The following is a 144,179-nucleotide window of genomic DNA, read 5'->3' on the forward strand; positions in this document are numbered from 1 at the left end:
CATTTCTGTCACACAAACTACAGGAATATGCTGGGATCCACAACATTCCTACCACCCAGTGACTCCTCACCTGTCCTGATAAAAACACTACCCCACTTGAGTGCCTACACCTAGTGCCTGTGTCAGGAATGGATCACCCCAGGGTCAACAGCTGCCTCACGTAAGGACCAACATTGACCGTTGTGTGATCTATTCCTGTCGCAGGCACCAGGCCTAACCACACAAGTGAGGTATCATATTTATCGGGAGACTTGGGGGAATGCTGGGTGGAAGGAAATTTGTGGCTCCTCTCAGATTCCAGAACTTTCTGTCACCGAAATGTGAGGAAAACGTGTTATTTTAGCCACATTTTGAGGTTTGCAAAGGATTCTGGGTAACAGAACCTGGTCCGAGCCCCCCAAGTCACCTCATCTTAAATTTCCCTGGGTTTCTAGTTTTCAAAAATGTGCTGGTTTGCTAGGTTTCCCCAGGTGCCGTCTGAGCTAGAGGCCAAAATCCACAGGTAGGCACTGTTTTCTATGAAAAAATGTGATGTGTCCATGTTGTGTTTTGGGGCATTTCCTGTCGCAGGCGCTAGGCCTACCCACACAAGTGAGGTATCATTTTTATCGGGAGACTTGGGGGAACGCTGGGTGGAAGGAAATTTGTGGCTCCTCTCAGATTCCAGAACTTTCTGTCACCGAAATGTGAGGAAAACTTGTTTTTTTAGCCACTTTTTGAGGTTTGCAAAGGATTCTGGGTAACAGAACCTGGTCCGAGCCCCGCAAGTCACCCCTCCTTGGATTCCCCTTGGTCTCTAGTTTTCAGAAATGCACAGGTTTGGTAGGTTTCCCTAGGTGCCGGCTGAGATAGAGGCCAAAATTTACAGGTAGGCATTTCGCAAAAAACACCTCAGTTCTCTTCCAAAAATTTGTATGTGTCCACGTTGCGCTTTGGGGCGTTTCCTGTTGCGGGCGCTAGGCCTACCCACACAAGTGAGGTATCATTTTTATCGGGAGACTTGGGGGAACGCCGGGTGGAAGGAAATTTGTGGCTCCTCTCAGATTCCAGAACTTTCTGCCACAGAAATTTGAGGAACATGTGTTTTTTTAGCCAAATTTTGAGGTTTGCAAAGGATTCTGGGTAACAGAACCTGGTCGGAGCCCTGCAAGTCACCCCTCCTTGGATTCCCCTAGGTCTCTAGTTTTCAGAAATGCACAGGTTTGGTAGGTTTCCCTAGGTGCCGGCTGAGCTAGAGGCCAAAATCTACAGGTAGGCACTTTGCAAAAAACACCTCTGTTTTCTTCCAAAAATTTGTATGTGTCCACGTTGTGCTTTGGGGCGTTTCCTGTCGCAGGCGCTAGGCCTACCCACACAAGTGAGGTATCATTTTTATCGAGAGACTTGGGGGAACGCTGGGTGGAAGGAAATTTGTGGCTCCTCTCAGATTCCAGAACTTTCTGCCACAGAAATGTGAGGAACATGTGTTTTGTTAGCCAAATTTTGAGGTTTGCAAAGGATTCTGGGTAACAGAACCTGGTCCGAGCCCTGCAAGTCACCCCTCCTTGGATTCCCCTAGCTCTCTAGTTTTCAGAAATGCACAGGTTTGGTAGGTTTCCCTAGGTGCCGGCTGAGCTAGAGGCCAAAATCTACAGGTAGGCACTTCGCAAAAAACACCTCTGTTTTCTTCCAAAAAATGTTTTGTGTCCACGTTGCACTTTGGGGCGTTTCCTGTCCCGGGCGCTAGGCCTACCCACACAAGTGAGGTATCATTTTTATCGGGAGACTTGGGGGAACGCTGGGTGGAAGGAAATTTGAGGCTCCTCTCAGATTCCAGAACTTTCTGTCACCAAAATGTGAGGAAGACTTGTTTTTTTAGCCACTTTTTGAGGTTTGCAAAGGATTCTGGGTAACATAACCTGGTCAGAGCCCCACGAGTCACCCCATCTTGGATTCCCCTAGGTCTCTATTTTTCAAAAATGGACAGGTTTGGTAGGTTTCCCTATGTGCCGGCTGAGCTAGAGGCCAAAATCTACAGGTAGGCACTTTAGAAAAAACAGCTGAGTTTTCTATAAAAAAAATAGGATGTGTCCATGTTGTGTTTTGGGGCATTTCCTGTCGCGGGCACTAGGCCTACCCACACAAGTGAGGTATCATTTTTATCGGGAGACTTGGGGGAACATAGAATAGCAAAACAAGTGTTATTGCCCCTTATCTTTCTCTAAATTTTTTCCTTCCAAATATAAGAGAGTGTGTAAAAAAGACGTCTATTTGAGAAATGCCCTGCAATTCACATGCTAGTATGGGCACCTCGGAATTCAGCGATGTGCAAATAACCACTGCTCCTCAAAACCTTATCTTGATCCCATTTTGGAAATGCAAAGGTTTTCTTGATACCTCTTTTTCACTCTTCATATTTCAGCAAATGAATTGCTGCATACCCAGTATAGAATGAAAACCAACTGCAGGGTGCAGCTCTTTTATTGGCTCTGGGTACCTAGGGTTCTTGATGAACCTACAAGCCCTTTATATACCTGCAACCAGAAGAGTCCAGCAGACAAAACGGTATATTGCTTTCAGAAATCTGACATCGCAGGAAAAAGTTACAGAGTAAAACATAAAGAAAAATGGCTGTTGTTTTCAGCTCAATTTCAATATTTTTTTATTTCAGCTGTTATTTTCTGTAGGAAAACCTTGTAGGATCTACACAAATGACCACTTGCTGAATTCAGAATTTTGTCTAGTTTTCAGAAATGTTTAGCATTCCGGGATCCAGCATTGGTTTCACACCCATTCCTGTCACTAACTGGAAGGAGGCTGAAAGCACCAAATATAGTAAAAAATGGGGTATGTCCCAGTAAAATGCCAAATTTGTGTTGAAAAATGTGGTTTTCTGATTCAAGTCTGCCCGTTCCTGAAAGGTGGGAAGATAGTGATTTCAGAACCAGAAACCCTTTGTTGATGGCATTTTCAGGGAAAAAACCACAAGCCTTCTTCGGCAGCCCTTTTTTCCAGTTTGTTTGGAAAAAACAAAATTTTCACTGTATTTTGGCTATTTTCTTGGTCTCACCACAAACTCTGGGTACCATTAGAATCCCTAGGATGTTGGAAAAAAAGGACGCAAATTTGGCGTGGTTAGCTTATGTGGACAAAACGTTATGAAGCCCTAAGCGCGAACTACCCCAAATAGCCAAAAAAGGGCTCAGCACTGGGGGGGAAAAGGCCCAGCAGCTAAGGGGTTAATAATTTGAAATGCAAAACAATACACAAAAAACACAGAAACAAGCATTCATCAAACACAAACAATAGCACATTTTATTCAATTTGCAAACAAATACAAATTACAAAAAAGAAAATGTAATAGTAAGGTTGAAGCTTTTCTAAATTCAGTTGAAGACACACATCATCCATACTATATTCTGTTTGATGCAGCTGCCCTGCTCCCCCAAATCAATCTGTGGATACTAATTTAATTTTTAATCTCCAATTTCAAATTCCTTAACATGTGCAATAAGTTTTAAAATGATAAAGTGAATGTTTTGCCACTTTATTTATGCACACTTTATTAATCTGTAAATAATATTTAATTTTCTAGGCAGTCACAAACCCCCTGAGGAGGCTTGGCGGGCCCCCAGGGGTTCCCGGACCACAGGTTGGGAACCACTGACCTAGAGCATGAACAATCCGATTCCCCAGGAAAACGTGAAAACATATCTTATCCTTTCATGGGCTCCGATTATTAGGCAGATGAAGCAGTGCATCGTAACCAGCGTTACTAACATGGTGAACAGAATTAATAATCCAACCATGGCAATCCTATTTCTATATATTCCTGCCTATCACTACCTACACTCTGAGAGCATAGTGGGTGTTCTCTCTGCTAGGCTAGCCTATGCCCCCATACCAGGGTAACTGAGCCAGGGAGTCTGTCTGAAGTGGATTTGGCAATCCTTCTTTGCAAGATGAAAGGTCAGCATCAGCAGAGCTGCATATTGAACACAGGGTCCATTCCTGGACAGTTGTTGGCCGAGTGCTCCCTGACCCGTGTAGGGCAGTGCACAGTTTATATTATCAAAACCACACTGTGTTAGAGGCACAGCTCCCATGTAATGATATGTCTAGGTTTTTGGAGATGTCTCTAAACGTGCAAGACTAGCACTAGAATATCTTGTTCTATGTTTGAAGCCTTGAAAATATTTTTCAGATAACATAGGGAAAATGGCTTACTAAAAACAAGCAGCATGTACAGCGTTTTCTCAGAATAATATTGGGCAAACATATAAAATAATATTGCTGAAACCATGTCAGCCTAAAACGTGTAAAATGTGTAAACTATAAAACTAAAACATTGAACCAAAGTGGGTCCAAGAAGGCCTCACAACAACATGCTGATCCATATTCTATTTTATTTTAGCATTTTTCACATGCTGCTTGCAAGGATAATGTTCCTTACACAATCTAAGTCATTTATCTTACAACATCCACAATCAACATTCCATGTTTGTGTCTAAAGAGTCATTTCAACTTAAAATGCATTTAACAATGCAGATTGACACACTCTTGAGCAGCCGGGATCTCTGGCACAGCCCCCAAGCACAGGGGCACAGCCCAGAGAGACTGTTCTGTTGCCAGAACATTTACATGCACTTTAGAGGAGAGGTGAAATGATAACAGGAAAGTGACCAACCAGCAAATGATGCACCATAGAGGTGGTAACCCGATGTGTGATGTAAAAGACTAAATGGAAGTACTCAGATCGTTTCACTACTATGTCTGTGATCACCTTTTCATCAAATACATACAGTAATTATTCCTTATTTTTATCTGAGGAGTCAGTTGAAATGTAATTGGCCCTTCACAATACAAGTGTCATCAGCTCCTCTGGCGTAGATTCCAATCACTGGACAGGAGCCCAAGGATAGAGCCCTGTTTCTTGCCACAACGTGCAAAGCGTAAGGTCAAACAACAGCAGGGCAGTGATGAAATTGCAAATGTCCCAACTTGCATGTGATAAAGCTCAGCTTGACCTTGCACGCCTTCTCTCAGGTTCTTAAAAAGAGTATAAAAGGGGAGAGAACTGAGAAAGAATGAGAAGGCAAGGTGGCGTTCACTGAACTAGAAAGGGGTGGAGGTGCACAGACTTAGATTAAATACAACGAGATAGACATTGAGGCTGACAGAAAGGAGGAAAGACAGAAACGAGATGAGGAGTTGAAAACAGGCAAAGGAGGAGAGAAGGTGAAATTTGGTTAAATAAAGAGTTAGCAGAAAAAGGCAGGGAAGTAGAACAGACATTCACGGCAGAAAAATACATGCAATAGAATCAGAGAACAAAGGGAGACAAAGAGAAAGATAGGAAGATAGTGAAACAGGTAAAGAGATAGAAAAGAGGACAGAGAAACAGAGAGGAAAGAATGAGAAATACATTATACTAAGACAATTGGGAGGAATAGCACGTAGAATAATTTAAAAGTAAAAGTCCATTGTTTAGGAGAACAGCTAAAAGCAGAGACAGGCGCCCACCCATGCTGCCCATCATGGCACTGTTAATTGTGCTGTTTCTCACTATCCTTATTGCACATTACCTCAAGCTACAGTGGTCGAGGAGGCAGTATCCTCCCGGACCGACCCCGCTGCCCATCATCGGCAACCTGTGGACCCTGAACTTTATGCTTCACCACGAGATCCTCACGCAGGTACAGTAGATCTGCTTAGAAGGTAATTGTTACTTCTGTTGAGTGTGTACATTTTTTTCAGCTGCAACACATGTATAGTTTATTATGCTCTTTGCACGGACATTCTCTGATACTTGGGACTAGGAAAAAGTTGAAAGTGGGTCATTGGTCATAGATGCTTTGTTGCTCTATTACAGTGTCTAATTCCAGGCTAGAGTTTGACTTTGAACATACACACACACACACACACACACACGAACACACACACACACACACACAAGCATAATCTTTTACTGAACTAGTCTATGTCCAGTTTTTCTACAAAGTCACCTTAATCAAACTCCTTGAAGGTGGTTTCTCATGGGCATGTCTTCAAGATGACTAAGGATTTTCATAGCTGGCCAATGCTCTGTCGCTTTATTTTACTCCCTTTTGCACTTTAAAAGTAAACCAACTTACTACAAGAACAAAAGGAGTTTCCCATTTGCTGGTTCCACTGATCTGTGCCCACAGGGAGCAGTAAGTGAGCACTCAAACTAGTTTGTAAGTTGATGGTTCTTCCGGGCAAGTGCTCAGGTGCAAAGGTTTAGAAACGGTTGCTGTGGTGCAGTCTTTAGTTCACCAAGTATAAACTTTTCCTAAACTACACTACCCTCACTTCTACTACAAAGTGATCTCAATCAAACTCTAAAAGATGGCTTCCCACAGGCTCTGTTCTAGATAAACGAGTGGCTTGGTTACAAGCCGGTGCTTTCAGGCACTGAATGTTGCTCCCCCTCCACATCACATGTGACACCTCTGATTAGCAGAGCATGAGGATGACTCTTCCAGTGTTGTACTGAGGTTCAATGGATCAACCAGGGTATTATAAGCAGAGAATCATTAATATATGGATTCCTATTGACGTTAGTTCAAGACAAGCAGCTGCCTATTCAAGAATCCTTTTATAAACACTTGACATGTGCCTGCTCGCATGTATCTGTTACTTTTGCCCCCTGGTCTTTTGATATCAACACTGTTGGGGTGTATATTCCATTAGGCCTGGCTCCTTTTACCAGTGTAACTGCCCAAGTGTGAAGTGCTTATTATTTTAACATAAGCAAATGAGGGTTGAGGCTAAAAATATAGGCCTCAGTGGCATCAGATTGAGGATGTAATCTTTATATCCAGGTCCCCCTCAGTCCCATGCTCGTTATTTTCTGCAGCAGATCATATTTGCGCCTATGAGAAAATGATATACAGATACAATATACTAAGGGGTCTATTTAGGAGGTGGCCCTGAGTGGTTCCATAAATCTAGAGTAAGTCAATGCCGCGCAAATCTCTGTGCTGCCGTACTCTGCCCTGGGAGGGTCTTTCATGGGCGTTGCGTGGGCGTTCACCCGTGCAACTTCCATGGTTTTTCGCACATTTTCAGATTTACCAGAACTGGTAAACCTGGAAATGTGACAAAAAAATATGCCTTCCCTGGAGAGCCATAAATGGGAGAAATATATTTTTTCCCACCTTTACTACCTCTTCTGTAGCACACATAGAAAAGAGGAATATGCCTCTCAAGATTGTTTTGGTGCAAGGCGGTTCCCTTCCTTCACAAAAACAATCCTGACTGCCATTGAGGCACCCTTGAACCATGGTGCAAGGGTGCCAGGAAAAAGGCACGATTGTGCCATATTGCCTTAAACATGGCACATTCCTGCCTTTTCCCTGCCACGCAGCGCAGCACGGTAGCTCATGGCACTGTGCTACGTGATTGTTTCATAAGTAGGACCCCAAAACAAACACTTGAGCCACAGGAAGTACGGTGCCTGGTGCATGAGATATTCTTGTTGATCTGGCACTTATTATCCCACCAAAATCTGTTGGTTATGCCTGGAATGCCAAATTTCATATCTTGTGCTGCAATCACATGTCAGGATTAACCCATTATGTATCTGTTTCTCAGGTAACACACAATGCTTCTTTCATATTTCTGGCCTTTGGTGGGTGATATTCAGTGTCAGTCAACTTTTAAATACTGGGGCTAAAATGGGTCAAAGATGCCCAAAGTGCAGTGATGCTACTCAGGCAGGACAGGCGCTATTCCTACCAGAAGGTGCTTATGGTGCCATAGCTGGTGGTACAGATTATAGGTTTTGCACGGTCAGGCAGGAGAGTAATTCTCAAGCTACAGAAATAGCAATTCAAGCTACAGAAAGTGCAATAGGCTAGTTTACAATACACCCAAGGTAGCAAGCATTATGCAACCAGCTTCCACACTGCAACAGTTTAGCACACATTACTATGGCTGTTTCTATGTTGCCTATTAAATGACCGCAGAAGTTTCTACATTGGCCCAGTAAAGCACAGCACACTTTTTATGCCACACGAACAAAAATGATACTAGAAACGCATGCACACAAAGAGAGGTGCAACGCAAGCTTTCCTTCGTATCCATTAAGTTTCTCACAGTATCAAGCCAACCAATTCAGAGAGTGCCCAAAAAAAGCAATTAAGAAAGAGAACCAAGTAATGGAAAAGTGTGATAGCCACTGGAGTAATAAAGCTTAGTAAAAAAAAAGAAATCAGGGCCTATTTCTTCACCATTACCATTTATTTAGCAAAGCAAGAGTCAAAAAGATATCGGAAAACTTTATAGATAATCATAAAGCCAACAAATGGGAATGGGGAATGCACATGTATATGACGTTGAGTCCAAACTGAGGTGTCATGGGGCGCAAAGGAGTGATGGGTTGGGATGCTACTCTGAATGATTGCCAGTGGTAGACAAATTGCAAGCATGACTCCTATCAACGTTTGTGTGTTTTATTGTCAGATTAAGTCATGTGATCTTTGACAACTTTGGTGGCATTTTTGGTGTTGAGATGGTATGATCCCTCAGCTATGTCTGAAACTTTAAAGAACTTTGAGACTCATGGCAACAGTTTGTAGTTAGAGAGATTTTGCTTCTCTTTCGTCGCCTGGATGCCCTGGACTGTAAGATATTGCCATATGTTAACCCTTCATCAGCTGCTGGTCTTAACTGACAATATCAACAACACCTAGGAAGGAAGCGGACACCCCACGGAAAGGGTGTCCGAAGCTGGCAAACATTAAAATTCTCTCACAATGAGGGCCGGACTGGGAACCCAAAGCAGCCCTGGCAAATCTTTTCAGATCTGACCCCATAGGGTGCATAGTGAGCCAGTCTACTGCAAAGGGTCTTGGGGGTTCTCCCCCTCCAAGAAAACTTGAGAAAAATAGCAAAAATAGTGCATTTTACAACACATTGTTCATTATATATTCAATTTAATTAGTTTTTAAAGCATAGTGAATGATGACCTCACAGTGCACAAGAATAGGCAATATTTATTTCGGCAATGATTATCCTGTCACTTGTATTGTTTCCTGGAAACTGTTTGACATACAAGAACATTTCTATTGCTTTTAAAACTGCTGCACTGCTACAAAAGTGCCCCCGTAACAAAATTAGCCCTCCCCCCAACCCTTCCAGCCTCCTGGGAAAATGCCCGATGCATGGTACGTCCAGTCCGGCCTTGCTCACGATCTTGAGAAACATTGGAATTGGATCCTCTAGTTTAAAGCAGTGGCATAACTAAAAAAGATATATGTCTGATGAGAAGCTGCAGGTAAATGTACAACATGCCATTAAGAAAACCCTTCCATTCATAAGGTAGGTCTCCTAGTTGATAAGGCCATATAAATAACTCCTTCGAAGTGAAACGTTGTGTCTAGTGGGCAAAATAGTGTTCCCTTTTTCTGCAGGTAATACTTATAATGTTGTGTATTATGCAAGAGCGGCCATCACTATTAAAGTCATACATGGTGTGTTCTCATATCAAAAGACATGGTGTGAGTGTTCCTAGTGCAGAGCACGTAGCTGGGCGCAGCCTTAAATTCATAGTTCCCACAAGACATTCTGTTTGTACCAGGTCCCTGGTACTTGCCTACTGTGTATTTAAAGGCACTTAAACCTTAAGACAAACAAGGGCTCACCCAGGACAGTAAATTACATTGTATGGATGTGGCATGTTTATTCTTTTAGACAGTTAGTGAACTTGGTGTGAGAGAACCATCATTTTGATAAACTACTGTATGCTATTTACAGAGCAAATTCTTTAAACAGGTGTATGAGAGTGTTCAGGTAAGAGTCTGGAACATGTGAGGGAAATTCAGGTGTGTGTCTAGCTGCCATCACAATTTAATATTAATCAATACCAGAGAATCTGTGATTTACACAGCTGCCTTCATGGGTTTCTCCCAAAATACATGTATAAACATTGCCTAGGGCTGGAATAAGACATACCTACTCACAGCAAAATCTGTGTTATTTTGACACCAGGAGAGATGGCTCCAATAACATTATTGATTAATAGATGTACACCCCATTATTAGTGCTGTAGATCATTCCACCCCTGAAAGAAGGAAGACATAGATTTTGAACTGCAGGGTGTAAAGGGATATTTGCAATGTGAAATGTAAAAAGGGGAAGAGGGTTTAGTTTAGTGTATTCATTTGGATCCTATGATGCTCTCTTGTATACATGAACTTTAAGCTGTGCACCTTTATTGGTCATTTTACACTCAATCATGTATACTACTCTGTTAAGACAATTTCAAATGTGTTGATTGGCTAACAGTACCTTACATTCCCAGAAGGTAAATAATGCCTAGGAAGGGACAAGGTTTGTTTGAGCCGCTGTCTTCCTGCATTGAAAGCCAGCTTTACTACCCTACATAAAGTAATATAAGTAGTACATAGCTATCAAGCCTTGCCTAGGCTGCCCAGAGTCTGAAATGAATAATAGTTACCTTCCCCAAACAGATCATATATTTATTTGTTAGGGTTAGTACGTGCTTTCCTCTTGTTTCCTGTTCTAATTATTAATGTATGTTTATTTCCCATCCCCAGCTTGCAAAGACATATGGGAACATTTTCACCGTATGGCTGGGGCACAAACCAGTGACTGTGCTGAATGGATGCCAGTCTATAAGAGATGCTCTAATCTCCCACTCCGAAGAGCTTGCTGGACGCCCTACAACCCCAACTTATCAGGGACTTACAAGCGGCAAAGGTTGGTAGCTCTTGCCGCACAACGGCATAGTTAAGCAGTCAATGACTTGTTTTTATATAGCTTTTGATACCGCAGTTGTCATTCCTAAGCTCTGTATATAATAGGAGTTTTTGTGATCCAATTTAGTCAGACTCAGTTTACCAACCTTCAAGAACAAGAGGATGCAAGAACTAAAGGATGCAAGTGTTTGAAAGTAGTCGTGGGCTATGAATGGATGGAATACGCATTGTGTAGATATTTATGACTGCTGCCATGTTCACTGGGTCGATATAAGCTGTTCTCTCTGCTGGATTGTGTGACTGACCTAGTCCTACTTAGGAAGAACAGCTCTGTGAATTGGGTACACATTAAGTAAGTGGATGGATGGATGAACTGTGGAGCAATATTAGCCCAGAAAAATGAAGAACTAGCGCTTTCAAGGTGGGCAGCAGGTGAACTGTGCACTAGTTACTCAATACAGTGTTGCTGCCACTTGTGCACAGTGTGTACAGTGACCTAGCTGTTAGGAAGCTTTATTGGTATCCTTCCCTCTCCAGTGGGACACAGATCTGTGCTCTCTCTAGGCCCATGCAGTGTGTGCTATTGACAGTGGTTGCAGTGGTGTTACCAGTGGCAGCTCCTCCGTATGGGTGGAGGAGCGTTGCACCCCGCCTTCAGCTGCACCTGCAGACCCTTTTAAACAAAACGGGGGTGGGGCCACGAGGTGACGTGTACTGGGGGGAGTGCTCAGCATGTGTGTTTGGCCGGCAGTCTCGGGCCGGCCAAACACACATGCGATGTAGGCTCTCCCCAGCGGCTGGAAAAAGCCTGCACAGGATCCCAGTCTGCCTGGGAGCGCCCATCCAAGGTGCTCCCAGCCAACCCTGATGCTGCTTTGGGCAGTGTCAGGATTGGCCGCAGGGCAGGCTAGGAGCCTGGTCCTGTGCGGCCAGAAAGGAAGAGGAGCGGAGCTGGACCTCACCGAAAAAGGTGGTTTTTTAAAAATTTAAATAAATTTTAGAATGTTCCCCCCCCGCGCCGCCTCCCCGCCCCGCCCCTGCAGCGCCCCGCGAGCCGCTACTGGGTTTTACCCTAAGAAACTTCCTCTGAACACTGTTATGCTATGCTGGTTTGTAGAGTGCACTTTCACCAGGAGGGTATCCTGGAACTGGGATGGACTTCGAAAGAGAGCGGCCCTGGGCAGTGGTTAGGGCATACATAGGAAACACTCAGGATCTATGTGCTAGCATTCTACATATCAAATAAAAGCAGAGTGAATCAACTGTGGGTCCTGTGCTGCAGTTGTAGGGCTCCTGGATCTGCAAGGAAGGAAGACAACTGTGGATCCTATAGTGAGTCAGAGACTCTGACTATCTTCAAATTTAGTTTTAGCAGCTAGTAAAGGCAGCGACAACAGCTAATGGGGTGCAGAGAGGGAGAGAGTGAGAGAGAGAAAGCAGGATATCTGTAGCTCAAAAATGAAAATTCTTGACAAACCAATCATTCTTGCAGCCTTTTGCATAGAGTACCTCTACTTGTACATGCATCACGTTAACAGAGAGGACCAAAGCATTCTTTGGCCCGATCTAAAAATAAAGTACGTATATTAAGTTAAAGAGCAAAAAAGCTAAAAATGTAACACACAATTGATTACTTAGGAGTTATCTTTTCCTCTGGACACATCTGGAAGCAGCAGAGACGCTTTGGACTGATGACCCTGAGGAATCTCGGACTCGGCAAGAATAGTCTAGAGGCGCGGATCCAGGAGGAGGCCAAGAGCTTGGTGGAGTTCTTTGCACTGATAAAAGGTAATTGATTTCAGGCCCAGGTGCCACTTTTATGATAATAAAACATCTTAGTCCCATATCGGGCTCACTCAGTTTCATCTGCAGTAATGTGAAGTTCCTCTGTCTTTATTTGTTTATGTATTTATTTATTTATCTATGTGGTTTCATATAGGACAAGGCAGCCCCAAAGGGATGTCTAGATGCTTTAAATAGAAAGGTTACTACTGCACACAAGCAGTTTGCAAAAGAACAGTTGTATGTGTGACTATACATGCAAACGTTTTGTGGAGTTACATACATTTAAAGCAAAAATCATCTACATTAACAAATTCCAACAGAAAGTTAAGCACTTTAATTATGAGGATAAGTGGACATTAACAAACCAAACACAAGAACTAAAGAAAACCAATAGCAAGCGGGCACCATTTATCCTTCAACATGGCTGCCTTAATCAGACCAAATTACAGTGGACAAGGATAGCAGAACTGTTATCAGCCCAGTTAAAATTCACAATGAAACAGGTCACAACATGACAATCACAAAGCATCATGGTGATCATCTCCAGTCTCAATCTCCATCACCAGAAAGGAGGTGGTCATACCTCGGCCAGGTCACCAAGCAGTGATCTCCTATTCCATGTCCTGGATTTGGGTCACACAGTACGGTGGCTCCAGCTCTATCAGCTGCCGACCAGCGACTTTCACTTTTCTGCGCCGCCACACCAACCTCTTGTACGAGTCCTCAGCGGCACCATCCCTGTCAGCTATAATAGATTATAGGCTACATCATCAATCAATAACCATTGTAAACAATGGTCTTCCATCGTCAACATGTAGCATAGATGCTCTTAATCTGTGCATGACAACAGGTACTTAATATAAGCAGGGAAGGGATGGTACAAGGTAAGTTGACAAATTGAAGAATCCGGAAAAAAAGGAAACAGCAGATGGTAAAGAAAAATGGTAAGCAAAGAATATTTCTTCATAGGACCCCAATGTCTGACTGTCATATGGAACAATTAGAATATTTTGAGTATGGGACATTGCCTATTATGTGTTTATTGGCAAAGGAAGTGTCAGCGTGAACGTGGGCACTCCCATGGACCGCTGGAGTTGAATTGTTCCATCATTCCGGCTGCTCAGTTTAAAGCTCCCTACAGGGTGACAGTTCACAGGCATTTTGCTGCCTCCCCCAAAAGCAGCATATTCATCATGTTTGCTATAGTTAGGCTTGTGGAAGGCTACCATATAAGAGATGCCAAAAAAGGGTATTTTCTCCCTAACAAGTTTCAAAAGACCCTAGGCTTAGTAAATAGACAAGCTATGTGGACACTCATAACTTAAAATTGCTTTACAGATACAATTTCAGTGTCCACATTAGATGGAGGAAATTTAATCTTCTTACATTGGTACTAGTTGAACATCAGCCAAAGATTCCCTTCTTCCCATGATGAAGACTGAATCTTTGGTGCTTCAATCTGCACTGCCATGACTATGAACTCAAAATACATCTTACTCACCATCAGAGTGGCACACAAATTCCTCCAGCAACATTCGAAATCAGCATCACATAGATAAGTTAGGTGGGCATGACTTCAGCTTTCATCATCCTGCGTTTCATAACATTCGCACAATTGAGCCGATAATAATATTCTTTTGGATCCCTCTATCTTGGGTGTGAATATTCTGTAGAATTTAACTCAAGAAGAGATGTAGTTATTCCTACTAACAACAGATTGTACTACTTTAGATGACTGTGATTTCGATGGATGTCATTTTCTTTGTGACATTTTGTCGCGAGACATGAACGATTGTCAATAGCACTGAAGACGCAACTGCTGTTTCTTTGTCATAATGTTTTATATGAGGTTCTGAAAATCATGATCTATATTTAGGGACATTCATGGATAAAAATGGTGTTGTTTCCAGTTCTTGGAAAACGAAAGATAGACTGTCAGTCTAAGGTATGCCCTTGTGAGAAGATGTAGTTTGTGGTCTTCTTTTCTTTTGAGAATTCCATGAAATTCCGCAAAATGTATATGACATTATATAAAATCAGTATTTAACGCTACATTTTAGCACTAAATTAGTCCATACCTTCTGGGCAGGAATCACCGCATATGCATAAACTGAAAGCATACATGTGTGGAGATCTCTGCATGTAGAATTCTCCTTTGTGAGCCCAGTCCCAAGTGTCCTCCATGGCCTGTAATTTCAGTGAACCATATCCCTTACACCTTGATCACCGTATGATGAACCAGCTACGCAAACTCATCAACACTATTGCCTGCCTATCTTCTGTGGAACATTTCTCTCACCAGGATGTTATTTTGGGGCTCTACCACCCTACAAAAAACTGCCATAACTGGATGCCGTGTCCTGTGGCACAAACATCTTTGCTGTGAATCCTCGTGTCTTCCAGTAAAAGTAGAGTTCATTGCCATATGTAGGTAGGAGAGAACTAGAATGATTGTGGCCTGAACCCTGTGGAAGGTTTATTGAGATGTTGGCTGTTCATCCTTGGTTACAGACTATAAACAATTATTGTTTGGGCAAGTAGGACATGGATCTGTTTTGTTTAGAAATGGTTTAGTGTTAAAATCCACTTAGGGACTTTAAACAATATATAGTGTTTGTATGTTTATAAGTTCTGTGCGCAGTGTTGAAGCTGCCTTTCTGTGTGTTATGTTATTGCTTGAATTGATTTTCTTATTTTTGTTACTATTCTTTTTGGAAAGAAACATATATATAAGTGGGGCATGGCCAAGATGGCCACCATGGTAAACATATGAGCTCGGAGCTCTGCATCGGGTTAATTTAATCCTGCAGCAATCCATCCTGAACCCAGGCTCTTGTACTGCCTGTGTACTGGCTATGGTGAAGAGGGACCGGGAGACAACATTCTGGAGACATTCTTAACCCCGCGAGGTGGAAGGGGCCTCGTTGGGGTTTTTGAACTGGCTGGTGGCTAGGTAACAGGCTGTAGTCCGGGACAATACTATTCTGCCATGGCTGGGGGGACCGACACTGGTGCACTGGCCTTCTTCCCCTGCCAGGAAGAGACTGCTTGGCTATGACAGCAGGTGTTCAGCCAGGGGACATTTTTCTGAGTGGCAGCCCCTCAGAACGTTGAACCTCCGGTGCTCCTGCAGATGGGCGTGGTGACCTGTGCGGCTGACACACTGCTGGACTGCTTGCCTTCATACAGCCATGGTAGTCGCAAAGCTGGTGAGTTGTGGGCACCTCCTCCCTTTCCCCTCAGAGCAGATTCTAGGTAGCCGACTCCTCTCACCCTAGGGACAGTCGGGGCTGGATGTCTGGGCCCCATGGGCTGGGAGGGTTGGTGGTGCCCCCCCAATTGTTGCCGGTGCACCGCCTAGGTGCTTAAGTCCACGGCAAACCAGTCGAAGCTGGGACGCGTGCCTAGATTGGACTGCTGAGGCGCTGCTTCTCTTCTGGTACGCCTTTGTAAGGGGAGCCTGCTGGCCGTGTTGTGGTCACTGCTTCGGGGCTCTCTAGTGCCCTGTGTGATTGAAGGCTTGCTCCCATCCATCCTTGAAGTGCTGTCTATGACATGGGGCGCTACCCACACTATCTTCTCTGCTTGTTGACTCTTCTGGGGACAGGAAACACATGTTATTTTGAGGACCACCTGTACTGACAACTGCTGATGGTATTGCATAGATTCCGCTGACCCCTGACAGCCATGGGACACGTGGAGAGTGACTTTGTCCCATGCCCTCCTGGTACTATACTGTGGCTCCATCTGATTGCCCTGCTTTAGAACTTCACCAGTAACTCTGAGGGGCGCTGCAGTGCATTTAGGACTGCCCTCATACTCTCTGGTGCTGCATTCTTGGCCTAATGTTGAGCATAGGGACACCGCCTGTTGGGGACTGCCCACCCTAATGTGGAACTGCACTTAGTGGCTGGTAAGCAAATCCTCTAGAACTAGGCTGACTACGGAGTGTGCTATGATGACCCTTGGGGTTTGTGGAAGAGAGAGGTGGAGCGACTGTGCACTGTGAACAGTGTTGGCCATCTGAGGATCCCCGGGAGGGATGCCCTGCCTGGCGGATTGGAGGCCAGGGACCCACAAAGTGGGGCTCTGCATAGGGCGCTGGAGGACTGCCATCAACTGGGAGTGCAATGAACAGTGCCTTGGGCAAACTGAAGGTGAAAATGTAGGGGCTGTACCAAGGGACTCAGGCCTCACAACCGGATCTGTCGATGGAGAGAATGTCCACTTCCCCACTCCCTCAAATACTACAACTTACAGTAGTCAAACTGCTAGAGGCCATAGCATACTCAAAAATCACCCTTCAGAGAGAGATTAGTACATCTCGGTCTAGCTGGGCCTACTCCACTCCCACCCCCATCAATTGGCTGACAGAGTCTAAAACACTGAAATTTCATTGGCAGACTTACAACCACCTCACAAAGCCTTAAAAACACAACTTACTCATCTCACACTTTGGGTGCACTGGCTGCAGCACTGGGCCAAAGATGCTGATGGCACAATCTGCGCAGCCCAACTACACCCTTGGTTGCAAAACTCCTCCATTACAAAGACCAGTACTCATTGCTTCAACTTGCGAGGAAGGCAGATCCATTTCGAATGGGGTACAGGCAAGTATCCATGTTGCTGGACTTTACTGCTGCTGTTCAAGCCTAACTGGCGCCCTTCCTAGAGGTGAAGAGGATGCTGTGTGAGGAGGCAATCCGTTACTTGCTCATCTTCCTGACCAGCCTGAAGATCATGCTAGACGGTAACACTCACTTTTGCCAAGACTAGTGCTTAATTTGTAAACATAGCTGCCAGGGCCCTCTTCAGAAGTCCACTGCAGCCTGCACCACCCATTTTCTCTGTCAACCCTGCCAATGACAGTACCAACAAAACCACTAACCATCACACTCCTACAATCAGATTATTTCAGGCCAAACGCTATAAAGATAGCTTGGGCACAGGTTTTTGTCTTTTTAATGTATATTCATTTGATTAAAAAGTGTTGTGCTCATCGCTGAATCTGACAAAGGGTGCCACCATGTGGCAGACTCCCATAAGTGCTGGTGTTGACAGTTAGGTACAGGTGCCAAGCACCGGCTGAAAATAAACACTGACAAAGATCCGGATGAGGCCTGGTCCTGGCTGGAGACCTACTAGGAATGACTGACTGGCCATGGGGCAGCACGGGAGATCAGCAGCCCTGGCAGCGAGAGATACGTCAGTCTCGGGTGGCTTATCGGGCACAGGGGACTGATGAGGCCTACGCAAATGCAATCCAACATGGACAGGACCGCAGCTTTGCAGGCGGCGATCACAGAGACTAAGGCCACTGACCCTGATGACAGTAAGAGTTTGGGTCCTCTCCGGAGCCTCTGACCTGGTACCTGCATCTGCTACCAAGTACCTGCACCTGGATAGAGATGAACTGCAACTTGTGACTCCGCAGACGAGGGAGGAACTTGTCTAGTGGATCCTCTCTACCAGATGGGCTCAAATTCCTGTGAAGGTGGCGAGTGCTGTGCTAAGGCCAGCATGACCGACAGAAGCTGCAAACCTGTTCTGTTTTCAGCTGTCTCAGGGATGAATGTCTTTTGAGGTGGGTTGCTGGGTGGAAGGGATTGATTGGGAAACTGTCAGGTCCGTAGTTGTGACGCGACGCCCACCATGACTTCCACATGTACATTATATTACCTGCTGACCTGTAACGTATGAGTATTGGGGTCGGCAGCCAAGCACCACAAGATCCTGATATATCTTTAGAGGTAGGGGTCCATATTGCCCTGCTCCAGGAGATGCATCTCACATGAATTCAAATTCAAGTGGAGTGCCTCCGACCCCGTTGGTGGGGTCAAATCCATGCCACAGCGTATTAAGCCTTTGCGAGGGAAGAGTTAATCTCGGTGAGAGCTGGAGTCCCTTTTGAGGCCTTGATGATAGATATTGATAAGTATGGCAGATATGTGTTTGTGGAGGGACAGCTCTGTGGCCGACTAATTGTATTGGGTATGCCCAGAACCAATATCAGGGCCATTTTCTTGCCACTTTCCCGGCATGTTTGAGTCACCTAACAGAGGGATGCAGCTCCTTTGGGGCATTTTCAACTATGTCCTTGATACCACCCTCGTTCTCCATTATATGGGCACTGATCCACAGGGTAGTGGCTGCTTTGAGGAATTGGCTATTGCATTGGGACACAGAAGATATTTGGCTTACCCAGCACATAGCAGAAAGGGACTACGCTTTCCACTCTAGTCTCTATCAAGTTCACACTAGAATTGACCACATTGTGCGCACTAGGGCTCTGAGCAGTAATGCCACCCACTCTAAATATCTTGGCCCTACACTTTGCGACCACAGCCCACTCCTATTGATGCTCCAGCCTACGGAAGAGTGCCCTCTCATAACTACATGGGGGCTGCACTCGGTGGCCCTCATAAATGTCACCTTTCAGGCCACCTTAGTGGAACAAATCACTCAGTACTATGCCACCATTCTGGGAATGGCGTCATGTCGCTGATTGGAATTTGAGGCCTTTAAGGTTGTGGTCAGGGGGCATTGCTTAAACCAGTTGGAGCGTATCCACAGAAAACTTGACAAGAACTTACAAGATTAGAGGAGGCTCTCCATAACCAGGATAATGAACAAGATCCTTACCCGGATGTCCTCCCACAACTGCTGGTGGCCCAGGAATTGTACAATGTGGCTCTGAAGCATCTCTGGGACCACAACTGAAAGGACTATGTGAGTCGCTCCCATGAAGACGAAGGGAAGTCAGAGATTATTGGCTTGACAAGTTAGACTTGAGAGCAGATGGGCCCCCATTACTCACCTGCTGGCCTCTGATGGGACATCTTTTTTCTCCCCCCCAGGATATCAATGGGGCGTTTTGAGATTTTTAAATCTCCCTCTATCAACGGATTGAGGCAGGTCTTCCAGTGATGTATGGCCCCTTTTTGGACCATCTGGCCATTAAGAGCCTCGCTGCAGATGCCAGGGAGGTTCTGGGCAACCAGATAGCCCAGGAAATTAGAGGAGTTGTTAAGGCCATGGTGATGTACAAATCCCCAGGCCCAGATGAACTCGCATTAGAACACTATGAGGAATTTGTGGAGGAGTTGGCACCGAGATTGGAGGAGGTGTATGCGAAGGGTTATGAGGCTGGATTGCTCCCTGCCACGACTTGGGATGCCCTGGTTATCTCTCTCCCTAAGTCCTGTTCCCCAGAGGTGGCTGTTACTGATTTCCAGCCACTTTCCATGGTCAATACTGATTTTAAAATATTTAGTAAATGGGTCATTTTGACCCAAAACACTTCCCTTAACCTTTGTCGGCTGTACACTTGTCTTTATGACTGTAAGCTGGCTGCTAACCCACTTGCTATGATTATGTTGAAGGACCTGGAAAAGACCTTCAACCAGTAGGGTGGGACTTTTTAGAAGCCACCATGCCACACATGGGCCTAAGAGCTTGATGGATATGGTGGGTGTGCCTGCTATATACTCATCCTATGGCATGGGTCACGACAGGACACACAATCTTAGAGATAAGACATATTCTGGGACATGAGACAGGGCTGCTCACTGTTACCCCTTCTATTTGCCATTGCCATTGAGCCCCTGGCAGAGTGATTTCATGTGGAGGGAGAAGGCTGGGGCATTGTGGTGGCCGGAGTGTAGCATATTATCTCCTTCTACTAAGACGAACTGTTGATCTATTTCCAAAATGGTGAGTGGGACATTACTCGAGCGCTGTGGCTCCTTGAGGAGTTTGGCTTGTACTCGGACCTCCGGGTGAATAGGGGTAAGACCTGTGTGTTCCCCGTGGTCAGTGGAACCCCCAGTCCAGTCGCCTGCCCACCTGATATTCTTTGGACACTGTGCACCTTTAGGTACCCGGGCATTCAGATCTTTCATGATCTCACAGATCTGCATGAGGGTAACCTGGGGAAGGCACTTCAGTCCTTTAGGTCATGTGTCTCTTTTTGGAGGTTGCTCAGGCTGCCCGTCATGGCACGCATCGGGCTCTCCAAAGTGATCATGCTCCAGAGGCTCCTCTGTTACTTTATAAACCTCCTTGTGTGGGTCCCAGCACCTTGGTTCGGTTGGCTTGACACTCTCCTTCTGGAGTCTTCCACTGCCTTCCTTTGTTGGTGCTGGTGGGTGCGACAGATGGGGTATAACGCCTTATGCCCCAAAGCTCTCATAGGTAGGGTTGCCCCACGGGGATCTCTTAACTTTCTTTACGTCAGGACAGCTAATCTTTTGGACAGAGAGTGATGATGGGTGACTGCTTCCAAGCTGGCCACCTTATCCCTCTCCGGGAGCTGTCAGAGCAGACACGTTTGTCTTTTGGCCAGTTCCTAACCTATAATGCCCTCGTGCTTATGATCCGAGACCTAAGGGGACTGGGTGAGGTCAACACATGGTGTACTCCAACTTTTACTGACGAAAGGCTCCGGTGGGCACTTGGTCACATGGTTTTATAGGGTATTAAACAACTTGCCCGGGGTACTTTTGGACACCCTTCAGGCTCGCTGGGCTGCCGAGTTGGGTAGGGACCTATCTGATGCTAAATGGAGCAGGGCATTAGCATATCCCCAGAAACTCTCCTCTTAATTCACGGCTCAAATATATCCAATACAATTACACATGTAGGCCTTATCCTGGCACCACACAGTGTTAGGGTCATTTATGGTGGTGACCCCAGGAGATGCCCTTTTCTGTGCAGCACTGAACACGGAATTTGGACATATGACATGTTGCTGCCCTGGGCTTTCTGGGTTCTGAGATTAGGTCAATTCAAAGATTAATGAAACCCTAAATAGGCCACTTGGGAATATTCCCAAAATATGCCTTTTGGGGGCCTTCACTAGACCCGCACCTAAGAAGGTGGGGAACAGGTTTCTTGACCTGGCACTGGTTCTAGCCAGTGGATGCAGTGCTATGGTATGGAAGTCTGCAGTGGTGCCCACTGTGGATACATGGGTTAAGGATGTCACATTGTGGGCCTGAGCTGAAGAGTGGGCATTGATGAGGGAGGAAGTGTGAGAGGTCTGTTGTAGGCCCAATCATTCAAAATCAATCAATCAAACACTTGTAAAGAGCGACTTTTCACCCATCGGGTCTCAAGGCACTGTTGCGGACGTGCTGCTCCCTCTGAAAAAACAGGTCCTTCCTGGAGTGCTTCAGCAAGGTGACCTGTCTGAGGTAGAGTGAGAGCATGTTCCATGTCTCGGCTGTGAGATAAGAGAAGGATCTGCCTCCAGCTGTGCTCTTCCTGATTCTGGGGATGAGCGCGAGGGCAAGGGTGAGTTGGGAGGATTGAAGCTGCCTGGTGGAGGTGTAGAAGGTCAGGCAGTGGTTGAGGTAGAATGGTCCTATATTGTACAGTGCCTTGTAGGTGTATGTCAGTAGCTTGTAAGTGATACATTTGTTGAGCAGGAGCCAGTGCAGGTCTCTGAGGTGGGCGGTGATGTGGCTGTGGAGGGGGATGTCCAGAATGAGTCTGGCTGCTGTGTTCTAGATTCTCTGTAGTCTTGTTTGGAGCGTCTTAGTGATGCCGGTGTAGAGTTTATTGCTGTAGTCTAGTTTGCTGCTGACAAGCACATGGGTGACCGTCTTGCTTGTCTCAGTGGGGATCCACTTGAAAATCTTCCGAAGTAGGCTCAGGGTGTGGAAGCAAGATGATGAAATGGCTATGACTTGGCAGGTCATGGAGAGCGTGGAATCCAGGATGATACCCAGGTTGCGTGTGTGGTCGGTGGTGGTGGGAGTGTTTCCTAAGGCCACCAGCAGTCGTCCCAGGCAGAGGGGGTGGGGCCGATTACGAGGATCTCAGTCTTCTCAGAGTTGAGTTAGAGGCAGCTGGTTTCCATCCAGGCAGTGACTGCTCTCAATCCGTTGTGGACATTCTCTTTGCTGTTGATGGGTTGTTGGTCAAGGAGACGATCAGTTGGGTATTGTCGGCGTAGGACACGATGTTTAGGCTGTGCTGTCTGACGATTTTAGCAAGAGAGGCTATGTAGATGTTGAAGAGGGTCGGGCTTAGTGAGGATCCATGGGGTACTCTGCAGCAAGTTTCTTTGGGTGCTGAGGTGAACAGCGGGTGTCTGGCACTCTGGGCTCTTCTGGTGACAAAGGATTGAATCCATTCCAGTGCTTACCGTGGATTCCGGCGTCTTGGAGTCTGGTGCAAAGGGTGGAGTGGAAAACTGTGTCAAACGCAGTGGAAAGGTCGAGGAGGATGAGGGTGGCCGTGTCTCCATGGTCCAGTATGGCGCGGATGTCATCGGTGGCTGTGAGGAGGGCTGTTTTAGTGCTGTGGTTGCTCCTGAAACCGGACTTGGGGGATCTAGGACCTGCTTTGCTTTGAGGAACTCCATGAGTTGCATGTTGGTGACCTTTTCAGTTACCTCGGCTGGGAAGGGGAGCAGCTGTCCTCACAGTCCTCAACTGTGGTCAGTGGTAGTGGACGAGTGGGAGTGTCCTACGACTGCAGATGAATCAACTTATGATGAGCAGGAGTGATTGGGGACAGCGTATTGACCCTGTTGGGATGCCCCAAGTAATCAAGGGCCTGGAGTGCCTGGTCATCATGGGCCCTCGAGCTGGTACTGGTGGATAATAGCCCCCACAGCCTTACCGGGCCTGCCCTCTTCCTTGAGGTACCCTCCCTCTCTTCTCCTGCTACCACCATTACTCCCTATGAGACAGTAGCTTTTAAGTGAAAATGGTTTAGTTTAGTTGTTGATTTGTTTTCTTTCTTTGTTTGTTTCTAAAGTTTGGCGCTATAGTCCCATTCCTGGCCCCTCTTTGGGCGTGTTGGCTTTCAATATCACTCATAGGGAATTCCATGATCCCCGAATGTTTTAGCAGTTCGTTCCCTCCCAAGATCAGGAGGGTCCCCTGACAAGTGATTAGACCATAGGTTGACCTTATACAGCTTGAGAGCACTCAGCCTTGTTTTTGGAGCACAGCAGGTGCTAATGTAGGATGAGGCCACACAAGGATGCTTCTCCTAGAGTAAGGGCCTATAAGCATTGCCTGGAATTTAGATAATACTGTTGTTTTGGTAAATGCTTTCATCATGCGTCCTTGAACTTTTATTTTGTCATGTAAGTCTTAATAAAAATGCCTATAAAACATGTGTTAAACAAAAACATATATATATATATATATATATATATATATATATATATATATATATATATATATATATAAAAGGCAATATAAACATTTTGTTCTTTGATACAGAAAAGGAACTCTGGACATTCATCTTTATTTACATTTTATCTGTTTTATACTGTATTTAAACTGGAGCCTCACACTATATCCTTTGAGACTAGACGTTCACTGGTCAAAGCAAGCTATGAAACTAGACATTCACTCATCAAAGCAAGCTACCTCTAAAATCAAGGAGGCTTGAGGAACCAACTTTCCATTGCAAAGCGAGTAATGAATGTCTTGGTTAGTGCCGGACACTTGGAATCTCACATCTCATTGGTAGATTGTCCATGCACCTGAGAGAATATGGGAATAATCCTGACAGCTACATATTAAAAAAAGAGGAAACCTCTTAAATTGTTCTGCAAAGCATTCCAGTCCACTGTTGTTTCGCTCTGTTTGCTAGGTATAGTCAGCCACGGGCCCCACTGCTCTCTGGTTTACTATAACTTGCTCCAGTGAGTTATGTTTTTCCTTTTGTCGTTGCAGGGAAAAGCCTGGATCCCTCTCCAGCGATCATCCATTCTGTCGGTAATGTGATCTCTGCTGTGATTTTTGGGCACTGCTTCTCCAGAGACGATAAAGAGTTCCATCAGCTCCTTGAAGCGAATGATGTTGTTGCTAAAAGACTAGCCAGCCCGTGGAACAGGGTGAGTATTAACATGACTTCATATTCCAAGTGAGTGGTTAATCGAAGGAAACAGCCTGACGGAAACATGTATGTGTGACCTGAGACAATTTACAAGTAAGCTTGTGAAAGAAAGGCTGATAAGTAAGACATGTATGTTTTCTGTTACAGACAGAGAGAGAAAATTAGGAAGAAGATTAATGCCCAAGTAGAGAGAAAATGAGTGAGTAAAATAGTCTCTTGAATAAGGAATAGGTTAAAGGAATGGGTGAACATGAATAGGCAGAGGAGAGGGAGAGGAAAGTGAAGCATGAATGAAAAATGGCAGCAGCCGAGTAAGAGAAAAATGAAAGAAAGTATGCAAAACATGAAAGCAAAGACATGTACAACAAGCATTTGCAATGCAATGGATCTCGCTATTAGCGTTGTAAATTCTTAACTGGACTTTTCTTGTGACATACATTGATAATAACAAGTAAACAGCTGACGTAAGCGAGCCAATTCAAAGCGCCACAGCTGCCATGAACACGAAGGAGAGACACAAAAAGAAAAAGAAGATCGCTCGCAGTCAAACGTATTGGCAATCGTGCAATTATCCATGTAAGAGGCGTAGTCTGCAATGTGGTAACAAAACCGCCCCAAGGAGGGACAAACGTAAAGCATTTACCAATGATAAAGGATTTTTGAAAGGCAAGCCCATGAACGAATGAAAGTGATGGGTGTGCGGTGGGCGTGGTTAAAAGCCCACAATACTTACAACAGGTCAAAGCGCTTGTGCACTCGTCCTAAAAAAGGAAGAAGTAGGAAGAGATAGGAAAGTAAGTGGGAACCTATGGTAAAGAAAGCAATGAGGCAATAGAAAGATAGAGAGACTGAGTGGACACCGGGAGAGATGAATAACAGAGGGAAATAAAGGGGCAGTATAAAAAACGGATCAGGTGAATGAGAGGTGAAGTTTATGCAAGTATTGAGAGGGTTTGGTAATATAGTGAGATGTACATAGAGACAGGTCTAGAGAGAGGTGAGGTAGAGAGGGTGAAATGTAATAGAGAAGAAGGTGATGAGAGAGCAAAATGAGAGAAGACAATGATGAAGAAGTAGTCTGAGAGGTGAGGGAGATGAATCAGAGGTAGAGAGAGGCATAAGGTGGAGCTTTAGCAGATAAACACTGAGGTAAATTGGGAGGTTAATTAGAAAGAAAGGGAGAGGGAATAGTAGAGATATATGATGTAGACACAGAGATGCAAGGTAGAGAATTTTGCTTGTGTGAGGATGGAGGTAGGGAGGGATGAGGGAGAGAGTAGGAGTTAAAAAGAACTAAGCAAGCTGTTAAATAAACAAAACACCTATTTTGTTATCTTCTTATTTATTACACCAGGATTTCGGACTGTCTAAATAACTTTTTCATGATGCCCCTTGGAAGGTAGGGGCCATGGACAGCAATCCACTTTGCCCATGCCTAAAGAAGGCCCTTAGAAGGAGACCACAGCTCAATGAGTTAAAGCTAATCAACCTACTTTTCATTTTGAGGTGGAAACCACAAATACTACCAAGCAATGTTGTAATATCTTTTGTTTACAGCACCGAGAAGTAAAATATACCCATACAGACCAAAGATCACGATTTTCTTCTCTCTAACTGGCTCTGTCTTACCTCTCCCCAATTATCTGTTTCAGCTGACGTCTTAATGCTGACTTTTAAAGTCTTCTTAATAACTATCGCTAGAGTTATGTTGCAATCCGAATGTTGAACCGAAACCACTTTTCCAGACTATACAGCTGACGATAAACCAGACAATTTATCAAGAGCTCCTGTTTCCTCCATGCTGCTTTACTTGAAAAGTTACAGAGCTAGTGCCAGTCAGTTTCCAGGCTGCAGACAGTGACCAGTGCAGTGGTGCCTGCGAATGCAGACAGACCAGCCACCAGCCCTGCACAGCCTGGGCTCGCAGATATAAGCATCCTTTGCTGAGGCTCTGTGTTGCCACTCAGTGCAAGGGGCAGTCATTGACCTGTCAGAGCTTAGGTGTTTATTGCACACATGCGTGGTAGCGGGCAGGTTTCACGTGTCATTTTTACAAGTGCCTTATTATAAAATAACCAGATACCGTTCAACAGTGCTCCTGTGTCTAGCTCAGTGCTTAATTTGTAACTAAAAAGGTGCCGGTGCCCAAAGTCCTCCTCTTAAACACGCGACTGCTCCAACCAAATGTGGGAACACGGAATACTGAGGCAACGTAATCCTGAAGCCATCTCTGGCCTCTACAATCCATTTAAAGCCACTCCCTGCACCTTCTGCTCACTTTTGCAGCTTTCTGATTTCCCCTACTGTGACGCTTTTTCGTGTTTCTCTTCCTCCTTCTTTTCCATGTGTCTTTTGATCGCAGTGAATGCTTGAGGCAGAAAAATGAGAGCCGGCCCTCAAAAATAACTGCCAGTACTCCGCACCGGACACAAGCACAAATTAAGTAGTGATCTAGCGCCATTGAAAGTGTAATAGAAATATCTTCCCAAAGGAGCAGTACGGGCCGAAAGTCATGAATAACATATGTGGGTGAGCAAGTTTGTTTGGACACACAGTTCATGACAGGCCCCTTTTGAGAAAGTACCCTCTTTCTAGCATGGTTACCCCCACTTTTGTCCTGTTTGTGAGTGTGTGTCAGTGTGTTTTTACTGTGCCACTGGGATCCTGCTTGCCAGGACCCGAGTGCTCATAGTGAAAACCCTATATGTCAGTGTGTTTTGCCTGCCTCACTGGGACCCTGCTAGTCAGGAGCCCAGTGCTCATAGTGTGTGCCCTAATGTGTGTGTTGTCAGTAGTGCTTAACTGTGTCACTGAGGCTCTGCTAACCAGAACCTCAGTGCTTATGCTCTCTCTGCTTTTAAATTTGTCTCTAAAGGCTAGTGACTTCATTTACCAATTTCAATTGGCACACTGGACCCCCCTTAAAAGTCCCTAGTATATGGTACCTAGGTACCCGGGGCATTGGGGTTCCAGGAGATCCTTATGGGCTGCAGCATTTCTTTTGCCACCCATAAGGAGCTCAGACAAACCCTTTCACAGGACTGCCACTGCAGCCAAAGTGAAATAGTGCACACACTATTTCACAGCCGCTTTCACTGCACTTAAGTAAGTTATACGTCACCTATATGTCTAATGTACTGAAGGCTAGGTGCAAAGTTACTAAGTGTGAAGGCACCCTTGCACTAGCAAAGGTGCCCCCACACAGCCCAGGACCAATTCCCCAGACTTTGTGAGTGCAGGGACGCCATTACAACCGTGCACTACATATAGGTCAATACCTATATGTAGCTTCACAATGGTAGCCCCGAATATGGCCATGTAAGGTGTCTAAGATCATGGAATTGTCCCCCCGTTCCAAATTTGGCATTGGGGAGCCAATTCCATGCATCCTGGGAGCTCCTCCATGGACACTCAGTATTGCCAAACCAGCTCCCTGAGGCTTGCAATGCAGCTATAGCTGCTGCCACCTCACAGACAGGGTTCTGCCCTCCTGGGGTCTGAGCAGCTCAGTCCAAGGAAAGAAGAACAAGCATTTCCTTTGGGAGGAGGGTGTTACACCCTCTCCCTTTGGAAATAGGTATTACAGACTGGGGAGGGGTAGCCTTCCCCAGCCTCTGGAAATGCTTTGAAGGGCACAGATGGTGCCCTCCTTGCATAAGCCAGTCTACACGATTTCAGGGACCCCCAGTCCCCGCTCTGGCGGGAAACTGGACAAAGGAAAGAGGAGTGACCACTCCCCTGTCCATCACCACCGCAGGAGTGGTGCCCATAGCTCCTCCAGTGTGTCCCAGACTTCAGCCATCTTGTTTTCCAAGGTGTGGGGACACTCTGGAGGCCTCTGAGTGGCCAGTGCCAGCAGGTGACATCAGAGACCCCTCCTGCTAGGTCCATACCTGAAAAGGTAACCAATCCCCCTCTTCGGGATATTGAGGGTCTCTCCTGTGGGTTTTTCATCAGATTCTACTTGCAAGTTTCCAGCAGGAATCCTCTACAACGACGACTTCATCCTCCAACCTCGGATCGACCGCAGACTGCTCCAGGAAATGCTGTAACAGCAACAAAGTATCCAGAAGGGCTACTTTTCCTCTGCAACTTCAGCTCCAGCCAGCAACTGCAAAAGTGTCCACGGTGTGCACACCTTGGGGACTCCCTGCCTTCACCCTGCACCTGCAAAGAAATCTCTGGTGGAGTGACGGAGTCACTTCCCTGCTCTTGCAGGCACCTACTAAGTCAACAACCGGTTCTCTTGGACTCCTCTCCTGGTGACGAGCGTGCTGCTTGGAACCCAGGTGGTGGACCCCTTCAACACAGACTATCCTGAGGTCCTGCTGTCCCAATTTGGAGGAGGTAAGAGCTTGCCTTCCCCGAGTATGACAGTGCCCCTGTGCACCACGTCTTTGCCTCTGTGCACTATTTGCAAAATTCCTTCATGCACAGCCTGGCCCAGGTCCCCAGCACTCTATCCTGCGACACTCAACTCGCTGAGTTGATCTCCGGCAGCGTGGTACCTTTCTTTGTAGTGCTGCACCAACCACATTTTGCACCTCCTTTGTACCCATGTCCTGGGACTCCAGTGGGTGCTGTCTGGTTGACTGAGGGCTCTCTGAAGTGCTAAGAGCCCCCTCTTCCTCCTCAAGCTGAGCTGAGGCCCCCAGGTCCCTCCTGGTTCCAGACAGCGCGATTTTGATGCAAAATGCGTATTTGCCGGAACCAAGGCTTGTTGGACGAATCCAGCACCAAAACTCGCCTGCATCGAACATCTCTTCGTGGGACATCCATTGCATCACACAGGAACCCACTGACATCTTCCTTGGATGCATTTCTGCAGTCTTCGTCCAACCAGGGACTCTTCTTTTGCACCCTCTTCTGGGTTGGCAGGGGCTCCTGTCCTTCCTGGAACTTCTTCTGACTTCTGGACTTGGTCTCCTTCCTTTACAGGTCTTCAGGTCCAGGAATCCACCAATTGTTTTTGCAGTCTTGCTTGGTTCTTGCAATAACTCTAATCATGACTTGTAGTGTGTCCTAAGGAAACTTGCAGTACTTTACTCCTACTTTCCTGGGCTCTGGGGTGGGGTAATTTACTTACTTTTGCTGTATTCTTACTCTCCCAGCGATTCTATGCACACTACACTTGTCTAGGGGGGAATTTGTGGTTTGCATTCCTCTTTCTTAGTATATGGTTTGTATTGCCCCTAGACCTATTTTCTCCCATTGCATTCTACAGCATTTCCTATTGTTTGCACTATCCTATGTCTAATTACTTACTTTATGTTGGTGTCTAGTGTATATATTGTGTATAATATCTCCAGAAGGAGTATTGCCTCTAAGATATTTTTGGCCTTGTGTCACCCAAATAAACTACCTTTATTTTCAGTAACACTGAGTGTTGTCTTTACTTGTGTTTAAGTACTATATAACTATAAGTGGTATTGCAGGAGCTTTGCATGTCTTCTAGTTCAGCCTAAGCTGCTCTGCCATAGCTACCTCTATCAGCATAGAACACTACTATATTTCACTAGAAAGGGATAACTTGGACCTGGTATGAGGTGTAAGTACCAAAGGTACCCACTACAAACCAGGCCAGCCTCCTACACCCCTGTTAACCTCGGGCCTGGTGCGATTGCGCCTGCTTCTCCACTAACCTCTATGCCCCCGAATGATGTTTTATCAAGCATTTCTTTCTTTCTATGGTCTTATAGCACTAGGAACACAAAACAAGCATTTGCACAGATATTTGTTTCATTGCTGTTTTGAAAATAATGGCATGTTTTTACACCTTGATTAGTGCCAGCATTTAGCCTTTTCACAGAGCACTGCATATCCGGAGACAGCTTCATCGAAGTCGCTGATACTAGCTTATCAGCTTCAGAAGAATGAACGTCTGAGTTAGCCCTAGATATCCAGTTACCAGCACTTGACATAAACAACTCAGCGGACAGCACTGAAGTTACTGGGCTGCTGTGTCAGATTACAATAGCTTGTTTCTAAATGGAACAAGCATATGGTTTGAACGAAGGCGTCACTCGAGGCAAGGGGCTAGTTTCAGTTCATTTACTGTCTTCTACTACTTTCCCTTTTTTTGCAAGCATTTGCTATAATTACGGTGTGTTTCGAATTTCCATTTCAGTTTGCGTGAAAAAATGTTTTCAATATTTATATTATTTTATTTCCTCTCGAACCAAACAAGCACATTAACAACAAGTGGAGGAGTGGGTGGGGTGGGGATAGTGATGAGGAAAATTACAAAAAAAATACAAATAGTTTTTTTTAAAGGAGCGTGATCACGCTGTGTAAAATCTTGAATTTGCGTAGAGCACTAGGATAAACAATAGAATTAAACTGGTAGTTATGAAAATCGCTCGATTACTGCCCAGCGAGATCTTGCTGTGTACAAAATAAAAATAAAAAGTAGTCCAGAAACCATCTGGAAAACATGGAGCCTTGTATGTTTTCAGTAGTTGGCCAGTGCGCTCGAGGAGGGCTAAACACCAGAAAAGGATTGACGTGTACATGCCTTTCACTAATGAAATCAAGCGAATTTTAAAAGACAAGCCCACGAACCAACGAAAGTGATGGGCGTGACATGGGTGAGGTTAAAAGCCCACAGAGAGATTACAATAGGGGCCAGTGCGCTTGCGCGCTCGATCCTAATAAAAACTGTAGCAGAGGAAAAGAGAACATATGCAAGGTCAAAACAAAATAGTAAGGTGTTGAAAGATACAATACATGGAAGGAAGCAAACAACCAAAGATGGAGAAATTAGAAAGACAAAAAGAAAAAATAGATGTCCGATGAGAATGTAGAATAAAATATATGTTTTAAAAGAAAGCCCTGTAAAAGGATACAAAGACATCAGTTAAAGGATGAGATCAGGTAAATCTCAATCTTACCCAATTTCGCACCAAACCTATTGTGAAACATTTCTCTGGGCATTTGAGTTGCGAAGATTTTCATGAGTACTCCATGACTAGTTTTGATTAAACTCAGAGCTGGGGGCATTTTGCACTTCTCAGGGAGCCTGGGGTTTCCAGCGGTAGGAAGCATGTACCACAGCTGACATCATTTCAATGTTTCCATGCTTATTGATTATTTTAGCACCATACTTTCTTACAAAGTTATGTAGGGAATTCACATAGGTGTTTGTATGTTTTGCATTACTCCATCGTTAATCCACTTCAGCGCACCTTAAAATATACACAAAATAGAAGCAGCACAGTGATAATTCAAAACAGAGAATGAGACAACAGAGTTTACATCACACATTCAGAAAGGACACTGTACAGTAAGCAAACCATATGGTGTAACGTGTTCCTCAATTCCATATGTAGTTTTAGGTAAAGGACAGATCGCCATTGAAATCGAACTCACATTGCCTCTGTTTGACTCTGTTTAATTCTCCTTCTGACTTGTGCTTCAGTTTATCTCCATCTGTCCCCAACTCTAACTGTTGCCACTTTTTTATTAAGATTTTATTTTTTGCTGCCCTGTGCTTTCACACATTCTGTATCTACTCATATAGCATGTTGATCTCAAACACATTCTAAATAAGAAAGTACATGGGCGTTCTGTCACTTGCTTTTTGTGCCCTAGCTTTCGCAATGCAGTGTTGGAAACTTCATCAGAGACAAGTCTAGTTTCACAGCAGCAAGATGCAGGAGAAGCTCACGGCCAGAAGTAGCAAAGATATGTGGTTGTTGTGGATTCTGGCTGTGGATGGTGGAGACAAAAGGATTTAGGGGATTGGGTGAGCAGGGACCAGTTGAATAAGTTAGTGTAAGGAGGGTTCATGGGCTAGGGAACTGGACTTTGAAGCTCTGAGGGAGAGAAGCCACAAAGGTAGAGTGAGCTCTGGTTGAGTTCTAACATGTTTACACAATTTGGCACCTAGTATTAAACACTAATCACTGTAGAGTATCCGAGCTCAGCCTTAGCAGCCTGACACAAACAGCAAGGCTTTCCATCCAGAATAGACAGGAAAACAAGGACTTGTATAGATTGGGTTTAATGTGCTTTCTCTTGCTTAGTCCCCACATACTATCACTATATATGTGTAGTTCATACCACTACACATTCATACTTATGTTTTAAGTTTTCTGACAATGCAGTTTCTATTTTCATGTTCTCTTAGAGATGCACACAATCCAACACTTGTCCCACACACCTACTCACATAAATAATAGTGCGATACTTCACGACGGTCGACCCATAATCCAGAACGCATCTCTTTTAGAGGGAGATTGTGTCAAACAAGAACGTATTCTGCTACGCTCCTACAATATGTTTGTTAAATGTATGATCAGAAAAGGACACTCTGCTTACTCAATACAATGTCTTTCACTCCAGGTCTTTGATGTTTTCCCATGGCTGATGCAGCGTCTTCCAGGACCTCATCAGGACATTTTCAAGAGCAATGCCATCCTGGAGGAATTTCTGAAGAAGGAAATCCGGAGTCACAAAGAGAATGGAGCACTTGAGGAACCCCAGGATTTGATGGATTTCTACCAAGATAAAATATCAAAAGTAAGAGTTTGCTTCTGCCGTGTTGGCTGATCTATTCAAGCTCCCAGGAGGTGCTTTGTGCATGGATAACACAAGCAATGATAAGAATAGAAGTCACACAACAGGAATCTTTATGACTGATTGGTTTCACATGCAAATGGGTAGTTATACTAAAATTAACTTGAAGAATAAAGCATGTGAGTAAATAATAAAAAGTTCTGTGTTCACAACGTTTGAATAACCTCTGCTCTTAACCAACAAACCAACTGAGCTTTCAAAAGTCATGCATTTTTAAGGTCATAAATCAGCACCTAGCAATTTTTTGAATAATCCTTCTTCCTCTGGCAAAAGGAGTGGCACCCAAACCCCATCAAGCTTAGGACCCCACCTCATTTCTTTAAGGATCAAACTGCAAACACAGCACCAGCAAGTCAACAAAACTCTATTAGAGATCCCTTCAAAGCTTTCCAAAGGAAGTGGAAGGCAATACATGTAGTTCTTTACAGAAAACAAAATGAACAAATACATCATCCTTCATTGATTCTATTATCCTTTCTTCCTTTTCCTCTTTCATATCTGCTACTAAATAGATCAATTTCTCTTTTTAGAGGGAGCTACTGCTCTTTCCGATAACTCCTTGTTGTGGGGTTATTGAAGGTGCCCATCCCTTCAATTTATTAAATCTTTCTTCGCTTCCATTCCTCTGGCTAGAGGGATTAATTAATCTCACCCATAACGTCTGTAGGCACGAGCACTCATCCCCATTCATCATGCCTCCATGTCAGAGTTCACAATATAACCTTACCCTAAACTAGCTTACCCAATGTTATCCATACTTGCGAAAAAATTTAATCTACAATCTCTAAAAATTATTTCTGCAATTTATCATACTAATTTCGATCAATTCCATTTTATGACCAGGACTATATTGCTTTACATCAGCATTCAGTCTTCAAGGTGTTGATGTGATGTCTCCATAATGGCTGTTTCTATATTTCACATTTGCTGAATTTTCACATTGATATTCCATTTAGGATCCTCATGATGTCTCTTCTACATTTGATGAGCATAACATGGTCCGCCTTGCAGCTGATTTGTTTCTAGGTGGGACAGAGACCACCACCACCACCCTACGTTGGGCTCTTCTTTACATGGTGATTCATCCAGAAATCCAAGGTAAGGGCTATGATGAGTACTACGGAAAGTATTTTGTACCCTATGTGGTATGAATTAAGAAGTCTAAAAAGTGGGTGTGTTTAGTAGATTAGCAAATGTAAATAAATAATTGTATTTGCTTGCATGATATTTCACTAAGAGCTGGGTGTTTATTTACAGTTTTGACACAGTGTATGTACCCTGTCAAACCCACTCAAAAACAGCACCATTTGCAGAAAGTAATTTAAGGCATGTATAGGCGAACATGCAATGACATAAATTCACCAGAAAATGCCAAGCTCAGTAATCAGATCACACAACCTTAATAGATCCTCTATTTTACCACAATTGGAGACATCACATTACCTTTGGCCACGTTAACACAACAGGAACAGATGTGAAGTGATATTTTACACTAGTGAATAATAAAAGTCTTGACGAGCAGAAAACAAAGTAAAAAAAGAGTGTAAGATTAATACAACTACAAAAAGTTGGACAATTATATTTTAATTCATAACAACATATAGCCCAGGGTACAGCCACTATGTGTCTGATCATCACACATCTGCCCGATATACCAACACGTGATGCATCATAAATTACTTTGAGACGTTTCTCTTTGTTTCTGACTGGTTGATTCACTGCCAAATGTCTCTATGGACTGATGGACTAACCAATTTAAGAGGACTGCTGTTGTTTTATGCTAGTTGTGTTGTCGCTTTTATGTACTGAAAAACATTAATCACTGTGATTTAGGGCCTGATTATGAGTTTGGTGGTCCTTGCATTGCCATGGTGGCAGCGGCGGTCCAACTGCCATCAGCTTGGTGGTCGGACCACCCTATTACGATGCTGGCGGGTCTATAGAGGAAAGTCTCCCGATGTCCAGCTGGCATTCCCATGCAACGCCAACAGCCGTGGTGGCAAGGCACGGCAAACAGGCTGGTGGAGCACATATTATGATGTTGCACACTGCCAGTGTGACTGTGGCGGTCCAACCACCACGTCCCAGAAGGCGGAAACGAAGAGCATAAAGGAAGCAACTTACCTATTGGCAGCGTTACATGTCCTGTGCCGCCATGGAGCCCATCACACAAGTCCTGCCGCTGGTGTTGTTAATCGGTAGAGCCCAAACTACATGCCACCGTGCACGCAACTGACGGTAAGTACACACACCTACCTGTGTCTTGCAGCTCAACAACAGATCGTCGTGCCATCATACACCTGATACCGGGGTCAGCCAACGGGCACCAAGTACACATGTCATTGTTTCCCGGGTTGGAGTCAGTCAGAAAGACTGACACATTCACAGCCCTTAAATGCCCCATTTGGGAAGGTCAGTGACACTGCACTACCACACTACACAAAAACACATGTATGCTCATCTTAGGCACAGGATCAGTGAAGTCCACAGAACATTGGGTCAATCAACAACAACACCACAGACTCATATGTATGGACGTGTCATTCAACACAAATACCCCTTCTATGAAACAGCCCTGAAATGCACCCACAAATCACCCACATTGCAACACAATGGAAGGTCAATGGGATGCCCAATATTTTGAGAAACAAAATCCAAAGCTCACAATGCAAATAATACCTGCACAATAGGGATGGGGCATCAGGAGCACCCATTGAAGGATGCTGCCCTGGGACACATTACACTTTGCACACGACCCCAAAACAACATTTGCAAAGGAATGTGACCTTCCTGTATCTCAGGGACAATAATAGTAGAGCCAAGTGACATGTCTATCTGCATAATGTGTAAGTGCAAGTCAAGAAAGCACATACAACATCAACAGCGTGGCCATAAATCTAGATGGTGTACCTGCAATTACACACCTCACAATAGACACAGGCTCTGTCAGATGGAAAGGAAGCTAGCACAATTGAAGACCCTCCATGTGGGGACAAACAAAAGTCTGCTTTCCGCACATGACATGAATGTACAATCCACATCAGGGAGACAAGTCAAACAATATACATGCTGATATTGGCCAACTCAAGATTATTAGACCTGACAGCCTTAGGGTGGTCACCCCTAACTTTTTGCCTGCCTCCCTCCACTTTTTGGATACTCTTTTTGCTGGTTTTTAGACTCTGCGCACTTTACCACTGCTAACCAGTGCTAAGGTGCATATGTTCTCTCCCTTTAAACATGGTAACATTGGATCTTACCCAATTGGACTATTTAATTTACTTATAAGTCCCTAGTAGAGTGCACTATGTGTGCCCAGGGCCTGTAGATTAAATGCTACTAGTGCACCTGCAGCACTGATTGTGCCACCCAATTAAGTAGCCCCTTAACCTTGTCTCAGGCCTGCCATTGCAGGGCCTGTATGTGCAATTTCACTGCCAATTCGACTTGGCATTTACTTGCCAAGCCTAAAACTCCCCCTTTTCTACATATAAAAACCCCTAAGGTATGCCCTAGGTAACCCATAGGGCAGGGTGCTGTGTAAGCAAAAGGCAGGACATGTACATATGTAGTTTACATGTCCTGGTAGTGTAAAACTCCTAAATTAGTTTTTACACTGCTGTGGGGCCTGCTCTCTTCATAAGCTAACATTGGGGCTGCCCTCATGTATTGTTTGAGTGGTAGCTGTTGATCTGAAAGGAGTAGGAAGGTCATATTTAGTATGGCCAGAATGGTGATATAAAATCGTGCTGACTGGTGAGGTTGGATTTAATATTACTATTTTAGAAAGGCCACTTTTAGAAAGTGAGCATTTCTCTGATCTTAAAACTTTCTGTGCCTCACAATCCACGTCTGGCTGGGTTTAGTTGACAGCTCCTTGTGCATTCACTCAGACACACCCCAAACACAGGATACTCAGCCTCACTTGCATACATCTGCATTTTTGAATGGGTCTTCCTGGGCTGTGAGGGTGGAGGGTCTGCTCTTACACAAAGGACTGCCACACCCCCTACTAGGACCCTGGCAGACGGGATTGAACTGAAAGGGGACCTGGTGCACTTCTAAGCCACTCTTTGAAGTCTCCCCCACTTCAAAGGCACATTTGGGTATATAAACAGGGCCTCTGCCCCTACCAACTCAGACACTTCCTGGAGAAGAAACTTGCAACCAGAACCTGCATCCTGCCAAGAAAAACTGCCTGGCTGCCTAAAGGCCTCACCTGTCTGCTTTCTGTTAAGGACTGCTACCTTGCTGTTGCCCTGCTGCGTTGCTGCTCTCTGGCTGTGGTGAAGATGTGCTCTCCAAAGGCTTGGATAGAGCTTGCCTCCTGTTCCCTGAAGTGTCAGGACCAAAAATACTTCATCTCTAAAAGAAGGACTCCTTGTGCGGGGAAATTCGAAGCACAGCCTGCTGGAAAGGATGCACAGCCTGCACCACGGTGAAAATTTCACAGCACGCCGATCTGGAACGACGCAGCCTGACTTCGCAATGAGAAGATCAATGCAGCTACAGCGCAGTGAATGGAATTTTGACACACGGACCACCGGAACGCTGCACAGCCTAACCGGAATGACGCAGCCCGACTTCCAGAGAGGAATTGACGCAGCCCTGCCATGCAGAAAAAAAATTGACGCAACACACACTGAATCGATGCAGCTCCTGTGAGTTCGTCCTGCTAGCGCAGGAAATCCACGCATCGTCCCCGGGCGTCTGAAAACCCCGCAACCCAAAGAGGATCCACGACCGAGCAACAAAATCGAAGCACAACCGCCCCTGCGTGAAAACTAAACTACACATCGCCGTGTGCGGCCAGAGAACTCAACGCACACCCCTTTGTTTCCACGCATCTCCTCCTCTGCTACTCTTTGCGGAGATTTTTCACGCGAATCTGGTACTTTGTGCTTGAAAGAGACTTTGTTTGCTTTTAAAAGACTTAAGACACTTTATATCACTTTTCAGTGATATCTCAATAATTACTTATTGCACCTTTGATCGTTTTGACCTGCATTTATCCAGATAAATATTATATATTTTTCTAAACACTGTGCGGTGTATTTTTGTGGTGCTTGATTGTGTTAGTGTATGATTTATTGCACAAATACTTTACACATTGCCTTCTAAGTAAAGCCTGACTGCTCCGTGCCAAGCTACCAGAGGGTGGGCACATGATAATTTGGATTGTGTGTGACTTACCCTGACTAGAGTGAGGGTTCTTGCTTGGACAGGGGGTAACCTGACTGCCAACTAAAGACCCGATTTCTAACAAAGATGAAATACTAACCATAGAAAACATAATACAATGCAATGACACCCCACATGGATTAACAAATAAATATCCATGGATCTTAGCTGTGCCTTTGATAAGGTGAACCGGTCTATATTATGGGAAAGATTAAATCAGCTAGGGCTGGATCCTAGTATTGTAGAGTTGCTCCGATATCTACATTCTGGGACGTTTGCAAATGTGAGGGTGGGGTCGAATGGGGAATGCTCAGAGGCCTTTAAGCTTTCAAGGGGTGTGCGCCAGGGGTGTGTTCTGGCTCCTACTTTGTTCCTTCTATATACAAATGGATTGTCTGATTTTCTGATGAAACATTGTAGGGATGTTCCAAAGGTGAATGGTACTGATATCCCTGTGCTAATGTACGTAGATGACGCAGTCCTCATGGCCCGTACTATGAATGGTCTCCGGGAAATAGTTAGAGCTTATGCCTCCTTTATGTCAGCTTTGGGTTTAGAGGTCAATTTTAAGAAATCTAATTTTATGGTGTGTGGAAGACCCCTGAGTAGGGTGGGGGAGCTAAGGTTGGAGGATCAAATTATAGTAGGGTCCATGAGTTTCCATACCTAGGGATTATTTTTGATGAGAAAGGATCTTGGAAACCTTGTATTGCCAGAAGGGGTGCGCTTTTTCATGCAGCAGTTGGCTCAACTTTTGATTTTGCTGCAAGGGTAGGTAGTAAACCCATCAAGCCTTTGTTTGAAATTTATAGGCGGAAATGCCTCCCCGTCCTGCTGTATGGTGCTGCACTTTGGGGGTATGGGGACTCCCGAGCCCTTACGGTAGAAGAAAATCGGTTCTGTAGAAGGCTATTGGGAGTTGGGCAAAATATACCTGGTTTTAGCCTTCATTTGGAGCTGGAGCTTGAGTTTGTCCAGGACACTATTCAGTTGGCTCCCCTTCTGCTATGGATCTCAATTTGGACCAACGAACATGCCACTCTGAATAGGGATATCTTAAAGGATTGTCTGGCTTGTGACAATGTAAAGAATATTCCCTGGGTGATGCACATAAGGAAGATGGCTTGTGATTTGGGGAGGCCTGATTTGGTTGATTATCCTGAAGGCCTGACCAGGTGTGATAAGAAATGGGTTAAGGAGATTTTTTTTAGAATCCAGAAGAACAGGAGGGAGGGGGAGGCCTTAGGGAAAAAATCGATCAGGGATTTCATTATGTTAAAGATGTGGGTAGGTCCTGAATGCTATCTCTTAGAGATAAAGGATGTGAGGGAAAGGTCTCTCATAACCCGTTTCCGTTTGGGGATCATAAGAAGTAATTTGTGTTTCCCGTTAGGTCAGTATGGGGACAAATGTATTAGACCCTGCCCCTGTGATGGGGTGTCCCAACAGACCTTGCCCCTTTTTACTTTGTTTTGTGTTTTTTATGCACCATTCAGAACTCGTTTTTTATTTCCTCTCCTAAGGCCCAAGGGTTTTGTTCAATATCGTCCTGCTTTTATGTGGCTGCAGATGGCCTCAGTTGTATTGGTGTGGAAGGGGCTGGGATCATTCCTGAAGGGAGCTATTACTTGGCGTAACAATGTAGAGTTTTTAGAATGAATCTTTCTATTTTATTATTTCTATGCATGTGGTTATATATGTTTTTATTCCTGATGGGTGTTCTTATTATTTATGGTTTTATTGCTAATTTTAACAAATGTATTGGAGATTATTTATTGTAATGGATGAATTTTTTTCATACCGAATAAAAGTTATTATTAAATATCCATAAAGTGTACATCTACCTTTGTCTTGGGTGACACCAGCATTGCCCACAAAGTCAGATATTGCAAACAACAGCAAATGCATCAGAAATCAGGGTCACACACAGCTGTAAGCATACAACACTAGTTACTCAGGAACAATATGAAGGTAGAACAGTAACTGCAGGACAAATGTGTACTCAACAAAACAACAACTTGGATTTATTCCACATAAATGTTCAAGAGCAAAGGCAATTAGCCAGTCCAAATAAGTGTCCATGCACATGTAATTTGAGTATTCGTTTGGTGTGTACTTATTTGTGTATTTTTTGCAAATTACTGCTTTAATGTTTGCAATTTATATCGTACAAATTGCTTGCGGGTTCCCGGCTTCCAGTAATGATTCAGTGGGGGTCCTCAGGAGTCAAAAGGTTGAGAACCACTGTACCATACCATACGCATGCATGCCTTTTAGCTGCCCACAGAAAATAAGGATCTCAGACAACGCCAATTGCATGGGTGAAGATGTGCAATCACAGTAACCATTGAACAAATAGGAGACCACATCACCTTCAATGCTTTGCTTCAAGGACCATGCCTGAGTTACCTGTTGTCATACAATGGTAGGCCAGTGCTAAGTTCATTCGCCCAGATCCCACACAAGGTCATGCAGACATCTATTTGCTACATACACAATAACACAACAATCAAGAATGATCCTCACAAATCCTGCCATATTGCTGACAGCAGTTAAAAAGCCTGAAGAAGGGGACATGGAAATACTCATGTCACACTGGAACCATATCAACAATGCATACTTCACCATGTGTAATTTGTCCTAATGGAGTCATGGAGGTAGTACTAATGTTACTCAGATATACACTATAGATAAAATGGGCAAATTGTCATGGAGATAGGTATCTAAAATCCACAACACAATGAATCAGCAAGCCTCAGGGAAATCACCACTAAGGTATGACGCCCCTTACAATGGCATACCTTGATTGCATCAATAGGAGCCATTGATCCTTTGTATGTTGGAGAGGCCCCAATATTTACAAGTACTTGTAGAAGACACATACCATGTTGCCCAATGGGAAGCTACGTCAATGTCTCAATTTTGGTCCGGCAAACCTAGATGTCTCTGGATGAATGGTAGTGCCCAACCACATGTGATTCCAACATAACTGCAAGCCACTCCATGATGCATACCAACAGTCAGGTAACAAACCTTCCCTCTTACACATGTGAAGTGCACTTTTCCACATCATGCCACATAAATGCACATTGTGTGTCAAAACTCTAACCATACCTGTCATGTCTCTCATTGCTACTGCAGTTGTACATGCCAAATGACATGTAATGAAGGGTGAGGGTATGTGTGAGCCAACATTAAATGGTGACATACTCCTGTCTGTGGCACCACATGAAATGTAGCACCAGTGCAAATGTCCAATTCCAAACACAGGTTGACATGCACATATATGTGAGGGAATACAGAGGGGGTACAAGTAGACCATGCATTAAACAGAAGTGTGCACTTCTTGAAAAAAGAGAAAGGGATACATGTTAACATGTCAGCACAAGAAATGTTGGCAACAGTGATTGCACCTAAATCATATCAATGGACATCCCCCACTGGCCAAGGGAAAGCTTGGATATTTAGCTGCCCAAAAGCGACAATGTTTGGTCTGCCACATGTATGATGGCCACCTTGACATGATGGACAGTCATCACACTCTGAAGACAACTGGCCTCTGAGGGGCAGATGCCAATTTACTCACTTGACCAAACACATTGCTGCGGACAGTGACCCAACTCTTCTTTTTCTTTGGACTGTAACACTGAGGAGCAGTGGTATGTTGTGTAGAATGTACTCCCACTACAAAATCAAACATTACATGATTGATCAAAGTAAATAGCCATGTGTTGTCCATGGAGAGCACATTTTAGTGAATTGTACCCAGTTATGTCCTAGGTCCTTGGGCTAATATGCAAGGCACATCAGTATGCACCACATTACAAATATAGACAAACAGATACTCATCTAGTGTGGCACTCATGGGCCATCACCAATCGTCAGGGGAAGATGTCAAAACTTAACACATCAACTTGGCTATGTGAAAGGCAGGAATATGCCCTGTACTAACCCCCTTGTGGCTGCTGTGCTCCCCTCAAACGCCCATGAAGGCCTTGGCACGCCAGTGCCAGACTGTGGGCCATTGGGGGGAGGGTCATGCTCTGACGGTCACCCTGCCCACATTGGGAGGATGGCTGAACCTCTGCAATCTTCCGGGCCCACCGTCTCAGGTTCTCCCACCTCTTGCGACAGTGGGCTCTCCGCATGCTATGGATCCCCAGGGTCTATACCTTCCGGATGATGGCTTTCCAAATCTCCTTCTTCCGATGGGCGTTTACCTGTATGGATGCAAGAGACAAATAAAGAGATTACAAACACAATTTTTAGAACACATGGTTGTGTCACACACATGTCAGTAACAACAAGCACCCAATGGACAATTTGTCAACATACCACAAGTGTAAAGCACACACACCAATAAGTATAGGGACACTTTTACACGTTTGGAGTAATCTGCAGACTAACCCACTACCCTGCTCATAGCCTGCTGACATCAGGTAGCCAGTGTTTGTGAGAAAACAGGGCTGATTGCAGAGGCCCCCTAACTTTTTGCCCCCATTTTCCACTTTTTGCTGGTGTTTTCCTGACTCTGATGGTGCCCTGGGTACTGCTAACCAGTCCCAGGGCCTGTGCTCTGTGTAAAATCGATATGCAAATTAGGCTAATTATAATTTGCTAAGTTAACCCACCTATAAGTCCCTAGTATATGGTAGGGCATGTAGGTTTAGGGACCACAGCATAGGTGGTGCACCCATAGGTGCACTGCTGTGGTGCCCAGTGTCATTTTAAAGGCAGGCCTGCCTTGCTGGCTGCTTTTAAACTAAAGTTATTTGCAAATTCGACTTTGGAATTAAAAGTAGTTCCAAAGTCTTAAACGACCTTATTTTTACATATAAGTCACCCCTAAGGTGTGCCCTATGTGCCCCTAGGGCTGGGTGCCATGTAACTATAAGCAGGGACTTTATAAAAATAGTTTTATAAGCTCTGGTGAGGTAAAAACAGCCAAATTCGTTTTTCCCTCATTGTAGTAAATGGCCTTCATAGGCTAAAATGGGGAGACTTTATTTAAATTTTTGTCTCCTTAAATGATGCATACCAAGAGTTTGGTATCAAAATAATTGTATTAAATCCACAACTTCCAGTTGTTGGATTTAATATAACTTGTTCAGGTAAAGAGTTTTACACTTTACCTGAAAAGTTGCCAATTTCAGCCCTGCATTGTTTTTGCTGCTGTGCTCTGATTGGCCAGCCTGAGCAGCTTGGCCAAGCTGCCTTGATGAGGTGTGAAGTGGCCTGGCTTCACACAAAGGAATGTGCCTCTGGGAAGGAATCTCCCCTCAGCAGATGGTGAGGCAGGAAGGGGGAGGGCTGCCAAACTGGTCTTCAAAGGCAGAGAAGGACATTTGGAGCAACCAGCAACACCCCCACATCCTGCAACCCCATACAACTAGGCGCCCCCTTGATTAGATTAGGAGAGGGCAGGAGAGGGGTGTGTTTATGATTTTTAGCCACACCAGTGGGTGGGCTCAGCCAGATGTAATCTCCAAAAATCAGATTCAGCCATGATGGATTTTTAGAGAATGTTGCCTCCTGGGATTGATTTTTGCCACACTTCCCAGGAAGTGGTCATCACAGGGGGAATGACCCTGCACCTGATTGGAGAACCAGGACCCCCCTGCTTTTCACCCAGGAGCAAGGATAAAACTGGCAGACCTGCACCCAAACCTCAGTTCCCTACCACATCCAACAAGGAAAAACAACAGAAGAAGAAGGACTGCCCTGCTGGACCCCTGGCCTGCACCTGGAACCTGCACTCAGAAGGACTGCGCCAGCTGCACACTTGGGCTTCACCACAAGAAGGACTTTGCCTGGCTTCAAATGGTTCAAGGAGGGACTCCCTGTTTGCTACAGGTGAAAAAGTGCTATCCAGAGTCCCCTGCACCAACTCCTGAAGAAAGCGACCAGCTGACCACTGTCCAGTGGGCAAAAAGGAGTTTGCGCCAGGTGCATTCTGGGAGTTGTAGTCCGCACCCCCCAAGGACCATCTCAGAACTTCTGGACCCTTGGGGTGAGCTGTGGACCCCAAAAGAACCTTAAAAGGACATCTGGGAGAAGCCCCAGAAGTTTGGCGAAGTTTGGGCAACTTTTGTCAAAAATAGAGGGACCGACCCGCCGCAGCAACTCTAGCCAGCTTGCCTCAACCGCGACCCGGCCTGATTTGCTGGTTCGTCCCGGTAAAGAAAATCTCCGAAAAAGAGACTAAAGGGGTCATTCTGACCCTGGCGGCCGGTGGCCGCCAGGGCCACCGACCACGGGAGCACCGCCAACAGGCTGGCGGTGCTCCCACGAGCATTCTGACCGCGGCGGTTCAGCCGCGGTCAGAAGCGGAAAGTCGGCGGTCCCCCGCCGACTTTCCGCTGCTCGGGGGAATCATGGGGATTCTGACACCCCCTACCGCCATCCTGTTCATGGCGGGAAACCCGCCATGAACAGGATGGCGGTAGGGGGTGCCGCGGGGCCCCTGGGGGCCCCTGCAGTGCCCATGCCAATGGCATGGGCACTGCAGGGGCCCCCGTAAGAGGGCCCCGCAAAGTATTTCAGTGTCTGCTTTGCAGACACTGAAATACGCGACGGGTGCAACTGCACCCATCGCACCCCTGCAACTACGCCGGCTCAATTCTGAGCCGGCGTCCTCGTTGCAGGGGCATTTCCTCTGGGCCGGCGGGCGCTCTTTTGGAGAGCGCCCGCCGGCCCAGAGGAAATGTTTGAATGGCCGCCGCGGTCTTCTGACCGCGGTGTGGTCATTTGGCGGCGGTACCTAAGGTCAGAATCAGGGCCTGAGTCAGAAGGTAAAAAGTTGACCGGGACCTCCCAGCCAGCGTATCCGAGCAGGGCTCCATGGACGTAGGATCAAGATCCAGGTTTACCCCGGTCGAAAGATTTTCACCTCGAAAAAACGACTAAGTCCGAAGGTAAAAATCTCCACCGAGGATTCCAGCATCGCGTATCTGGAGAAGGGTTCCAGGAGGTCGGATTGGACTGGCAGGTTCGTCCCGCTGAAGAAAATCTTCAAAAAAAAGACTTAGGGGGTCATTCTGACCCTGGCGGTCATTGACCGCCAGGGTCAACGACCGCGAGAGCACCGCCAACAGGCTGGCGGTGCTCTCAAGGGCATTCTGACCGCGGCGGTTTGGCCGCAGTCAGAAAGGGAAAACCGGCGGTCTCCCGCCGTTTTTCCGCTGCCCTCAGGAATCCTCCATGGTGGCGCAGCTTGCTGCGCCGCCATGGGGATTCCGACACCCCATACCGCCATCCTGTTCCTGACGGTTCGCCCGCCAGGAACAGGATGGCAGTATGGGGTGTCGTGGGGCCCCTGGGGGCCCCTGCAGTGCCCATGCCAATGGCATGGGCACTGCAGGGGCCCCCGTAAGAGGGCCCCACAAAGAATTTCAGTGTCTGCTTAGCAGACACTGAAATTCGCGACGGGTGCAACTGCACATGTCGCACCTTTCCCACTCCGCCGGCTCCATTCGGAGCCGGCTTCCTCGTGGGAAGGGGTTTCCCGCTGGGCTGGCGGGCGGCCTTCTGGCGGTCGCCCGCCAGCCCAGCGGGAAACACAGAATCACCGCGGCGGTCTTCAGACCGCGGAGCGGTGTTCTGGCGGGGGAACTCTGGCGGGCGGCCTCCGCCGCCCGCCAGAGTTAGAATGACCCACTAAGTGTGAAGGTAACATTTTAACCGAGGCCTCCCGCGGCCTGTAGCCGAGCAGGGCTCCATCGCGGTCGGCCTGAAACTTTGACTTTGCCCCGGTCGAGGTGCAACCAGATGACCCGATTGGCGCTTTTTGTTTCTAGGCGCTAAAAAAAAAAAAAAATCTTTAATAATTCATAGCTCCGGTTCTCCTTATCCGATTTTATTCGTTTTGGTGTCATTTTAAAGATAAAAATATAATCTATTTTTATAAATTGGTTTTGGATTTTTAAACTGTTTCCTGTGTTTTATTTAATTACTGTTTTGTGATATTTGAATGCTTTACACTCTGTCTCCTAAGTTAAGCCTTGACGCTCGTGGCCAAGCTACCAAGGGTTGAGCTGGGTTTAATTTACTGAGACCTAACTGGACCTTAGTGGAGGTTGGTGGCCTATTGCTAAGTGTAGGTACCTACCTGCCCTTACCAATAACCCATTTTCCAACAGTGTTCCAGCAACATGTCCTGTGATGTGAGCCACAATGAAACACCACACACCAATGTGCCTTCTAGAGGGTAATTTACTTTGGCCTGATTGGACAAACATGTTTACACTCTGCAAGACTGACTGACTGCATACAGTCCCCACGGCCAACTACCATAGTACAGACTTCACTCTTATACTTGGGTGACAATAAAAGGGTTGGCTTGGTGGGTACGGAAAGTGTCTTCCCTGTGCATGTGTGGAAATGTGGCCTCCCAAATGCAGACTAATGTCACTTCAGGGTGGGTTTCTGTGGCATGTACCTGTACCACACAACACTCCTTTGGACATATGTTCTTAACCTACAGAGATGGCATCCAACATGCAAAGTTATATATTGTACAATTTCTGCTACTGAGTCACATGTCATGTCCTCCCAGGAATCTACACCCTGTCTGGACTGTGGGTCTGTCATTTCTGCAATAAGCCTTCACAGGACAATTATGATTTGTGTGAAGGTGACAACAGGGCTGTGGGAGTAAGGGACCTGTCATGAGTCAAAGACACACATTGACAATGATGCAAAATGCACATATGGACTAGTCCAGGGATTTACCTCAGTACCGAATCCTGATCTAGTCAATGGACTAAGGCATTCAGGGCATGTTTTGCCACTAGTGACTCATATTGCCCACATGCCAGGATCTGCAGGTCTACAGGGAGTGGGCACAGTGCCACAGTTGCATAGCCACAGTGACTCTCCCACAGCCTGCGCTATGTCCCATTCTGGTAGATACATTTGACATGCCCTGGTCTCTGCAGGCTGAGCATACAGAACCTACATGACACTCACATTTCCATCACTTCCATGCATGGCAGTACATCATGTCACCATCAGCAATGTGGCTTGTGTGGCAACCTGGAGGGCCAGTCCTTCAGACCATACAGGAATGCCACATCATCCAGCTGTAACGTCTGAATAGGCAAACAATAGTAGATTTATGCCATAAGTGGAGCCAGATCTGATGCCTGCTAACAGTAATCCATACTGCATACCACCCATTGTACAAGGTATGTCAGTATTGCACTTCCTGGCCACTTCCTGGTCCTTCCAACATACTAGGCCCTATCTGGTGGTATGTCGCAATCTATGTTCAGTCTGGTGTTGAAAGATTTCCTATCAGCAATGTTGAAACACATTGACAGCTATATCAGGTTCCCCCGATGTGAGGATTTAGCCAATGTGAGGGCTGACCTCTATGGTTTTGCCTGCCTTCCACATGTGGTGGGGGCCATTGATGGCACACATGTTGGCTTGGTGCCACCACAGTCCACTGAACAAGTGGATCGGAACAGAAAGAACTTCCTTTCCATCTACATGCAAGTTGTCTGTTTGGCGGATCTCTACATCTCACATGTGTGTGCCCGTTTTCCTGGATCAGTCCATGATTCCTATATAATGCGGAACTGCACCATACCCCAGCAGATGTCACAACTGCATCAAGAGAGGGTCTGGCTGGTTGGTGAGTCACGTTTGTCCTGACTGTGTGTGAGCAATGTGAGATGTTCCAATCATGAAGTTAGTGACTCATTGTTGCACTTATGTCCCATTCCTTGACAGGAGACTCAGCATATCCAAACCGTCCTTCGTTATTGACTCCTCTGAGGAATCCAACTACCCCAGTGGAAGTCTGCTTCAATGAGGCCCATGTAAGAACACAGCAGCTAGTCAAGCAGGTTTTTGGGCTCCTGAAGGCCAGATTTCACAGTCTTGACAGGACTGGTGGAACCCTCCTCTACTCACCCTGGAAAGTGTGTCAGATCATTGTGGCATGCTGCATGCTCCACACCATCACCTTGCGGAGGAATATCCCATGCATCCCAGAGGAGGGGTAGCCTGTAGTGCCACCGAGTGAGTTTCCTGAAATGTCAACTGAAGATGACAGTGGTGACCATGAAGGAGCTGACTTGTGAGAAGATCTTATCTCCAGCTACTTCTCATGAGTGTATGTCATCTGATATTATTAATGACTAAACTCCCAACTGGCCCATAACCCCCCAACCCCCAACGCAGGAGCACACAACCTCTCCAAATGGATCGCTACCTGCGCAGACACACTAGCACCCCTCAGAAGACACATCACCACCCGCAACATCAAGAACGCCCCATGGTTCACCCCTGAACTCCAAGACTCCAAGCGCGAATGCCGCCAAGCTGAGAAAATATGGAGAATAAGGGCCAGATGTAGGTACAAAAAAATTAGCGACTCGCAATTTGCGAGCATGTGTGACTCGCAATTTGCGTGTCGCTAACTGGAATGCAGGTAGAAATTGCGCGGACAAATTGCGACTCGCACCCGGAGTCGCACCGCAGATAGCGAGTCCGCTGTTTGCGAGGTCGCTTTTTGCGACCGCGCAAAAAACGGACTCGCAATTTGCGAGTGGGTGTCGCAAATTGCGACTGTGCCGAAAATTGAAAGCAGGTGCTGCAGAACACTCCAGAAACCACTCCAGAACACTCAGGAAAACACTACCTGGCACATGATGATGACATCACAGCCAGGAAGTTTACAAATACACCTGGGAGGAGGGAGTACCACACCCTTTTTAACTGCAGCACAGCAAACAGAGCACCAGCAACAATGGCTGACACTCCCAGGAAGAGAAAGCTCAAGTTTGCAGAGAAGGAGCTGGAGGTGCTCACAGATGAGTGCTGTCAGCACCATGATGAGCTTTTTGGGAAGGCAGCCCTCAATGTGCCAGACTCTGCCAAAAAACGAATTTGGCAGGAAATCCAGGAGAAGGTAAACTCCCTGGGGGTCAGCCACAGGAGTGTGGATGAACTAAAGAAGAGGTGGTACGACCTCCGCTCCCGGACCAAGGAGAGGGTGGCAGAAAGGCTCCGGGAGATGAGAGGCACAGGAGGGGGACCATCTACCATACCACCACCCACACCCCTGGAGGAAAGGGTGGAGGAGACCCTGGAGACGGAGTCTGTAACTGGATTTGGAGAACTGGACACCTCTGAGCCCGGACCATCAACCGGTGAGTACCATGTGATATGCCTGTACCCCCATCAATGCCATACCCCCACCCACCATGTACACAGGGGCATGCACAACCAAGATAGCTCCATTTCAGAGTAGCAAACACCAGCATGATGCATTATGGGCAATGTAGTCAAGTAGGCAGTTAATAGGCAATTGTTTATTAGGAAGTTTTTAACTGATAGTAGACACTGACAGTGTGTTCCCTATGTCCCACAGGTCTCCCACAAGACAACCCCACCAGCCAAAGCAGCCAGGTGCCAATGGTCAGCCAGCCCCAAGAGGAAACAACAGGAGCAGCCACCACTCCCACATGCACCACCAACACCATCCCCTCTCTGGCAACACCCGTTGCAACAGTGGTCTCTGAGCCTGCACCAGTTACAAGCCGGAGTGACACCTCAGACATCACAGGGCCTCCACCGTTGCGCAGGCGACACAGGATGAGGAGAGCAGGGCAGCAGGCAAAGTCAGGGCTTCCATCCACAACACCGACGGAGGCCCAACTGCTACGGGGTCAGCGCCTGCAAAATCAACAGTTAGGGCGTATTAGTGGGGTTCTGCAGCGCTTCGAGAGGAACCATGGCAACAGCATGCAGCAGGTTCATGCACAACTAGAGGTCATTGGGAACAACACAGGTGACCTAGCCCTGTCAATGCGCGAACTGGTGGCTGGACTACTAACGCAGAGTGAGGGTGCGCGGCGCAGGGACCGCCTGCTGCTCCAAAGGCTGGACAGGATGGCCTCCTCTATTGTCAGACTGGCAGTGAACACAACTGGGCTGTCAAGGAGAACAGTCAGCCTCCAGGTTGACATGGGCCACTTTGCGGGTGATGTGGCACGGGGTCTGGGCCGGATCACCCATGCAATAGACCTCATGGAGGCACGGCAGGTGTTCAGGGGTACAGGGAACACCCCACAAGACAGTGAGGAGGGCTCCACTGTCAGCAGTGTCTCTGCTGGTGATACCAGGGTGCTACGGAGTGGGAGTACAAGGCAGAGCACTGCTGAGCAACCTGGTACCAGCCAGGCTGGCCGAGCCCACCGTAGACTGTGAACTAACCACTGTCCTTGATGTTGGGGCACATGATGGCAATGTGTCCCATGCCAGGTGGACTTTTTGAAGTCCCTGAACAGTTTTTCCTTGTATATAGTTTGGTTTTTGCACATATTAAATTATTTGTTCGTTACACTTAACACATGGAGTGTTTGTTCAATTGGTGAGTATGGTAGAAGTTGGCACGTACCTTCCAAAGTATTGGGTTGCAAAGCCTTGATTTGCGATGCTCCTCTCCCCATGATGGCGATGTGGTTGCTCTTGCTCTTCATCCTCAGAATCTGGGTCTGCAGGGGTGAGAGGTAGCCCACGTCGGGTGGCAATGTTGTGCAGGATAGCGCATGCCACAAATATTTTGAATGCCGTTATGGGGGTATACTGGAGGGCACCTCCACTTCGGTGGAGGCATCTGAACCGTGCGTTCAGCAATCCGAAGGTTCTTTCAATCAAGTTCCTGGTCCTCTTATGTGCACTGTTGTATCGCCTCTCACATTCATTGCTGGGTGTTACGTAAGGAGTCAGTATCCATGGCCGTAGTGCATATGCACTGTCACCTGTTGGGCACAAAACGTACACTGTTAGCAAGTCATGGTTGGTTTGCACATTGGTCTGTGTGCATGTCTACAAGGTGTATGCAGCTCTACCTAGGAGGTATCCGTCTCCAAACTCCCCACGTTCCAGGCGTTGGTGTATCCCACTGTGCCTAAAAATGTAGGAGTCATGAGTATTGCCTGGAAATTTAGCAACCATGTCAGTGATGACATAATGGGCGTCACATACCACCTGAATATTGAGTGAGTGGGTACACTTTCTATTGCGGAACAGATATTCCAGGTTTACAGGAGGACATATTTAAATATGTGTCTCATTTACACACCCTATGACATGGGGAAAGTTGCCAATCCGGTAAAAGTCCAACTTGGTGCTGTTAATTTCTGTCTCATTCCTGGGTAGGTATATGTATCGGGACTTGTGTGTGAGTATGGCATCTAGGAATGCCCTGAAGAACCTTGATAGTGCACTTTGGGATACCCTACCTGCATCAGCAATGACCCCCTGATAGCTCCCCGAGGCCAAGAGGTGCAGTGAGCATAGCACTTGCACATGCGTAGGGATGGCGCAGCCGCGCACAGTCTGGCGTTCTAACTGTGGTTTGAGTAAATCTATTAAATCTAGTATAGCTGCACTGCTAAGTCTTTATTTATCATAGATTTCCTCCTCAGTTTGTTGGAAAAGAGTCTGCCTTGTTCTGCAAATCTTCTCCTGTCTCTGGCTCCTCCTCCTCCTCTGCTGGGCTGTGTGGGCTCTCCTCCTCACTGCTATCAGGTATATCTCCGCCATCTTGAGTAACCCAGATGCCTTCTGGGTCTCCTTTTATACTTTGGTAATGGTTACCACCTGCTCTGAGTTAGTGGTAAATTGGACATGCAAACTGGGCTTTTTGCGACTAGTCGCAATTTGCGAGTTGCAATTGCATATGGTTAGTGACTCGCAAATTGCGACTTCCTATTAGCGGGTCGCAAAATGGGGTCGCAAATTTTGCGAGTCGGTAACGGCTCGCATCGCATTTTGCAAGTCGGAAATGGGATTTTTGCATCCCATTTCCGATTTTGCGGAGTCGCAAATAGCGATTCAGGCCATTTGCGATTCGCAAAGGTTTGCTACATTTGGCCCTAGAACCCTCCTCAACCAACTTCTCCACACTCAAAACCAACATTCGCACCCATCACCAACTCATACGCACCGCTAAAAGAGTACACTATAAGACACGCCTTGACAACGACTCCCAAAACAGCATAGAACTCTTCACCATCATCAACGAACTTGCCAAACCCAAAGCCAGCAACATAGACCCCACACACACACACACAGCCCCTATGTGACGCCCTTTCCAACCACTTCCTCCACAAAATCCTGGACATCTACAACAGCTTCACATCACACACACCCACCACACATACCCCTCTCCCACCCAACTCAACCCCCCCTCAAGACACCCCCACCACACTATCCACATGGACCCCTACCACACACGAAGAAACTGAAAAAACCATGAACTCCATCCACTCCGGTTCTCCCTCCGACCCCTGTCCACACTGCATCTACAACAAAGCTAGCCCTACCATCGCCCCCATACTCTACAACATAATCAACTCCTTTTTTGACTCCGCCACCTACCCAGACCCCTGGAAACACGCGAAAATTACCGCTCTCCTAAAAAAAAAAAAAGCCGACCCGGAGATCCTCTCCAACTAGCGCCCCATCTCCCTCCTCCTGTTCCCCGCCAAGGTTGCAGAGAAATTAGTCAACACTCGCCTATCCCACTTCCTCGAAGAAACCAACACCCTTGACCCCTCACAATCTGGGTTCCACAAGAACCACAGCACAGAAACCGCCCTCATCGCATGCACTGACGACATCAGGACCAAAGTCGACAAAGGCGAGACCGTCGCACCCATCCTCCTAGACCTCTCTGCAGCTTTTGACACTGTCTGCCACCACACACTCCGCACACGCCTCCACAACATAGGAATCCGCCACAAAGCCTTAGACTGGCTCTCTTCCTTCCTCAACGACCGAACCCAGAGAGTCCTCCTCCCTCCCTTCCACTCCAGCACTACCAAGATCACCTGCAGATTCCCCCAAGTGTCCTCTCTCAGCCCCACACTCTTCAACATCAGCATGATCCCCCTAGCCAACATTCTCCGAGCACACGGAATCACCATCCTCTCATATGCAGATGACACCCAACTCATCCTCTCCCTCACCCGCAACCCCACCACAGCCAAAACCATAGCCTGTGATCAGGACCTGTTCTACTGCCATCTGACAGTATCTTGAATAATGTGATGTTGAATTACTATGGTGTGGTGTGTGATAAGGCTCAAGCTGATGACATCAACCACTTCAATATTTGCCTTTTCTACAGGACAATGTCTGATAAATCCCTTCATTCCACGGTCTGGAGGTCTGTCCCTGTAAATATGTTAATTTATTCAGTATGAGTCAATCACTTATGATTTCTAATATTTCTGACCAATTGAAAGCCTATGTGCTGAACACTGTAATACAATTTTTAGTTTGACCAGACACTTGTCTGCATGTGTTTGTGTGGGATGGTTGTACTCCTGAGCTGGAGACTGTGTATATGCAACATATCCCATCTTGAACAAGTACCTTGGACCATCATCATATGGTTAACATGGTCTGAGGTATCTACTAGGTGAAATATTAAAGGAAAAACAGCAGACAATGAATCAGGGAAGGGTAATTTTATTGTGAAACTACGACTAACAGAAAATATACGTGACATGATTTCATTAAAACAAAAATGTGAAGGGGTCAGTCATGGTGAATACAATTATTAGAGTATATGCCACAACATTGAAAGTCCAAAATCCAGAGTACTCCTCCCATTCAAAAAGGAAGGTGGTTCAGGATCAGTCCACAAAGTGAATCTGTACCACACAAAGGAGTTCCGTAAGGAAGGGGGTTGTTGCAGGCAGTGGTGGGTGTCTTCCCATCCACACCTCCTGGATTCTTTGGACATCCTCGCGTGTGGAGGTGGGGGGGATCATCTGCTACAGAGACAGGAGTGTCTGAGGATTCGTTTTTCCTCTGGCAGGGCCTCCCTTCCTGTATCTGGCACCGATATTGATGGGCCTGCTGTTGATTAACCAAAGGAAGGGGTAGACTGTTTTTTAAAAGCCCTTCTGAGGGTGATGTGTATGTCCCTCAAAACCCCTGTTAGGGAGGACATGTTGGAATTGTGGGCCTTCATCTGTTCATGCATATCCCTATGAATGTCCCTCTGTAGCTGCTTGATTTCCTGGAGTTTAATCAACACCTGGCCCATCACACCTTGGGACTCCTGTAGACCCTAAAGATGTGGCTGATGGCGTCCTTGCCAGGAGCATCCCCAGTGGCCTCACACCGCTGACCCAAAGCATCCCTCCCATGCATCCTAACCCCACAAGCCTGTGCCCATGCCACAGGGTGCCCTCTTCAACTTGTTCCTGGACCCTTATTGTCGGAAGTGTTGCACTGTACCTCAGGATCCAGGGCTGGGGGGCACAAGATGGTGGACACTGTGCTAGGGACACAGGTTGGGAGGCAAATGGTTTCCTGTGATGTTGATGGTACAGGGTTGAGAGGTGAAGTTGTGGGCACAGTGAGGCTCACTATTGGCGTCTGACCAGGTTGCCCAGATGAGCCAATATCATCCTCCATGTCCAGACGTCCAGGAGTGTTGTCATCACTAAGGGCTTCATCAAAGGGGGACGTTGCAGTCTGGCCTGTGTCCTCTGTGTGCCCAGTGGCAACTAGACCTGTTGATGAAGGACATACATTGTTACTGGTTGAATTGTGATATCTACCTCCAAAGGTATAGAGTTACAGTTATCAGAGACCTTAGACAATTTTAAGTTGTAGATAATCCAATTGTGCCAAATAACCATGGTATTAAGAGATTTGACATGATGTGTGAAGCATGCCAACCCAGTTTGACTCAAGCAGCTGCTGAAATGTGCAGATGAGTTGCACTTTGGAGGATGGCCTGAAAATGAAATTTTTACCACAAGGGCAGCCAATACAGTGGAGAGGCAAGAGATGACTTTGACCATTTGAGGTCTAATTGAGTGGGATGCGGGCAGACCCAGGACTTTGTTGTATATGCGACTGGAGTCACCATGTGCACAGTGCTGTATCAATGTGTCTGCTGCTGCTACCACTCTGGTGATGCAGCATGAGGCCTTAGAAATACTTGTTGTACACACTGGGTAAGGTGTCATTCCTATTCTTAATAGTTACATCTTGGCTTAGCAAGTCAAGTAGGAGCTAGGTAGACAGACACATCTCTGAGTTGAGCATGATCTGTATCTTGATCACTCCCAGGTGAGTACACTTCATTTGGAAGTTCACAAACAAGTTTGTCAAGAGGAATACTTTTGGTGAATTTTTGATCATTCAGACACCTGCTTGTTTAATGCTGTTGAGTATGGCGGGCCAATTTGTTTAAAAGTTAACCCACTTGGGCTAGATGATGTAATACAGGTGAATACTGATTGTTTATTGATTTATTAGTGAGTTTGAAATTAGATTAATTTAGAGTTTTGGCTTATTTTTGGAAATTGAGAATGTAAATTGATTATGAATTATTTCTGTGTATAAATGATTTCTTAGCAAATACACACATTTGTAAATATGCTTAGTTATCAGGGTTTGCACTACAATTTGTTTTCACTTTTTTTACTCTATATATAATGCTTCTTGCACATTGTGACCAAGGCTTGTGTAAAGCCAAACACGTTCATGTGGTTAATCCTCGCAGCATTGTAATAAATACATTTTTGAAATTGCTCCCGGAGTTCCTGTCTGTAGGAGGCTGGCCTGGTTTGTAGTCGGTACCAAAGGTACTTAAACCTTATACCAGGTCCAGTTTTCCCTTATTTGCAAAATGTAGTCAGTGTCTAGAAGCCAGGCTGTCTAGAGGTAGCTGTAGGCAGAGCAGCCAAGGCTGAACTAGGAGACATGCAATGCTCTTGCAATACCACTGTAGTCACACAGTACTCACACACATGAAAGACGATAACTCAGTGTTACAAACATAAAGGTACTTTATTTTAGTCCCAAAATTCCAAAAATACTTTGGAGACTATACTCCCTTAAGAGGTAAGTAAATTACACAATATATGCACTAGTAACCAAAAAACAGGTAAGTAAATAGTCAGAAAATAGTGCAAACAGTGAAAATCACAATAGGTGGCAATGGGCCTAGGGGACCACAAACCATGTACTAAAATAGTGGAATGCGAAAGTCGGTTTCCCACCTAGGCAAGTGTAGTGTGTAGAGGGTTTGCGTCACTGGATTCCGCCAACAAGCCTTGGCTCACAGGGGTGGAACCAAGATGGCGACCAGTGTAGTCGCAGAAACCGGAGCGCCGGGCGGGCCCCTGCTTATTATCCTGAAATTGGCTGGTAGCCGGTGCCGACGAGGCCCTAGCCGGAACGCGTGAGGACACGGCGCTTGGGGCGCCAGGCGATGGGGCGGTGACCCCCTTGAGGAACGCGAGTGAACCCCCACGCTGCAAAACGGCCTACAGGAGTGGTGGGTTGTGAGCCCTGGGACGCTGCGGAGCGGAGTGCAGAAGACAGCTGGTCCTCCACCAAGATACCGCGCATAGAAGGTGAAGTGCAGGAGGGACGCCGACCGCTGGGAAGATTCGCCCCATGCAGATACAGAGGGCAGGGAGGTCCGGAGCGATGAGAGTGGCTGCGGCAAGGTGAGCCGACCAAACGCCCAGTGAAGAACGGCGACAACCGGAACTGCAACAGGCAGCGGTGGGCGTGGGGTCTGGCCGCTGTTAGGCCAAGTGTAGCAGATACGGACCCTCTGAACAACTGATGATGGAAGCGAGGGCTACGGAGTGCTAACACCCCTGACTCCCATGCTTGCGGCTGCCCGCTTGTGCCTTCTCCCGGTGATCGAGAGTAGCTGCGAGGGGAGGGACCCGATCTCCAAACGCTGGAAGACCCTTGCAGGGGGGCCCCCCTTACCCTCAACGAGTTGTAGGAGCTGATGACTCCCCTGATGGAGATTGACTCCTTAACCCAATATGTTTAATTTGCTCTGAACAGTGGCCCTCCCCCTGTGGAAGTGACTGGAACTGAAATAAGGGGCTTCGGAGTGGCTAGGTGGCACTTCTTGTGGAACGGTGGGGCGTGTCCCTCGGAGGCAAGGAGACTGGGGTGATTGCCCCTTTCATCACGCTCCAAATTGAGAGGACTGGCGGATACCTGCTGTTGGCACTCTGGCCCTTCAGGGCACTGATCTTCTGCCCTCTGAGAATTGGACCGCAACTAGAGGACCACGATCACCCGTCGTGGGGAGGGTGCTGGGTTTTCTGTGTCACCATGATGGGGAAACCCAGGTGCAGTAAAACCCTCATGCAGGGTCCTGGAACAATGAGCCCCCAAGAATCTATGACGACAGCCTTCAGACAACTGGAAACTACCCTAAAGATGCATTCTGCTCAATTCCACAAAGTACTCCAAGGTGTCCTGGATACGAAGACCTCCCTGGAATCCTGGATTGATGCAATTTCCATAGATGTGAATCTGCTCAGGGTGGATCATCGCAATCTGGTGCAGCGGGTTGCTGAGACAGAATCCACGCTTACCTCTCTGCGGCCTACAGTCACGAAACTCCAAACCCAAATGATACAACTTCGGGCGGAGGCCGTCGCACTACATAAGCGGGCGGAGGATGCCGAGGGGAGGTCTCGGCGCAACAACACCAGATTGCTAGGCTTTCCTGAACGTACTGAGGGACCCAATGCAGATTTATTTGTGGAACAATGGCTGATTGACAATGTGCTGGGAGGGTTCTTCTCAGTGGAGAGGGCTCACAGGATACCTGGGAGGCCACCTAAGCCAGGATCTCCACCAGGGGTTATCATAGCTCCCCTCCATAAGTTCAGAGATCGTGACTTGATTCTCCAGCTGTCCCGAACAAAAGGTCGATGGTGACATGAGACCGCAGAGATAACAGCTTACCCTGATTTCACCGCGGAGGTACAAAGACAACGCAGCTCATATGACAAGGTGAAGCAACGCCTAAGGGAGCTAAACTTCAAATATGCGCTCTTATTCCCAGCCAAAATGATGGTAGTAGATGGTGAGGCTACTCAGATGTTTTCCGCTCCTGAAGATATGTGGACATGGCTACACGCCAAGGGGTTGATGCGCACCCCAGGAGAAGAACAGGATGTGATGACCTGGCTGACTCCCCGAGATAAAGGATGACCTCGCAGACCGCATAGAACCAGAACAACTCAAGCACAGGCGGATAAAGAGAGAGCAGATGCGGTACTGTAGGCCTTGCAACTGACACTTAACCCTTTCCATGTCCTGGATGACTCACCGGCGGAAGACCCGGGCTCTGAGGTGGACACTCCGGCTTCCTCACAGACCTCCAAGGAAGACAGGCCGGCGCTTACTCCTCTTACAGCTGATGACTTATAAAGACAGAACACTGATTCATGTTGCACCCCATGGATTCCCTACCAGAAAAGTGCTTACATTATGGCTGGTTCGCCTGTCAGCTGCCTGGGTCCTCCCCTGTGGGCACCGTCTACCTCAGTGATCTTCTTCTGGGGTCCCGTCCCTGCAGATCTTTCTTGGCAGAATGTCCTTTGTTGCACCCGAAGGGTGTGGAATAGTTTGTAGCCCGCTGCCCCCGCATGGACTAACAGTGTTTGACAATCACCATTTTGCCTTGGGTGCACAGTTCGGATGTTTTGGCATGCTACTGTGGTTCACGCCTGGGGTCAGGGAGTTGTTGAAAAAGTTTTTATAGTTCAGATGTGTCTAGTTGAAGTGGGAAGCCTTCGACACCATCTTATGGTTTCTGATTACGCTGCATTAACATGGAATGTTCAGGGGACGGGAACCCGGCTAAGAGACGCAGAGTGTATGTCTATCTCAGACGTAGGCAGGTACATTTTGTGTGTCTACAGGAGACACATTTGACACACGGCGAATTGCTTAAACTTAGTCGAAGGTGGAGGGGGCAGATATATGGCACAGGATACTCTGCCTATGCGAGAGGAGCTTTTATTTGTTAAACAGACGATTCATGTAGATACGGAAGGCCGTTATGTCCTTCTAGATGGCACACTCGATGGGCGTTCTGTTATGATTGCATCAATATATGCTCCCAATACAGCACAAGGCGCTTTCCTAAAAATGCTCTCTCCAGCCCTCCTGCAGAACCCTGGAGCACCGGGACTATGTGGAGGGGACTTCAGTTGCATACATGATACAGAATTAGATTGGTCAATAACTCTCCTCCCGAACACCCCAGGTATTCAGATCACTAAACACTTCTGGCAGTGGTCTTCCTCTTTAAATTTACACAATATCTAGTGCCACCACCATCCCAGTGACAGGGAATAATCCTATTATACACTGGGACACCAGATTCATACCCGACTAGACTATTTTTACTGAAATTCAGAGGGTTGGCCTACAATGCAAGACTCTGAGTATTTGGGCAGAACATTATCAGATCATAACCCCCTTAAAATCACATTTCAGTGGGGTTGGGTCAGGCCGCCCATCCCCACGTGGAAAATGAGAGTGGAGGCCGTGCGTGATACTGCATACAGGGAAACAATAAGAAATTGTATCATGAATTACTTTGCTATTAATTCAGGTTCACTGGATGACTAAAGGGTTGAATGGGATGCAATGAAGGTGGTATAACAAGGCCATTGTAGCTACTTCATGGAGAGTGAGGTCTTTCCTCCTACACACGGTGACAGACTTAGAGGATAGCATTTGTAAGCTCGAGAAGGAGGTGATCCACTCCCCTCCTGCGCGCCCTCTCCTGTCAGCTAAACGGTGCCAATACCGCGAGGAGCTCCAGCGCCTTTGCAATATAGATTATATGGGAGGTGATAAGCCTGGACACACATTGGCGTGCCTGTTGCGGTCTGAGACCCCCTACACTATTCTAGAAGCGATCCGTGACTGTAGAGGCCAGGTGGTAAACACGCAAGAGGCGATCAATGAAATCTTTTCCCTTTATTATGAGCAACTATGCTCTTCACAAGCTTGCTCCGCTCCCTATCAAACCAATTGTTTTTGCAGGATCTCACCTTGCCACATTTAAGGCGGCTCCAAGTGAGTGAGTTGGAAAAACCCCTACAAATAGATGAGATCCATTTAGCAGTCCAACAAATGGCTAGTGGGAAGACACCAGGTACGGATGGGTTCCCAGTAGAATATTATGCCACTTTCAAGGATATCCTTGCACTCGACTAATAGACATGTATGAAGTTGCCCATCAACCAGGGGAACTACCAGGCCCACTTCGTGAGGCACTTATAGTGGTGCTACCTAAACCGGGCAGGGATCCCCATGACGAGAGCTCATACCGCCCATTGTCACTGTTAAACATTGACTATAAAATTCTGATTAAAATCCTTGCAAATAGAGTGATACCGTTAACTCACCACCTGATACACCCCGACCAATGTGGGTTTGTACCACGCAGGGCCACGCATCATAATATTAGACGATTATGCCACATATGGACACCGTGTCGAAAGAGGCCGGGGCCACCCAATGGCCGTTTCTCTAGACTTCGAAAAGGCATTTGACACCTTGGGTTGGCCATATTTAACGCAGGTCCTCCGGCGCTTTGGGTTTGGACCCAATTTTTTGCGCTGGGTGAAACTATTATACACTGCACCTAAGGCGCGGGTGCGCACTGGAACCCATATCTCTCGCTCCTTTCCTATACAAAGGGGAACATGCCAGGGCTATTCCCTGTCACCGGTGCTATTTGAACTAGCACTGGAACCCCTGGCAATATGTCTCCGGAACAGGAGACTTGATTGGGGAATCCAGGTGGGCCGACAATAGCCCATAACGTGATTGTACACCGATGATATTCTGATATATTTGAGAGATGCAGCGGGTGCATTCCCGACTCTTTTTGACCTGTTGGATGGGTTTGCTGAAGCATCATACTTAGGGGTGAACTCTGGGAAATCCTGTGTGTTCTCACTGCATGCTACGGACAACCCACAATCTGCACACCGGGGTGGCAGGCAACTTCATTGGACACAGGGGACCTTCCAGTACCTGGGCATGCATATATATCATACAGAGACCGATCTACTTGAGGGTAATCATGGCAGGGCTCTGACGTCGATACGCCACTCCTTACCCTTCTGGACATGATTCCCCCTGTCTCCCATGGGTAGAGTGTCAATAGCTAAGATTCTGGTGCTGCCCCGACTTTTATATTTTTTCGCACCACTACCGGTAATCCCTGTGAAATCCTTTTTTGGAACCTTAACAAGCCTACTAACTTCGCTTATATGGGGACACGGACGAAAGAGGGTTTCCCTCAATGTGCTCCAGGAACCAATGGGGGAGGGAGGAATGGCAGACCCTGACATGGAATGCTACTTTGCATCAGCACAGCTGCAATGGCCCATGCATTGGATAGCCGGTGATCAGACGATGGAAGGGGACGCCTCAAGCGACTGTACAATTTTGCCCCCTGGGAAGACAGCGAGGTATGATGTTTAGGGGATTTGTACAGTGATGGCTTGCTGTTACCTTTCCGGGGCCTTATGGAAACACATGGCCTGGGCCCGGGACAATTCCTTGCCCACAATGCAGTGAGTGTGGTGATAGGCAAAATATGGCAGATGGGACAAGCTGAACCTCCAACCCACAGCGGACTACACTGTATGTTGTCTCAGGGACAAAACCGCAAGGCAATCTCAGCACTATATTTAGCACTGCGAGAACCTCAAACTGTCCGTCACCCGCGAAGTAAAGCCAGATGGGAAGGTTACTTAGGCATGAACTTAACTAGCGAGCAATGGGAAATGGCATTAGAGCTGGTGAAGTATGTTTCATGCAACAGTAGATTCAAGTATACACAATTCAACTATTTACACCAAACATACCTAACACCACATCGCCTGCATAAAATATTCCCGGGAACCTCATCCCGTTGCCCGAGATGTAGGCACGATGATGCCACTTTTTTTACACGTGACATGGGAGTCTCCTACATTACGCCCTTTGTGGTCCCGAGACCTGCTACATGTGTCAGAAATCATAGATACACCGCTCACACCAGACCCACTCCTTTGCCTTCTAGGGATCACAAAAAGAACTAAGACTAAACATTATTTAAAATTCATAGCCTTAGTGTTAATTCTGTTTAAGAGGTTTATCGCCATGTCATGGAAGGCAGCACAATCCCCTAATATTGATAATTGGATACATGCAACCTCACAGTGGGCCACAACAGAGACTAATGCACTGGCACGCGATCATAGATCCTGGGGCGAGAGTGGAGTGGCCACATCATGGGACATCTTTCTGCTCAAATTAGCAGAAATACAAGCTTCACAATCGACTGCTGAGGCAGGAACCCATAACTTATCTCCAGTCGCTGCAACGCTCCCCTTGCCCTGAACACTGCCACTACCCTATCCAGGGCCTCGAAGAGACTCTTCCTTATGAACCTCAACCTAAGAAGTGATTCTTCCCATAACCCCAAAACAACGATACCACAAGCCTGGCGCATAGCAGAGACCATCACTGTCCTCCTGCCCCCTCTGTGTTGCTCCCACAGTGCAGATCCCCTTGTGAACGAGTGGTACTCCCACCATCTCTTATCACACCAGACTAGACACCAGTAAAGTTGTTTTCCCCCTTCAGTTGACTCCCCCTCTCCCCCATCATGGGTGGTGGGGGTTATCAACATGTATAGACTCTAAAGATGCTGCATTGACACAAATTATTAATGAAAGGTGATGATTGTTGTTTATTTTTCAGAAATCCAAGTACAACTGAGCATATGTAGAGATTGTACTAGCCTACATATGTTGGCGTGTCATTTCTTATGATCACCGCTAATGCAATGTTACCGTCATATGCTATCTACTTGCCATTGCTGACAAGATCGTGTTGATGTTTGTTTGTAACCTTTTACTGAAAAACTAATAAAAGAAATAAAAAAATAAAAAAACAAGCCTTGGCTCACCCAAAACACGCGGTTAGCAGAAAATGGCGCTGCCTGGGACCAGGAGGGACCTGGTGGCTTCTATCCAGGAGGGGGAGACAGAAGGGGCTCTCAGCAACTCAGAGAGCCCTCAGAAGACCAGGCAGTGTGCACAGGAGTCCCACAGCATGTGGGCAAAGAGGTGCAAATGGAGGCCCACGCAGCACGATGAAAGGATTCCCACGCTGCTGAAGAACGACTCAGGAAGCTGTGCGTCGCAGGATGGAGTGCTGGGGGCCTAAGCTGTGCTGTGCACAAAGAACTTCATGGAAGGTCGCACACAATCCTTGGCAACTGCAAGTCACAGGGTGCATGAGGGTACTGCCTTGCATGGGGAGGCAAGCTCTTACCTCCACCAAAGTTGGACAGCTGGACGTTGGGACTGTCGGAGTCACTTTAGTCCACCACCTGTGTTGCTGGATCCATGCCTGTCATCCGGTGAGAGCACCCAAGCCACCGGTCGTCGCTGCAGAGAGGTGCCTGCTGAAGCAGGGACGTGACTCCGTCCCTCTCCGGGAGATTCCTTTGGTTCTTCTGGTGCAGGCTGAAGACAGGTAGTCCTCAGAGGATGCACGACCTGGAAACTGTTGCAGTTGCTGGAAGGAACTGTAGTTATAATGTTGCAGAAGACGTCTTAGCTTCTTTGTTGCAGTTTTGTAGAGTTCCTGGAGCAGTCAGCGGTTGATCCGTTGTTAGAAGATGAAGTAAAGGATGCAGAGGATTCCTGCTAGAGTCTTGCAATCCGAATCTGAAGAAATACCCAGAGGAGAGACCCTAAATAGCTCTGAGAGGGGGATTGGTCACCTAATCAGGTAAGCACCTATCAGGAGGGGTCTCTGACCTGGCCACTCAGATGCTCCCAGAGTGCCCCACCACCTTGGAATCCAAGATGGCAAAACCCAGGGACAGTCTGGAGGAGCTCTGGGCACCACCCCTGGAGTGGTGATGGACAGGGGATGATCACTCCCCTTTCCTTTGTCCAGTTTCGCACCAGAGCAGAGACTTGGGGTCCCTGAACCGGTGTAGACTGGCTTATGCAAGGAGGGCACCATCTGTGCCCTTCAAAGCATTTCCAGAGGCTCAGGGAGGATACCCCTCCCATGCCTGTAACACCTATTTCCAAATGGAGCAGGTGTAACACCCTTCTCCTAAAGGAAATGCATTGTTCTGCCTTCCTGGGATTGAGCTGCTCAACTCCCAGGAGGGCAGAAGCCTATCTGTGAGGTAGCAGCAGCCTGGGCTGCAGTGAAAACCTCAGAAGGCTGGTATGGCTGTATTGGGAGTCAACTGTGGAGCCCCTAGAGTGCATTGAATTGTGCAACCAACACTGGAATCAGATTGGGGTAAAATTCCCAGTTGTTAGAAACCTTACATGGCCATATTCAGGGTTACCATTGTGAAGCTGTACATAGGTATTGACCTATGTCCAGTGCACCCTTAAAATGGGGTCCCCGCACACACGAAGTCCGGGAAAATGCACCTGGACAATGTGGGGGCACCTCTGCTAGTGTAGGGGTGCCGACACACAAGTACTTTGCACCCGGCCTTCAGGGTCTGAAGGCCTGACATATAGGTGACTTATAAGTGACCTGGTGCAGTGAAAATGGCTGTGAAAAAGTGCATGCACTATTTCACACAGGCTGCAATGGCAGTCCTGTAGAAGCCTTTGTATGGGCTCCCTACAGGTGGCAAAAGAAATGCCGCAGCCCATATGAATCCCCTGGAACCCCAATGCCCTGGGTACTTAGGTACTGTATACTAGGGACTTATAGGAGGGGGTCCAGTTTGCCAATTTGGATTGAAATACTGGGTTACCAGTATGCAAATTTGGAACCAGAGAGAGCATAAGCACTGGAGGTCTGGTTAGCAGGACTCCAGTGACACAGTTAAGCAAAATGACAAAAACTGTGAAACAGACTGACAAGTAGGCCACAAACCATGAGCACTGGGGTCCTGGCTAGCAGGATCCCAGTGACACAGTTAAAACACACTGACAAACAGGCCAAAAATGGGGGTAACTATGCTAGAAAGAGGCTACTTTCTCACATATTAAACACGTTCATGTGGTTAATCCTCGTAGCATTGTAATAAATGAATTTGTAAAATTGCTCCCGGAGTGCCTGTCTCTTTCTTAATTCACATGAAAGAGCACATTATCAGCACTTGGATGGAGGGTGTTATTGTTTGTCATTAAATTCTGCTTCTTTGAATTGAACTGAGCAGAGTTGAGTTGCAGTGAGTTGAGATCAGTTGGCCTGAATTATGATGGGTTGAGGGACTGGAAGGGCTTACATTGTCAACTGTCTTGTTAAAACTAACTTCCATGTAGACATTAGTGGGTTAGAATGTCACCAGTTCCCTGAGCTGTGTAAATATCTCTCTCCAGAGTATGTTCAGAAGGAGCTAGACGCTGTCCTTGGAGCATCCCAGATCATCCACTATGAGGACCGGAAGAGGCTTCCCTACACCAATGCCGTGATCCATGAGATACAGCGCATGAGCCACATTGTACCCATTGGTCTTTTTAGGGAGACTGTGAAGGAGACCTCATTGCAGGGATTCAGCATCGAAAAGGTACTTATGCACCAGCATTGACAGACATATTGACCAGCATTGAGAGACAAAATGTGAAGCAGCCTGAGCAGGGTTATCATCTTGCAGTGTATTGGTAATGCATTATTGTGAGGCAAAACACATAACTTTCAGTATAAAGTTTACAATCAGGCAAGGTGCAAGCACACTAACATTGTGGCTGACACTTGGGGGTCTATTGACGAGCAAGGTGAATACACTAGCATTGTGTGGCAGATTAGGAATAAAACAGTGCAGGGTTTATCACATGGAAAGGAGCATAACCATCAGCATTACGAGGTAGTGCAGTGGTAAAGACTGCAAGTTTTAGCATCAGTTACATACAAGACACACCTCACACATGAAATAGAGTATGAAATGAACTATTAAAATCTTTTGTTATAAGTTGCTCATTTGAATTAAGGCCAGAGAGGCTGGCAACTATAGACCTGTGGGTTGGAGAAATCAGTAATTCTGTGCCAAAAAATTAAACTAAGTAGTGAAACAAATTAAGATTTGTTTGTGGCATGTAGACAGGTGGGGTTACCTTACACTCCAGAGACTGCAATATGAACATCTAAACCAGCTCTGATCTATTTCCAGAGTAGTTGCTTTACAATGTTAATTTCCTTTTGGTATTCTATGTGTATGCTTCTTAATGAATGTCATACCATGTCATTCCGGTTCCACCACTTCTTTTCAGTTACCATTTCTGGTGGGACCTTGATGGCCCTTTCAGTTGCTGAGAAGGGCCATCAACTCAAATGTATTTTCTACAGTTGAGTTCAACCTTTCATACTTTTCCTACATTTTGATGAACTGAACACCCTATAGCCCAAATAATCCTGCCAGAGAGTAGCTGGTGATAATGCTGCTAAATCAATTAGAACCCATCTCCACAGTCTTACTGGCTCAGTGAGAGGGATCTTGATAAGGATATTCTTCAGAACAAAATTTCCTAAAGGCCAACTGGAGTTGTCAAAGAGCTAAACCCATAAAACAGATGACCTTTAAAAAGGAGATCAAAGTGGACATATTGGTCTATTTCCTGAGTGACTCTACCTGGCTTCTCAAAGATATTAAATTCCCCTTGGACCACTTTCCATTTTGATGTGCCTTCCTAATGCTCACGTTCATCATGTCTTACCTATGAGAATTCTCCATTGCCTTTCCCCAGAGATTTTATGAGTCTACGGTCTTCTTCCCACCAAACACTCAATGATCATTGTTAAACTCACTTAGATGACTGCATGAGTTTAGGAGTCTGGAAAGATTAAGACACCCCTCCAACTCCCTGTGCTGTGCTGTAGGAAAATGTGAAATATATAAATATATAATAAATATATAGATAATTTAAATAATAGGACCATCTTTCACCTATTGTTCTAATCTAATAACCTTTTTTTTCCTCGTAGGGTTCCCTTATCATACCTAATCTTTTCTCTGCTTTGATTGATCCTGACCACTGGGAGACACCTCAACAGTTCAATCCAGGACATTTCCTTGACAAAGAAGGAAAGTTCATAAACAAGGAGGCCTTCTTGCTCTTTTCTGCAGGTACGCACAAGTCAGGGTTTAAGGACCTGATTTAGAGCTTGGAAGACAGAGTCGTGTCCGCCAGAATATCAGAGGACAGTACTTCCTTCATCGTAATGGTACATCATCCACCAAATTGAGAGATGACCACCAACCAAGGAGTCATATCTGTACCTTGAAGGCAACCACCGTCACAGTTCCTTTCAATGTATTAAAACTTTGGTGGATGGCTGCTGTCAGTTTATACAACTGTCCACCAAACTTTTGAAGTTCTTTCATTTTTCAGAAAGAAACTGCCAAGTAGAAATTTACTTCTGAAAGCAAAAATAGTATCTCCATCATAGTTTGGGAGCTTTCTCCCAGGGCGTGGCAGTCATTATTATTTTTTTCCTTTTCTTCATGACGGACAGGAAGAAAAAGGCATTACACCACCCTTCCTAAATAGGACAAATGGCGTAATGTTCTTCCTCCAACGACCCCTAGTCCGTTGGGCGTTAGAGGAAGTTTTCCATTGATGGACCCAACGGGCCTCTGTAGATAGAATACTTAAGGTCCACCAGCCTCTAAACGAGCTGGGCGAACTGAGGGTTTGGCGTGCAGGGTACACCATTGCATTTTACAATGGAGTTCCCTCTTGCCAAACTCGAAATAAGGCCCCTAATATATTATGATCAAGTGATGTCATTGTCCTCCTCCTTGCACCTACCTGAGGACTCTCTGCCTTTGTTCAAGTTGATATGGTATTAGCAATTTTGATTTTAAACAAGGTTTTAGTTTTTCTTCTAAATTCAGTTAGATCAGAGGTGAGTAATACATGTGAAATCATAGGAAAGACCTCAACATCTTGTTCTAGCAAAATACATAAACATTTGCAGGATAAGTGAAACAGAACTGAGAGTGACTACTCCATTTTTCTTTTGGTGTTGATCTGAGCAGCTATGCATGGGTATGGGCTAAATTTTGCAGGAGCACATTTGAGTCCTGGTCCAAGATGCAAAAAGTGTGCAATCCTTTTCTAGAGGGTCCATTAAATGATATTGTTTCTTGAAAGTTAAGGTTAACATCACACTTCTTGAGAAATTCCATTCTTGCCACTTTGTGCCTGTTGTTTATATATATGCCTACAGAATCCGTTCCTCCCCAGTAAGACTCCTGCAGCATGAATTCTATATGCATACAAACATGCAGCATTCTACTTGGCCTGGTTCACCTGTGGGGAGAGATCATACTAAAAATGACCTTCCCCCTATTCTGTCCAAGTGTGGATACGGATGTTGGTGACCCAACACCCTCTGCCTTTCTCAAGTTGTGGTAATACTGCTGAGGTAATGCAGATACCTTAGTCCCAGTTTTCCACTGTGCAGTATTACTCTTGTATTCTGAGTTCTAGGGGCTGGAATAAGGTACAACTTGTAATCCCAATGTTCCAAACTGAGAACTTGGAATATTGCTATTTTTCACAACACAAATATCACTAGGTTTTATATAGTGTGAGATGTGCAAAGAAATATGCCTGGTATGCAGTAATTTTGATATGCCATTTTCTTCTTGTCCACCTAGCCTCCCTTCTCCACTCTGAAGTTTTGTTTGTAACACTTCTTGAAGACAATTCAATTCCAAAACTCAAAAAAATAACTTCTTATTCATGGTCGCTACTTTGCTCTCAAAGTTTTTCCTAGTTTATCCCAATATTCACTTGAGGGTCAGGTTGTCCGAATCATTTGTGAAGATCTGAACGTGTAACTTTAAGATGCTTGTGAAGTATTGGAACGGTAGATGGTTAAAATATATTGCTGTAAGAAGGTTTTTGCTGGAGAAAAGCACAGGAAGGCCTATTCTAAGAGGACCATTTCCCATAAAAAAAATTGGGAGAAAAGCCCTGAGAGGCCTAATCAAGGAAACCATAGCACAAAGAGGCATATTTATTAAAAGTGCATGCAACACAGGATGGCAAGCAAAGTAACTGTGCTGCGTTGCAAGAGGGCTGAACATTGACATATCTACTAAGAAATGGAGCACGTCAGCTCTTTCTCTGCATTGGTGCACTTGAGGCTGCCTAGAGCCAGAGCAAACACCCTTGCACCATTGTGAGCAGGTTTGGTTTTGTGCAGGAAGGAATCATTTCCTGCTCAAAAACAGCCCTTAGAGACACATTCCTCTTTCTATGTGTGCTGCAGAATGCAGCACACAAGGAAAGAGGAAGTAACAATAAGAAATAAAGATATTTCTCCTTGTTATGCCTCTTTTGGTTAGGCGCACCATTTTGATGCAAACCCAGGTTTACAAGTCTTTGTGAATCTGGATTTGCATCAAAATACATGAGTGGATGCATGGGAAACTCATGCTTCACTCATGTAATGCCTACCCAATGCAAAGTGACCCAATGCAAGGAATAGAATGGAATGGAATGGAAGGAAACGTATAAAGCGCATTATGCCAAGGCATCAAAGCACTTAGATTCCAAAGGAGAGAAGCACCCACAAATCCAAAGGAGCTGCCATCATGGAAGAGAAGAGAGACAAGTTTTCAATTGCTTCTGGAAGTCTGCAAAAGAATCCAGACTCTCAATATGAGGTGGGCAGAATGTTCGATAGTTTGGCTAAAGCTACTGAAAAGGATCAGCCGCCCCATCTGGCTTTCCAAAATCTTGGAATGATAACCCTTCTAAAGGAAGATGATCTAAGATGTCTTTTAAGGGTGTACCAGTGTAAAACCGTTCTCAGGGGCACAGACCATTAATAATGGAAGGCTAGAAAGACATGAGGAGCACCTTAAACGTCACATGCTTTCTAATAGGAAGCCAGTAAAGGGAGCGCATGCCTTCCCTCACTGAAAATTGTTTAGGAACATTCAGAACCAGACGAGCAGCCACATTCTGAATGACCTGAAATCTGTTAAGTGAGGACACATTGATGTTCAAGCATAAGGCATTTCAATAGTCAAGTTGCGAAGTTATTAAAGCAGTGAAATAAAGTTTATTATACCTATTAAAGCAGTGACTCTAAGCTCTGCCGGGATGAGTGGGAAATCCTTTTTCAGGGTTTTAATGATGTGAAAGATGGAGTTTATGATTCTATTGACCTGGGTGTCAAAGGTGAGTGAGATGTCAAAAATGACACCTAAGTTTTTAGCTGAGGTCACAGGAGTAGGCAACGGTTCACATATCTCAGGCCACCAGATTTTTGACCACACCAACTGCTGTGCTCCAAAGACCAGTATCTCTGTCTTATCGCCTTAAGTTTGAGACAGTTCTGATTCATCCAACTACTGACACTGAGCATGCAAAGTTTAAACTTGACAGCTATCTTGTGCAAATAGCTGAGTTAAAGAGAGGATGATTTGCGTGTCGTCTGCATTGGACAACACTTGAAAGCCAAAAGACATCACCAAGCTGTGGGGGGGTCAACATACAAGTTAAAAAGAGTAGGAGTGAGGGAGGACCCCTGTGTGACCCCGTAGGGAAGCTTAAATGATTCTGCCCCGAATTTTCCTCAGCTGACTATTTGAGTCCTATTGGTCAAATGGACTAATAGAGGTCGAGAGCCATATCCCTTACACTTGCCAGATGCAATCTTTACACCAGGCAGGATGGCGATATCATATCAAACACACAGACAGATCCAGCATGACCAAAATAGCGTCACCTTCCTGATCCACCTGGAAGCCTATAGAATCTGCAGGGGCAACAAATGCTGACTCAGTGCTATGACCACTGCAAAATCCATTCTGTGAGGGGTCCAATAAATCATGGGTTGGTATGAACTCAGTCAGTTCCTTAGTCAGTAGTTTACATTTTTTTATAAGCTTTTTGCTGGTGCAGGCAACAGGGAGATAGGGAGTAGATTTCTAACATCCTCTACATCCCCATTAGGCGTTCTTTGGAGAGGGATGACCACTGCCTCCTTCTATAGTTGTGGAAATACTCCCATGGACATTATCTGGTTGAAGACCTTTACCAGGAAAGTCACATTCAAATCCAAAGCAAGTTGGAAAATTCTAGAGGACAGGGTTCGTCAGGTGAGCCTGATTTCAGGCTCATAAGAAGGTATTCAACTTTAAGGGAGAAAATAGGAGGGAAAACAGACATAACAGCGGATGAGTCATGATCTGTAGGGTCTTCCATTCCCAACGTAAGGGGTGAGGCTTCCTTATGGATGTCAGAGTAGAGCTTCAAGATCTTGTCTCTAAAGTATCCTACTTTTGTCTCTAAAGTATACTGCAACTATGGGCTATGCACTGTCTTGTTTTAGCTTTTTATTTACTAAACCACTCAAAGCCACTAAACTTGACTTAGCATTGCTTAGTAAATACCAAAAAGAATTTTGCATCTAGGCTGTGCCATAAAAGTGACAGAACTCTAATACAAAATCATAGTAAATCTGGTCCAAAATGTGGATTTAGATAGATGCCTCTCTTCAATCAAAGCTATTTTAAGTTATCGCACTGTGTAGAGCAATGCCTCTCTCAATTACAAGCTGTTTGGAGTTATCACTCTGTAGTTTGCCCCTCTGTTCTTCTATGTACCTTGCCCACCCAAACATCAATGGTATTCTTTCTCCCATGGTATTGTGGATTATGTATGTTAAACATTGGCTGTGACTGCTGTAAGAGAAGTGACTGAAACATTCTTGTTCTTCCTCTTGCAGGACACCGTGTGTGTTTGGGGGAGCAGCTGGCCAGAATTGAGCTCTTCATCTTCTTCACGAGTCTCCTCCGGGTCTTCACCTTCCGGCTTCCCGAAGGGGTGAAGAATCTTAACATGGACCCTATTTTCGGTTCTACACTGCAGCCTCACCCATATCAGATCTGTGCTGTATCCTGCTAGGCAGAGAGTGCCTTTAGGCAGCAGAAAGGGACTACGGCCCTCATTGTAGCATTGGCGGTAAAAATCGTCTACCGCCGCGGTGACAGCCGGCAACATACCGTCACTGTTGCTACCATCCGTCTGCCATATTATGATCACTGCCAGACTTCCATTGCAAGAAGGGCGGAAATCCGGCAGTGATCATACTAGCAGACGGTGTTAAGCTGGCGCTGCTACCACCAGCACTGCCAGGCCAGTAGAACGGCACCAGCCGTATTATGTCCAGTAATACGGTCTGGCAGTATTCTGCTGCCCCTTCCCGTTCCCTGCCGGAAGACCTCCCCGACCAAGGTAAGTAAGGCTTCTAACATGGGAGGGTCGTGCAGGGTGGGGGGTTTTGTGTGTGTGTGTGTCTGAGTGTGTGCATGAATGTCTGAGTGTGTGTGAATGCGTCTGTGTGTGTTGTGTTGTTTGCATGGTTGTATGTGTGTATGTGTGTGAGTGAATGTGTGTAAGAATAGTGAAGTGAGTGTGTGACTGCATGTCAGTGTGATTGTGTGTAAGAATGTGTGTGAGTATGTCTGGAAGCATGCGTGAATGCATGCATGTATGTCTGTGTGTGAATAAATCTGTGTATGTCAGTGTGTGAATGAATGCGTGTATGCCAGTGTGAGCGATTGGGTGTATGCGTGGTGCGTGTCTGCGGGTGTGTACGTGTATGGGGCATGGGGGTGAGGATCGGAGGGAGTGGGGGGTTGAGTGTGAGGATCGGGGGGGAGTTTGGATGAAGGGGCGGTGAGTGGTGTCAGGTGTGTGTTGGGGGGTGGGGGAGCCGCCTACTGGTGACAGGGAAGGAATTCCCTGTCAGTGGTAGGGCCTACCGCCATGTTTTTCATGGCGCTGCTAACGCCATGAAAACCTTGGTGGCAGGCAGGCTCATAATGCCGCCGGTGGTACTATGATGGCCTCTGGGCTGGAGATAGACATCTCTGGTCCGGCAGCTGATACTGCCATAGCGGTATGAGGGGAGAAGTGGCAGGTTGGCTGCAGCCAACCCGCCATTCTCATATTGTGGCGGTATGTACCGCCAGCCTGTTGGTGGTGTTGCTGCCACGGTATACCACTCACTGCCGGAGTCATAATGATCCCCAATGATTCAGAATTGTTTTATGTACAGTATCAATGTCCTCCGTGCACCATCTTAAAACTACCTACAATAGCTGTTTATTAATTGAAGCACTTTCACTCTAACACCATCCATTTTATTTTGCTAAAGTATTCAATACTGCTGTAAAATATATGCTTTGAGCCACTTTTCACATTTTCAGATGACTTTCCATGTGTTAGAACCTGTAACTATGTCAGGTCTTTTGACAAACTGTTAGAGGATCTCTCCTTCTTCATTCTTGTGACCTGTGACTGATCTCTCCCTCTCTTTATGACTACATTGGAGCTTTAATCTAAAATTAGTGTCTGGAAGTGAGATGGAATAGAGTTCTCAGTTATAATGTTTGTGCGAGAGGCATAGCGGGGCCACTACCCTAAATAATGTTGGCTTTTTTTAAACTCAGCAAGGGCAAGTGGGCTCATATGCCTGTTAGGTCTCTACCAGGTATTCAGGTTTGTGTGACTATGTTGTGAAGAAAACATACCTTGAATAATCACCCACTAAAAATATGGTACCTGATTTAAAGGGACTACTGGTGTAGGCAACCACACAAGAGAATAGGTACCCATCCATTCCAATAGAAATACAGTACTTGTTTAGAATGCTGGTACATGACCAAAGCACCTGACTTTGAAAGGAAGATGACACCCAAAAATCACCAATTACCAGAGCTTCATGACAAGAGAATATGATATGTGAGAAGTTTCCAACACAATATGAGGCACATACACAACCCTCTGAGGATTTAACTTGTAAAGGAAGATGGAAGAGAGGCATGTGGTTAAAACAATGGTTGCAGATTAAAATGGTATGAAATGGACTCCAAGGTCAGAATGAGGACATTAAGACATCACCCACACCTAGGCCACTTCTCGGTTACCTCTTTTATTCATAAATTAGAGCTGGCAAAAGTCAGTGCTATGTTTTATCTTGTATGTTAATGTAATTCTTCTTGTGTACTGATTTATTTAAAATAAAGTTAGTAATATATCATCCATCTTTTGTGTCATTGAGTTGATGACTGGTGCTGTGTGGCATCATTACAATTGTGGCTGGAAACTAGAAAAATGCACTCAGCATATGGAAAAATGGAGCTGGGTGTAGGGGGTGCTGCTTATGTGTTTTCTGCCACTGGGCAGAGTTGGGCGTAGCAGTGTGGTGCGTATCCTCAACATTTTTTAATTAATTTACCAATGTTTAGATGTTACTCCTAGAAACCTATGAAGAGTACTTTCTCAAATAAATACATTGGTGGGTAGAGTGGAAAAATGTCAGGACAGAGCATATGAAGAGAAAGAGTGGGGAGTTTTGCCAAGACACAGTATAAGCAGCTGAGGGGTAAACCATGACACAATAGGCTACAGTAAATAAAGGGAGAGAGTGGAGAGGTAAGGAATTTAGGGTGAGGAAGCAGTAAGGAGTGGAGTAGATTGAAAGTGACCTTAAAAAGAGGTTTGACGTAAAGCACTGTTTCAAGTAAAGGTGGAAAAGTAGGGTTAGAGGTGCAAAGTTTTCAGATAAGCAAAGCATTCAAGGGAGGCGTGATCGAGCCTTCTTGTGAGGTCTATTCTTACCACTGCAGCAAACATACCCACCTGCTGTAAGAAATTTGCATCAATATTGAGCAGCAATATTACCCAAAAGGCATGTGATGTGGACACCTCCTTTCCCCAATTGTCCTGAGTATAGGAGTGGAATTGCATGATGGCTAATATTGTTAAAAAATATATATAATAAAGTGATAGTGCACATACTGCATAAATCTAGTTTCTTAATTACTTATCACTCTACAGTTATTACATCCCTAGTCATCTGTAAGTGAATGAAGTAGTGTTATGTTATTACATTTGAGTTGTGACATTATAATGACACATTGCCATAAATAATATAATAATATCCCAAATATATAAATGCCACAGCTAGCAGAGATGGTGGAAGGCAGATCACAGAGCAAAATTACGGCTGCAGTTTTGCACAAGGAAAAATAAAACAATATTTTCTTTTTTTCTAATATGTTTTTCAAAAGGAACAGTGAAATAGTGATCAATATATATATACACACACATATATTACTTCATTACCTACTGGTGACCAGTAGGTAGTTACAGTTATGACCTAGGTATAGTTTGGACACGACTATAGCCCGAACCGCTGGATGGAATTTCACCAAATTTGACAGAAAGCTCGCTCTTGGTCCACAAACTTCAACCAGGAAGTGTTGGCAGCCATTTGGGACTCAGCTTCAGCCGAGTCTCAAAAAAACATAAAATACGAAATGGGGGCAGGGCAGACTGACAAATAGTCCTGGTGCTGGGGTCCCCTTGGACCCTACCAGGGCAAAAAAAGCATTTTTTTAAAATATTTTTGCCACATTTACAGACGATCTGCCAAAGAGTTTTTTTTTTTTTTAAAGCACGTTTCCCATGCTTGTTCTCAAGTAAGTAACCAGGTGGGCCAAGTCCCAGGGGCATCTGCATTTTATTAAAAAAGGAGGGTGCCCTGGGCCCCACTCCTAGGGTTTTGAAACACCTCCCTTGGGCTGAATTATAGATTAAACCACCAAGGATTTGAACCACCTCCCCAGGGCTCAATTATAGATTAAGAAGGCCGTCCACGCAGACCCCTGGCTCCGGGGACCAGCACCTAGCCGGGGCCAAATACCATAAAAAAATATACCCACCTCCCCGAGGCCGGTCCTTGCCACGCCGCCCCATCTCCTGGAGCCATTAATAGCTTCTGCTTTCTCCAGGGGTGCCCACCTTCGGGAGATAGCTGTTTGCTTTTGCTTGTCATCTCCCACAAAGTGAGAGCGAATATTAACTTATTAAATATTAACTGAGCTGTAGCTATCAAAATGCTCCCGCTTGCTGGAAGCAGAGTTTTCATCTGTTTCCCTGCCCGCTGTGAAGCAGGAGGGAGCTGCATTTCTAGCAGCTTCCTGGGTGCTTGAGCAGTGCTGGCTCCTGCAGAAGGTGGGGAGCAGGCTGGGACCACAGGGGTCTTCAGGCTTCCCCTGCAGTCCTCAATAAATCTGTCACTTTCTCTCTCACCCTCTCTCTCTTCCATCCCATAATACAGTGGTACCCAAACTTTTTTGACCCGCGGCTCCCTTAACCTACTGGCAGTGGTCGCTGTTCCCCGTTATGTTACTTATTTTGGTAGGTGATTCAGGATTACAATCGTAGATGTAATGCTATCCTATCAACTGTAGAACGTCTTGCAATGTCAACAACTGATTGGAAAGATACAGGGTTATCAAACTGAACTCCTACTGCGTTGTGATTTAGTGCTCTTTTTTTTTTTTTAAAGAGGTGCGACTTTAGGTTTTTCCTGAGCAGCATTGTGAGGCCCTGATAAATACAGGAATGTTGTTTCAGATCCTGGGATCACAGGTTCACTGATAGAGGTCTCCCGTCTAGTTTTTTTTATTTTTTGCACTTTATTGCCTCCAGTCTGATGGTATCATTGGGCCTCAAAACTACATAAAAGAGCACTGTGCAAAGTCAGTATAAAGATTTCCCAAAAAAAAGTACAACATTTTATGTTGCAAGCAAATTCCTTCTTCGGGCAGGCACATTCAAATCCCTAAAAAAGGTGTGTTCACTCCAAAATAGTTTGGGCCAAGCCACAGAAGAAATTTGTGTGAATCAGAGTCACTGCCAGCATTGCTGACCTACATGAAGGGCATGTAGGGGGACAGAGATAGGGTCACTACTAGGTTCTCCTGAACCGAGTTGGGTAAACAACAAACTCCTTACTTTCTCTACACACTACTATTCATTTTCCTCCCACGCCCAGTCACTGAACAATAAAAAATGTTTACACTTGCATGTCAGGAGACACTATATATAGTAGAGCGTTTTCAGTTTCTTGGCTGGGATAGCTGTGACTGGAGTTGCTTGGTCTTTTATGGAGGTTAAGCATCCTTATAAAGTAAGAAAAGGTGAACCTTGAATAGACAATAAGACAAAGACTAATTGTGCTTTGCTTTCTTATTGTCTAAGTTGAAATAAAAATGAAAATGTCAATTTGTTTGAGAGAATCTCTCTCACAATAAATCGTTCAAGTGCTATAGAAAAAGTTTAATGAGGTTATGAAGGGGACAATAGAAGTTTGTACAATTAATATCTTTTACAGTACAGTTGTTTTGTATTTATCTTTTGCAGTTTGTCATGTCTAAAATAAGCTGATTACGCCAAATAAATACTTTATTGGTAATTATTGGTGCAAGGACAGGAAATGAGAGATCATCCTCAACGCGAGAGAGCCAAAGTGAGTGAGGGGAAAAAAGGGAAACATTTTTAAAAGCTACATTCGTTCCTTGAAAGTATCCTGTAAAAGACCTGGCACAGCTAGCCCTGGCCAGAAAGTGATGACACTGGCTTTATCCGGCTAGCAAGCAGTTCATTGATTGCCTTATAGGAAAAGAAAGGCAGTGCGACCCTCTGAGCACCTTTCAAGAGGGCTGTCTAAGCCCTGCGCCCAGCTTCCATCCCCACATTTCTCACACATCCAAAGCTGCAGCAATTGAGGCTTCCATGTCTCTCTCTGCTGAAATGCAGGACAGAGCAGGAACTGCTGCCGCAGGCTGGAGGGACTAGTAACATTCACTCTGCACTCTTCAAGAATAATGCACTGCTGCCATCTAGTGGTAAACGTTAGAGGTTTTATGTTTATACTAAAAACCTCAAATTTCTGTCTAGATGTTAACCAGCAATTATTTCTTCAATTCGAAATTTAAAACCCTTGGTGCAACGGCACCCCTGGCTCCTTTTGATGGAGCACTGGGGCACCACGGTGCACAGATTGGGAACCACTGCCATAATGGGATGGAAAGAGTGAATGTTATTGCAATGGTCACTCCATACAACAACCTCAAAGCATCACACTGGCAAGATGTTTGGTTTGAATGCTATAGTTATATTTTGAATGTAGAACAGAGTCAGTTGTGGCCCTCTGGTAACTCTCTTGGGCTACCATTCAGTAGGTTGAAAGTTCTAACATTCCCCTTGGAATAACATTTACATCTTTTTCCAATCAAAATCCCTAGGTTGAATGTCATAGTTATGTCTGGATAGTGTGTATCTGTTTTTTTCACTAGTGTTTTGAATGTTAAACATTCCTAGTGATGGATCATTTATGTCTTTTCCCGTCAATATCTTAGGAATGAATGTCATAGAGATGCCTGGAAACTTCCCAGGGACTTTGTTGTTGTGAATTTGCCGCAATTTCACCAGAACATTTTTTTTTAAATGCTTGGTTTACCTGGCCGGGTCCCAGGGGGGCAGGGGATTGGGGGAGCAGCACCAAGGTTAGGGGGTTAGGGTATTCCTACCCTACCTCCTTTTCTTTTGTTTCCCAGGGCCATGGTTGACTGCTTAATGGGGTTTTTGCCAACCCCCGGCGCACACAGCTGAAGGCACTGCATTGCACGGGGTTGGGTGCTTATAGGGGGTCTGCCATAAGACCAGGCCCTTTGGCAACCCCAGCACGCTCAGCCGAAGGGTTTTTGAACATAAAGTAATTTTAATTATTAAACGTTAATACAACCACCATCGCGCAGGCCTTCGGGCGCAGCGGTGGTTGGCCGCAGGGCCTGGCCTTTGGCAGGGCAGAAAAACTGCTCCTGCTCACTGGGAGCAGACTTTTCATCTGTTTTTCTGCCCGCTGTCAAGTGGGTGGGAAAACATATGAAAGGTTTGCTCTCACAGTGAGGGTGCAGCATTTGTAGCTGCTCCCTGTATGCAAGAGCAATGCCAGCTCCCGCTGGAGACGGAGAGCCAGCAAGGGCAGCGGGCCCTTGAAGCTCCTCGCACGGCTCAATATGCACTACACATTTGACCAACAAGGTAGAATTTACTAATTAGACAGTAGAAAGTAGTCCAGTTGGGCAGACATTTTACTCTAGACTGTGGACTGTTTGTGGATAAATAAGCAGATGACGATCCATTCTGGTACCAATGCTCATTTCACAGAAATTAAACCTCCACGGACAGCCCCTAAAAATATAAACATAACAGGTGCCCCAATTGAAGCTCTGCTTATGTGAAGGACAAATCCTCCAAACTTCTTGAACTCATCCAAGGCAATATGAGGGTGTATTCTCTGCAATCCCCCGGTGTAGGGTCAGATGCCAACTGGGGGTTGGCCAAAAGGCAGGCCCTGTGGACACCCCCCCACCCCCGCATACTCAGCCGAAGTTTTTTTTTACATAAAGTAATTGTAATTACTTTACAATAATACAACTGCCACCGCTCAGGCCTTCAGAGCAGCAGTGGTTAGCCGCAGGGCCTGGCCTGTGGCAGGGCAGAAAAACTGCTTCTGCTCGCTGGGAGCAGACTTTTCATCTATTTTCCTGCTCACTGTCAAGCGGGTGGGAAAACAGATGAAAGGATTGCTACAACATGGAGGGTGCAGCATTTTTAGCTGCTCCCTGTGTGTAGGAGCAATTTTGGTTGGATGAAGGGGGCCGGTGTCAAGTAGGTTCTCATTATCCTAATGAGGCTACTGGATTTGGGTGGCAGAAACGCATATATTGTGGGGTACTAAGTACAATTCCACACCACATGACGCCTGTCGGCCTAATACGGGTTTTCCGGCTAACTAGCAGGCCTCATGTCTGCCCAAGAACAGGGGTGATTTTGGCAACCGGGCTAATGACAAGAAAGTCTTCTCAGGGGAATCATGGTCAATCTGATCTCACCCCTTTCTCTCAGTTACATTAGTCTCACACAGGCAAAGACAAACAGAGGCCGAATATAATTCAATAAGGGTTTATTGAAGTAACTGAATCTTAGATAAAATGGCATGTATTGCAATAACTAGGATGATAAAACACACTAAAAGCAAAAGGGTGACAAAGAGTTTGAAACACACAAAACAGTCCAACCATAATGTCACTAGGAATGATGTATATCTTTCCTACCTAAGCTATGTTAGAGCACAGCATAATGAGTCCTAATCCGCCCTTCAGGTTTTCCCCCCGGGAAGACATAATCCCTCATACCTGAGCAAGGAAGCCTGTAGTCTAGAGAGAAACCGTCCCCATATCCAGGGATTTGGTAGTCTAAGCAAGCAGCTGTAGTGTGAGATAATGAACAATCAGCTTGCAGTCATGGTTATCTGGCTGGAATCTTTCTCTAACATGTATGGGATAAAGGAGTGTTTTTATAATAAAACAGTTGACATTCTAAGAAAGGGTCCCCACTTAGGAATATGTATGTTTCTGTGAATGTTAACGACATAGCGTACCACTTTTGCCGGCATCCCTATCTGCCTGCAGCCTTGAGGAAAGCACAAAGTGAAATGCTAAGAAAGTGACGCCTTCCAAGGTGAAGGAACAAATAGGTAGAGAAAATAAAAACAACACCCTAAATGTGGCTAATGCTTGAAAAATAAGACGATGCCAAAATAAATGTTACTGGGCTACAGTGCACAATTGCAGGCCTAGTTTGCTAAAATAATGTGTCAAAATATGGCTAAAATAGCTATACAACACTGGCAGGGGCTGCAGGCCCTTGAGACTCCCCTCACAGTTCAATATGCACTACACATTTGACCAACAAGGTAAAATGTACTAATTAGTGTAGTGTAGGAGAATGGCCTGGTGTGTGGTGGGTACCTATGGTACTTATACCAGGTCCAGATAGCCCTTATTATAAAATGTAGGAAAGCCAGGCTCTCTAGAGGTAGCTGTGAATGAGCAGCCAAGGCTTATCTAGGAGACATGCAAAGCTCATGCAATACCACTGTAGCCACGCAGTTCTCACACACATGAATGAAAATACTCAGTGTTACAAAAATAAAGGTACTTTATTTTGGTGACACAACTGCCAAAAATACCATAGAGACTATACTCCCTTAGGAGGTAAGTAATACACAAATTATATACACTAGTATGCAGAAATAGGCATAAAAACAGTTAGAAAACATTGAAATTAGTGAATATCACAATAGTTAGAAATGGGCCTGGAGGAGCACAAACCATATACCAAGAAAGTGGAATGCGAAAGTCGGTCTACCACCTAGGCAAGTGTAGTGTGTAGAAGGGAGCTGGGAGTACTAGAAAACCCCAAAGGTAAGTGCTTGAACTTACCCGAGTGACCAGGAAAGCAGGAGTAAATCTCAGTAAGTTTCCTAGAACACACACAGAAACAAGAAGAAAAATTATGCAAGAATCAGAAGAGACTGCAAGACACCAATGGTGGATTTCTGGACAAGAGGACCTGTGGAAGAAGGGGGCCAAGTCCAAGAAGCACAGAAGAGTCCAGGAAGAACAGGAGCCCCTGTTAACCTGTATAAAGGTGCAAAAGGAGAACCACCAATGAGGAAGAAAGGTCAGCACTCTACCTAAGAAGATGAAGTCGGGTTCCTCGAGGGTGCAAGTGATGTCTCATGCCGGATGGTGGATTGCAGTCAGGTTTGCGTCGCTGGAGTCCACCAACAAGCCTTGGCACACACAAAGCTCGTGGTTAGCGGAAAATGGCGCTGCCTGGGACCAGGAAGAACCAGGTGGACTCTACCCAGGAGGGGGAGTCAGAGGGGGTCCTCAGTAACTCAGAGAGCCCGCAGAAGACCAAGCAGTGCACACAGGAGTCCCACAGGAAATGGAGAAAAAAGTTGCAGAAGAACCCCACACAGCACTACGACAGAGACTCCCAAGCCGCTGAAGAACAACTCAGGAAGCTGTGTGTCGCAGGATAGAGTGCTGGGGACCGGAGCTACAAGATACACAAAGGACTTGGAGGAAGGATGCCAATCAGCCTTGGCAGCTGCAAAACACGCAGTGCATGGGGGTACTATCTTGTGTGAGGAGGCAGGCTCTTACCTCCACCAAAGTTGGACAGTTGTACGAGAGGACCGTAGGGACCACTTCACTTCACCACCTGTGCTGCAGGATCCACACAGCCCTGCAGGAGAGAGGATCCACGCAGCCAATTGTCATTACAGTTGGTGCCTGCTAAAGCAGAGGAATGACTCCTTCACCCGAAGGGAGATTCCTTCACTCTTCTGGTGCAGGCTGAAGATGGGCAGTCCTCATAGGATGCACAACTGGGAAACAGTTGCAGTTGCTGGCAGGAGCTGGAGATACAATGTTGCAGAAGGTGTCTTGCTTCTTTGTTGCTGCTTGTAGAGTTCCTGGGGAGTCCAGATGCAGTTTCTTCAGTGAGAAGTCGAAAGGGAGGATGCAGAGGATTCCTGCTGGAGTCTTGCAATCCGAATCTGAGGAACCACCCAAAGAGAAGACCCTAAACAGCTCTGAAAGGGGGAATGGTCACCTAACCAGGCAAGCACCTATCAGGGGAGGGCTTGACTTCACCTGCTGGCACTGGCCAAGCACATGCTGCCAGAGTTCCCTGCCAACCTTGAATCCAAGATGGCAAAACCCAGGGACACTCTGAAGGAGCTCTGAGCACCACCCCTGTGGTAGTGATGAACAGGGGAGTGGTCACTCCTCTTTCCTTTGTTCAGTTTAGTGCCCGAGCAGGGACTTGGGGTCCCTGAACCGGTGTAGACTGGTTTATGCAAAGAGGGCACCAAATGTGCCCTTCAAAGCATTTCCAGTGGCTTGGGGAGTCTACCCCTCTAAAGCCTGTAACACAGGTTTCCAAAGGAAGAGGGTGTAACACCCCTCTCCCACAGTATATGCTTTGTTCTGCCTTCCTGGGTTCGAGATTTTCAAGTAACAGGAGGGCAGAAACCTGACTGTGAGGTGGCAGCAGCTGAGGCTGCCTGGAAAACTTCAGAAGGCTGAAATGGCTAGACTGGGGTCCTCTAAGGAGCCCCGAGAGTGCATGGAATCATACGGCCAATGCTTGCAAATGCCTTGGGTTATGCTTCCAACATATTAGGGACTTATAAGGGGACACCAGTATGCCAATTGTGGGTGAAATACTGTGTTAACAGTAGCCAACAACAACATTTAAGGGAGGGAAAGCATAATCACTGGGGTCCTGGTTAGCAGGATCCCAGTGAACACAGTCAAGCACACTGACATCCTGCAGAAAATGGGGGTAACCATGCTAAGAAAGAGGGTACTTTCCTACAATTAGCCAGTAGAAAGTACCACAGTTAGGAAGATATTTTTCTCCAGACTGTGGATTGTCTTTGGATAAATAAGCAGATGAAGATCCAATCTGGCACCGATGCTCATTTCACAGAAATTAAACCTCAACGGAAGCACCTACAAATATAAACATAGCAGATGCCCCAGTTGAAGCTCTGCTTATGTAAAGGACAAATCCTCCCAATGTCTTGAACTCATACAAGGCAATGCAAGGCTGTCTTCTCTGCAATCATACCTGGTAAAGGGTCAGATGCCTACTGAGTATTGGTCGCAAGCCAGGCTCTGTGACCAACTCCGATCGTGCATGGCCAAAGGTGTGCCTGGACTGGGGTTAGATGCCTGCGGGGAAGTGCTGCAGGTCCTGGTCATAGGCCAGGCCCTGCAGCGAAACCCCGCCACACACAGCTAAAGGCCATGCGTGGGATGCGGCTGGAAGCATGCAGGGGGATTGGCTGCAGTACATGACTGCAGGCCAGGTCCTGTGGGCAGCACCCCACTGCATTAAAAAAACACAGAAATTCAAAGAAAAAAACAAGGGTTACAGGGATGTCATAGTTAGGAATAAGCATTTGAAAAACCTTAGAAATACCCTGAAAAAAAAAAGGTTAGAGGGAGGTTATAGTTAGGTTCTGAATTTACACTCACAAAACCATAGAAATTCAGCGGTTAGAGTTATTTCAAGTAACTATAACTCAGCTGTACTATTCTGAAAAACTATACCTCTTGCCATTAAATAACTTTAGCAATTAAGTAACTTTGGGCCATGAGCTATAGTCTCTTAACATAAGTATAACTAAAAGTATAACTGTCAATGCTGAATTTCTGTGGTTTTGTATTGTTAAAACATCAACCTAACTGTAAGGTCCCCTGTAACCTTATATATGTACCACAGGTTACAGGGACATTATAGTTAGGCTCCAATTTTACATGCACAAAACCATAGAAATAGAAAATAATGAAATTCGGTGCCTAAAGAAATGGCACATTGTGAAATATAAACCTGCTTATGAGTAACATTGAGGCGGCTGTGCATGAATGGGAGAGATTTGAATTGGATATATCAGTATTGCAGGAGACGCGTCCGAGAAGAGTAGAACTTGAATGCCGGGTATCGTTACCTGAAAAGAGTATTGCTTTAATAACCTATCACTGTCATTATGTGGAGTTGGGTTGCCAAGCAAATAATTTATTATTTTTGTTTAGTATTGCCAAATATTTGTGTGTGATTATTGAGATTTACATGTTCCAGCCTAGAAATGAATTTAGGTCATTTTTAATTCACATTAGTGTTGTTTATGTGATCATGTGTAGGGTTAAAAGTCACAGCAATATGGAGGTATGCAGGTTGACAAAGGAAGAAATGCCGAAACGTGTTTTGTTCCTGTTGTGATTTGACGGATTAAACTTCCTTTTAAGGGCTTTTAATCACACCCACTCTTGCTATTAATTCTTTGTTGTGCTTGTCTTAAATGCTTCATTTTTATTGGTGCATTGTGTGAAATGTCCCTCCTTTGTGTGCTGAGTTCCCTCAGCTGGCGTCTTAACTAAGTGAACATTCCTAAACATTCCTGAACATTTCTGTTGGCCATCACACTATGTCACGCTTTCTCCTGTTACAGCTGTGATGGCCCCTCCTCTGGTTTCGGTCTGCCTTTCATCCCAGCCAAGATCCTTTGTAGATATTCAGGCTGGGAGCTAATATGACAAAATATCACAGACCACATAGATTTGAGTACAGCTGTCGATCATGTTGATTAAAGCTGTTTGTGCAATAAGCTAAGAGATCATCCCTTCCACCATACTCTGTATGGTTTTGAAGTACATTGCTCACACGTAGGTTGTGCCACAGGTGGGATTAATGGTGAGATGCCATCTCAGATTTCAGTTGAATCTGTCGTTAAATAGAAGTGTGTGTTTGCTTCTTTTTTTCAAGTTTGAAAATAGAAAGTTTATTGAGGATTCATGCAATATTCAAAATATATAAATACATTTTATAACACGAGAGAAAAGAAACAGTAACAGTTCAATTTCCTAAAAGATGCATCGTAAGAAGCATTATACACATATTAATACTTTAAATCGCAAAATGTACATGCATATATTTAAATAGATCAGTAGAAAAAGTTATAAACAGTAGGTTAAGCACAATAAAAAATAAGGAGAAACAGTTCATGGTGGTTTAGAAACCTCTTCATTTCTAGGAAAATGATTGCATGCAGAGTAAGACAAAGAGTTAAGGTAATTCGTAATAGGCAACCATAACATGTCTCTTTTAATACCCAGGGACACAGGGTAAACATAAGCTCTATCCAAGAGAAGGTTATAACATATACCATACCACCAAGCCTAAACGGATAATTGAGAGGAGCATTCCAAGATTTCGTAATTTGTTGAAAAGCAACAGCCAACAATAGATCCAAAATTACAATAGAGTTTTTTGAAAACGTGACCAGTCGGAAGCAAGGCTGCCTAAAAATATATTGCAAAAGTTAAGGAGCTTTGAGTTTTAAAAATGACATTAATCTGATTCCAAACCTTAATCAATCAATCAATCATCGGATTTATAAAGCGCACTACGTACCCGTGAGGGTTTCAAGGCGCAGGGCGGGGGGAGCTGTTGTTACTGGTCAAAGAACCAGGTCTTGAGGAGTCTTCTGAAGGTGAGTAGGTCTTGAGTCTGTCACAGGGTGGTGGGGAGGGTGTTCCAAGTTTTGGTGGCGAGGTATGAGAAGGATCCAAAATTGAAAAGTGTATGGGCACTCAAAGAGCATGTGTTTAAGATCTGAATCTAGTTCACTACAAGACCAGCATGCGGGTGAAAGGTTTAAATTCATTGTATGTAACAACGAAGGTGTAATTAATAGTCTATTATAAATAAAAAATAAAGTTTGAATTGTGTTAACTGCTCTTGAGGTCTTTCGTATTGTAATCCACACATTTTTCCATAATGAGGGAGAAAGTGAAATAGCCAAATCTTTCTCCTATTGTATTTCTATTGCTGATTTAGGTCTATCTGCAGGAAGAGCGGTAACTGTTTGGTAAATACGGGAAGCTGAGGCAGAGTGTAGCAACAATTTCTTAATTGGAGAAGAACAAACCAATGGTGCTTGCTGAACTGAGAAAGATTGATAAGAAGTATTTATAGCATGTATTAGGGCATCATATTTCTTTTTAAAAGAGGATGGAAGTGAAAACAGAAAATGTGCTTGCTCAAAAGAAAGAGGGGAATCATTGTCAAAAAGTAGGTGGACCCACTTCAACCCCTTCAAATGCCACGATTTCCAATAAATGTTTTTATTATTTAACTTATGAGTTTGTTGTACCAGATTGACGAATTCAGAAATTGCAGTCTGCCTTCATCATATGAAGTAAAAATAGGTTGCAAAATTCTGCATGAATTTTTCAAAATAGGGAGGGAAACAAATGAAGGCTTTTTTGTCAGAGTTAATACTTCCGGAAACGCAAAAGGAGCAACAACGTTTTTTTAAAGCTCAACCCATAAAGGCAAAAAAGTGGAAACATCTTTGTCAATAAACAGGAAGCCTGTTTAAGTTTAAGAGAAAAAGCCATATGATAAGAGCAAAGATTTGGAAAATTAACTCCTCCGTGAATTTTAGGTCTCATTAATTTTTGAAGAGACATTCTGGGTCTCTTATTATTCCATACGAATTTAGTTAAATAGAGTTCAACCTTTTGAAATAATTATTCAGAATAGTAATTGGAATATTTGAAAAATAGAAGAGAATGATAGGAAGTAACATCATCTTTAGAGAATCTAATCTTCCCCACCAGGATAGAAATAAAGGGTTTCATTTAGATATAAGAGACTCAAGACTAGAGAATAGTTGCAAGAAGTTACAAGAAATTGTATCCCGAAATGAAGATTTAAACCATAGACCAAGATATTTAATTTTGTCATTGTTCCAGTGAAATTCAGAAGATTTAAAGTAATCCGGAAGGCAAAATTTATTTAAGGGGAGAACTTCACATTTTTCTTTATTTAATTTATACCCTGAAATAGGAGCAAAATGTTTTACCTCCGAAAGAAAAGAAGGAAGTGAAGATTTCGGATTTGACATAAAAAGTTAAATATCATCAGCATAAGCTGAAAATGTTATCTGTCGCTCTCCGAAACGGAACCCATATAAATTTGAATTAGCCTTAAGTTTCAATTAAAAGGGTTCCAAGGCAAGAACAAACAGAAGCGGTGATAACGGACATCCCTGACGAACTCCTCTATGAAGTGAGAACGAAGGAGAGATGAGACCATTCAAATAGATAGCAGCTTTAGGAGAGGAATATAGTAATAAGATAAGATTTATAAATTTAGTTCCAAAGCCAAACCAAGAAAGCGCTGAAAAAATAAAGAACCAGTTAACATGATCAAAAGCTTTTTCAGCATCAAGAGCAATTGCAAATAGTGAATCTCAATATGTCACAGATTTACTTGATATGTTAAAAAATAGGCATGTGTTATCTGACAATAGATGTCCCTTAATAAAGCCAGATTGTTCCTTACCAATTAACTTGGGAAGAATCAATTCCATTCGCATAGCGATAATTTTAGCAAAAATGTTATAGTCTAAGTTCACTAAAAATATGGGTCTACAATTCTTACAAAACTTTGGATCCTTGTTATCTTTGATATAAGGACAATTAAACCCTCCCGAAAGACCCTCCAGAAGATTTTGTGTTAACAAAATAAGTAAAAAGATTAAATAATCTTGGAAGTAATAATTTAGAAAAATGTAAATAGAATTCAATAGTAAAGCCATCAGGGCTGGGAGCTTTACCTTCCTTAATAAGATTTAGTGCGGCCAGAATGTCTTTAATAGAGATATCATTGCCGAGAGCAGTAAACTCAGAAGAGGAAGTACAGGTGCCTTAACAGTAGACAAGTAATCCCCAATAAGCTCCTGCGTGGGAACAGACTCAGGGGTATATAACTGTGTAAAGAAATGAACAAATTCAGCTAAGATATCTTCGTTCTTGTGTAGTAAAAGATGGGAAGAATTATAAATAGATTCAATCCTTGTTCTATCTTTTTTAATTTTAAGATAGTTTGCTAAAAGTTTTCCTGATTTATTTTGGCCCCCATAATATTTAGCACTGGATTTAAGAAGATAAGAATTAGGAATATCAGTCGAATTTCTATTAAAAGTGAATTTAGCTTGGGGTAATTCCTTTAGGCAATTTTCATACTTGGAAGAATAATACCATTTTTCTAGCTGCTTAATACGACCCATTAAGTTAAACAACTCTAAGCCATTTTCTGTTTTTTGGCAACAAAAGAGATAATAAAATCCCTAGAGGCCTCTTTGAAAGTATCCCAGATAATCTGAAAAGATAGCTGGGGATTATCATTTTCTACAAATAATTGTGTAGCAAACTTCTCAAAAAGCTTAATAAAATTTGTATCAAGAAGTAATGAGTTATTAAATCTCCATCTATTACTTGGCTGTTTATGTGGTAAAATATCAAGATCCAAACTCACTGGAGCATGATCCGATATTAATATGGTACCAAATTCTGAATTCAAAACATGTTGTGAGACAAATAAATAATCAATCCTTGATTGTGAAGAATGCACTGGAGAAAAAAAAAGAGAATTCCTGCAATGTGGGGTTACACAATCTCCAAACATCTGTTAATGTTCTTTGTTCAATCATGGATGTAAACTATGAAAATATGGTGGATGGTACAAATCTAGAGTTAGATTTACGATCAAGGAAGGGATCCATAACCATATTGCAATCACCTCCAAAAATTAAATAATCATCTGAAAGAGTCATTAACTTAGCTAATATTTCATTCCAAAAAGATTTATCAGGTTGGGCTGGAGCATAAACATTAAATATAGTGAAAGGTACTTTATTAAAATTCACTAAGGCTATAACCCATCTATCCTGCTCATCAGATTCTTGAGTAAAATCAGAAATATTCAAAGCTTTATGACGGAATATAGTAACCCTATTTCTTTTCCCTGTACCCGGAGAGGCAAAAACATGACCCACCCATTGTCTTTTAAGTTTGGCCACCTCAGCACATGTTATAAGAGTCTCTTGTAACAAGGAAATATCAGCTTTCAATTTTAAAATATGGGTTAAAACTCTTTGACGTTTTATTGGGGATCCCAAATCTTTAACATTCCATGAAAGAAATCTAATTGTAATTTAATATAGAAAATTAATAATATGAACATGAAAGTAATGCATGTAGAAATTGAACCAAAAGAAAATTTTTAGTGTAAGAAAAGTGAGTAGTAAAAGTATAAACAAGTGAACAAAGAAAAGAGAGAAAAGAAGAAAGAAAATGAAGGGAGGATAACATTAGAAAAAACAGAGAGTGTAATATAGAAGAAAACATTAAAACTACATAAAGAACATTGAACAAATAATAAAAACATACATATGAGACAAAAACTACTTGAGGGTGGTGAAGCCAGAAAGGGGGAACAACGCAACCCTCACTCCATAACCGTAGACAGGAAGGGAGATCCGACCACACAGGTTGCAACCACAAAAGACTGAGACACTGAATATATAAAAGATCTAAAAAGAGAGAAAACAGAGGAAACATTTAAATCTCTTAAATAATCGAACACTGTTAAGATAACATTAAACCAAAAAAGACCACATCCCTTAAAGGGATAGGTCGCTCCCCCTGCCGCTGCAGCTCCACCAGCCCAGGCTCCTGTAACCTCCAAGCAAGTCCTGCGAAAATACAGTAAGTAGTCCCCCCGCACAGCCCCTCGCCCTGCACTAGTCAAACCTTCTCCTGTGCCTCTGTCTTCTGCCTTCCGCGCTCCCCTCCTACCTCTCTCCGCTCCTCTGCCGTCCTTCTTCCCTTCGCTCTCTGCTCCTCTTCTGCAGCCCTCTTGCTGCGTGTTCTGCTCTGCCTCGGCCCGCTCCTCTTCCTCACTGCGTTCTCTTCCTGCTTCTTTCTTCTTCTTCGGTCTTCTTCTGTGTTCTTCATCTGTATTCTTCATCTGTGTTCTTCTTCTGTGTACTTCATCTGTGTTTCTTCCTTCTCTTCTGCACCGCTACCTGCGTGTGCTTTCTTCTTTCTTCATCTGTGTTCTTCATCTGTGTTCTTCTTTCTTCCCTCCACCCCGTCCTGCGTGTTCTCTCTTCTTCTTTGCCCTTCTTCTGTGTTCTTCATTTGTGTTCTTCGTATCCTCTGCTTCTCAGGTCTCTCCTCTTCTGCCTGACTCCTCTTCCTTGACTCTTCTCACCTCCTCTTCTTTACCCTTCTTCTTGGCTCTTCTCTCCTCTGTTCTTCTGTTCTTGACTCCTCGCTCCTCTTCTTCGTTACCATTCTTTCTTCTTGGCTCTTCTCTCTTCTGTTCTTCTGCTCCTGACTCCTCGCTCCTCTTCTTCTTTACCTTCTTCTTGGCTCTTCTCTCTTCTGTTCTTCTGCTCCTGACCCCTCGCTCCTCTTCTTCTTGGCTCTTCTGTCTTCTGTTCTTCTGCTCCTGACTCCTCGCTCCTCTTCTTATTTACCTTCTTCTTGGCTCTTCTGTCTTCTGTTCTTCTGCTCCTGACCCTTCTCTCTGTCCTTCCCTACTCCCCTCCACCTCTGTAACCCCCCCTCCCCTATCTTCCTATCTTACTTCCCTACTCCCCTCCACCTCTGTAACCCCCCTCCCCTATCTTCCTATCTTTCTTCCTTACTCCCCTCCACCTTTAACCTCCCCTCCCCTATCTTTTCTCCCCTCCCCTCTACCTGACCTCACCACCCTCCGCTTTCCCGCCGCCACCTCCTGCTCGCTCCGCCCCCCCTGCTCCCATTCGTCGCCCCCCTCCTGCCCCCGCCCCCAGCTGACCCCTCCTCCCTCTTATGGCGGCCACTGCGTGACAGAGTTAGCGACCCTTGACCCAAGGGTAGGTCGCTCCCCCTGCCGCTGCAGCTCCACCAGCCCAGGCTCCTGTAACCTCCAAGCAAGTCCTGCGAAAATACAGTAAGTACTCCCCCCGCACAGCCCCTCGCCCTGCACTAGTCAAACCTTCTCCTGTGCCTCTGTCTTCTGCCTTCCGCGCTCCCCTCCTACCTCTCTCCGCTCCTCTGCCGTCCTTCTTCCCTTCGCTCTCTGCTCCTCTTCTGCAGCCCTCTTGCTGCGTGTTCTGCTCTGCCTCGGCCCGGCTCCTCTTCCTCACCGCGTTCTCTTCCTGCTTCTTTCTTCATCTTTGGTCTTCTTCTGTGTTCTTCATCTGAATTCTTCATCTGTGTTCTTCTTCTGTGTACTTCATCTGTGTTTCTTCCTTCTCTTCTGCACCGCAACCTGCGTGTGCTTTCTTCTTTCTTCATCTGTGTTCTTCATCTGTGTTCTTCTTTCTTCCCTCCACCCCGTCCTGCGTGTTCTCTCTTCTTCTTTGCCCTTCTTCTGTGTTCTTCATCTGTGTTCTTCGTATCCTCTGCTTCTCAGGTCTCTCCTCTTCTGCCTGACTCCTCTTCCTTGACTCTTCTCACCTCCTCTTCTTTACCCTTCTTCTTGGCTCTTCTCTCCTCTGCTCTTCTGTTCTTGACTCCTCGCTCCTCTTCTTCTTTACCATTCTTTCTTCTTGGCTCTTCTCTCTTCTGTTCTTCTGCTCCTGACTACTCGCTCCTCTTCTTCTTGGCTCTTCTGTCTTCTGTTCTTCTGCTCCTGGCTCCTCGCTCCTCTTCTTATTTACCTTCTTCTTGGCTCTTCTGTTTTCTGTTCTTCTGCTCCTGACCCTTCTCTCTGTCCTTCCTTACTCCCCTCCACCTCTGCAACCCTCCTCCCCTATCTTCCTATCTTTCTTCCCTACTCCCCTCCACCTCTGTAACCCCCCCTTCCCTATCTTCCTATCTTTCTTCCTTACTCCCCTCCACCTTTAACCCCCCCTCCCCTATCTTTTCTCCCCTCCCCTCTACCTGACCCCACCACCCTCCGCTTTCCCGCCGCCACCTCCTGCTCGCCCCTGCCCCCCCTGCTCCCATTCGTCGCCCCTTCCCGCCCCCCGCCCCCAGCCGACCCCTCCTCCCCCCTCTTATGGCGGCCACTGCGCGACAGAGTTAGCGACCCTTGACCCAAGGGTAGGTCACTCCCCCTGCCGCTGCAGCTCCACCAGCCCAGGCTCCTGTACCCTCCAAGCAAGTCCTGCGAAAATACAGTAAGTACTCCCCCCGCCCAGCCCCTCGCTCTGCCCCGCGCTACTCACCTCTTCTCCTGTGCCTCTGTCTTCTGCCTTCCGCGCTCCCCTCCTACCTCTCTCGGCTCCTCCGCCGTCCTTCTTCCCTTCGCTCTCTGCTCCTCTTCTGCAGCCCTCTTGCTGCGTGTTCTGCTCTGCCTCGGCCCGCTCCTCTTCCTCACCGCGTTCTCTTCCTGCTTCTTTCTTCATCTTTGGTCTTCTTCTGTGTTCTTCATCTGTATTCTTCATCTGTGTTCTTCTTCTGTGTACTTCATCTGTGTTTCTTCCTTCTCTTCTGCACTGCGACCTGTGTGTGCTTTCTTCTTTCTTCATCTGTGTTCTTCATCTGTGTTCTTCTTTCTTCCCTGCACCTCGTCCTGCATGTTCTCTCTTCTTCTTTGTCCTTCTTCTGTGTTCTTCATCTGTGTTCTTCGTATCCTCTGCTTCTCAGGTCTCTCCTCTTCTGCCTGACTCCTCTTCCTTGACTCTTCTCACCTCCTCTTCTTTACCTTCTTCTTGGCTCTTCTCTCTTCTGTTCTTCAGCTCCTGACTCCTCGCTCCTCTTCTTCTTTACCTTCTTCTTGGCTCTTCTGTCTTCTGTTCTTCTGCTCCTGACTCCTGACTCCTCGCTCCTCTTCTTCTTTACCTTCTTCTTGGCTCTTCTGTCCTCTGTTCTTCTGCTCCTGACCCTTCTCTCATTCCTTCCTTACTCCCCTCCACCTCTGTAACCCCCCTCCCCTATCTTCCTATCTTTTTTCCCTACTCCCCTCCACCTCTGTAACCCCCCCTCCCCTATCTTCCTATCTTTCTTCCTTACTCCCCTCCACCTTTAACCCCCCCTCCCCTATCTTTTCTCCCCTCCCCTCTACCTGACCCCACCACCCTCCGCTTTCCCGCCGCCACCTTCTGCTCGCCCCGCCCCCCGCTCCCATTCGTCGCCCTCCTCCCGCCCCCGCTGATCCCTCCTACCCCCCTCCTCCCTCTTATGGAGGCCGCTGCGCGACAGAGTTAGTGACCCTTGACCCAAGGGTAGGTCGCTCCCCCTGCCACTGCAGCTCCACCAGCCCAGGCTCCTGTAACCTCCAAGCAAGTCCTGCGAAAATACAGTAAGTACTCCCCCCGCCCAGCCCCTCGCCCTGCCCCGCGCTACTCACCTCTTCTCCTGTGCCTCTGTCTTCTACCTTCCGCGCTCCCCTCCTACCTCTCTCCGCTCCTCCGCCGTCCTTCTTCCCTTCGCTCTCTGCTCCTCTTCTGCAGCCCTCTTGTTGCGTGTTCTGCTCTGCCTCGATCCCGCTCCTCTTCCTCACCGCGTTCTCTTCCTGCTTCTTTCTTCATCTTTGGTCTTCTTCTGTGTTCTTCATCTGTATTCTTCATCTGTGTTCTTCTTCTGTGTACTTCATCTGTGTTTCTTCCTTCTCTTCTGCACCGTGACCTGCGTGTGCTTTCTTCTTTCTTCATCTATGTTCTTCATCTGTGTTCTTCTTTCTTCCCTGCACCCCGTCCTGCGTGTTCCCTCTTCTTCTTTGTCCTTCTTCTGTGTTCTTCATCTGTGTTCTTTTTATCCTCTGCTTCTCAGGTCTCTCCTCTTCTGCCTGACTCCTCTTCCTTGACTCTTCTCACCTCCTCTTCTTTACCCTTCTTCTTGGCTCTTCTCTCCTCTGTTCTTCTAATCTTGACTCCTCGCTCCTCTTCTTCTTTACCATTCTTTCTTCTCGGCTCTTCTCTCTTCTGTTCTTCTGCTCCTGACTCCTCGCTCCTCTTCTTATCTACCTTCTTCTTGGCTCCTCTCTCTTCTGTTCTTCTGCTCCTGACTACTCACTCCTCTTCTTCTTTACCTTCTTCTTGGCTCTTCTGTCTTCTATTCTTCTGCTCCTGACTCCTCGCTCCTCTTCTTCTTTACCTTCTTCTTGGCTCTTCTGTCTTCTGTTCTTCTGCTCCTGACCCTTCTCTCTGTCCTTCCTTACTCCCCTCCACCTCTGTAACCCCCCCTCCCCTATCTTCCTATCTTTCTTCCCTTCTCCCCTCCACCTCTGTAACCCTGGCAAGGCAAGCCTGTCTGCGCCCGTCCACGCCTTGACCGCGCCCAGCGCCACGACCCCTGGCCCCCAGCACTCCCTAACCCCGCAGCACCGCTACGACCCCATCACCCTCCACGCCCTCAACCCAGGGCGCTCCAGCACCTGCTTCCAAGCGAACCCGAAACGTACCCACGGACCCTTCGCATGTCACACCCGCAAACTCACCTTCCACCGCGAAACCACCACTCCCACCAGCCCACGCGCCATCAACCACCTCAAATGCATCCTGATCAACGCACGCTCCGCCCACAAGCACGCCGTTGAACTATGGGACCTCCTGGACTCCACCGCACTGGACGTCGTCTTCATCACTGAGACCTGGATGAACGCCTCCTCGGCCCCCGACATTGCCATAGCCACCCCTGACGGCTACAAGATTTCCAGGAGAGACCGCACCAACCAAGTAGGGGGAGGAATCACCATCGTCTTCAAGGACACCATCAACGTCACCCCCCTCGCCGCCGAACACCTGCACTTCCAGATCCACACCGACCCCAGGACCACCCTCAGAGGAACTCTCATCTAGCGACCCCCTGGACCACGCGCCCTCTTCAGCGACTCGATCACTGACTTCATCTCCACGCACGCCCTTGCCTCGCCGAACTACATCCTCCTCGGTGACCTCAACTTACACCTGGAACAGAACAACGACCCCAACACCACCACCCTGCTCGACAACCTCGCCAACCTCGGTCTCAAGCAACTGGTGAACACCCCCTCCCCCATCGCCGGACACACGCTCAACCCCATCTTCTCCGCCAGCAACCACGTATCCTTCAGCAACTCCTCCGCTATACACTGGACCGACCACAGATGTGTCCACTTCACCTTCCAACGCGAGACTCGCCACCTCCGCACACAACCCATCCCACGCTGACAGTGGAACAAAATACCCGCGGAACAGCTTCTCTCCACTCTCAGCGACAACCAACCCACCTTCTCCACCGACCCCAACGACGCAGCCCTCAGCCTCACGCAGTGGATCACCAACTGCGCAGACACGCTCGCTCCCCTCAGACGCCTCCCAAGACAGACCAACACCAAAAAACCTCGCTGGTTCACTGATACCCTCAAGGAAAAAAAAAAAACTGCTGCACCCTCGAGAAAGCCTGACACAAGGACTACACCGCAGATAACATGACTGCCCTCAAGAACGCTACCCGCGAACACCACAAACTGATCCGCGCCACCAAATTCCTTCACTGACAGACTGGACAAAAACACCCACAACAGCAGAGAACTCTTCAACATCGTCAAAGAGCTCTCCAACCCTAACGCCAAAGCCAATGCCATCACGCCCTCACAAGACCTCTGCAACTCCCTCGCCACTTTCTTCCATCGTAAGATCACCGACCTACATGACAGCATCGGACACCAGACCCAGCCAACCACCACAGAACCTACAACCCCAGCCATCACCCTCAACGCCTGGACTCACGGAAGAGACCAAAGCCACCATGAACTCCATCCACTCCGGGGCCCCCTCGGACCCCTGCCCACACTTCATCTTCAACAAAGCCGACGACATCATCGCCCCGCATCTCCAGACCATCATCAAGAGCTCGTTTTCTTCTGCCACCTTCCCCGAGAGCTGGAAACACGCTAAAGTCAACGCCCTACTGAAGAAACCTATGGCGGACCCAAGCGACCTGAAGAACTTCCGCCCCATCTCGCTCCTCCCCTTCCCCGCCAAAGTCATAGAGAAGACCGTCAACAAGCAACTTACCAACTTCCTTGAAGACAACAACCTACTCGACCCCTCTCAGTCCGGATTCCGAGCCAATCACAGCACAGAAACCGCCCTCATCTCAGTCACAGACGACATCAGAACCCTGATGGACAACGGAGAAACAGTGGCCCTCATCCTCCTCGACCTCTCGGCTGCCTTCGACACCGTCTGCCACCGCACCCTAATAACCCGCCTCCGCTCCACCGGGATCCAAGGTCAGGCCCTGGACTGGATCACCTCCTTCCTACCCAACCGCTCCCAAAGAGTCTACCTCCCACCTTTCCGATCAGACCCCACCGAGATCATCTGCGGCGTCCAACAAGGCTCCTCGCTCAGCCCGACTCTCTTCAATGTCTACATGAGCCCCCGAGCCGACATCGTACGCAAGCACAGCATTATCATCACCTCCTACGCCGACGACACTCAGCTGATACTTTCCCTCACCAAGGACCCCACCAGCGCCAAGACCAACCTGCAGGATGGAATGAAAGACGTCGCAGATTGGATGAAACTCAGCCGTCTGAAACTGAACTCAGACAAAACGGAAGTCCTCATCCTCGGCAACACCCCGACCACCTGGGACGACTCCTGGTGGCCCACAGCCCTTGGCACTGCACCAACCCCCTCACACCACGCACGCAACCTCGGTTTCATCCTGGACCCACTTCTCACCATGACCAAACAAGTCAATGCCGTATCATCCTCCTGCTTCCTCATCCTCCGCATGCTCCGAAAGATCTTCCGTTGGATCCCCGCCGACACCAGAAAGACCGTGACCCACGCCCTCGTCACGAGCCGCCTGGACTACGGCAACACCCTGTACGCAGGAACCACCGCTAAACTCTAGAAACGTCTGCAACGAATTCAAAACGCCTCCGCCCGCCTCACCCTCAACATACCCCGCAACAGCCACATCTCCGCCCACCTGAGACACCTGTACTGGCTTCCCGTCAACAAAAGGATCACCTTCCGACTCCTCACCCACGCACACAAAGCCCTCCACAACAAGGGACCCGAATACCTCAACCGCCGCCTCAGCTTCTACACACCCACCCGTCAACTTCGCTCCACCATCCTCGCTCTCGCCGCCGTCCCTCGCATCCGCCGCACCACGGCAGGTGGGAGGTCCTTCTCCTACCTGGCGGCCAAGACATGGAATTCCCTCCCCACCAACCTCAGGACCACCCAGGATCACTCCACATTCCGGAGGCAACTCAAGATCTGGCTCTTCGAGCAGCAGTAACCCCATCCCCCTAGCGCCTTGAGACCCGCATGGGTGAGTAGCGCTCTTTATAAATATATATGATTTGATTTGATTTGATTTGATTTGATAAATATGAGCAAGATAAAAGGGAGAAAAGAAAAAAGTAATTTAATAATCAGTTCTCTGATAATTTGGAAGTGTCCATTGTTTCACGTCTACAAGAGTCAATAAACCGTTGAAGTAATACTGGGTCCTCATATGTTGTGGTCTTATTGTTGTACGTCACCTTGAACAGGCACGGATGAAAAATACCATATTGGGCTTTAAGCGACTTCAATGCCGGATGCATAACTAGAAATTTCTTCTGTTTGTCTGCCGTCAATTTAGCATAATCTTGAGCAAAAAAAAGGTTGGACCCTGACCACGTGATCAGACCCTTAGCTCTTGCTGCTCTGAGAACCTTCAACAAGTCTGTATACTCCAAAAAATACAGTATTATTCATCGTGGTTTCCTTGACGTTGAAGCCAAATGTGATGGGTGACCAAGCCTATGCGCTCATTGTATATTCATAACAGGAGAAATAGGCAGGTCCAGAATCTTGGGCAAAAATGCTTGAAAGAAAGATAAAGGGTCTGAACCTTCAATTCCTTCAGGAAGACCATAAATGCGTAAATTATTCCTGCGATTCCGATCTTCTATATCTTCTGCATGCTTTTTCAGCATAGCTACTTCAGATTGTAAAGATTGTATTGATAGAACTATATCCTCAAGCACTTCCACTCTTCATTCCACAGAAGAGACTCTGTTCTCCACAAGCGACCATTTGTCATCCAATATTTGTAATTTCTTATTGGTATCCTCCATATAAGGTTTGAGCGCTCTTATTTCCACAAGAAGTAATTCCATAGATACATTTCTACCACCTTAATAGGGAAGGGAGGATCCTTTTTAGCTCTCTTATTTGTGGATGTTGGGACCATTACCGGAAGCTTATACGAAACTTTATTCACAAGAGCAGGAGGATAAACAGGTGCTGAAGGTGTAACATCGAGAGAAGTAGCTCCTGTAGTCTCCATATTTGATAAAGGAGCATAGGGGTTTGATGAAGTAATATTATCAGGATTTTTATTACACTGTACTTTGTTGGTGGTCAACTGAAGGTTCCTGGATCTGCCCATAAGCAAAAATATATAATTCTGCCCAAAATGTCATAAAGTATATGCCCTATAAAGTGAAGATTCACCTCAGATGAGAGATTAGAGCAAAAAAAAACAAGATAACTCTGGACAAAATTGCTCCAAAAAGTAAGGCATAATGAGTAGAGAACATAAAAGCCTACAACTGCAGGCCAAAAAATGTAAAAAAAAGTCTTTCAGGCATCAAAGCATATCTAAAAAGGTGAAATGTGAGGTAATAGAAAAAACAAAATGGCGGCTGCAGTAAAAATTCATACACGACCGCCATAAAAATAATCAAAGAGGATGCAAAAGTACCTCTGAAGTCCTTTCAGGGTGAGCACTTCATACCAGGCATGTTCCCCCGAGTTCTGCCTTCTGCAGGGACATAAAATATGTCCAAATGAAGTTTCCAGCACTCCCGACTCCGGCCGCGGTCGCGGAGCTTACCAGAAGGCGGCCATCTCCGAACGGCACCAAGCCACGCACCCCTCTGTGTGTTTGCTTCTTTATTCGTTTTTTATTTGGCAACTGTAGTGACGTCCGCAGGGTGGCACAATGTAAGAGGCAGAACTTACAGTTCCTTCCTTCCTTGAATGAAGACCGTTTGGTCAAAATGCGTCATTTGTTGCATTGATTAAAATTACATGAAAGAGCAAGCCTTAACGGAGTGCGTTGCAATTCTCTTTTTTTTCAAAATATCAAATAGCAAGGCTTTATTCGGTCTAAAAGACCATCAAAGCATAAAATACATACATAAAAAAGTTAAAACAAGAGATAAAACAACTAGCTCAATAACTTAATAAATACATATACAATAATTAAAACAGGGAAAGTATATCCCTATAGTCGTATCTTCAATTGGTAGTTGGTAGCAGGGTTAAAAGAATTTAGGTCAATAAAGAATGTTGTATGTGCCATGCGGTCACAAGAAACTTGCTAACCTCGAGGATTACAGATTTAGAAGTGTCACTCTTTAAAATCCTGATAGCTAAAAATCACTGGCTCAAGCCCAAGTCTCAACACATTGGACGTAACCATTTTGATCTAGGACCAATATATAAAGGGCAAAAAACATGAAATTTTCAATAGTTTCGGGACAGCCAAGACAAGCAGGACAAAGATCAATAGATGGAGAGGTACTCCAGCGTTTGGTAAAAGATAACAACTGGAGGCTTCCAAAACAGAAGCGTGCGTAAAGACTCTTCCCCAGTAAATCGGGAATCAGATCAAGATATGGTTCAAATTGGGGATACCACTTAAGATCGATGAACGAGTTGGTCAGCTGGCCATAGGATAAACTATGAACCAGGTTGTTTTTTACATAGGACCAATATGCTATCTTCAAAAGAGTTTTATCAGATCTTCCCAGCTTGTGTGGCTCATCCCAAAACCTTCGTAATCCAAGAATACAGAACCATTTGGAAACATGCTTAACCCATGGTACAGTGGCCGCTTTCGGCCTCCTTAGTAGATCGAGTACTGAATCTCTATATACAAAAAGCTCAGGGACAGTCCAAATCCTTTCCCAGTATAGCAGGGGTCTTAGAGCTATCAGATCGGCTATACGTTTAAAGCCTAGGTCCAAGAACATAGGGATCAAGGGGGTAGTACGGGGACATGCTAATAAAGCCCTAGCAAAGTTGTTTTCTCCTACTATTAAACGCTTGTAATCGGAGAATCCCCATATTTCAGCACCATAAGCAGCGGCACCCTGCGCCTTTGCCAAATAGATTTTAATGGCTGGTGATACAGCTTTAGATAAGGAATTCTTATAACAGCGCAGGATGGCAGCCGCTCTGTGCTGAAGAAGCCCCAATCTTTTATTGATTTGATCCTCCCAATGCAGGTTGTTTGATAAACGCACTCCCAAAGCGTCTATAGTCTTAACTCTGCTTAAAGCGGCCCCATCCAAGTTGGTGGTGTACTTCCGACTGGAGCCGTAAGTGATCACCATCAACTTGGTTTTATTGGCATTCAGTTCCAAACCGTGGTCGTCACAGAAAGACTTGAATCTACCCACAAGGGTTTGGAATCTTCTGTCCATTCAAAGTCGGAGCGTCATTGGAACAAGAGGATAGGATTTGGATCACTTTATTAATGAATAAGGTGAATAGTAAGGGGGCCAGGACACACCCCTGGCAGACTCCCCTCCGTATGGGGATTTTGTCTGTCAGTTCTCCCTGGGAACCCCACCTCACTTGCGCGTACGTATTAGCATGAAGCCGCTGAAGGAGAAAAACTAGATTTTTGGGGACACCCATCTGAAATAGTGTTTCCCACAACTTTTCTCTAGAGACCAGATCAAAGGCAGCTCTAAGGTCCACGAAAATGACATATAAAGGTTGTTTAGCAAGAGCCAGGTATTTCCAATACAGAAGTGTCAGTCTAAAAACCTGGTCAGTTGTACTGATTTTCAATCGAAAACCCGCTTGTAACGTAGAGAGGGCCTGGTGGTCTTGGACCCAAGTAGACAACCTCTCTAGCAGTTGTTTAGCAAAACTTTTCTGCAGATTATCGATCAAGCTGATGGGTCTGTAATTGGCAGGGGAGTTTGCATTACCCTTTTTAAAAATGGGGAATATTTCTGCTCCCTTCCAGGTGCTTGGAATGGCACCGCCAGCGGCAATTCTGTTTGAAATCAGGTTAATGTACCATAACCAAATGGAAGTTTCTGATTTATAAAGATCACCTGGTATCTTATCTGGCCCTGGAGCTTTCCCTGGCTTTAAAGAGTTTATTGCAACTTTAGTTTCCTCTATAGAGAAAACAAGTGGTTCATACCAGTCCCCCTGGCTAGCCGACTGTAGAGTTAATGAATCGTGTGCTGGTAGATAGTCGGCCAAGGAGCTGTAGGGGGTAGCATAAAGTTCGGTGAAGTAATTTACCCAAATCTCAGGTTGGATGTGATTCCTGATCGGCCTCCTGCTTCCTCCTTGCCCTCTGGACAATAAGTCCCAAAACATCACATCGTTTTTGTTGACTGTAGCAAGCATCAAGCCTTGCCAAAATGCATCTTCCCATGACTTTTAGCTACCATTTGGACCTTCTTATATAATCGCCTAGCTGGTTGAATCTCTGCTGGGCAGCCTGTCTTAATAGCAGCTTTTAGTTCAGATTTGGACCTGCTACAGCCATCGTCAAACCACCCTTTCATGCCGTTGCTAAATTCAACACTTGATTTAACACAAGATTTTTTATAAAAGAACCTCTGCAGTCCCTTCAGCATTTCTTGATGGATATCAAGAATGGAGATGATATCGACTTCGCAGTCCGCATAGATTGCCAGCTTGTCCATAAATAGTTTGTAAATCACGCTGATCGCATGGGTGCTAGACAAAACCTTTGGCCATGAAACCCTAGTATAGTTGTTATTCAACAGTGGGGAAGGAATCACTGTGCGTTGTAGGTTCAGAGTTCTCCTGTAAGCTTCCCCCTCCATTGATAATAACAAGGGGTTATGATCGTTTTCACATCGAAGTTCCACCTTCATGTCTTTCAATAGAGGCCAGAGTCTAACATCAAGTAGAAAATAATCGATTAGACTTGAAGACATCCCAGGCTTGAAGGTAGGTTCCATATTTAAATCAGATGGTGTACGACCGTTACAAGCCCGCAGCCCGTACCTCTAGCATAGTGAAGCCAGCTGAAGGGCTACGCGAGATTGGGTACAGAGATGAGTATCTATTAGCTGCGGGATTCCCCACATCTCATCTTCCTCTTCAGTCAGTCCAGTAACCAAATTAGAGGGTTCAAAGGTACAGTTTAAATCGCCTGCTATTATTAGATAGAATGGAGGACATAGGGAGTCAAGGAATTGTCACAGTTGTATCAGAATTTGGGACTCAGTACCCCTTGGAACAGATCTAGCGTATACATTGATAACTATTTTTAGCAAAAGATGCTCACACTGCAAATTCTTATTAATGAGCATCAACAGTCCCCCTTTAGCGCGGCCTCGGCCCTTCTCTGGTATCTGGGCGGGGATATTATACAAGAAAAACCCATTGATATGTATTTGCACAGCAGCCCAGGTTTCCTGAAACAAACAGATGTGGAAATCATTGATAAAGGTGGCCCACTCCGAATCCCCTAGCTTCTTACCAAGACCTGCTACATTTCATGTTAAAATTAGATGATCAGGGTTAGTTGTATCATGGCTGTGGGCGGGGCTTGATCCCTCTTCCATACAGCTGGCCCCAGTAATGACCCAGACCCCACCTCCCGATTACTGTTTAGTCAGTCAATGGCGTTCAGGGAGTGGGGTGAGTTAAGATCCCCAAAAGGTTCGCGTCCCAAGGCCCGTGTTGACTTACTACCATTTTCTCCTGTGTAGATAGACAGTGGTTTTGTGGATAAATTAATGCCAACCATTCTCTTGGCCCATAACTCATTGGTACGGTTTACCAGTTCCATAAGTTGATCCACTGTGTCATTTTTAATGAAAGAAACAGAGATGTAATCATAATTTAACCCTGGGAGGTCATGTCTGCCTACCTCTAGAATATCTGATCGGATAACTGAGAGGCAATGGCGTCTAAACCTTAACCAATAGATGACCTTATTGGTCAGAGACTCATGGTCCTCAAATGAACCATACGTCAATTTGGGGACATTAATCATATAAATAGTGCAATCGTTACTAGGTTGGGCCAAGTGTCGTGTCTGTCGTGTCGGTCGTGATATGTGAACCAGGAGCGTATCTACTCCTTTTGGAGTCCCATGAAAGCCAGCCGCCCCACCTATACCTCGGGATGTAACTACCCCCTCTGGCCTGGCTTCCAGAGGGCGGGAACGTGTCGCAGTAGGAGCTCCCCCGTGTACCCTTTGTGTTGAGGGCCCCAGTATGCGTCTTGCACAGCCTAACAGCATGTTGCTGGTTGCATTTGGCAAGGGTCAGGGGTAATTCAAGCGGAAGGGGATTCATAGCAACCTTAGAGGGAGGAACAACTGGTTGTAATACAAGCTTGTTCATGGCTGTGGGTCCGGTGTCAGTTCCCGCCTTTTTTATGATTGTTCGGCAACTACAAGCACATTTCGGCACCAAGGTCTCTTTCAACAGCCCCATTAAGGACATTACCAAGGTCTTTACTTCATCTACCTTTTGTAATACAAGGTCTAAATTACCATTTGCCCAGCGGATTTGCACATCATCGGGAGTGGGATCACTGTCACGCTGGGCGTTACTCTTAGTGGCAGCTCCGCAGTGATCATGTGGTACACAAGCAGGGGAGCCTCCCTCTTCCATCAATAGCCCAAATTGATTTGTATACGGGATGTTAGGGATCACTGCGATTTCAGGGTTAAGTGGAGGGGGGTTCGCCATAGCGCCCGCGAGAGGGAGACCCAGATGGCTAGGTAGAGCATCGGCGATGCTGCAAGAAATTGCTGCTGTCTTGTGCGTGGATTTGCCTCTAGGAGCAGAAGGGACCTCGCTAGAAGGATTTGAAGGTGGAGGGTACGTGATTAATGACTTCTTTTTTTGCGAAGATTTCTGTTATCTTCCCCACCCCTAGGGTTTCGCTCTTTTTTATGGGCTTTTGAGAGTTATAGTTTAAAATTTCATCGACCTCCTGAAACAATAGATCAATTTCATTCAGGGGTGGGTTCCTTTACTAATTGCGGGGCTCATTAGATTTTTAGATTGTGTTTTAGATTTCTTAATACTGTATTGGCGGGTTGGGATGTCCATAGCTTTGCGTTTCCCCATTCTTTATTGCTGGGAGCAGACAGGAAACAAAGTCAAAGGTAATAAAAATGGCCCTACTCACTTTACCCGTTTGGGGAGGAAGGTAATATGACTTGACCAGCCTCAATCGCTAAGAGGAACCGGTGTGTGGGAGCGAGGAGGTGCCTGGGACTTGGAGTCCCACCAGGCAAAGTCACTTTAAAACAGGTGTCCTCCCACCACTTTTGCCTTAGAAGTATACACACTCACTTCAAAATCCTATTAATGTCCCACCAGGCAAAGTCATGCGGCTGCACAATATATATATATATGTGTGTATGTGTGTATATATATATATATATATATATATATATATATATATATATATATATATATATATATATATATATATATATATATATATATATATAATCTATGTGTGTATTTTATATTTATAGAGCAACAAGTTTCCTTTTTCCGTGCTACAGGACACCTGTTTTACAGTATAGGGGTGTAGAATAGTATACTTCTAAGACATAAATATTTAAGAAATATACATGCTCACATCAAAAAAATGACTACAAAAAAATAAAATTCACACCATATCCATTCGAATGCGTGCCACAGTATCTTATTTAAAACAATTCAAATACAATATAGAAAATCATTCACTAAAATCAATCAAGTTCATCATACATTTAAAGCTTCCCTAGATGCAATACCATAATTATTGCTTAACATATATATAAATAATGCAATGCAACTTATAGGGTCTGAGGAATCAACCTCCCTGCTACTGCCTTTGGGGGTGAACCAATGGATAGACGCATGTATCACTGATTAAACGTCCTCATAGCATTAACTCTGCCTAAAAGCACCCGTCTCATGTACTTGCCACAGATTGATGCTCTCTCTTTGATGATCCCTTTCATCTTCATCGTTTGGTCTTTTATAAAGTTCAATTAAAAACAGGACCCACTTGGATTCAAGAGTCTGGGCTTCTAAGTTGGAAGGTGATATCGGTTGAGCTTAATTTACCAACTGTGAGAAGAGCCTCACGTCACCCGGGCAATGTGCATTTCTCTCCAGTTTGCCTCATAAGATGTGCTTTTTTTTCAGAGAAAACTGCTGATACAACTGTTAGTGCGCCTGGTCCTTAGTAAGTAAACTTACAAGGGGACGCGTATAGGTCAACCTTTTGGATCGCGTGGAATATCCTAATCATGTAGTGACCACTGGCATCAATAATCGACATAACCAACCATTAATATTTTAATTGGAATAATCTAAAACCATCTATTCATGAATAACTACAACTCAGTAAAAAGTTAAACAATTTTATTTCCCTATTGGTTACAATACTAAACCATCAAGTTAGATCAAACTTTATTCAATCAGCTCAGTATTAATTCATTAATGAAACATTAATAACATAATCTAATCAGACCTTGAAGTAACATGTGCTTGAATGCTCCTACATAAGCCAATAAATGAATACACAGCATCAATAGCAGAGTTCAGCAGATAGTACGTCAGTCATTTGTCACTGTCAGCATCACCCCTAGGAAGCCTGCCTAACCTAGATTAGCATTAGCATGTGGGACTTCATTCAAAACAATTTAGGAAAACATGAATTTAGAAAACATCTTTCTAAGAGAAAATCTAAAAAACAGCGCAGTTGGTACCTAGAAGAAAAGGCACAAGTTAGTCAGTCACATTTTCATAGCTACCTATCCATAGAATGGATCAGCAACAAAGTCAGTCTTTGTCTTCAGGTCATCAATAGATCAGCTATGCATCAGGCTCTCAAGAGTATGAGCCCAATGACAGAATCTCGAACAGCGTCTCCTTACGTCATCAATTCTCCCCTCGCATCTCCTAAATTTCTGAATTCTTAGCCCCTTGTCATGACTTTTTATTAGGGTTTCCCAGTCCATCCCCCAATTCCCGATTGGTCAGTTAGTCAGCAGATATGACTTTAACCTATAATATTAGTTTACCAAATCTATAAAATTTTAATAATAGTCCTTTCATAAGACGTGGATTGGTCCACTATTCGATGTCCTCATCATCCGGCTCTTCAGGTATCGAAAATGTTGCATGATCCTCTTCAGTCAGTGCTTCCTTTGTTCAAGTCCTAGGAAAGTACATTTAGCCTACTCTACACATAATTGTATCAAATTGTCTTTATCATCTCCTGTCCGCCAGTACATTGCAGAAAATTCTAGCTAAGCAACTTCAACATCTGGTAGTTCAGGGTCAAGTCATGCATTTGCTTCTCTGCAGCGCGTTAGTGTTTCAGCCTTTCTTGTGAGGCCTGGAAAAAGGATAGGCCTTAGTCACGGCTAAGTTAACTCTACAAATCAATATAAAACATAGGTTATACATTTGAATATGACATCTTACTACATTTTTCTTATATATTTTCATTAATTCACACAATTTCAGTTATATTCGTACAATCTCGTATAAGTGGCTGACATGCCCTGTGGGCACATTTTCAAATGTGCACTTTATTTTTTCCACAATTAATTTTTCGATGAACTTTTCATTAATCAAAACACATAAACATCATTAATAATCTCCTAATTTGCATATTTGCTTCAGCAGCCCCTCCTCTGAAGCAAATCCATTTCCAACCTTCTCCCAAACACCTGGTTCCTTCAATTCCTTCAAATCCTTACTTGAATTAGTTAATTTAGTGAGTAAGTCCCTTATCTGTTTATCATTATTAGGTATGAATGAACAACAATGCCTAGCATTAATCATCCTACAGACTCCGCCATCTTTCGCTAAAAGTATGTCTAAAGCAAGCCTATTATGAAGCATCATAGCTCTATCCGCAGCTAATTCAGTATCTAACAGGAGTATTGCCCCTGTAAAATTTGTAAGCATTTTATCCACAATAGACAACTTCTGTATCTTAATCACATTCAAAATAACTCCTACAGAAGGAATTACTGCACCAAAAATATCTCCCACAATTGCAGAAGAGGTTTCCCTCCTCTGTCGCTTATGATGTAATTCAGTCACTTTCGAAAACTTCTTTAGGTCGTCTATCTGATACATTTTAGGGAAAACTATCCCCAAATAACATGTCCCATACTATCCTCTAGGAAGACGGTAATAAGCATTATGTCCACAAATATAATAGATCCCAGGAATTGCAGGGTCCTAACCATTCAGAATGAAAGTCCATTTACTCTGAAACAAAAATCCATGCCTACATTCACTCGTTCCCACAAATAAAGTGTCAATGTGTGATTTTGGCCTATAGTTGCAAAGTTTCCCTACATGTAATGCATCTAGAGCTAACTTCCCTGGCATTTTAATAGCAGTGTAAACATAATCATTCTTATAAGTTCTTTTCTCTAATACTTTCTCTAATTTCTCCTTCAATGCCTTTCTCCTATCATCAGTATGCCCAATAAAGCTCTTTTCTAGAGGTGTAAGCAAGCATGTTAGATTGTTCTTTTGCGCGTATGCGGTTCCAAAAGTTAATGTCAGTTCAAAGAAGCCTCTAACTATTACTATATCATGCTCTTTAGCTATTTTACTCAGATATCTAATAATAGCAACAAATGAAAACACTAAGTCATAGTTTAAAAAAAAGTATTGTATGTACTCTTGGTTATAGAACCTTGTTAGTAGCAAACTACAGCGTATGCCATAAGTTAAAGGAAGACTATGGTACGTGACTCCTTCCTCTACTGAGAAAGGAATTTGCGTACACACAACACAATTCCTCGCATTCATCGTCTCAACATACTCACTCGCTCAACAAGTGATAGAAAACAGTAGAAGAAAGCTCTCCTTGAGTGTTAGTATAATAATGCAAGTATTTCCCATCTAATTTAAACCTCTCTAAAGCTGTTAGCGTAGTAGTTTAGTTAGCAATAGTAGCATTTTTCATATCATGAATAGACATTCCTACAATCATTATTATGAACATTATTCCACACATAACTACCACTCCGACACTCAAATATCTAAAATACCTAATATTTGTAACTTGGTTATTTAGCTCAGCCATGATCTATAAAGAATCAGAAAGCAGAAGTAACCCTTAGATAAATACAGCACAACAATAAAAAATGAAGACAAAATTATTTCTCACAGTGCAGTTTCACATCCAGGAACTCTTTTACTTTTGTCAAACTCGATTAGCAGCTTGTCACATCCGGTTTTTGTTTTGTCAAATCAGGTTATCAATGTCTCCTTTGGTTTTATTTCAACAGTCTCTTCCTTAAGTTTCTCAGATCAGCTCAACAATTCAGATCTTCGATCACCTTCAGGTTACATCAAAATACTGACTCTGAACTTCTCTATCAAAACAAAAGGACATAAACTCGTGTTGCCATTCATTGGTAGCTGCATATGCCCATTCAGGACCTGCGTATCTTCGACTTGCTATTATCTTTCTTTTCAACCTTCGTTCACCACCTAATTCTCCCTCACTCAGTTCTTCCTTTCTCGTGGTATCCATTTCTTCTTCTATTGTTTGGTTTATGACCAATTCCTTTTCCTTTCCAATCTTCGATTCAGGCCAATTGTCTCCTTTTCTTATTCCTTCTGTCAATATTCTTCTCAAGATTGGGCTATTTTCCTTTTCTTTCTCAATGGAGTCGAATCACCTTGACCTTGATCCATCTCAACTCTTTCACCTTCTTGGTCTGACACTTGGCCTGTCTGACTTTCAGCACCGTCTCTTTCTGGGAGAACCTCTGCTGTGCTAGGCTCTCTTGCTGTGTCCATTGAGATAGGTTCTTGCACACCCTCCTGTAATTCTTCACTTTTGTCTCTTACAGGGGTGCTCCTGTTCTGGTTCAAGTGTGGCAACCTGTTTTTCTGTTATTGGTGCTCTCAACAACACTTCTTCATGCTCTTGTGGACACACAACTCTCTTTGTATAACTTGCGTGTATCCAGTTCGGGAGTCCTGAACACTTTACAGCTGTCGTAGTCGTTAGCATCACCTGGTAGGGACCTTTCCGACATGGTTCCATACAGGTCTTGTGGACGTGCTTTTTGATGACGACCCAGTCTCCGGCTCTCAGATTGTGACTTGGGTCATGGATGGGTGGCAGGGTGGTGGCCTTCACCTGCTGAGAGAAAGAGCGAACCACATCAGCCAGACCCTTGCAGTAGTCCAACACCATATCATCTTTAATATTGACAAGTGCATTGGCTGGGACTGCTGGCAATCTCATTGCTCTTCCCATGAGGATTTCATGGGGCGACAGCCCTGTCTTCCTGTCAGGGGTGTTTGTCATTGACATCAACACTGAAGGTAATGCGTCTGGCCATTTCAGATTTGTAGCGGCACACATCTTGGCAATTCTTGATTTCAAGGTACCATTCATTTGTTCTACTAGTCCTGATGCTTCAGGGCGATAGCTACAATGCAACTTCTGCTCAATGTTTAGTGCTGCACATAAGAGTTTAATCACCTCGTTATTGAAGTGAGTTTCCCTATCTGATTCTAAAGAGATCGGGAATCCAAAATGTGGTCTTAACTCCCTAAGCAACAGTTTAGTTTTGCTACCGTGAATCTGTCATTTCTTCTTGTGGGGTATGCTTCAATTCAATGACTAAAGACACGTACTTCAAACCTCCACATGCAGGCATTTCAATGAAATCCAATTGCATTCTTCTGAATGGACCTCCTGCTCTGCCAATGTGGCTCAAATTCACCACTGTCCCTTTTTCCACGTTCAGCTGTTGACAAATTATGCATCAATGATATACTGCCTCTGCTGCTTGCCTGAATTTAGGATTAAACCAATCAATCTTGAACAATCTAACCATGGCATCCCTTCCAATATGTGTCTGCTCATAGTAGTAACGGGCCATCTGAGACAATAAACTATTGGGCAAGACCATCTGACCCTCCTCAGAAATCCAAATTTCATCAGGTCTTTGGACACATTTTAATGTAACCCAGAGTCGTTTTTCTTCTTTGTCTGCATTTTCCTGGAATGTTTTCAATTCTTCCAAGGTATCAATCACCTTTAATGCAAAACTTGTGCAAGTACTGTCTTCTTCAGGCATCACTTCCCACTTGTCTTTAAACGATATACAGTTCAATGCGCAAAAACTTGCGCCTTGATCCGCATATCCATTTCCCAATGAAATGTAATCCTGTGCTTTTTGATGTGCATTGCATTTTACCACGGCAATTTCTTCAGGTAACTGTATTGCGAACAACAACTCTTTTATCTTGTCGCCATTTCTCACTGGTGTACCAGTAGAGGTCAGGAAACCTACTTGCAACCACAATTGACCAAAATCATGAACAATTCTAAATCCATATTGACTGTCAGTATAGATTGTGACTCTTAGTCTCGCAGAAACATGGCATACTCTAGTAAGAGCTACCAATTCTGCCACTTGTCCAGAATATACACCTCAAAGCCAGGAAGCTTCTAATGTGATGTGATTGTGCATACCACAAATCCTGCTTTCAGTGTCTCTGTAACATCTCTGAGACATGAACCATCAACAAAGACAATTTGATAATTTTCCTCCAATTGTGTGACTCTAATATCAGGCCTCGGTTTTGTACACAGTTCAGTTACCTCAAGACACTCATGCTCGATGTCTTCCTCTTTTTCAATTTCAACAGTATCACTTAGAAGCAATGTTGCTGGATTCAACACTGTACATCTTTTCAATTTTACATTTGGAGCACCCAATATGCTTGTCTCATATCTCATCAGTCTTGCACCAGTCAAATACCGTGTTTTCATCCTTGTCAGTAAGATCTCAACAGAGTGTGGTACCATTACCGTCAAAGGGTATCCTATCACTACTCCCTCACATTGGGGAAGAACAACTGCGGCTACTGCACGCAGACAACCTGGTAAAGCTGCTGTGAATTGGTCCAAGGTAGCTTCAAAATAGGCGACTGCGCAGATAAGCACCTCCATGGACATGTGTCAAAACAGATAAAGAACAAGCATCACGTTCATGACAAAACAATGTGAATGGATTTGTTTCATCAGGCATTCCCTACGCTGGAGCTCTGCACAAACTCTCTCTCAATTCAGTGAATGCTTTCATCTGAGCTTCACTGAGGGGATAATGGGATCCGTAACTTCCTTATGTGTCAACTGCTGTATTGGTTTGGCAATCACAGCAATTTGGAATCCACTGTCGACAATACCCTACCATTCCCAGAAACATTCTGACATCTCTCTGTGAAGTCGGTGGATTTCTCTGCAAAATCATGGCAATTCTCTCCTTGAAGATTCTCCTTGACCCTTCTCTATCTAGTGTCCCAGGTATTTCACTGATTTCTGACAATACTGCAGTTTTAAAGGTGACACCTTATGTCCAAATTTACCCAAATGATTTAACAAGGCAATCGAGTCGTACTTACACTCGTCCCTTGTCCTGGATGCAATCAGAAAATCATCAATGTATTGCACTAGAGTTGATTGGTACGGTAACTCTAATGACTCCAGATTCTTTTTCAGGATTTGATTAAACAGTGACGGTGACTCTGTATACCCTTGTGGAAGCCTGCACCAGCTGTAGACTCTGTCTAGGAATTTGAAACTAAAAAGAAACTGACTATCCTCATGAAGAGGCACGGAAAAGAAAGCTTGTGACAAATCAAGCACTGTGAACCACTCTGCATCACAAGGAATCTGAAACAGTATCACTGCTGGATTTGGCACTACCGGACAGCACTTGACCACCATGTCGGTCACCTTATGCATCAATGACATACTGCCTCTGCTGCTTGCCTGAATTTAGGATTAAACTAATCAATCTTGAACAATCTAACCATGGCATCCCTTCCAATATGTGCCTGCTAATAGTAGTAATGGGCCATCTGAGACAATAAACTATTAGGCAGGACCATCTGACCCTCCTCAGAAATCCAAATTTCATCAGGTCTTTGGACACATTTTAATTGAACCCAGAGTCGTTTTTCTTCTTTGTCTGCATTTTCCTGCAATGTTTTCAATTCTTCCAAAGTATCAATCACTTTTAATGCAAAACTTGTGCAAGTACTGTCTTCTTCAGGCATCAGTTCCCACTTGTCTTTAAATGATATACAGTTCAATGCGCAAAACCTTGTGACTTGATCTGCATATTCATTTCCCAATGAAATGTAATCTTGTGCTTTTTGATGTGCATTGCATTTTACCACGGCAATTTCTTCAGGTAACTGTATTGCGTACAACAACTCTTTTTTCTTGTCACCATCTCTCCCTGGTGTACCAGTAGAGGTCAGGAAACCTACTTGCTACCACAATTGACCAAAATCATGAACTATTCTAAATCCATATTGACTGTCATTACAGATTGTGACTCTTAGTCTCGCAGAAACATGGCATGCTCTAGTAAGAGCTACCAATTCTGCCACTTGTGCAGAATATACACCTCAAAGCCAGGAAGCTTCTAATTGACCACCATGTCGTTCACCTTTCGCAAGTCCTGCACAATGCGCACTTTTCCACACGGCTTCTCCAAGCCTATTATCAGTGAATTACATGGACTGCTCAACACTTCTTTAAAAACTCCTTGTTTCAGAAAATCTCCAAGTATCTGCGCCACTTTCATTAGGACATCCTGTGCCATATTAAACTGTGGAAGCTGCAGGAATAATACGTTTGACTTCAAGGTGATCTTAATCAGTTCTACTCCCTTGATCAAACCCACTTTTTTACCTGTCAGGTCCCACATGTTTTCTTGTACTGTTCCCTGTAAATCTGCATGCAGTTCTTTCACAGTAAAAGGGAAAAACTTGATCAATGGGTATTCCTCATTAACGTTGTTGACCATAGTCTCAGACACCTGTTCTTCTTCATCATCACTATTAGTTTGTATCTCTATCCCGGTGTTCGAACAACTAATGGAGCATCGAGTCGCAAACGTGTGTTTGCTATGCAGAAATGCATTTTGCGAGTCGGAACCGACTCGCAAAATGCATTTCCGACTCGCAAATAGGAAGGGGTGTTCCCTTCCTATTTCCGACTCGCAGTGGTATGCAATTCCATTTGCGACCGCGTAGTCACAGTTACCATCCACTTGAAGTGGATGGTAACCCACTCGCAAACTGGAAGGGGTCCCCATGGGACCCCTTCCCCTTTGTGAGTGGACTCAAAAATATTTTTTCAGAGCAAGCAGTGGTCCAAGGGACCACTACCTGCCCTGAAAAAATCCGAAACTAAAGGTTTCGTTTTTTTTTTCTAAGTGCAGCTCGTTTTCCTTTAAGGAAAACGGGCTACACTTGGAAAAAAAAAACTGCTTTATTTAAAAGCAGTCACGGACATGGAGGTCTGCTGTTCCCAGCAGGCCTCCATCCCCGTGAGTGCCCATAGTCGCTATGGGGGCGCAAATTGCGACCCACCTCATTAATATTAATGAGGTGGGTCTTTGCGACCCCATAGCGACTATGTCTCAGACTATGTCTGAGACACCGTTCTGCATAGCAAATTGCGAGTTGCAATTTGTGAGTCGCTCGGACTCGCAAATTGCAAGTCGCAATTTGCCGTCTTCCTACATCTGGCCCTAGGTGCCTTCCCAGTAGGGACACTGGACTTGACTACAAACCTGTGCAGTCCCTGGAAGTTACCAATCTCAACCTGCACTGGATCTGTGATTGTATTTATCAACTGTCTGTTCTCCACTCCTACAACTTGAACTGTTCTGCCTGAAAGAGGTACATTTGGGACTTCTGCAGTTCTCACTGTAGAGCATGTAGCTCCTGTGTCCATTAAAAATGAGACCTTGTAACCCATCACCTTTCCTTTTACAAAAGGTCCTGTCTGATCTACTTCTAGGGATGCTGCAAGCATACACGGTCCTTCATCTGAACTGTCACTCATCCATTCTTTGTTTATTTCATCCTCACTATGAAATGGGAATTGGTGTACTGTATCATTACTTCTGTCTTGTCTCTGATCTGTGACCTGCTGAGTAAGCTTCATCTGTTGCTGTTCCATCGGGGCTTGACGTATCTGCATTTGCTGTCTAGGTGCCATGGAGACATGCTGCAGTATTGGTTGTAATTGTGTCAGTTGTGCATGCAGCATTTGCACCTCCTGCATGGGTTGAAAATTCTGCACTCGGTTCTGAACATTTGGATTAAATCCTCTCAGTTGTGGGACTTTCACAGTTTGAAATGTACTGACATCACCACCTTGCTGAACAACACCATCCTGCACCATCAACTCCCGCTTCCAGTGTCCCACGGTTCCGCATAAATGACATGGTAACATCTTTATCATTCCCTGCATGTCATTCTGAACTACCACAGTACCCAAATCCGGACCACGTGTCATGTCAATTCCATGACATCTACCTCTCATCTGAGGCTGGAACATAATAGTTCTCTGCTGCTGCAGCATCGGTTGTATTAAAGCTCCTTGCACTCCTGTCTGAGCTGCCTTTATTTGCATCACCATTGCTTTTTCCTTCAGCTTTTTCTGCTTCAATTCAATTTCATCACTACAGTACTTTGCATACTGCAACACCTCATCAATCGGCTTCACTTGCCAACAGATCAAATGACTTTTCATCATCTGTCCTACCTCTGGTCTCAACCCTTTAACGAACCTGAACATAAAATGCAACATGTCTTTCGGCTCAATTGCTTCCTTACCACTGTAGTCTTTAAATGCTTTCAGCGATCTCTCATAATAGGTATGTATCGACTCCTTAGTTTCTTGCACTGTTCTACCAATTCTTTGCCAATCAAGATTTTTAGGAGAAATTCTCGTCTTCAGGAACTCAATCACCTTATAGTAATGTTTCATCACCTCAGGTGAGGGTGCACCTGTAACTCTATCCCTTTCCGGTTCACTTGTCGGCCAATCCACTGCCCTGTTGCATTCGATCCACAAATCAGCCGGAACCACTATTTCCAGCAATGTATTCAAGCATCCCCACAGACATTTAGAGAGTTTCACGAACCTGTCTGTCTGCTGATACCACTCAACATGTTTCTCTCTCAGTTTCAGGTAATCATTGGTGAATGACAATACATTACTTCTGTGCCATGGGACATGAACAAACTGCCCTCCTGGAATTTCTCTGATTGGTAACATTTTTACTGGATCCTTTTCTTTCTGAACACCTTCAGACCCTTCTTGTGAATCTCGTTTCCGCTTATCCTTCTTCTTTGCCCATCTACCTTCCCACTTCTCCAATGCTCCCCAGATCTGTGAACTCTGCAACAATTCTTTTAAGTGAACCTTCATTCCTGCCGACCTCATGTGCTAAAAATTCTTCGCTTCAAAGTCTGACTTGTAACATAGTTTCAAATGTTTTGTTTTCTCAATCTCGATATCATGTTTCTCTGCCAGCTCTGCCAATTTCTGATACATCTTACTCACTTCCCTTGTAATCCTTGGACACAAGTACCTCAGCTCTTCTTCTGTGTAGGATTCTAACCTGTTCACTCCCATCGTCCCCTCAACTAGATCTATTACTTCTGTAGCTAACCTTACATGATTTATCTGCTCTTCACCTTTGGATATATTTGGAGGTGTAATTAAACTGTCCAACCATTCACTCAATTGCTGAGCTTTCAGTCCCTGTTACAAAATGTTACTTGCATTTGGCACTGGTACCTGTTGCATTGCTGCACCTGGAGTTTGCGGAGTCAAAAGTTTCAAACTTTGACTTGCACATGGGCCATTTACTGCATCTGGAAGCACTAGAAGTGGACTAAGATACAGTAATGGTCCAGATCCATTAAATGTCTGACCCATGGATGACACCATCTGCACATGATCACTCACTCCCCTCCTCATGAGGCTCTGTGACATTTCTGATCTCCTGCACTCGCTTTCTTTTGTGCGAATAGAGGATACGCTGGACCAACAGTAATGGGTAGCAATATTGCATCTGGAGCTCCCCTGACACTCGCATCTTGTGGAAATTTACCCCCTCAGCCTGATTCATCACTGGTGTGACATCTGACTGTGTTCCTGTTATCGGTGTAAACTTCGGCAAAGCCTGTGGCTGTGCCAGAGGCAATAAAATTGGAGTCGGCTCAGTCTGAACTAGCATTGGCCTTGAGAGCACTTGCTCCGATGGCACCACTAAGTTCGACATCATCTCAAAAACTGGTACATCTGGATAAACTCTCTGTATCAAAGGTGGATACATTTGTGCTTGGACCACAGAAGTTGTCCCTGTATTAGGAGTACTCTGTACTACCCCCTGTACCTGTCCACTGTCTGTCTGCACTGGTCCCACTGTCCCTGATGCGTGCTCTGGAGCCGTTGGGGCAGAACTAGTACTTGGACCCCCTACAATCGTCACATATGGCGAAGGTCGATCCCTCAACAACTGTGTAATAAGATCCTCAACATCTGAATCTTCATCTTCTACATAGGGCTTTTTATTTTTCTTTGTCCCTGAACTCTCATCACTCTTAGCAGTATCTTCTTTTTCTGACTCATCTTCTTCTGTGATTGCAGGAAATAATGTAATTCCCTGTAATGTCTCTGTTTTCCACCTTTTCTGTTCCCAATCCCACCTTGCTTCTGCCAAATACTTTTCCACCTTCTTTATTCTCCTCTGAAATTTCAACTCTTGTTGCTGTCTGACTACCAACTCCCAAACCACTAAAGCCTCAAACTGTGCTGGCCTCAGTAATGGCTTTGTCTCATATAATGTCATTCGCAATTCATCCAAAATTCTCAAATTAAACGTTCCATGCTCTGGAAACGCTAGAGCTCCCAATTTCTTTGTCATTTTGCACCACTGTTTCAACCAAAGACATGGTGTGACACCTCGCTCCTCCATTACAATAAACAGTGGAGAATTTTCCGGTAGGATTGGCTCCCCCACTGATGCTTTAATGTAAGAATTACCCTTCAGGGCACTTCTAAACACTTTGAAAAACTTCATTTTCTCGACTGTATTTATTTCGATTCAATAATGAAATGACTTTTACTCCCAAGATTCCTTTCACCCACTTGCTCAACCAGTTGCCTCTTGCGGACGGCTGCCAATCCGCTCACGGCTCTTCTTATTAACCAACCTATCCCAGCGCGGCACACTCTGATGTCACACTCACACACTGCGGCTGACAAAGTCTTTCAGCTTGTCCTCCTAGACTTCAACTCACACAAAACTAATGCAAAATATTGCGAGCACTAACCAAAACCCAATAGCCAAAACAAATCAGCTGGTTTACTACATGAAGGTACACAATCGCTTCAGAGACCTTACGGATTTTCACTACTGGCCCTTTCGCTCATATAGCTATTCCTCTTTCTCAGTCTCCCACATTCGCAAGCAAAATTCGACCTGCGAATTCCACTCTCAACTGATCAATGGGTCTGTCCTAGTGCACATAGGGCTCGCCAAATCTCAGCCGAGAATTCCTCTTACTCATTTAACTCACACACCGATTTGTTGACCATGCCCGATCAACCTACTAAACCAGGCAGATTACAGCATATAACCAAGTGTCTCCTGCACTTGTCAATATACTCCGGAGTCTTAGACCACCCAGGGTCCGTACATCACCAACAACCACGTGGACAATTTTATAGCACAAAGCGCCACACACATATGAAGTTCGACGACTTCCTTACTCTCATACAGCAGGGTATGCACACTCCACCTAACCTCAACTGGAGTACGCAAACTCCCTACTTTACCTTGCATACATCACAATTCACCTGCAATTTGCTTAAGCCTCTGCAAGCGCAACCTACTACTTTCATACTATCGCAAGAACACCGAGAACATACCCATCTTTACTAGCGGGATCCAGGATCTGGGAAAGTTATGTCTAGGCTTAAGGGGACATCATCTTTGCTGCAATTGCCATTTCAGAAAAACAAAATTAAAACGTCATAAAATATGAACAACTAACCCTAACTTAATCTACCCCCATAACCAGTAATCACCACATACCTAGTTTTCCAAGGAAACTAACCATCAAGCTGCTACCTAAAAGTGATAGCACGCCTGATCCTTAGTAAGTAAACTTACAAGGGGACGTGCATAGGTCGATCAACCTTTTGGATCACATGGAATATCCTAATCATGTAGTGACCACTGGCATCAATAATCGATATAACCAACCATTAATATTTTAATTGGAGTCGTCTAAAACCATCTATTCATGAATAACCACAACTCGGTAAAAAGTTAAACAATTTTATTTCCCTGTTGGTTACAATACTAAACCATCAAGTTAGATCAAACTTGATTCAATCAGCTCAGTATTAATTCATTAATGAAACATTAATAGCATAATCTAATCAGAACTTGAAGTAACATGTGCTTGAATGCTCCTCCATAAGCCAATAAATGAATAAACAGCATCAATAGCAGAGTTCAGCAGATAGTACGTCAGTCATTTGTCACTGTCAGCATCACCCCTAGGATGCCTGCCTAACCAAGATTAGCAGCATGTGGGACATCATGCAAAACAATTTAGGAAAACATGAATTTGGAAAACATCTTTCTAAGAGAAAATCTATAAAACATCGCAGTTGGTACCTAGAAGAAAAGGCACAAGTTAGTCAGTCACATTTTCATAGCTACCTATCCACAGGATGGATCAGCATACAAGTCAGTCTTCGTCTTCAGGTCATCAATAGATCAGCTATGCATCAGGCTCTCCAGAGTATGAGCCCAATGACAGAATCTCGAACAGCGTCTCCTGACGTCATCAATTCTCCCCTCGCATCCCCTAAATTTCTGAATTCTTAGCCCCTTGTCATGACTTTTTATTAGGGTCTCCCAGTCCATCCCCCAATTCCCGATTGGTCAGTTAGTCAACAGATATGACTTTAACCTATAATATTAGTTTACCAAATCTATAAAATTGTAATATTAGTCCTTTCACAAGACGTGGATTGGTCCACTATACGATGTCCTCATCATCCGGCTCTTCAGGTTTCGAAAATGTTGAATGTTCATCTTCAGTCAGTACTTCCATTGTTTAAGTCCTGGGAAAGTAGATTTATCCTACTCTACACATATTTGTTTCGAATTGTCTTCATCATCTCCTGTCCGTCGTTACATTGCAGAAAATTCTAGCTAAGCAACTTTAACATCGGGTAATTCAGGGTCAAGTCATCTATTTGCTTCTGCACAGTGCGTTAGTGTTTCAGCCTTTCTTGTGAGGCCTGGAAAAAGGATAGGCCTTAGTCACGGCTAAGTTAACTCTACAAATCAATATGAAACATAGGTTATACATTTGAATATGATATATTGCTACATTTTTCTTATACATTTTCATTAATTCACACAATTTCAGTTATATTAGTACAATCTTGTATAAGTGGCTGACATGCCCTGTGGGCACATTTTCAAACGTACACTTTATTTTCTCCACAATTAATTTTTCTACGAACTTTTCATTAATCAAAACACATAAATATCATTAATAATCTTCTAATTAGCATATTTGCTTCAGCACAACCTTTTAGGTGGCTATGATCATGCTTAGATTTCCTTTCTTTTTCAGAGAGAGCTTTGGTTCTAAGTCTATTTGGTTCCCTTCGGAGAGACTGACATTCCCCAACAAACCATGTGTTCTTTGATCTTTTTGAGTAGTCATATTTTGGGAGCATCTGCATTTTATAAGTCAGTCCTATGTAGCACTGCATCGCATTGCTTTATGCTGCTGCAGTATTTTTTTAATCTGATTTACATTTAAAAAAAATGTAATATCTTCCTGCAACAAGGTACTAAATGCTTTTGGTACAATTTATTTAGCACAAAGGATCCTATTTTTATCCTTCCTTCCTGCATACATCCTAGTTGTTTCCTTTGAAAGGACATTACACCAAAGATTTAAGTGGTTTGTGGGAAGAGTGATGCTGTGACCATGAAATATAAGGCGTAAAGTACCCCCTACTGTATATTATATGGAAACAGCTAGTCACCTCAGTGTTCCGTAACCTTTTAAAAATACTAACCAAAATGCCTCATTCCTCTCTGTGCTCATGCAACTCCTTTGTGACCTGCAATATCCTAAGAATGTAAGATCTGGGTACTTTATCACATATGAAATGTTACACTGATTGAATGCTTTGATGAAGTCATGAGTCACTGAATTGGAAAGTGAACACAGGCAGTGAGGGCATTTACATAACAAAATGTTTGACCCAAAGGAAGCAGGAGCTGCATGCTCACACGCTGATAATATTGGAACACCTTAATACTACAAAGAGTTTCAGAATTATTTTTCTTTGCCTGAATGAAACAGGTCATCTTTTAGCAAACAATACAATTCATGAAATTGTGTACAGATTTTCCTTTAAACAAAACTAGGTTAGACAAATTTGCAAGTGACTCAAATAAAAATACACATGTATGTTATCTACATACCACTTCCTGAATGGTTTCACAGTTTTCCAGCCAAGTATGCAAGATTTCAAATCAATGTTTACTCCGCATTTTTCACCCTCACGTTTGACCAACAGATATATCCAAAGAGGCATGCATTAATGCTGGCTCATCTTATTTCTAGGGATATTGAGGTTTACCTTTAGTCAGGGCTTTTACCAGACAAAATCTAGTTGTATGAAAATTATGTTGCAACTAGGTTACCCTAAAATCAGCTGTTGCTTCAATCACGTATCTAAGAATTTGCATTTATTGGCGATGCTACATACCAGCTACGTTTCACATACACTGCACCCTGCTCATGTGACTAGCTAGGGCCCACCTTAGGGGTGCCTTACATGTGTAGAAATGGAAGGTTTGGGTTTTGCAAGTATGTACACTTCCCAAGTCGAATTTGGAATTTTAAAAACTGCGCATGCAGACACTGCAGTCATAGGTCTTAGCCATGTTAACAGGGCTACTCATGTGGGTGGCACAACAAGTGCTGCAGGCCCACTAGTAGCATTCGATTCACAGGCCCTGGGCACCTTTAGCGCACTTTATTGGGGACTTATTAGTAAATCAAATATGCCAATCAAGGAAAAGCCAAATACACATACAATTTACACAGGGAACACTTGCACTTTAGCACTGGTCTGCAATGGTAATGTGCCCAGAGTAACAAAATCAGCAAAAACAGAGTGCAGCCCACAGTCAAAACATGGGAAGCAGAGGCAAAAAAGATTGTGGAAACTACCCCAAGGATGACAGGTCTAACAGCCCTCTATACTCTTTCTACCATTACTACCTGGAAAGCCCCCAAAGACAAAGGGCCTCATTATAAGTTCGACAGATGGGAAGACCTGTCCGCTGAACCTTCGACGGGGAGGTTGCCGCCATACTGGCTACCTCCCCGCCAGGCCAATTACGACTTTCCTACTGGCCAGAAATCAAGGTTTCTGCCTGTCAGCCCAGTGGGAAAGTGGAGGTAGCACTGTTGCTTGGTCACAATAGAGCCGGTGTCAATGTTGCTTCACGGTGCACCAGCACCCTTGCACAGAAGACAGTGAGCATTGCAACAGTGCTAGGCAGGGGGGCAAGTTCATGGGCAGTGCAGTGTCCCCTGAAGCCCCATGCACCTGTTCTCTACCAGCCTTTTCATGGCAATGACACCTTCATAAAAAGGCTGGTGGAGTACCAGGTCGTATTCAGCATGGCGACGCTTCATGCAGCTCCACCCTGGCTGATGGCAACCTGCACCCACTGTCAACCCGTCGGAATCACCGTCCCGGCAGAGACAATGATACCATGGCAGTCTGACTGCCTGGGTCATAGTGTGGTGGTCGGACCGCCACAGCAGCTTCGGACCTGACCTCCACCGTGAGTCTGGTGGTCTAGTGACCGCCAGACTAGTAATCAGGCTCAAAGAGTGCCAAGGAAGTGTGTGCCACAATTGCTACAACAACAGTGTCTACTAGTCAACCAATAACCACACCATCTGTGATCTCAAGCACTGTGGCTATGACCTTTCAATTAAAATCTGCCACTGCAACAGGTAAAATAAAACACAGCTAGCTTGTTTCTGGAACAATGACCACTAATCAAACTTGATAGACAACTACAACTGCACAGTCACTACTATCTGACCACTTTTGTTGGCATCTATTCTTCAAAGTTTGTTAGCTGTGTGGAGGAGGAAGAAGATGAAAGTAGGAGACTGCCAAAGGAAGGGGTAAAATTAAAGGGTGCCCATCAGCAGATGAAGTAATATAGCTTCTGTCAGATGAAATTCCACCACCTGTCACCACCACTTTTGTCAACATTTATAAAGAATTGCTTTGATGAAGGATTCTCATGCTTCTTTACAGTAAAGTTCCAGAGACACCAAAGAGGGGTTAATTCAATTTGCCACTAGGTGAATGATGTGTGCAGTAAGAGAATTCATAATCATGATTGCTGATGGAACTTCTCGTGTCTTTCATGAGGGTCATTTTAGCCATATCCATTCTCCAAACACCAACACAAGCAGCCATTGACCCCACACACCTCTTCCACAACTTCAAAAGTGATCTTCCCATCAGGTCTAGATAAAGGTTTACTCTTATGACTAGTATTCAAGGAAAAGAGAGTATCTCTGCAAAAAAGAGTGCTGCATATGTGTCCTTATAAGAAAGACTCCTAATAACTGTGATAGGCGTGGTGTATAAATTATATATTTTGTCAACATTAGCTTGTTTCCTTTGATGTATGTAATGTGTTAATACCTTATTCCAGGAAACTGTAGTACACTTGGTATAGTTATAAAGTAATATTTTAACAAATAACTTTGTCATTGAGCAATTCTAACTTTTTAAAAAAAAGTCATTACATTTATTCTTTCATATAAATATATGATTGTATGAATGAAGACATTTTTTCTTGTAAGTATTACTTTTCATAAGTAAAAAAAAAAATTGTTTTGCATGACTGACTATAGTCCTCAATCATATATGCACATCTATTTTAAAGAAAATTCTGACTTCATACTAAAATAATAAAAAAACAAATAGATTTGTTTTTGTTTTATAAGTGTTTAAATGAAATGTATTATATGCATTTGTATTAATTTTGACCTGTGGTTTAACATTTAGCCTTTATTTCACCTATGAGGTATCTTTATCACTTGCTCTGGAGAAAAAAGGTAGTTATAGGTGCTAACTCCACATGTCAGGATGTTCCCACTCAACTCATAATAGCAGTTTTAATTTCATCATATGAGATTTTACTGAGTGCTAAATTTGAATATATATATCCACATGCATTTTTAATGAGCAAGATTTTTACCGGGGAAGAACTGTAAAAAAAAATTGACACATAAAGCCATTCAGTGATTTTGCTCTGCCTGACTCATAATACATAATATCTTAACTTATAATTGGGACCATTAATAGGTGATATCATAAATACTAATGTAACCTTGTAGCCCACCGTAGCAGCGTATACTATCCATTAGAACACTGAAATGTTGAGAGCTTCATTAAATACAATGGAATAGCTTGTTTGTGAATGTAGTAAATTAAACCCAGCTCAACCCTTAGTAGCTTGGCAACGAGCGTCAAGGCTTAATTTAGGAGACAGAGTGTAAAGCATTCAAATATCACAAAACAGTAATTAAATAAAACACTGGAAACAGTTTAAAAATCCAAAAACAATTTATAAAAAATAGATTATATTTTTATCTTAAAAATGACGCACAAACAAATAAAATCGGATAAGGGGAACCGGAGATATGAATTTTTAAAGAATTATTGTTTTTTTAGCACCTAGAAACAAAAAGCACCAATCGGGTCATCTAGTTGCACCTCGACCGGGGCAAAGTCAAAGTTTAGGGCCGACCGCGATGGAGCCCTGCTCGGCTACAGCTCGCGGGAGGCCTCGGTCAAAAGTTTACCTTCGGACGTAGGGGGTCATTACAACCCTGGCGGACGGTGTTAAAGCTGCGGTAATACCGCAAACAGGCCGGCGAAAAAATAAAGGGAATTATGACCGTGGCGGAAACCGCCAACAAAGACAGCCACTTTAACGCTCCGACTGCCACGGCGGTACTGACAAGCAGCGCGGCGGACACTGCCAACAGACAGGCAGAAGACAATATACCGCCCACAGTATTACAACCCGCCAATCCGCCATCTTTTCCGGGGCGGATTCACCGTGGATAAAAACACGGCGGAAACAGCTTTTGAAATGGGAAAACGCTCACCTTAACACACTCCACGAGGAAGGAGGACACCATGTAGCCCTAACTACAAATACTCCCTGCCCTTGTCTTCCTGCTTGTCTACGAACACCAGCAATGGCAGCGCCGAAGACAACGGTGAGTACTGCACCTACGACATAGGGGAGGGGGGAGTCAAAAGTCAGGGACACACACACGCAAAAACCCCACCCTCGCACATTACAACACACACACCAATGCATTTCCAAACATCACAGTAACAACCCACAACCCCCCCCCGGAAGAATGCAAAGACAAAAAGAAATCAGTTCAAACATTGTAATGTATCAAAATACAGTTACCAATTATATACAGATATATATACATAATCAACATTTTATACATCACGAGAAGTAGTGCAGGTATGCACATATCAAAGTCCGTGCACCACTGGGCCCAAAATGCATGGGCGAGGCCCACATTAGATACCTGTCCACAAACGGAGAGAACACTGCAGGGGCATCAGATAGAAATACAACAGGAACCTCAGGGGGAAGGGAAGGGGGGGGCACCTCAGCCAGATTACAGCACCACGCCAGATCCACGATGGGGCTCCATGCCCATTGATGTATCCTGGGGAGTGCAAAGCCACAGTCTCACAAGTCTCTACAGTGGGTGGTTTGCCCACTGTTACATCCTGGGGAGTGCAAAGCCACAGTCTCTCAAGTCTCGACAGTGGGTGGTTTGCCCACTGTTACATCCTGGGGAGTGCAAAGCCACAGTCTCTCAAGTCTCTACAGTGGGTGGATTGCCCACTGTTACATCCTGTGGAGTGCAAAGCCACAGTCTCTCAAGTCTCTTCAGTGGGTGGTTTGCCCACTGTACCATCCTGGGGAGTACAAAGCCACAGTCTCTCAAGTGGATGCAGGTCTCCACTGGTTCAGGAGGGGGACTGGTGCCCAGAGTGCTTCAACCTGTTAAGGACAGAGGTAGTGGATGCAGGTCTCCACTGGTTCTGGAGGGGGACTGGTGCCCAGAGTGCTTCATCCTGTTAAGGACAGACAGAGTGGATGCAGGTCTCCACTGGTTCTGGAGGGGGAATGGTGCCCAGAGTGCATCATGCTCCCCGTAACCGTCCCAGTTCCGTCACTGTCCCAGCTGCACATGGGCTAACGATGCTTGATTTGGCGGTGCTTTGCCGTGTTCAGCGGTCTTCACCATGGCGGTCTTTGCCCTGTTCAGCGGTGCTTGCCTTTGCTGCCTCTGACCTGTTCAGCGGTCTTCACCATGGCGGTCTTTTCCCTGTTCAGCAGTGCTTTGCCATGGCGGTCTCTGACCTGTTCAGCGGTGCTTTGCCCTGTTCAGCGGTGCTTTGCCCTTTTCAGCGGTCTTCACAATGGCGGTCTTTGCCCTGTTCAGCAGTGCTTTGCCATGGCGGTCTCTGACCTGTTCAGCTGTGCTTTGCCCTGTTCAGCGGTGCTTGCCTTTGCTGCCTCTGACATGTTCAGCGGTGCTTTGCCCTGTTCAGCGGTCTTCACCATGGCGGTCTTTGCCCTGTTCAGCGGTCTTCACCATGGCTGTCTTTTCCCTGATCAGCGGTGCTTGCCTTTGCTGTCTCTGACCTGTTCAGCGGTGCTTTGCCATGGCGGTTTCTGACCTGTGCATTGGTGTGTGGCATGACGGTCCCTCATTGGCCAGCAGGGCTGTGGCTGCCGGGGCCCTCCTGGGCACTGCCTCCGGCGGTGGTCTCCTGACCAGTAACGATACTGCTGCCCTCCTGGGCAATGACTCTGGCGGTGGTCTCCTGACCAGTGACGATACTGATGCCCTCCTGGGCAATGACTCCGGCGGTGGTCTCCTGACCAGTGACGATACTGCTGCCCTCCTGGGCACTGACTCCGGCGGTGGTCTCCTGACCAGTGACGATACTGCTGCCCTCCTGGGCAATAACCCTGGTGGTGGTTTCCTGACCAGTGACGATTGTGCTGCCCTCCTGGGCAATGACTCTGGCGGTGGTCTCAGGACCAGTGACGACAGTGCTGGCGGTGGTGTCCCGGCCGCCGGGGAGGATGGCGCCCTTCTCCGCCGTGCTGCTCTTCCCAGACTGTGCAGACTTCCTCTGGCCCTTCACCATCTTTGGAGGAGTCACAGCTGACTCGGCACTCCCCCTGGGAACCTTGTGAGCAGGTTTTCCGCCAGGAGTCTTCACCCTGTCCCGTCGGCCACTTTCCGCCTTGAGGTGCTTTACAGTGGGTGGATTGGCATTGCTTTGGCTCCGTGTCACACTGGCTGCCCTGGTGGCCGGTGCACTCCACACACCTTTGACACGCACCACTGGTACTGGACTTTTTTTGGCTGAGGTGCTACTACAGGACCTATCAATTGGAGGGGTGGGGGTGGGGGTGGGGGCAAAGAGGTCAACGTTGCTGAGGAAGAGTTGCTGATGAAGAGTGGGATGGGTAGCTGGAGGGGGTCTGGGAGTGGAGGAAGAGGAGGTGGTTGTAGGAGGTGTAACTTTAGGTGATTTGGGTGCAGGTGCAGGTACTAGAGGCTGTCGTTAGGTGGATGCATGTTGGGTGTGAGTGGCCGCGTTTGTGTACTTTGGGAGGGGGCGTCACAGACACACTGGGAGTGGACACAGGGGACGTGTAAATGGTAGTGGGGGTGGTGAGTGCAGGTGAGCGGGGTGTGGTTCTGGGTGTTCTGGTGCGAGTCCAAGTGCCTGTAGATGTAGTACATGCAGGTGAGAGTGTAGACAACACTGGAAGGGAAGAGGGAGATGACGAGGAGGGGGACACAGTGGAGGCAGTAGATGTTGCTGTGTCTGTATGTGGGTGATTCTTTTGTGAGTGCCTGTGGGTTGTGTGGTGCCTATGTTTGCCTGAGCTACTTGTATGTGTTGAGGTGTATGCATGCTTGTCTGATGGTGTGCTTGGGATAGGCTGGGGTACAGGGGATTGGGTCTGGGTGGAGGAAGTTGGAGGGGGGAGGCTAGACACAGGGACAATGGCTGCCATCAGTGCTGAGGCCAGAGATTGCAAGGTTCAATGAAGGGCAGCCTGACCAGAATGAATGCCCTCCAGGAATGCATTACTGTGTTGCAACTCCCTTTCTACACCCTGGATGGCATTCACAATGGTGTACTGCCCAACAGTGAGTGACCTGAGGAGGTCAATGGCCTCCTCACTGAGGGCAGCAGGGGTGACAGGGGCAGGGGCTTAGGTGCCTGGGGCGAAGGTGATGCCCACCCTCCTGGGTGAGCGGGCACGGGGCGAACGCTGAGGGGCTGCTGGGAGGGCGGTGCTGGTAGGGGAATTGGCGGCTGTACCTGTAGAAGTGGGGGGCACAGATGGTGCCGCCACCACAAGGGAGCTCCCATCGGCGGACGAGTCCGTGTCGCTGATTGGTGATCCTGTGCCCGACGTGAAGCTCCCCTCGCCCTCCGTCCCACTGGTGTATTCAGAGTCTGTGGTGTGGCCCTCCATGGCCATGTGGGATGCAGCTCCCCCGTGCTCCGGTGCCACTGTAACTCCGCCTGATGATGCTGATGCACAAAAGAACCGGGAGAAAACAAAAAGGGGGGGGGGGAACGACAGAAGAAAGACAGGTTGAGTGCATGGCTTACAGCTACCGTTGGCGGACAATACAGACACAGCATCCCCCTGCACTACGCCGTGCTCTTGGCCTCTACAGATGCAATTCCTGGGATCTGGCCTATGTGGCTATGGTGGACATCTGCACACATAGATGCCACAGGGGCATGTATACCTGTACTTGGAACTCTACAGAGGTGGGGTGGAGTGCCACATGGCCTGCATTACGGAAGGGCCTAGCCTACGTAACTCGCCCTGGCCTAGGGAAACCCACAGCCCTCCTCCCCCACCCAGACCCCTCCACTGCACGCAAAGTCCCCAGAATGAGAGTGTACTCACCCCCTTGTGTCTGCTGTGATGCCCTCAAGCGCCCCTCCAACTCCGGGTAGGCCACCGCCAGGATCCGGAACATCGGGGGGGGGTCATGGTGCGACGGGCACCCCTCCCACATTGGGAGGCCATCCCCAGCTGAGCCTCCGCCGTCTTCTTGCTCCAGCGGCGAATGTCCTCTCATCTTTTCCGGAAGTGGGTGCCCCGTCTCTGGTGGACCCCCAGGGGCCAGATGTCCTTGGCGATGGCACGCCAAATTTCCTTCTTCTGGTGGGCGCTGACCTACATGACAAGCACAGGGGAAGAAGAGAAGTCATTACCAATTGCACCGTTGATGTGAGTGGCCCCCATCCCTACCCTTGCCATTTGGCACAAGCATTCACACTCCTTCATGTTCCCTGAACTCTGCCCCCTTCCAACTCACAGCCAGCCCTCTCCACCCAGGCATAGCCCATTCAACGTGCTCCCTGTGTACTTACCTGTTGGTCTGGAGGACCGTAGAGTAGTGTGAACTGGGGGAGGACCCCGTCTACTAGCTTTTCCAACTCCTGAGCAGTGAAGGCAGGGGCCCTTTCCCCACACGCAGCAGCCATTGTCTCTTCCAGACCGAGGTCACAGCAGCACTTGCAGTGTAGGTCCTCTCCTGTCGAAGATCAGGTATCAAGTGATTGAACAGATAGAAAATGGCGGTCACGTCTGCAGCGGTGATGTCCGCGGCGGTGCGTGTCATCACCGCCGGCGCACTTCATCATTGGCTCCTGGGACCCATAGGGTCCAATGTTAACCAATGCAGCATTGTGCCGCGGTCTACGACCGCCTACCACGACGGTGTACTACACCAGCGCAGATACCTCACATCCCATTGTACCAGTTTAGAGGTCAGGCAGCCGCCATTTCAGGGGCCCACATGGCTTCATTTACTACTGCGTCACACCTACCTAGGCCTACACTCAACACACATACAGGAACAGTTTTGTGCTTTGTGTAGTGTTCTTTGTATCTGTGGGTACATACCTGGAAATTTGTTGACTCTGTGGTCGCTGTTGTCCTTCCTAGGCACCGTCAGCTGGGACATTTGAGAAAATGGCAGAATCCTCCGGTGTACCGACCGCTGGTGGACCTGTTGACAATGGAGGAGCGACATTTGATCATCACCTGCAGGTTTGACCGTGCCACTATCCAGGAACTATGTACCCAGTTGGAGCCAGACCTGATGCCACCAATCCGCCATCCCACTGGAATCCCCTCTGACGTGCAGGTGCTGTCAGTGCTCCATTTGCTTGCAAGTGGGTCTTTTCAGACAACAGTGGCCATGGCATCAGGGATGTCCCAGCCTATGTTTTCCAACGTGTTGTCCAGAGTGTTGTCTGCCCTGCTGAAACACGTAAGGAGCTATATCATTTTCCCTCAGGTGGAGGATTTGGCTACTGTTAAAGGTGACTTCTATGCCCTTGGACATATCGCCAACGTCATAGGTGCTATTGATGGGACCCATGTAGCTCTGGTCCCCCCCCAGAGGAGTGAACAGGTGTACAGGAACCGGAAGAGTTATCATTCGATGAATGTACAGATGGTATGTTTGGCAGACCAGTACATCTCCAAGGTAAATGCTATGTTCCCTGGCTCAGTGCATGACGCCTACATCCTGCAGAATAGCAGTATCCCATATGTGATGGGTCAATTGCAGAGGCACCGTGTGTGGCTATTAGGGGACTCTGGTTACCCTAACCTGTCATGGCTACTGACCCCAGTGAGGAATCCCAGGGCAGAGGAACGCTACAATGAGGCCCATGGGTAGACTAGGAGGGTGATCGAACGCACCTTCGGCCTCCTGAAGGCCAGGTTCAGGTGCCTCCATATGACAGGTGGTTCCCTATTCTACTCACCAAGGAAGGTGTGCCAGATCATCATCGCCTGCTCGATGCTTCACAATCTTGCTTTGCGACGCCAAGTGCCTTTTCTGCAGGAGGATGGTCCAGATGGCGGTGTTGTTGCAGCTGTGGAGCCTGTGGACAGTGATGAGGAGGAAGCTGAGGAAGAAGACATAGACAACAGGGAGTCAGTCATACAGCAATATTTCCAGTGACACACAGGTGAGAACATTTAATTTTACTATCACATTCACTTTCACACTTTTACCTCTATCCTGTCTGTCATTTAGTAGCAGTCACACAGGTGCACTGCCCATATGGGCATAGGAAGTGGAGCTGGGGCAGTTTAATTATGGACAGGGTAACAAAGTGGGACAGTGGGATGACAATCAGGGTGGTCTCATTTCCTGGCAGGGGTCTTGCCATCTTGCTCTGTCCTGTTCCTGGATCTCAGGGACCGCTTGCGGGGTGGTTCTCCATCTGCAGGAGGTGGGGTGCTGGTGTGGTGGTCCTGTGGCGGGGCGTCCTGTCCACTTGCGCCGGCGGAGGTGGTGGGCAGTTCATCGTCCGTGCTAGTGTCAGGGGCCCCTTGGAGTGCCACGGTGTCCCTCATGGTCTTTTGTATGTCCTTCAGCACCCCTACGATGGTGCCCAGGGTGGAGCTGATGGTTCTGAGCTCCTCCCTGAACCCCAAATAATGTTAGTCCTGCAGGCGCTGGGTCTCCTGAAATTTGGCCAGGACCGTTGACATCGTCTCCTGGGAGTGGTGGTATGCTCCCATGATGGAGGAGATGGCCTCGTGGAGGGTGGGTTCCCTTGGCCTGTCCGCCCCCTGTCGCACAGCAGCCCTCCCAGTTCCCCTGTGTTCCTGTGCCTCCGTCCCCTAGACCGTGTGCCCACTACAACTGCCCCCGGGTCCCTGTTGTTGTTGGGGTGGTGGGTTATCCTGGGTTCCCTGTAGTGGTGGACACACCGCTGATTGACGTGTCCTGGGTACGGAGGTATGGGCCCGCTGGGTGGGTGCTGTGCTGGTGTTACCAGAGGGTGGAAGGTCAGTGTTGGGCTGTGCCTGTGCAAGGGGAACCGACTGTCCCGAGGCCCACGATCGTCCGGACTGGTCATCAGGATCCAGTAGGCCAGAGCTTCTGTCGTCACTGTGGGCCTCTTCTGTGGGTGGAGTGGAGATGTCTGGACCCTCCTGTGTGGTGACGTTGGGTAGTGGTCCTGCAGGGATATAAGAGCATGATTATTGTATGTGTGTGTGTAATGGTGTGCAATGGGTGGGTGTGCGTGTACCCCAGTGCAAGCATTCCTGTGTGGGGGTTTGTGTGATGATGGTTAGGGGGTTGTTCTGGGTATGTGCAGTGGGCATTCTTTAGTGAGGGGTGACCATGCTTAGTTGTGTCATGCAGGGCTTGGTGTTGGGATGTGTGGTTTGTGTTATTTGTACATTAATGAGGAGTTGTAGTGATAGGGGAGGGGGTGAGGGTGGGGGTGTGTGATAGCATGCAGGTAGGGTGGGGGATATGATAGTTAAGATTAGACTTACCAGTGTCCATTCCTACACCGACTCCTCTGAGGCCCTCAGGATGAATAATGGTCAAGACCTGCTCCTCCCATGTTGTTAGTTGTGGGGGAGGAGGTGGGGGTCCGCCGCCAGTCCGTTGTGCCGTGATGTTGTGCCTGGATATCACGGAACGCACCTTCCCCGTAGGTCGTACCACCTCTTCCTGATGTCCTCCCGATTTCTTGGATGCTGTCCCACAGCGTTGACCCTGTCCACGATTCTGCGCCATAGCTCCATCTTCCTGGCTATGGAGGTGTGCTGCACCTGTGAGCCAAATAGCTGTGGCTCTACCCATAGGATTTCCTCCATCATGACCCTGAGCTCCTCCTCAGAAAACCTGGGGTGTCTTTGGCGTGACATGGGGTGGTGGTGATGATGTGTGGGGTGGGTAAGTGTTGATGTGTGTGGTGATGTGTAGTGGTGTGTGGTGTTTTGTGCGTGGAATGTTGTATGGGTGATGGTGTTGTGTGCCTCTGTGTGGTGGGTTTCTCAATTGCTGTGCTCTCTGTCTCTCGGCTTCCTCAAAATTCCTGGTCGTAGGGGTTTGTGGGTGATGTGGGTATGTGTTTTATATTGTGTTGGGTGTGTGGGAGTGGTGTTTGTATGTGTATCAGGTGTGTGTAATTCGAATTGTCCAATGTGGCGGTGTTTTGGAGATGTGTGTGTATTTTGAGCGCGGCGGTGTGTATCGCCAATGGAATACCACGGTTGAAAGACCGCCGCGTGGATTCGTGGGTCGTAATAGCATGGGCGTGTTTCTGTTGGCGTGACGGTGGAGGATCTGTTTTTGCCAGTTTATCACTGACCTTTGGTGTGGCGGAGTTGTGTGGGTGTCTGAATTTCGGCGGGTTCCGAGATGTGTGTCATAATAGCTGTGGCGGAATTCCGTGGCCGCGGCGGTGAATTGGTGGTCTTCTGCACGGCGGTAAGTGGCTTTTACTGCCAATGTTGTAATGACCCCCTTAGTCTCTTTTCTGAAGATTTTCTTCAGCGGGACGAACCTGCTTGTCCAATCCGACCTCCTGGAACTCTTCTCCGGATACGTGTTGCGGGAGCCCTCGGTGGAGATTTTTACCTTTGGACTTAGCCGCTTTTTCGAGGTGAAAATCCTTCGACCGGGGCAAACCTGGATCTTGATCCGACTTCCCTTGACCCATCCTCGGATATGCTGGCTGGGAGGACCCGGTCAACTTTTTACCTTCGGACTTACTCTCTTTTTTGGAGATTTTCTTTGCCGGGATGAACCTGCAAATCAGGCCAGGTCACGGTTGAGGCAAGCCGGCTAGAGTTGCCACGATGGGCCGGTCCCTCTATGGAGGTTTTTTTCAAAAGTTCTCCAAACTTCTCCAAACTTCTGGGGCTTCTACCAGATGTTCTTTTAAGGTTCTTGTGGGGTCCACAGCTCACCCCAAGGGTCCAGAAGCTCTGAGATGATCCTTGGGGGTGCGGACTACAACTCCCAGCATGCACCTGGTGCAAACTCCTTTTTGGCCACTGGGCAGTGGTCAGCTGGTTGATTTCTTCAGGAGGTGGTGCAGGGGACTCTGGTTAGCAATTTTTCACCTGTAGCAAACAGGGAGTCCCTCCTTGAACCAGTTGAAGCCAGGCAAAGTCCTTCTTGTGGTGAAGCCCAAGTGTGCAGCTGGTGCAGTCCTTCTGAGTGCAGGTTCCAGGTACCTGCCAGGGATCCAGCAGGGCAGTCCTTCTTCTTCTGTAGTTCTTCCTGGTAGGGATGTGGTAGGAAACTGAGGTGTGGGTGCAGGTCTGCCAGTTTTATCCTTGCTCATGGGTGAAAAACAGGGGGGTCCTGATTCTCCAATCAGGTGCAGGGTCCTTCCCCCTGTGATGACCACTTCCTAGGAGGTGTGGCAAAAATCAATCCCAGGAGGCAACATTCTTCAAAAATCCATCATGGCTGAATCTGATTTTTGGGGTTACATCTGGCTGAGCTCACCCACTGGTGTGGCTAAAAATCATAAACACACCCCTCTCCTGCCCTCTCCTAATCTAATCAAGGGGGCACCTAGTTGTCTGGGGTTGCAGGGTGTGGGGGTGTTGGTGGAGTGCTCCAAATGTCCGTCTCTGCCTTAGAAGACCAGTTTGGCAGCCCTCCCCTTCCTGCCTCACCATCTGCTGAGGGGAAATTCCCTCCCACAGGCACATCTCTTTGTGTGAAGCCAGGCCACTTCAAACCTCATCAAGGCAGCCTGGCCAGGCTGCCAGAGGCTGGCCAATCAGAGCAAAGCAGCAAAAATAATGCAGAGCTGAAATTGGCAACTTTTCAGGAAAAGTTTAAAACTCCATGCCTGAACAAGTTATATTAAATCCCACAACTGGAAGTTGTGGGATTTATTATAACAATTAATTTGATACCAAACTCTTGGTATCCATTACTTAAGGGGACTTTAAAAATTAAAATAAAGTCTCCCCATTCTATCCTACGGAGGCCATTCACTACAATGAGGGAAAAACAAATTTGGCTATTTTACCTCACCAGGGCTTATTAAACTATTTTTATAAGGTCCCTGCTTATAGTTACATGGCACCAAGCCTGAGGAGCACATAGGGCACACCTTAGAAGTGACTTATATGTAAATATAAGGTAGTTTAAGACTTCAGAACTACTTTTAATTCCAAAGTCGAATTTGCATGTAACTTTAATTTTAAAGCAACCATCAAGGCAGGCCTGCCTTTAAAATGACACTGGGCACCTCAGCAGTGCACCTATGGGGGCACTACCTATGCTGGGGTCCCTAAGCCCCATGCCCTACTATATACTAGGGACTTATAGGTAGGTCACTTTTGCCAATTATAATTAGCCTAATTTGCATTTGCACTTTGCACAGAGCACTGGCCCTAGGACTGGTAAGCAGTACCCAGGGCACAGCCAAGAGTCAGTAACCACCAGTACCTGTCCAAAAATGTTTGGGGGTGACCGGGGGAAAAAGGAGGACTTTCCTATAACACTTTTCTTGAGAGACGTATGTGGGGGTGATTAACTCATAGTCTGCCTACAGTGCCTTTTGTAGGGAAATTTCCACACCAGCAACTGGTCAAGAAAGACCTCCGTTTTGTCCTTATGCAAAATCAGGTTTGGATATGTTGAGTGCCTCATCTGTTTCCACTTGCAGCCGCAATCTTGGTTGGCGTGCTAGTTGTTTTGTTTCTCTCTTCACAATCATCCTGCCTGACTATTTAATAAGCTCTGGTGCTTGGATGCGAGGCAGACGCACACAGCGGGTGTGCCTCTGGCATGCTGAAGGATCACCAAAGGCAAGCCCATCTGTGCCCAGCCACACCTGTACCGGACCAGGGGCCAGAACAGCTGTCCGATGTAAACCAAACAGAAGGAGGATTAGTTATTCTGCTGAGGCATTACAAGCATTTAACCTAACAGAAGGTAAGATTTGCTGGCATAAACTTAACCCTGATAATTGAAAAAAGAAATGTGAAAATTGTAAATGGAACCCAGCAGGAGTAAAGTACATGGTAACCATTGACCCTCCCTCAAGGGGGGAATCAAAAAGTCTGCACTGGCAGAAGTTTTTGCTTAGTTGCAGATCCCTGTCTAAACATAGTTTAGAGTTATTTATGTTGTAGAGGAAAATCAATCAGAACCCTTATTCCTTATTGAAAATTGCTTCAGAAAGATGCCATTCCCGACAAAGATATGACACTCCCACAGGGATATGCTAACGCAAGAAGGGAGAGAAAAGGAAGGAAGCGGGGTCACAATCATACACAAAGAAGGATGAAAGAAAAAACTAACCCAATACCACTTGTTGGATGTGAAGGGCTTCTATTCTCTTTTGAATTAGTGTTAATTTTTACTTTTTAGGATTACTTATTTACCCACCACCAGGATCCTCAATATAATTTATGCAAGCACACCCAGAGGTGATGGCAGAATACAGTCTTACCACAGCCAATTTTTTGGTTTTACGAGAACTCATTCTCCATCTGGAAAACAAGAACTGTGAAACAATCAGTAATTTTTAATAGAGCAAGAGGCAGTCCAATTAACAGTGCAGGCCAATGGCCTTACTCATAATTAAGGGCATCTACTTGATCCCATCTTTTCTAATATGGCTGATCTTCTCATTGGAAAACCCTTAGTAATATTGTGGTCTGACCATAAAATAATTGCATTCCAGCTGACTATAAATACAGACACAGAGCACATACCAATCTTAGATTTTGTCAGAATTTACCAAAATTTGTTACAAAAATAATGGACAAAATATGTTCTCCAATTCTACTCCTGTAATGTGTAGTGACATAACTAACAAATATAATAGTTGTACAACATGGATCCTGAATGCCGCCAATCTCCTGAAACAACAAAAATCTGCTTGCAAAGAGGGAAAGTACCCTGGATTTCTAGTGAGCTCAAGGGATTAAAAAAAAAAACTATAAACGAGCAGAAAGGGTATGGAGAAAAAGCTATGATAACAGAAGTAAAAATAATTATAAAAAAGCTTTTAAGAGGTATCACTATGCTATCAGGGAAGCAAAAGTTAACTACTTTGCTAACAAAATACAAAACTCCATTAAAGTTTGACACCTAGTGAATAGTTTAATGCATCCCCCCAATACGAACGGCAGTCCACCTCCCTCTGAAACACACTGCAATCAATTGGCCAATTTCTTTTTAGAAAAGGACAATAATATCCTCCATACTATAGGAGAACATGAGGAGACTTTCACTTTCTTAGAATTGGGAAATGAAAAGATGAGGAATTTCCATGAGATGACGATTGAAGATACTCAAATAATTTTATCATCTTTCAAATCAAGCTCCCATCAAGACCCAGCACCCCCTGACATTTTGTCACCACCATTTTGACTAATAGGTTCAATAAGTCACTAGAAACTGTAGAAGTCCCACCTTTGTGGATACATGCCATAATCAGACCACAGCTGAAAAAATTGACTGTCGACCCATTATTGTGTCCGAACTACGGTTCAACTTCCCTCTTACCAGGGCCATGTAAAGTCCTAGAGAGATTCGTAAATAAACATCTTTCTTTGTTCTCAGAGACCAACGGAATCCTACATCCCACTCAAACTGTCTCTAGAACAGGAATTAGTACTGAGACTGCACTCCCAGCTGCCACCGAAGAACAGGAAATTTTGGGTACCACTGACACCGCAGTCTTGATCTTGCTTGATGTAAGTGCAGTGTATCTCACTCTACACTGATCAAGAGGCTAGCTGAAGTGGACATTGGGGGCACTGCTGTGAAAATACTTATTTCTTTTCTTTACAAGAAGAAGACAAGCAATCCAACAGTTTCTCCGTTAAATGTGGTGTCCCACAATGCTTGGCCCCACACTTTTCAATTTTTATGTCACCCCTTTAGCTGAGATTTTAAAATCTTATGGTATGACCTCAATCTCCTATGTGGACGACACCTAAATTATTATTAGTCTGTCAGATCAAACAGAAATGACTTTGGGGGTCATTCCGACCCCGGCGGTCAAGGACCGCCGGGGTCGGCGGGAGCACCGCCAACAGGCTGGCGGTGCCCCGCAGGGCATTCTGACCGCGGCGGTTTGGCCGCGGTCAGAACAGGAAAACCGGCGGTCTCCCGCCGGTTTTCCGCTGCCCTCATGAATCCTCCATGGTGGCGCAGCTTGCTGCGCCGCCATGGGGATTCCAACACCCCATACCGCCATCCTGTTCCTGGCGGTTCGCCCGCCAGGAACAGGATGGCAGTATGGGGTGTCGTCGGGCCCCTGGGGGCCCCTGCAGTGCCCATGCCAATGGCATGGGCACTGCAGGGGCCCCCGTAAGAGGGCCCCACAAAGAATTTCAGTGTCTGCTTAGCAGACACTGAAATTTGCGACGGGTGCAACTGCACCCGTCGCACCTTCCCACTCCGCCAGCTCCATTCGGAGCCGGCATCCTCGTGGGAAGGGGGTTTCCCGCTGGGCTGGCGGGCAGCCTTCTGGCGGTCGCCCGCCAGCCCAGCGGGAAAGCCAGAATGGCCTCCGCGGTCTTTCGACCGCGGAGCGGCCATATGGCGGTTCCCGCCAGGCGGGCGGCTACCGCCGCCCTCCTGCCTCAGAATGAGGCCCTTTGTCTCACCACGATTCCTATCTTAAACAGGTAGTGGAAGGGATGGCAGCTAGTAGTTTAAAACTTAATGGAGATAAGACAGAGGAGATGATAGGTGGTAAAAGATCCAAGTCATTGGGGGTCATTTTGAGTTTGGTGGATGGAAAAGGCCGTCTGCCAAACCTCCACAGTCAGGTTACCGCCTGTGCTGTCCCCTTCCGGCAGGCCCCATTAAGAGTTTCCTGATGGCCCAGCAGGAAACGGCCAACAACATTGACACCAGCTCGTAATAGAGCCGGTGGTAATGCTGTATTGCGTAGGGTGCACCAGCACAAAGTAGACAGTGAAAATCGTGATGATGCTGGCCAGCGGGGCCCCTGCACTGCCCATGCCAAGTGGATGGATGGTGCAGGGGCCCCCATGGGGCACCCTGCACTCCATCTCTGCCAGCCTTTACATGGCAGGGCTACCATCATGTAATCGCCGGCAGAGAAGGGACTCGTAATCCACAGTGTAGTGCTGCATGCAGCGCATCCCTGGAGGATTAGGACAGCCAGCACCACCAGACCGACATGGAGTCACATCCTGGAGGTGCTGGAGGTCCAACTGTGGCACAACCGCCACAGTAGTAATGTGGCTGTCGGACGTCCACATTGGCGGCAGTCCGACTGCCACCGTGGCCCTGGCGGTCATAAGACCGCCAGGTTCGTAATGAGGCCCATAGAGTGGTGGTGCAAGGCTTGATAATTTCTCGGCTTGCCTATGGCAACTCTTTATATCCCTGAAGCCGTAAAGTAGTTTTGAAAAGAATTCAGGTCATACAAAACACTGCAGCACGCATTATTTTAAAAATACCCAAACATCAAACAACTAAGACTGCATTGGCGGCCCTGCACTGGCTCCCAATGGATAGAAGAGTTCATTTTGAGACTCTGGCCCTCATTACCACCCTGGCGGTTGGTGTTAAAGCAGCGGTAATACCGGCAACAGGACGGCGGAAAAGAAATTGAATCACGACCATGGCGGAAACCGCCAACATAGACAGCCACTTTAACACTCCGACTGCCACAGCGGTAGAAACAAACACCACAGCGGTAACCACCAACAGACAAGCGGAAGACAATGTACCGCCCACACTATTACAAGGCGCCAATCCGCCAGCTTTTCTGGGGCGGTACCAACGACATCAAAAGCACGGCGGAAACAGGACTTGGAATAGAAACCACTCACCTCTCAACACCCAACGAGGAACCAGGACGCCAATGAGCCCGAGTTATAGGTGTTACCAATGTTGGTTTACCTCCTTTTCTATCACAAGCACCAAAGACGCCGGTGGCGACCATGGTGAGTACTGCATCTAGCACACAGGAGAGGGGGGAGGGAAAAGAGAGTGACACACACACGCAACACCCCCACCCCCACCCTCACCCACAACACCATACACACAAATAAATGCAGCAACATTACATATACTCCCCGTCACCTCCTGGAAGAACGCAAGGACAAAATGAAATGATTGTAACAAGTGTAATCATAGAAATATCAGATAGGCGAAATTCAAATATCAGTATATACAGCTTCATCCTGCCAAGGACTGAGGTAGTGGATGCTGTTCTCCACTGGTTCTGGAGGGGGCTTTGTGCCCAGAGTGCTTCATCTTGCTAGGGAATGGGGTAGTGGATGTGAATCTCCACTGGTTCTGGAGGGGGCTTTGTGCCCAGAGTGCTTCACATGCAGTGTGTCAGGTCCCATTCCCTCACCTGGGTGTGTGTGCTATGAGATTGCCTGAAAATAGGTAGCTTGATACTCCATGGAGGCGGAGACACACTCCACCCTGCTGCGACTTCGCCTGACACATGCAGGTACAAACAGTGCTGGGAGTCATGCCTCATGTACGCTGGGCAGGTCCAGGATGTCCAGTACAGCCTGGGAAGGCTGCCCACTGGGGATGATTGCCATGTCAGCTGTGGTGGAACTGTCTGAGCACGTCGCGGGGCTGGTGGCGGTGTTTGCGGCGGTGTCTGTGGCGGAAGTGCTGGCGGTGGTGCATGTGTCTGCACCTGTTGAGGGACGCAGCAAGACATCTCCTGCAGCCTCGGACGGCTGCCCACTGGGGATGATTGCCATGTCAGCTGTAGTGGCACTGTCTGAGCACGTCACGGGGCTGGTGGCGGTGGTTGCGGCGGAGTCTGTGGCGGAGGTGCTGGCGGTGGTGCATGCCCACTGGGGATGATGCTGGGGACTGTTGCTGAGGCAGCAGACGTGCATGTGGCGGTGCTGGTGCAGGTGGCGGTGTCCACCGCTGTACAGGTTGATGTCCTTGTTGACAGAAGGGGTGACTCTGGTCCCTCAGCTGGAGCCTCAGTGCCCTGTCCTGACCTGCTCTTCGGCTTGTGTCCCTTCCCCACCTCTGATGTCGCTGCTGGTGCCTTGCCACTGTCCCCTTTTGGCTTGGAGGAGACCTTGCTTGGTGGTAGGTGTGGCTTCTCCCTCCGGCATGTGGGCACCTTCTTCACTTTGGCAGGTGGCGGAATGGCCTGCTCCTTGGCCTCGCAAGGTGGCACAATGGCAGCCCTGATGGGTGCCGCCCGCGATGTGACCGGACTTGCTGAGGCCACTGTGCTGGATGATTTGGTGGCTGAGGTGCTGGGCTGGGACCTGGACAGCCTGGCCCTAGAGGAAGAACGGGGGGAGGTTTAGGGAAGAGGTCAATATTAGTGAGGAAAAGTTTTTTAGACACACTGGGACAGGAAGATGGAGGGGGTTTGGGAGTGGAGGAAGAGGTAGTGGTTGTAGGAGGTGTATGTCTGCTGAGTTTGGGTAAAGGTGCATGGGCTGGAGGCTGTTGTGAGGTGGATGGCTGTTGAGTGCGTGTGTGCCAGCGTTTGTGTACTTTGGGAGGAGGGCTCACAGACACACAGGGAGAGGACACAGGGGACGTGTGAACGGTAGTGGGGGTGGTGATTGCACGTGAGCGGTGTGTGGTGATGGGTGTGCTGGTGATGGAGGTAGTGGCTGGGGATGTAGTGCATGCAGGTGTGAGTGGAGACGAGACTAGGAGGGAGGAGGACGCCATGGAGGAGGGAGACACAGTGGAGGCAGTTGATTTGGTGTGTCTGCATGGGGATGGTGCTTATGTGAGTGCTTGTGGGTTGTGTGGTGCTTATGTTTGCCATGTCCACTCTTGTGTGTTGATGAGTGTGCATGCTGTCCTGATGGCGTGCTTGGGATAGGCTGAGGTAGAGGGGATTGGGTCTGGGTAGTGGAAGTTGGAGGGGGGAGGCTGGACACAGGGACAATGACTGCCATCAGTGCGGAGGCCAGAGCCTGAAATGCTCTCTGTTGGGCTGCCACACCAGAATGAATGCCCTCCAGGTATGCATTTGTTTGCTGCAAATACCTCTCGACACCCTGGATGGCATTCAAAATGGTTGATTGCCCAAAGGTGAGGGATCTCAGGAGGTCAATAGCCTCCTCACTGGGGGCAGCAGGGCTGACTGGGGCAGGGCCTGAGGTGCCTGGGGTGAAGGAGATGCCCACCCTCCTGGGTGAGCGGGCACAGGAACCACGCTGAGGGGCTGCTGGGAGGGCGGTACTGGTAGGGGGAGTGGCAGCTGTACCTGTTGTTGCGGTGGGCACAGAGATGCCCTTCACCGCAATGGAGCTCCCATCAGAGAAGGTGTCGCTGTTGCTGGTGTCTGCTCCTGTCCCCGTCGTGGAGCTCCTCTCGCCCTCCGTCCCACTGGTGCCTTCAGACTCCGTTACTTCACCCTCCAGGGCCATGTGGGATGCAGCTCCCTCCTGCTCCGGTGCCACTGCTCCTCCGCCAGATGATGTTAATGCACACAAGGACAGGGTGACAAATCAAAAAGGGGGGGAAAGACAGAAGAGACACATGGTCAATGCCTGCAACACCACTACCGTTGGCGGACGCAACACACAGGGAGCAGCCCTATGCACTAAGCCATGCACTGACAGGGCAGGGGAAGAGCACATGCCCATATGGGACTCTGTCTAGAACCATTTTATGCACAGCTGGAAGCCATAGGAGCCTGACTAGGTGTAGAGGGCAAATATTAACTTTGGAGTTGGAAGGGAATGAAGCTGAAAATCAATGGATCTACCTTTGCGCGTCTGCACTGGCCTAGGGGAACCCATAGCCCACCTCCCCCAACCAGACACCTCGTCAAGCGTGCAGAGTTAGCTGAATGAGACTGTACTCACCCCCTTGTGGCTGCTGTGATACCCTCAAGCGCCCATCCAACTCAGGATATGCCACTGCCAAGATCCGGTACATCAGGGGGGTCATGGTGCGACGGGCACCCCTACCGCGTTGGGAGGCTAGCCCCAGCTGGGCCTCTGCTGTCTTCTTGGTCCAGCGGCACAGGTGCTCCCATCTTTTCCGGCAGTGGGTGCTCCGTCTATGGTAGAACCCCAGGGTCCGCACTTCCTTGGCGATGGCACGCCAAATACCCTTCTTCTGGTGGGCGCTGACCTAGACGAAAAGTGAAGTAAGAATGGATGTTACTCCCCGTACATTTTTTCCCACACATTGGCCACATACCTCCCACCCTGAACCAGAAATACATACACACACCATCCTCACATGCTGGCCTGTCCCCCCATCTCTTCCATCCACGACACTCCATACAATCATGTGCCAACCCACAATGCACACAGTTTACTCACCTGTTTGTCTGGAGGACCGTACAGTTGCGTGTACTGGGGGAGGACCCCATTCACCAGTTTCTCCAACTCCTCTGCAGTGAAGGCAGGGGCCCTTTCCCCAGACACTTGAGCCATTGTCGCTTCCAGACGCAGGTCACAGCAGCACTTGCAGTGTAGGTCCTCTCCTGTTGAAGGTCAGGTATCAATTGAGGGAATTGATAGAAAATGGAGGTCACGTCCGCGGCGGTGCGTACCGTCACCGCTGGCGTACATCGTCATTGGCTCCTGGAACCCATAGGGCCCAATGATAACTAATGCTTAATTGCACTGTGGTCTTCGACCGCCTACCGCGACGGTGTACAACGCCAGCGCAGTTACCTCATTTCCCCTTGCCCCACCTTATAGGTCAGGCAGCCGCCATTTCAGGGGGCCACATGGCAGGCCACCTAACTGTGTGACAGCTATTTAGGACAGGAATACGGACAGACAAAAGCACATAGAGAAAAAATAACAATTGTGCTAAACAGCCTTGTGAAACCTATGTGGTGTATGGCCCTCTGCTCACCGTTCTACTCCATAGGGCACGTCCGCTGGGGCAGGTTATGAGATGGCGTCATCCTCCGGTGTACAGACCCCTGGTGGACCTGTCGACAATGGAAGACAGACACATCATTATAACTTACAGACTTGATTGTGCAACAATCCAGGAACTGTGTGCCAAGTTGGAGCCAGACCTGATGTCAGCTATCTGCCATCCCACAGGAATCCCCCCTCTAGTGCAGGTCCTGTCAGTACTCCATTTCTTGGCCAGTGGGTCTTTTCAAACAACAGTAGCTATGGCATCAGGGATGTCACAGCCAAAGTTCTCTAACGTGTTGTCCAGAGTGTTATCTACCCTGCTGAAAAACATGCGCAGCTACATCGTTTTCCCTCAGGTGGAGGACCTGCCCACAGTGAAAGGTGACTTCTATGCCCTGGGACATATCCCCAACATCATTGGTGCCATTGATGGGACACATGTGGCATTTGTTGTCCCCCCGCAGGAATGAACAGGTGTACAGAAACCGCAAAAGCTACCATTCTATTAATATGCAGATGGTGTGTTTGGCAGACCAGTACATCTCCCATGTGAATGCCAAGTATCCTGGCTCAGTGCATGACTCTTACAATATGAGGAATAGCAGCATCCCTTATGTGATGGGGCAACTCCAGAGGCACCGTGTGTGGCTAATAGGTGAGCCTAAAGTCCCCACACAGTTTCATTTGCTGTCTGGGTATGGGAGATTCCCTAATGTTTGGAGGATGTCTAACAGTTGTCCCTCTATATTTGCAGGTGACTCTGGTTACCCCAACCTGTCATGGCTTCTAACCCCAGTGAGGAATCACAGGACAAGGGCAGAGGAATGCTACAATGAGGCACATGGGCGAACTAGGAGGATAATAGAACGCACCATCGACCTCCTGAAGGCCAGGTTCCGGTGCCTCCATCTGACAGGTGGCTCCCTATACTACTCACCGAAGAAGGTGTGCCAGATCATCATGGCCTGCTGTATGTTGCACAACCTGGCTTTTTCAACACCAGGTGCCTTTTCTGCAGGAGGATGGGCCTGATGGTGGTCTTGTGGCTGCTGTGGAGCCAATGGACAGTGAAGAAGAGGAGGCAGAAGAAGAAGATGTAGACAACCGAAACAACATCATCATGCAATACTTCCAGTGAGACACTGGTAAGAGGATGGAACTGCTTCACAAATCTCATACTATTGTAGGACGTAGCATAAATCTGCCTTTTTACCTCTGTGTATGGACCCTGACTTGTCACTTTGGCTTTCCATTTCACAGATCTGGGTCCCACTTTGTGCCCTCTGCTATGTTTACTGCTAGCCTACAACTGTGTAACATTAGTATGTGAACAAGTACATTGACATTGCTATATTTGAGAGATGTTGCAATTACACATTTGTGAAAGCACAGACTGACTCCAG

At 46.0% G+C, this 144,179-nt stretch overlaps 1 protein-coding gene across 1 annotated transcript; it reads left to right on the top strand.

Annotated features, from left to right (window-relative positions):
- Window positions 1-5,097: 5,097 nt before the first annotated feature.
- On the top strand, window positions 5,098-72,554 carry LOC138266546 (cytochrome P450 2J4-like). The gene is made up of 9 exons (XM_069215401.1): window positions 5,098-5,675; window positions 10,563-10,725; window positions 12,363-12,512; window positions 24,209-24,369; window positions 32,715-32,891; window positions 33,905-34,046; window positions 65,330-65,517; window positions 66,930-67,071; window positions 71,697-72,554. The coding sequence occupies exons 1-9, from the start codon at window positions 5,505-5,507 to the stop codon at window positions 71,873-71,875; spliced, it is 1,473 nt and encodes a 490-aa protein (XP_069071502.1). The 5' UTR covers window positions 5,098-5,504; the 3' UTR covers window positions 71,876-72,554.
- The last annotated feature ends 71,625 nt before the right edge of the window (window positions 72,555-144,179 follow it).

Source organism: Pleurodeles waltl, chromosome 11 (genome assembly GCF_031143425.1).
Source record: "Pleurodeles waltl isolate 20211129_DDA chromosome 11, aPleWal1.hap1.20221129, whole genome shotgun sequence".
Taxonomy (NCBI): Eukaryota; Metazoa; Chordata; class Amphibia; order Caudata; family Salamandridae; genus Pleurodeles; species Pleurodeles waltl.

Excerpts from the sequence above, each read along its gene's own strand:
- LOC138266546 (XM_069215401.1), top strand. The coding sequence starts at position 5,505 with ATGCTGCCCATCATGGCACTGTTAATTGTGCTGTTTCTCACTATCCTT. Across the intron at positions 24,370-32,714 it reads TAGCCAGCCCGTGGAACAGG|GTCTTTGATGTTTTCCCATG; the intron begins GTGAGTATTAAC and ends CTTTCACTCCAG. Across the intron at positions 67,072-71,696 it reads CTTCTTGCTCTTTTCTGCAG|GACACCGTGTGTGTTTGGGG; the intron begins GTACGCACAAGT and ends TTCCTCTTGCAG.